The 144,179-nt window shown below is 41.5% G+C and overlaps 4 protein-coding genes across 14 annotated transcripts in view; 2 read left to right on the top strand and 2 right to left on the bottom strand.

Annotated features, from left to right (window-relative positions):
* Positions 1 to 7,374: 7,374 nt before the first annotated feature.
* Positions 7,375 to 24,797, top strand: cd99 (CD99 molecule). 2 transcript variants are annotated; one of them, XM_005463665.4, is made up of 13 exons: positions 7,381 to 7,727; positions 12,802 to 12,834; positions 12,913 to 12,972; positions 13,436 to 13,468; positions 13,685 to 13,732; positions 13,909 to 13,947; positions 14,372 to 14,425; positions 14,927 to 15,004; positions 18,967 to 18,987; positions 19,279 to 19,299; positions 21,723 to 21,833; positions 21,944 to 21,997; positions 23,062 to 24,797. In XM_005463665.4, exons 1-13 carry the CDS (start codon positions 7,667 to 7,669, stop codon positions 23,088 to 23,090), a joined length of 642 nt encoding a protein of 213 aa, XP_005463722.1. In that variant the 5' UTR covers positions 7,381 to 7,666; the 3' UTR covers positions 23,091 to 24,797. The 2 variants fall into 2 exon arrangements, with proteins under 2 accessions (XP_005463723.1, XP_005463722.1); XM_005463666.4 differs by lacking the exons at positions 21,723 to 21,833; positions 21,944 to 21,997; positions 23,062 to 24,797 and adding an exon at positions 19,904 to 20,740 and having other exon boundaries at positions 7,375 to 7,727.
* Positions 24,798 to 27,000: 2,203 nt separating this feature from the next.
* On the top strand, positions 27,001 to 54,873 carry gyg2 (glycogenin 2). 7 transcript variants are annotated; one of them, XM_025902694.1, is made up of 10 exons: positions 27,001 to 27,124; positions 27,207 to 27,391; positions 29,675 to 29,813; positions 33,561 to 33,735; positions 36,399 to 36,561; positions 39,997 to 40,123; positions 50,660 to 50,846; positions 51,624 to 51,746; positions 53,976 to 54,140; positions 54,732 to 54,873. In XM_025902694.1, the coding sequence occupies exons 2-10, from the start codon at positions 27,385 to 27,387 to the stop codon at positions 54,855 to 54,857; spliced, it is 1,212 nt and encodes a 403-aa protein (XP_025758479.1). In that variant the 5' UTR covers positions 27,001 to 27,124; positions 27,207 to 27,384; the 3' UTR covers positions 54,858 to 54,873. The 7 variants fall into 7 exon arrangements, 5 of the variants coding, with proteins under 5 accessions (XP_025758479.1, XP_003458619.1, XP_025758480.1 ...); XM_003458571.5 differs by having other exon boundaries at positions 27,017 to 27,124; positions 27,287 to 27,391; XR_003216219.1 differs by adding an exon at positions 53,847 to 53,901 and having other exon boundaries at positions 27,051 to 27,391; positions 54,732 to 54,861.
* Positions 54,874 to 64,744: 9,871 nt separating this feature from the next.
* Positions 64,745 to 84,205, bottom strand: mxra5a (matrix-remodelling associated 5a). Of its 3 annotated transcripts, XM_019352231.2 has the most exons (9): positions 83,992 to 84,205; positions 81,826 to 81,963; positions 77,117 to 77,346; positions 76,813 to 76,942; positions 75,733 to 76,123; positions 71,761 to 75,579; positions 70,156 to 71,071; positions 69,692 to 70,018; positions 64,745 to 67,569 (listed from the first exon to the last, which is right to left on the bottom strand). In XM_019352231.2, exons 3-9 carry the CDS (start codon positions 77,305 to 77,307, stop codon positions 65,979 to 65,981), a joined length of 7,365 nt encoding a protein of 2,454 aa, XP_019207776.1. In that variant the 5' UTR covers positions 77,308 to 77,346; positions 81,826 to 81,963; positions 83,992 to 84,205; the 3' UTR covers positions 64,745 to 65,978. The 3 variants fall into 3 exon arrangements, with proteins under 3 accessions (XP_019207776.1, XP_025758473.1, XP_005463718.1); XM_025902688.1 differs by lacking the exon at positions 83,992 to 84,205 and having other exon boundaries at positions 81,826 to 81,964; XM_005463661.4 differs by lacking the exons at positions 81,826 to 81,963; positions 83,992 to 84,205 and adding an exon at positions 77,583 to 78,114.
* Positions 84,206 to 112,713: 28,508 nt separating this feature from the next.
* The window catches only part of prkx (protein kinase X-linked), a 41,337-nt gene continuing 9,871 nt past the window's right edge, over positions 112,714 to 144,179 (bottom strand). For both annotated transcript variants that reach the window (XM_005463659.4, XM_005463658.3), the window contains 7 exons: positions 137,570 to 137,738; positions 136,312 to 136,575; positions 130,672 to 130,791; positions 126,578 to 126,673; positions 121,040 to 121,097; positions 117,618 to 117,695; positions 112,714 to 116,806 (listed from right to left, as the gene is read on the bottom strand). In XM_005463659.4, the coding sequence (XP_005463716.1) occupies positions 116,681 to 116,806; positions 117,618 to 117,695; positions 121,040 to 121,097; positions 126,578 to 126,673; positions 130,672 to 130,791; positions 136,312 to 136,575; positions 137,570 to 137,738 (911 nt within the window). In that variant the 3' untranslated portion in view covers positions 112,714 to 116,680. The remainder of the gene's footprint in view (positions 116,807 to 117,617; positions 117,696 to 121,039; positions 121,098 to 126,577; positions 126,674 to 130,671; positions 130,792 to 136,311; positions 136,576 to 137,569; positions 137,739 to 144,179) is intronic.

Genomic DNA, 144,179 nt, shown 5'->3' on the forward strand with positions numbered 1-144,179 from the left:
ATTTTGGATATGGCACAGTTTAGCCTGGGTGATTTTATAGCTAAGCCTGCATTAGATCAGCTCGATGCATGTAGGAAGGAGGATTTATGTGCTGTTGCTGCACATTATGAAATCCCTGTGGCTAAGTCCATGAAGAAGAGCGAGTTAAAGTCTCTTGTTGTCAGTGGGTTGGTTGGGAAGGGTGTGTTCCCTTCAGACGTGGACTCGGGGGATGCCGCGTCAGTCCTCGACACCGCTGATCAGCCCGAGGTTTGTGCTGAGGAGGGGGCGGGGACACCTACGGTGGTCAAACCAGGTGGGGGAAAGCCACCAGCCTCTCTTCCACGGTTTGAGCCCTTCTCTGTCGAATCCAGTAATTCCAGTGTTAGTGCACGCTTAAAGGTACGTTTGGCTCGTCTTGAACTTGAAGCCAAAGAAAGGGAACGTAAGGATGAGCTTGAGTTCAAGCTAAAGTGTCGGCAGCTAGAAGCTGAGACATCTATTAGGTTACGTCAGCTGGAGTTGCAAGCTAACAAATTGTCTCCTGAGCCTTCTGCTCCACCTTCAGTGAAGGATGAAGATAACCTTAGTACTCCTTCAGATAATTCTCCCCTTGCTCCTGCACCTCCGACATTTGATGTAGGCAAAAACATTGCCCTGGTTCCACCATTCAGGGAGACTGAGGTGGAGGCCTATTTTAATGCGTTTGAGCGCATTGCTGTGGCTTTACATTGGCCCAAGGAGGTTTGGTCCCTTTTGCTTCAGTGCAAATTAAGTGGTAAAGCACAGGAAGTATGCGCAGCTCTCACTATTGAGGACATTATTATTATTATTATTATTATTATTATTATTATTTAAACTATTATTATTATTATTATTATTATTATTATTTAAACTATTATTATTATTATTATTATTATTATTTAAATTATTATTATTATTATTTAAACTATTATTATTATTTAAACTATTATTATTATTATTATTATTATTATTATTTAAAATGTTCAATGTATCATTTTTGGCATGTCAAGTGTACAGCACTTTGTGTTCAGCTGGGGGCTGATCTGAAAGTGCTATATAAATAAATTGCTTGCTTGCTAAAATGGCAAGAAGAGACAGTGAAGAACACAGGACAAAGCTGAAAGAGGACTGCCTCCAGGGGCGATTTTAGCCCATTTTTGGGGGTGCTTCAGCACCCCCAAAATGAATCAAAGCACCCCCAAATATTTCTTACTGTTTTTTGACAATAATTGCTGTTTTTTTATACTAAACATATAAAAAGCATACAGTACTTGTTTGAGACGTAACATTTTAACAACAAAAGTATAGATAACCCCCCCCCCCCCAATGGTTTGTTCCAGCTCTCCGGCTCTCTAGTGCCGTTGCTGCCAGAGCGATGGTGGCTGAGACGCAGCGGAGCGGAGGTGGAGTGCCCGGCTTAAAACAGGACATATTAGCTGGATTTAACCTTCAGTTACTCTTTATATAGTTAGGTAGGAGTCAGACCATGTTTCTTTTTAGCTGAAAAACATTACACCAGGTAACCTGCTGTGTTGAAAACGTGTTTTCCGACGATGTTTGCTACCTTACAATCCGTCCTGCTCTGTAGTAAAATCAGCGACACTTGACCGTCCTGTTGCTCCCATTGAAATGTATACAGCCTATTTAAAATGTAAAACTTAAAATTGTCCGTAACCTACTGTTGTTGCCACTGTCCTGTTTGAAATTGATACTAACTAGCTAACTGACCGAATGCCCATTAACCTTATAACTCCCGGTGTGTGTGTGTGTGTGTGTGTGTGTGTGTGTGTGTACAGAGAGACAGCCAGGTTCATAATGGATATGAGGAAGTTATTTCCAAAACAAAAAAAGGAGCCACATTCAGGTAAAAGTGTAAAATCAAATGGTCCGTCTCTCAAGGATTATGTTGGATCAGTGTTTCAATATTTTATATCTTTTATTAGATGTTCATGTGGTTTGGTTATTTGCCTTTTGGTTGAAAGTACACTGAGAGAGGACTTTTTGTTAGTGATCTTAATAGTATTTTTTCATATTAATGTAATTTTTTTTATCTAATTGAATACAATCTATTTGTGTATGATTGTCAGTCCAAAGAGGGAGAGAGGAAAGAGGGGAACATGAGGAGAAAGTACAAGGTAAGGAAGAACCAGGTAAGAAAACAGACAGGGAACAGTGACAGGCACAACAGAAACTATTAACCTGATAAAGAGAAAAAACCTGATTTTACTCACACAATCTGGAAGTTGTGTCTCCCTATATTAAAGCTGCTATACAGAATCTGCAAAACAAACTGGGTTGAAACATTTTTGACCCTCTTTAACAACATTCCAACATAACATTATCATTGATTGGGGAGATTAAAATCAATGATATATTTTTATGTGGTTCAGCCACAACTCTACTAAAACCTCAGCCAGTAATAGGTAGGCCAACTTTTGGACCATCTAGTTGTCTGTGTGAATGCCGCAGTACATACATCACATTTGCGCACTATCAGAAAGTGCCAAACAGCCCTGGTGGAGTGAGGAGCTGTAAAGAGAAGCAGAGTGCTCTGTTTATATTCTAAAAATGTTTTAAGCCGGTTTCAAAGATTCTGTACAGCAGCTTTAAATGTTTTCCAAAAACACACATACACTTATCAGTGTTTCTCAAATTTTTTACAGTGTGTACCACCTGAGAAAAATGTCAAGCTCTCCCAAGTACCACTATGAAAGCATGAAACTCATAAATCTTACAACACAATATTAGTATTATTAAATTAGTTAAATTAGTATCTGCAGTAAAGATTTTTTCATACATTGTATACATTCTACCACAGGCAAAGTTGCCTCCATTTTTATAGTTTTTTATTAATATTTTGTAATAATTTATTCTGTTTTGGGAGTATTTTTTATGTATCTGTATTATACTGTTGAATTTTTACTCACTATTGGCGTCATTCATTCCCCCCCCCCTCAAGTGTTTTGGTTTTCTTTCACGAATGTGGGGATTCAATTGTGTTAAAATGTACAAAACAGTGATGTCATGTTTTGAGACGAGGACCCAGGCACAGAGAGACTTGATGAATTTAAGAATCTTATGATTTAGTAAAGAAATTTGCAGATTTGCACAGAGATGGTAAAATTATGATGACTGATAACGGAGACGAAGACAACAGACGATGAGGACAGGGAGGAACAGGGGTTTAAATGCACCAAGGAGACAGTCATAGAGAACTCGGGACAACTGGAGGCATTTAAGGATGCAGGGACTGAAAGAGACAGGGAAGAAGTCTCAGCGTGATGTGTAAAGTTTATCTTGCCTGGCTGGGCAGCTCTCTGGGTGCTCAGCACCCCCAAAGCTCTGATCCTAGAATCGCCCCTGACTGCCTCCTATTGGACTGTTGAAGTGGGAGAGGACAACAGAGTGAGTAGGTGAGAACACAGAGGAAAGCTGTTGGTTAATGTGGGAAATCAAAATTTGGGTTAGCAAACCTGGGAAAAAGAAAACTGACTGCTTAAGTGGGAAAACTGTGAAGGAATCTGAAACACTGCAAAGAGAAATATATACAAATTCACACACAGAAGCAGAACATGCATTAACCCTACTAACACAAACACAAGAGAGCCCATGAAGATTAGACAACATCTTAAGCATGTGAGTGTGTTTATCATCTTGTCCAAGTCACTTAGTGTGATGAGAAGTGATGCAAAGATCAGTGGACTCACAGCACATTAGTTAAAAAATGATCAAATAATAGCAGAGAAGTGTGTAGGAAAGGCAGCTTTAAGAACATGCCCTGCTGGAGATGCAGCTCCAGACACATTAATTAAACCTGCCTAATAACAAACACACATGCAATGAAGATCAGCTTGTTATCTCTCATCAGTGTTAAAATAGTGTCAATTTAACAGACACTTGTTATCAAATGCTGAATTTATCCGATGCTGACAATTAATTCAATTCAATTCAATTTTATTTATATAGCGCCAAATCACAACAAAAGTCGCCTCAAGGCGCTTTATATTGTACAATAGATCGCACAATAATAAATACAGAGAAAACCCCAACAATCATATCATTAACTCTCCAGGTTGCAGGACAACAGTTTAATTTTTGTGGGAAAAAAGATTCTGGTTTGGCCAACCAGTGATCAGACCAAGGGCGTCGATTTAGCATGGACGGAAGGGACATGTCCCCACCAATAATTTGATCTCTTCGAGTAAAGAAAAACAAACCCGATAGAAAGAAAAAAACCCGATCTGTCAGCGTCTCATTCACCCAGCGGTGCAGAAAGAGTTAAATTACGTTCTCTACTGGAGTCCTGCCTCATGTGACAAATATGGCCAATGTGATTGGCTGTGCCTTTCAGGGAGCTCTGTTTAGTTTTAGCAGCGGCAAGCCTGCAAGGAGGAGAGGAGGATGGCAGCACAAAGGAAGAACCTGGATATAAGAAAGTATTTTTCAAAGAAACCTGTAAGTCACTTAAAGTCAAGCTCACTCATAAAATGTGTCCGTCATAATAACGTTACAGGCTGTGCTAGGCTTTGGCCCACATCAGTCTAAAATTGTATGTAACCATGAATAACGTGTTTTGGAAACTAACTGCACAACAGGCAGCACTATTAGTTATCTCAGTCTCAGAGTAGCATTTCTAATTTTGATTGAAACTGTCAGAGGAAACTGCAGCCTCGAGCAAGCCAGGATATTAGTTTACAGAGGCTGTTAAAATTATATGTCTAACGTTAAAATGTTGGTGACACAATAATTTCATCCTAATGGTACTGACATATTCACAGGGTTCATTTTTGAGACAAAATATCATGAGGTAGTCATGATTTTGCAAATATTCCACCTTGTAGTGCAGTTTCACAAATTGTTTTAATTTCACCCTACAAACATTACTGATGAGTCAAGATCTGCACACATTGACAGAAACACTGAAGCAGCTCCCCATTTTATTCTTATTGTCATGTATGTCCTGTTTGTCAGGTGACAGAAGAACCAACACAAAGCTCAGAGAGCAATGGTGACACAAGGTCACAGGTGAAATTGGATGATGACTTGATGGTTCGTTACTGTATTTGAAGCACATGTGTGGCTGCATGTATTTTGTAATTTAACATCATATAATTCACATATAAAACTATGAATTGTAATTTTAAATGGTTTAAAAGCATGTAGAATAGCATATGTAGGCAAGTATATTTCTCCCTTTTTTATCAAGAAGCAAAGACAAAAAGGAAAAAACAGAAACAGGGCAGGGTCCGGTGGTTGAATCATCCGTCCCCACCAATGCCAAAACCTAATCTACGCGCTTGCGCTTCACTCATTTTCGACATGCTGCTGCTTCTATTGCAAAGTGCCAGGATTCCCCTTTTCTATGAACCAAAATGTTTCATAATTACTGAATACATGTTTTTGATACCATCTCTTCTATTTATTGCACCTGCATGTATAAAAGCCTCAGTACAACACAAATACAAAGTATTAAAGTGTGTACATTACTTTTTCCTTGTGTTATTTCTCATTGTGTTTTAATCACAATTGAAACACAATAATGTTAGGGTGTAAACCACCACATCCCAAGACCAAAAAGGAGGTGAGGCGGTTGTTGGGGCTGGCTGGAATAGTGTAGTGGGAACCCTAAGATCAGTAATGGAGGTGAAGCATGGAGAAAAGTGCCTGTTATCAGCCGACTTGTGCTGATACTCTTTCTGAATTTTGCCACACAGCATTCAACAATACATAAATGAGTCATCATGACTGATTCCTAACTCCTAGACATGTGGAATTCACTGAGTTAATCTAATCAACAAAACTTTAACTTGATGTCTGCTACTATTGATGTAACCCAACTTTGACCATGAACGTCATAATTGCTCTGTAGCAATTCAACTTCAAACTGCAAACTAACCAGTGGAGTCTGCACTAATCTGTTTAGGAAGTTCATGCAACCTTTGAATAAGACATCAATTTGTTTTGGAAGGATGTTTCACCACATGAAAAGAGAACTTCAGCAGCTACGTATAGATCCAATATCTGTTTAAAAACCTCTAAAATTAATGAGGACATTACGTGTGAGCTTTTGTTTTCAATTGGTACTGAAGGAAAAGCAGGGAGGTGCCTTAATTAGCAGTTTTGTGCAGATATATACATGCTGCTACATGTGTACAAATGTGTTTTGTGACCAAATGATGTAGATCTGTCTTTTATTGTTTCATGTGGATAAAAATCCACTAAACAAATAACTGTCTCTGATACATTAAGAAGTAAATGCAACAATGATGCAGTAGAATTTAGAGATTCACTCTAACATGTATCCTGTTAAATGAAAACCTCAATACTAGCTCAACGTTACCCATGAAAGGGTTAGCTTGGAGCTAGCAATGCACTGTGTTAATGACATGGCAATCCTTTCATTTTGTCAAATAGTAAACAGCATGCAGAGCACTTAAAAGATGTTAGTCCTCACACACTCACTTGGTTGAAGCAGTATTTTCCACTGTAAAAACACAGAGACTTTGGTAAACCAGTAATAACATGAATTCATTACATTTAAACTGTCACTAGTGACTGCCTATAGCCAGCTTCACTAGTGCTTGTTTAGCATGACTTGTCTTTCATACCTGGTTTGGTCCAGCCATGCTTTAGATGGGGTTTAAACAAGTGTTTAACTGACAATTTCTAGAAAAAATAATAAGAGAAATCTTTATAATTAACAATAGTTACATTATATGTAAACATTTGATGTTTAAATCCATAGGCACCTTTCTATGGTGCAAATGAAATGGCTTTGAGACTGACACATAACTTTAACAGGCTGATGGGGTATGTCGTGCTACCAGGCGGCCAGGCAAGGTTGAAATACAAGTTTGTGAATGTGATACGTGGAGAAAGCGGTGACATGGGAGTTTCAAATGTGTCTACTAAAAATCTTGACTGAGTTTGAATCTCAGTGACCTCAAGGTCAAGGTCAGAAGTTGAGTTTTCTGAAACTCTTGTGATAATTTACAGAGATCTGATAAGCAGAAGGCATCCCAGGTGTGTTTATGTTGCAAATCTAGATCAGCTCTTACTGTTTGTAGTTCTCTGTAATCGCACAGGCATGGTCATACACATGGATACCCCTGAACTGTTGCATGTCATAATAATCATAACCAAAAATCAGATTACTTGTAAAAGTTAAACTGGAACAAAAATGGATGAATGGGTGTAAAATGAAAGGGGCTGACATACACTAGGTGGCACACAAGTTTCAGAAACTGTTACTGGTTCTTGTTGGATAAGCTGGTTAGGAGCCTGAGCCCTTGGGCTACAACCAAGCCAGAAAATATGAGTCATCCCATGAAAGACCTCCCACCTGCCTTAAAAAGGCTCAGTCTTATATAGCTACAGGCGTAACTGAAGTACGTAATCAGCAGCAAACATAAGAACTGTAATATTTATATCGGTTGATATAAATTTTGGGGAAGGCACTGAAACTCCGTTTAGGCTCCGTTTGCTGTTTTTTTGTATCTTTCCCTGCGTCTCACGCAGAACGCCCTCTCAGAGGCTGCCACACCCAGTCTGTGCTTCACAGGCAAAGTTGACTCATGAAGTGTAAGAAGACACCAGCGGAGTGTTTCTGAGTCCACAAATACCTGCCGCCGACACGCGCGCACACGGCTAAAGAAGAGCCAACATGAAGCTTTGTTTGAGGATTGTGGTGCTGCTTTTCCTGGTTACTGGAACATTAACACAAGGTAAAAGCACTGCTGCTATTATTATTGTGTGTAACTGCCTTTTAAGGTCATGCGAGATGATTTTAGCGAATTAAAAAGTTATTTGGCCACTTGCCACAAACAAACAAACAAACAAAGAAGCGCTTCTTTGAAAAGCTGGGTATTGCTTCGTAGTAATAAAGTCTGCTCTTTTTTATGGATTGCACATGCGGACGATATAATCCACACGCGTAAAATAAGACAAAAGTTTTTTGTAATAACGTGTAACTTTTGAGGACTGTGGTTCAATGCACACAAAAACACGAAGCAACCTGAGCACACTGTTTTCCAAATGCCTCGATCCAAACCGGGATACTGATCATTTATTCACAATTTATTTAGTTCAGCTCACGAATCCGACCATTTTCTCTGTTAACCACCCTCCTGTGCGCACAAACGTCTGAAACTGCGCGTAACATCTCTCTCAAAACTTTCATTCGTGTGCACCTATCGCTGACACGCACAGATCACGTCATGCCCACGTGGGGTTTTGAAGCAAATTTAACGTTGCCAGCTTCGCACAGATCTACAAATATAGGCTGCGTTCAATTCCCAGTATAAAACTGGGAGATCTGGGCTTCCTGTCTGGGTTTTTGTGTGCTTACAAACTCATAACCCGTTTATTAGAAAACATAGATGTATCAGTTACAGACACTACACAGTAGCCTGCCGAAATGTTCGAGTTATTCGATCCCAGAGTGCAAGGCAATATGTCATTAAAGAATTTAGGCTTGAAGCTCATATCATACGCATTTGCAACCTATTCTGTACTCAAAACAAAATTGTTTGTTTATTTGGAATAATTACATTAACACTACATTTCATATAATGTTGAAAAATGTTTATTACATGTTTGTTACAGTGTCCTTAGTGTGGTCCTCTGGTCTTTTTGTTCTTTGGGTAGAACACATGATAGCTGGTTCATCTGAGGTTTCCAGGATTATTTCCTTTTTTGAAATGCACCAAATTCCAGAAGTGGAAGCAATTTGTCGACTGGTACGAGTTTAGAGGGAAAAGATGCTGCTCGTCAGGATCAGGCAAACAGTTTTATTTTCATTCATTTACAAATGAAGGTTGGGGTGCCTGTAGAAAAGATTGTGAGTGCGACGTTAATATGCAGTTCATGTTAACGTGTGAGTGGGCCTGACGTGGCTGGATATCTGTTTGGACTAATGTGAGAAGATCCAAATCAGCCAAGCTGATCTTCTCCTCACTTCAAACACTAGTGTCCAAGTCCCTGCACTTTACATTAGATTACATTACATTAGATTTATTTGACCTTTTGGAAATTCGGTTTGTCTTTTGGAGACTGTCTGACAAATAACCACAACGATAATTCAATTCAGTTTTATTTATACAGCACCAAATCACAACAACAATCACCTCAGGTGCTTTATATTGTAAGGTAGACCCTACAATAATACATACAGAGAAAAACCCAACCCAGTGGGAAGGAAAAACTCCCTTTTAACAGGAAGAAACCTCCGGCAGAACCAGGCTCAGGGAGGGGCGGGGCCATCTGCTGTGATTGGTTGGGGAGAGAGAAGGAAGACAGGATAAAGACATGCTGTGGAAGAGAGACAGAGATTAATAACAATATAGACATCACACTAAATTACAGACATTAAACACACTAACAACAAGAAAGTGCTCAGTAACAACTCTAAAAATCAAATACAAGTAACCCACATATCATATTATACATCACCAGGATTTGTTCAATATAGTTATACTCCAAGGTATAAACGTTTTCCATGGGAAAACGTCATGGGGACCAAAATCCATCCATTCATTTTCTGCCACTTATCTAGGTTTGGGTTGAGATGTCCTGCCTGCATCCTGTTTGGGGGCGTTACTAAGGTAGCTGACAGATATCAGTCCAGCCTTTGTGAGTGTCAGCTACATTTAAAGTGAGAAGTCCTTGCCATTTGCACGTCTTCCTCTGTCATACTTCCTGTATGAAACTCAAACAGAGCTGGTATGGCAAACCACAGGCATGCTTTCTAAAGTAGATGGCACGCACTAGTTTAGTAACTGAGGTTTTCCACTTCACCCACAGCTCGTCACGATGCTTTGCATAATTCTTAAATTATAACTGTAACCCAGGAAACATGCCAAAACACCCACATTGGCGTGCTCACTGTGGGGCCATACGTGCACGTTTGATGGGAAATTGATATTTGGAGAAAAGAATTGAAACACATTCCTGACTGCAGAACTCCCAGGATGAACCTTTGAGCCATCATCTTACATCACCTGTCACTGGTCATGTGACCATGACCAAAGGCAATAACATTGAATCAGAACCACAAAGAGCTGATAAATAATCTACATGTAATACATATTGTCCTGTCTGGGAATGTTGTATGTTCAATTTTATTGTATTTATACAGCACCAAATCACAACAACAGTTGCCTCAAGATGTTTTATATTGTAAAGTAGACCCTACAATAAAATGAATTTTGTTTCCCAAAATGAAACAAAATTAGAAAGCTTCTGTTGTCCATCACCTACTGCTATAGAATATGTGTCATGCTACACTCATCTGATCACAAACTACATTTAAAAAGTGCAAAGCAAATAAAAGGAATATATGCAAAAACTAGTACGACTCCATTAAAAGTCAGTACTGGCCAGAGAGCGAGCTGCCTTAGTGGAGGTTTGTGCTTCTGGATTCCCGTTTCTTGTTTTTCTGTTTATTGCTGCATTCATGTGGTTCAAAGTACGTCCTGGTTGATCTTTATAACCACAATTTAACCAAAAGGCACACGAGTCATCTAAGACTGTCTGCAGAGTGTGCTGCTCTGAGGCAAACCTGTGTGTGTCTGTGTGCGCGTACAGTACAAGATCAACGGGCCCATCGAGTGCTGTATGTCTGCACTGGTCCAGGCAAAGTGCGGTTCACACCTCATACTTTCAATTGTGACTCATGCTTTTTACAGCTTCTTGATGTGTCAGACAGCGCTGCCTTAGCAACCAGCAAATATGACTCTATCCAACACACAATGGGCACAGTGAACTGTGGGCCCCAGTACCAGCATTAAATGTAGGGCACATCTGGCATGTGATTAGTGTGAACAGTAGGGTCGTCACGATACTCAGTACTGCTTTCAATACCACAGGGAACATTTTGACTCCATTCTGCAAAATGAAAATTAATAGGTAAAAACATTCATTTCAGCCAGTTTTCCCAGTTCTAAGATTGACTTAGTTAAACTGGTATTTAAGATTAGTTTTACAAAGTACAGATCGTGAAGGTAATTATTTAAAATATGTTAATAAACAAAGGCTACAAATAAACAAAACAATACCAAACATCTAAATAATTCAGTGATGGTATCGTAGAAGAAGAACATCATAGAAATTTAAAAATATGGCGTTCAGCCGTGCATTTGGGTAATAAAAACAGAGCAGTCACTGTGAAACATGAACTCTGCCCTACAGCTGCCTACAGCTAAATCAGAGAAAGATTTGAATAGATTATTGTAGTTACATTTATTATCTTGCACACATCTACCTTCCACACTGTGCATGAAACCATCTAATGTGACGTCAGCATGCTGGACATGTTCGCTCTGCCGGTACTCTCAGTCTTCCATTCATGACCCAGGTCACTCACACCTTCCCACCATGGGCCTGTCACAATGTTTGAAACAGACTCACGCGCAGACCAAGAATCCTTGGCAAAAGAGAAAGTGCGTTTATTTACAGTGAGACACCAGGTGAGAATATATATACAGTGTGGCAGGGGAAAGGGTCCGGGGCTCCAGGGTCCAGGGGGAAACAGGGATTAATCCTGTACACGCTCTCCTCCTCAGTAGGTTCCAAACACACACACGCTCGCTCGGGTCCAGGGCAGATCTATACGCACACACAGAAAGAAGTCCAGGTTAAGCTGGGCAGACACTGTGCGATTTTTTCAGTCGCGTTATTCAGCTCCTGCTCAAACTGCACAATTGACTCGCGGGGGTTAGAAGTTCGTAGGTCACGATGCAGGTCTCACACTTTACGGCCCGATGCTCTGATGCGACCTGAGTGCTCACACTGTGCGTCCATAAAATGAAGGTTATAACGGAAATTCTGTTGATCGCTCTCTCTCTCTGTCTCTCACTCACACAGACTCACACCACCACCATCAACTTTGCTAAATTGCTAATGAAAAACATTGATCAGGCAGCTGTGATTGAGCAGCAGTGTAAATCCAACTATTTTCACGGTTGTTGTGGTCGTGATAATTTTGTGATGCCACATCGAAAAGGCTCGGATGAGCTTTCCAAAGTTCTACAAGTGCCTCCATCGCTTGTGTCCAGATCACACGCTGCACTGCTGTGCTACTCCGTCTCTTTCACCGACATTTATGTGTTTGCGCGTGCGCAGTGTGAGCGGCTGCGGTGACACCCTCACGATGGTCGGGAGGATTTCAAACAGGTTTGAAATCTTCCCGATGATCGGGAGCTGGTCGTGAGGTGTTAATCGCTTCTCATTACCCCATGTATACTACACGATGCACAATGAAGGCCACACTCGGGCCGATCAACAAAACGGTGTAAGCCCAGCATTAGGAATAATCTCAAACTCAGAGATTCAGATTCAGGCTGAATCGTTGATGGCTCAACGATCCAGCGAAGGATGACACAGGCAGGTCCGCCATCATAAATAGTGCTCCAATCAGCTGGGATCAGCTGCAGGTGTGACGGTGAGCACAGGTGCGTGGGCCAGGGGCAGAAGCCCATAATGAGCACCGCCCCGGCAGAGGAGAGAGAGAGCACAAAGGAAAACAAACAAAACATGTTGCCAAACACAGAGTCAGCCGGCGAGGCACGGGGACCATGACAGTGCCCACACGGGCATGTTTGTGTCTGCTAGTTAAAGACTCAGAGGTAATCAGACATGCTGACAAAGCTGGATAACAGTATTACAAACATATATAGATATAAATATAAAGGGCATTTATGTGAAGTGTGATGTAGTGTGGCAGTGTTACCCTCCTGTGGTTACAGTGAACAGTCTCCACTATTAAACTGTAATGCTCTTCCTCGTGTCTTCTTCATACAGATTTCAACCTGTTTGATGCGTTGGATGATAAAAGTGAGTGACCGTCACATCTGGCACTTTTCCTAGCATTGTTGTTTTTAAACAATTAACTCATTTCTTTCTGTTTCATAGCACCGACACCCCAAAAACCGAAAGAGAAGCCAAAGGCAACAGAGCAGCCCAAAAAGGATGGTTTGTAGTATTTCACGTGTTACGACAGAACTTTGAAGCACGCCATCAGTGCACGATGATGTATATTACACATAGGATTCCCTCTCTGTGTTAGTCCCGTTGTCTTGAACACAATATGTCAGTGCTCAGTAATGACATAAATGACAAATGTGTATATATATATATATATATATATATGTATATGACATTACAGGTGTATTCTTAGTAACATATCGTCTGTATAAATATGATCAAACTCGGATGTTTTTCATGCTCTTCTTTGTGGTTTTGGCAGTCATTTGTGCCATCTTTAAATTCCCCAGAAACTGCTTCATAATAAGAATGTAAGACTGTGAAAGCAAAAATAAAACTGTATGAATATAGATTTAAACTTATGTCCTAGTTGATATGCTGCACAGCTTCCTGTTTTAAAGCCACACACATGGACGAGTTAACAGACTAATTCCATGTGTTTCTCCTTCAGGTGAGCTGGACCTTTTGGATGCATTTGGACCAGGTAGATACGCTCAAGTCTTATTTTACTGATTTTCTTCTGCTGAGTGTCAGAATTTGTTCTGCGTAATATATTTGTCCTTTTTTAATCTCATGTCTGATTTTTACTTCTACAAATGCAAAACAGTTAAGAATAAATAATAAGATAGCTCATCATTAGCCATGCTTGGACTGTCCACCAAATGCACCGTTTATGTTTAAATAAATCATTTTTCCACAGACGAGCCACAGCCGGAAAAACCCAAGAAACCAAGTTCTGGAGACTCTGGTAAGTCGGAGTGCTGATAGCCTTCATACATTCTGTGCTTTTGTATCACTTGTGATGCAAGGACATTGATGCTAAGATGGATTTTACATCTTTGTTTTGTGTGTAAGTGTATTTGAAGGTAAATGAATAATCATCACTTAGACAGTGTTTGAAGTATTTTCTTTTTTATGTCACAGATTTAAATGGATTCAATCTGGGAGACGCTCTCAATCCAGGTAAAGTGCCGGACATGGATCATTCCCATCAGTCACTCCAGTTTTGTTAGTACTAGTAATGGTGAGTACTGGGAAACGTTTCCTTTACGCCTCAACAAGGGTGTGAGAGTGTGGAGTGAGTTCATCTGTGCTGGAGCTGACTGAACAGCAGAGCGACTCGACCCTCCCCCGACTGCTCCAAAGGACTGCTTTTAGCTTTCAGCTGTAGATTCCAAGGACTCAGTCATTAATGTTGAGTCTGTCTGATAGACTTCTGTGTGTCTGTGGCTCAATGCTAACATGGTGCTATATGCACAGAGCATGATAGACATATACCACTGCTACTGTGCTAACTGGTGGGCCTTTGCCCACATAGACTTTAATCCATCTGCTTTTTTTATTGTATATATTATTATTGGTTCTCATGATGCATTTGTATTTACAGGACCTACCACTAAACCTGACAAACCTGCTGTCAACCCACCAAAGGGTGGAGGAGGTAAGCCTCTGAACGTTTCATAAGCTGCTGTCAGTGGCAGGTTGTTGGTTCGACACTGATTTATGGGATTCCAGTTTAGCAGCTCTGACCTGAGGCTCTTTCTCTTTCTCTTTGCTTCCCTGTCAGTTCTTCAGTGCACATCATAAAGGCAAATAAACATAATTAAAAAAAAGAGGTTGGCATTTTGAGGTTTCTGTTTTTGGTCAAATATAATCATGTGACCTTACATATGCTTTTCCTGTCACAACCATGAATGGATATGAATGAACATTTACCTTGTTAAGATATGACAATGACTGAATTCATCAAGAAAACCAACATTTGTGTACATTAATCATCAAGTAGTGTATTTGTGGCAGATTTTCAGTCTCAGCAGATGTTGTTAAAAGTGTGGAAACAGCTGTGTGTACTGTAGCAGTACAGAAGTGAGCTGGCCTGTGAAAGTGTTGGTGTTCTGATGTGATGGCATAATTGGTTGTTTATGCCTCATCATTTTTTCAGGTGGTGGAAATTTTGATGATTCCGACTTGGATGATGTAAGCGGTGGAGACTACAAGCCTGATGGAGGCCGCTCAGGAGGTACGATAACACGGTTATTTTATGATGTTATTTCTATCATGATTGCACTTCTTATGTCTCTGTTTTGGCTCCAGTGTAACCCAAAATCACAGGTGTCCAACTCCAGGCCTCGAGGCCTGAAGTTGCAGGTTTGAGATGTGACCTTGATCCAACACAGCTGATTTAAATGGATAAATGACCTCCTCAACATGTCCTGAAGTTCTCCAGAGGCCTGGTAATGAACTGATCATGTGATTCAGATGTGTTGACCCAGGGTGGGATCTAAAACCTGCAGGATACCAGCCCTCGAGGCCTGGAGTTGGACACCCCTGGGATAAATGCATCAGGATGTGGTCATTGGCTGTGTCCTAATTCAGGGTCTGCACGCTTGAAGTATGCACACTACGCGTACTACGTACGGTGCGTACTACAAGTACGGGAAGTGCGGAAGTGAGAGGCTTGTGAAATGGGACGGTCTAGCCTTCGTCCCGCTGTTCAGGTTGCCTAGCAACCATGATACTAACCGCGAAATGTTTCATACAGCTTTGTGTGACAGAAATGAAGGAGAAAAATGTTTTGTTGGTCATTCATTTTTGTCATGACATCACTTTGATTAGTTGAGACCACAGGACTGTAAAACATGATAGTTGGGCTTCATTTCTGTACTGAACAGTCATTTCAAGATTAGTTAGTAAATAATAACCATCACATCCTCATTGAAAGGCTGAAAAAATGGGTTGGTGTATCTGGAACTGCATTAGAGTGGTTCTCCTCTTATCTCCATCACCGATCCTTTTCTGTGGCAGTCTCCGATTTTAGGTCATCCTCTACCTCCCTTACTTATGGTGTCCCTCAAGGGTCAGTTTTGGGGCCTTTATTGTTTTTAATTTATCTTCTTCCCCTCCAGCATATAATGGGCTCTTTTGAGGACATTTCTTATCATTGTTATGCTGATGATATTCAGTTGTACATTTCTTTTATGCCCGAGGATTTATCTAAGCTTCAGCGTCTGAATGATTGCTTAGATTTGATCAAACGTAGGACGGCTGCAAATTTCCTCCAGCTCAACGAGGGGAAAACCAAAGTCCTCGTATGCGCCCCTGATAGATTCCTATCGCAGATAGTGAAAGCCCTTGGTCCTCCCTCACTCTATGTTAAATCCTCTGTCAGGAATTTAGGTGTCACCTTTGACTCCAGTTTCACATTGGATGGGCATGTGAAATCTCTGGTTCGGTCTTGTTTTTATCATTCAAGAAATGTGGCTAGGCTAAGCCCGAATTTATCTCGATCTGAACTGGAGATTGCTATACATGCATTTATCTCGTCACGCTTGGATTATTGCAATTCGCTGTTTATGTGTCTTAGCAAAGGTTCTCTGGATCGTCTGCAGGTTGTGCAAAACGCTGCAGCTAGGCTTTTGACAAAATCCTCCAAGTACTCACATGTGACACCGTTGTTATCTCAGTTACACTGGCTTCCTGTTAAAGAGTCGATTTTAAGATCCTGGTCTTGACCTACAGAGCTGTGCATGGACTGGCACCTGCCTACATCTTTGATCTGCTACAGCCTTATGTCCCCAGCAGGTCTTTGAGGTCATCTGATCTGGGCTTACTTGCTATAAAAAAAATACTAAGAGGAGGACTAAGGGTGATAGAGCTTTTGCCACTGTGGCCCCTAGACTGTGGAACTCTCTCCCCCAAGCATTAAGAACTGTGGACTCAGTAGCTGTTTTTAAAACACAACTCAAAACTCACCTTTTTAAAACTGCTTTTGGTTAATTTTTTGCCTGTTTTATTTAGTCTTTTTAAATCTTTTTATGACTTGTAATTTTATGTGCAGCACTTTGTGATTCTGTCTTGAAAGGTGCTATATAAATAAAACTTTATTTATTATTATTTTATTTATTTAAATAAGTGACATCATATTCAGTACTTACTTTTGACAGTTCACTCTTCGGCCGCTCCCTTCTGCCGTATTTTGCGGCAAAATTATCCACACCCACCGCCGCGCTATGGATTGTGGGATATATGGGACCACGAAGCGTGCACCGGACCACGCTTGATATTTGGGGGAATCGACGGCGCATTTGAAGTACACTTTGAATTGGGACAGCCGTCGTCGCGTGGCGGTGACGTAATCGCACTTGAAATGCGTACTTCAAGCGTGCAGACCCTGAATTGGGACACAGCCTGCATAGTGATTCCAGCTGTATACTGCTGGTGTTTGCAGCTGTAGACCTTTGATTATATAAATGACAGACGGCACTGTAATACGGTCAGTGAGTGGATCTAAATCTGCACTGTAGCTGATAAGTATGGGTGTGTTTTTTTACTGCTGTTAATGCAGTTCATGTTCCCATTTGTTCTGAGTCAGATAGAAAATTCAGTGGTTCCAGTTTGTATTTAGGACACTAGGACATTTTGGAGTTTGTGCAGTACTTCCTTTCTATTGTTGTGTTTTGTTGCCCTTCACTACCGCTGACTCAGTCCAGCTGCCATAATGGTATCATGTGTCACTGGAAGACAACAACACATTGATATAATGTCCCAGTAATGTTGACGCCCTGTGACTCTTCTCCAACACTGTTTCATTATTTATCCTTGATGTTGCCTTGAGGGAACTAAAATTACTTAAAGACAAAAGCCACAATCTTCATATGCAAACATAAGCAACTATCTTTTTATTTTTAGTCTTTATTGCAGTAATAGATTTTTTTGGCTGTATTTATCATTGAGGTTAATGCATTTTGGCCCCTTATTTGTTATTTAATGAGTTTACTGCACATCTGTTTAACCCTTTCATGCATGAATTACGACAACCTCACTCTGGATTTTTTTCTTAAGTATTTTTATTCATCTTTAGGCATGAAAAAAGATTTTTGAACTTCATTTTTTTAAACATGTACTTTTCAAAGAGTTTTTTACATGTCCACTTAGGTAGACAACAGATGCTTTGACTTATGAATTTGGCACACGAATAAATAATATACACTGTGTAAAACTATAAAATAACTAAAATATTTATTAAAAAAAGATGTCAATATAACAACATATATATAAACTATAATAAATAGGGTATGGAGTGACACATCAGTGTCCAGTGTAGTGGTTTATGTACAAGTATACCATCAACACTGACACAAGTACAAGAAAACAGCCTTTGAATAGCTGACGACTGTCGTGACCACTGTGTGTGAAAGGTTAAAAAGGCTGGGATGGAGCCTTTGGAACTGTTTTCTCTTGATCACATTTGGAGGTTTGAGGAAAGCATTTTCACTTTGCTGTTTTTGTTTAGACTTGAAGTGGTCACCAGAACTAGAAAGGTGCTACATTAGGACCAGTCTGAGGTCGTCCTGTGTAGATCAATACTGAGCTGCTGATGCTGTTCTGCTGACCTTTAAATGATTAGAAGCTTATTTTTTTACCACCAGTTTACCAAAGGACAGATCGAAACATCTTATTGTCTATCAGAACTGCTGCAATGTTGTTTCTTCTTATCATTGAAAAAAAAGGAAAATACAGAAAAACAAGTGTAGATCTTTTTTTTTAATTCTAAAGTGTTATCTCCTAGATAATAGGACACTGGCCTCGAGGGCCGGTGTCCTGCAGGCTTTAGATATCACCTGAATCACATGATCAGTTCATTACCAGGCCTCTGGACACCTCCAAGACATGTTGAGGAGGTCATTCAGCCATTTAAATCAGCTGTGTTGGATCAAGGACACATCTAAAACCTGCAGGACAGCGGAGGCCTGGAGATGGACACCCCTGCTCTAGATAATAGAAAACACAGACATGATGGTACTGAGACAAAGAAGCAGTAGGGTCTTGGTTTAGTGACAGCATTAAAATAATTAGTTGTATTTTGACCAAAGACAGGAAAGAGAAGTCATGACTGAGGTATATGATGTCATGTTAATTTGCTGTGCTGAGAGTCTGAGGTCAGCTCTCTGACTGACGTCTAACCTTTTTCTTTTCTTTCAGGTCGTGCCATGGATCCTCAGGGTATGCATTATTTTTGTTCATCTCGTCTTGTTTTTATTCTACCTTAAAAATATTTTTACTACATGTTTTGTTTCATTTAACAAGAGTAGCAGGAGTACACTGCTGTCCTGAGTTATCATGCCACACAAAAAACTTATACTTTGCTCAAGATCAGCCAATGAGCACAATCGTCATCGTGTTAGCATTATCATGTAGGACATCACATCAGTGTCACAGTATAAAGCACATGATCACAGCAATGTCTGTCTGTAATAAACAGTGTTGATTAATGTGAATCCCGTGTTCTGACAGGTGGTGCTGAACAGCCTCAAGGTAAATCCCATGTTTAATCTTCAGTCCATGCTTCACTAGATCCTGTTTGAGACCTGCACAGTGTGTCCAACCAGTTTTTGTCCATTATGAGGACCATGCTCTGTCTCCAACACTAACAGTGTTCTTGTTTTTATGATCACGTGGAATTTGTATAAATGTGGCGATCATATAATCATGAGCTGTAATAATAACAATAGATCATTTGGCTGTGCAGTTGCTATAAAAAAGGTTTCAGCACATGAGACCAACATTTATCTATTCAGCCTTGAAGACATGCAGCCTTCTTCTGTGTTTGTCTTTAGAATCGAAGCTCTTGAGTTGTTGTTGGTCATTTCCTGTTTCCTGTCATGGAGGAAGCACCAAAAAATGCCTCTACTCTCCTACATTAGTTTTATCACGCTGCTTATCATTATGGACTTCCTGATGTACTAGTTGTTTTGAAAGCTCTACTAGCTCATTACCTTGGTGGGCAGGAGCTGGATTATGTGCTGGCTCTTTGATGGGTTGCATTTTGTTTAAGTTGCTAATGAGCCTGATTTTCTTCACACCGGCACCCCGGTCTGGTTTCTCTGGTTAAAACCCTGCTACGATTGTGTCGTTGCAGATCCAGACTTTCTGTGGGGCCACATCCTGAAGATGTTAAATGCTAACATACCTGAGGAATTCAATGTTTGGATGTCCAACTTAAAGCAAATCTTAACACCTCTGTTAGAGCGGGCCATGGATCTGTTACAAGCTGTGCAGTGAGCTGTTGGGTCATGCGGTGGTTTACAAAAGCTGTTTTCAATATCTGATGGACTCATAGTTGGATGGGAAATGAGCAGTTAGGCATGTTGTTTTGCTGGATGCTAAGATTGTGGTCATTGGGATACCTTTTTTTATGTTACTTGCATTTTCTTTCTGTAATTTGTTGCTGTGCAAACAAATGTGTGCTTTGTAGTACTTTGACAGTCAGAGAGTGGACCACATACCAGCAGCACTTCATACTGGGATAGTTTCTTAAAGAACGCCTGACTGTGAATGGAGCACTCCAATCTGCTCAGCTAAATATCACATGTTCATCCATGTGGGGATCATGACAACTGGTTTGCTTACTGGAAATCAGTTTTGTCAGGTTTTTTACTGCCATCACTTTGTGTCAGGACACGCCTGCTTATCTCTTCCACAGTCGGCATTCTTAGGATAGCACGCATTCAAAGCCTCAGCTGACACATCCAACATGTAGAGCTGCAGATTTCCCGGGATAGACTTTTCTGATGTGTGATCCGATGATGCTTCTTCTCTTTGGCACAGCTCAGCTTCTTAACTGCTCTTTGTACAACTGGGAGTTTTGGTTTTTCGTACCTTTGCCTCGAGTCTTTAAGGGATTTGGGTTTTTTTTGAAAACAGAAAAAGAAAAGTGTAACACATAATAATAAAATCATAAAAGCAGCATGAAATGGTCAGTGTATTTGAAATATGATTCCTAAATCCACAAGAGTTGTTGTTCTGTAGGATTTAGATTTTATAATGACCTCGACATATATGCCAGTATCATAATAACATAACAGAAACATCACGCTGAGCCCTCAGATGTCCTGTGTGAGACAGGAGAGCAGTGAGTGACATACTCAACATTTCCCAGCAGTAAGTCATGCACACAGCTGGCAGCCTGCCTTGTATTCTTGTTTTTTAATATCCAGGCAACTCCCTGTTTTAGTGATCGGCAGCATCATGAGACAAAGCTCAGTGACTCAGTGTGGCTTCAAAGAACAGCCAGCCTCATTATTCATGCTGCCACACCCTGCACTGGAGCTGCTGTATCTGCTTTTGATTTGCCTTCCCGCACACTTTTCCAGTGCAGCCAGTAACTGTGGCATTAAAAGTTATTAACGCCACAGTTACTGCCATCGTGTGGAGAACTGTGGTCATTACAGCTCATGGACTGGGTCTGGATCAAGCTTTTTGAATTGTTCTTAAAATCTGAAACTCTATTGATCATGTTTGTGAGCCAAACAAACACAGAGTACTTTTTAGATATCTCACTTGAGCAGGTATCAAGTTACAAGTATTTGCAAACATTTGCCACTCTTAAAGCAGAGGTGTCCAACTCCAGGCAGGTTTTAGATCTCACCCTGGGTCAACACACCTGATTCAGATGATTAGTTCATTACCAGGCCTCTGGAGAACTTCAAGACATGTTGTTGAGGTCATTTAGCCATTTGAATCAGCTGTGTTGGATCAAGGACACGTCTAAACCTGCAGGACCCCGGCCCTCGAGGCCTGGAGTTGGACACTCCTGCTTTAAAGTGATTTTACTCTGATCTTGATAAACAAAGTCATTTGACATACCTGATCAAAAAATAGAATTTGAATAAATACATTTAAAGGGGGTCCTTTCCAGTAATGTGTCTGTCCTTTTTCCTGTCCTGCTGCATTCGAAGGGAGTGGTCCGATTGCAGGAATCATCAGTGCCGTAGGCGTTGCCCTGGTGGGAGCAGCGTCCAGTTACTTTGCTTATCAGAAGAAGAAACTGTGCTTCAAGCTGCAGGGAGGTCAGTATCCCTCATTTCTGTAATAATGAATTCAGTATTACTGCTGATTACAGATAACAGGACTCTGACATCACGGTAGACTCATCCTGATAAGAGTGTTTCTGATCCAGGTGCAGATCCAGAGAGTGGTAAAGGACACCAAGGCACTCATTCCGAGCCTCAAGGTAAGTTCTTACGGTCCATGCACGGTGGCGTGACACGCCCCAAAGCTGCCCGCGCATGCGCTACTTTTGGTGTTGTTTCGGATGGCCTGCACATCTTGATTTTTGTAACCTGGCACGTTCGGTGCCGCCCATGTGGCTGGGTTGAAGACGTGAGTGTACAATCGTATTCTCTCCACCACCAGGGGCGAAGGGCTTCAACAGAATGAAAAACGTGAGGTTTTTGGAGAAACAAGCCCCCAAAACTGTTTTCTTTGTTTCCTGTCTTTACTTCTATACCAGTGATAATGCACAGTTTATTTCTGAGAAGGCTGCAGAGCGTCAGGGCTCTGTGACACGGCCATAAATCAGGCTTAAGCTGGCTGCTTACTACCAAGTTACAAAAGGTGTCTTAATATGGAGTGTTCACTGGACTGAGGACGACAGTATATGAGTCACCTCATCAAACCGTTCAGTGAACCTTCATGATGAGGAGACCACACCCATCACCTTTCATCAGAAGATGAAGGTGATCACTGAGAACTGCCTTGGGTCCTTGACTGTCACAGAGTAACAGTAAAAAGTATCATTCCTTCTCTGACTTCTCAGCTTCTCATACACAGAGTAGATTCTAGTTACTGTAGCTTTAGTGTTACTCGTTTTCTCAGCTGTGACAAGTGAGTGATGACTGGTCAGTCAACAGTTTTAAAACTGTTATGCTCTGAAATGTGTGATCTGAGCAATGAGTGAGTTTGTTTGCTGACAGATGTTCATTGATATGATAAAGTCATGTTAAGTGTGAACTAGAAGGAGAAAAAAATCAGAGTGCACAAAGTGAATATTTAAAATGTTTGAATGTAGATTAGGGTGCTGTTTGCAGCTCGAATACTAAAGAATGATTAGGGGGAAAATAATCAGTGATTCTATGTAAAAAGTCTTAAATGAAGGTCCGATGGAGCATGATATTGGCAACGTCCAGAACAGCACCAAAAAGACAATAACTCACAGTAACTAAACCCAGCCTGCCCCCTGGTGGTGACTGTGAACAGTCGGCACTGGCTTGATCACTGTGCTCTTTCTAACTTCAGTTCTCAGCACCCTGCTCCAGACAAACTAGATGCCGTCTTTCCTGCTGCCAGAGGACTTCATTCAACTTCCAGTCAGCCTTGTTGCTGGTGCTTCTGCAGCCTTAAACCAGAACGACAACTGTAGCCCAGCTTGAAGACTATCCATTTGCAAACATCTGAGTGTGTATCTTCTCTTTGTATCTTTAACAAAAATCAGAATATCCCAAAGGTGATTTGAAAGGAGCATTGTATTTGTGTTTGTTGGCTGTGTGTAACTACTGTAAAGATGAATACTCTGGCACTGTGGTAATACACACATTTATTTTAAAGTAGGTGCAAATATTCATGCAGGTGATATTTTTAACAGTAAGTCTGTAGGGTTCCCGTTTAAAACGCTCGTTACTACAAGTAAATACACACATATACTATTCAGCGTAGTGCACACCTCTGCAGCACACCTCTGCAGCACACCTCTGCAGCACACAGCAAATCTGCTGTGCAGTGCAAAATGAACACATCCAAACACACCAGTGACCCAGTTTGGAGCAGGGTGTGTTCAGGTCACATGCTAGTCAGCCTGGTCCCTGGAGGTGTTTCAAACTGAAGGAGAGCTTTCATTAGTTGAGCTGTTGTTTAGGCTCAGTGTATGACCAATGAAAATCAACTGGAAATGTGTATTTTAGAGTAAAAGAACCATGTGTGTGTGGCATGATGTAACTGTTTAGTGGCAGTGCACATTGTTCAGGAGGCCACGCACATTTCCAGTGATGGTAAACGACAGCATGAAGCACAGCTCGTACTGAGCGCATGGATATAAAGCCAGGAGATGTTTTGCAGTGCTGGTTGCAGTGTGAGCACATCTGTTCATGAAACACAAAAAAATGTACATTTATCGATGCACTCGTTATAGACAACTCTTAGGATCTTTGCTATTAATGTAACATGAGTTTCTTGCTATCGTGAGCTTGATTATAAAAATTCATTTTTCTCCGTCTGTCCAAAACCTTTTTATCGTCTCAACAGTCAGTCTGCTGCTTTGTAGAGAATCAGCAGCTCTTTATCAGGATATTATATGATTTAGGCCAAAAGATTAGAAGTAATTGTACACAGTGTCCGGATCATAAATACAATGTCACTAAAAGTTTGAACATTTAGCAGCTGAAATTCATGTGTTTGGTATATTTACATGGGATGTGTAGATGTGTCGGCACATGTTTAGCAAACAGAGGGTTTGTGTTATGATTTTCATGTTTAAAACAAACATATATGAAAAGAAATGATGTGAAAGGTTTAATGAATCAGTGCCTTAGAAGAGCAGCAACCACAGATCACTGACACTGGGCAGATGCATTTATGCTCATCAAGTGTTTGTTTTGGTGTGACACGTTGTGTGGTGTCCCCTAGACTCACACTGGGACATTAGTCATAAATGAACACATCACATTACAGTCTGAGGGTTCATCAGCAGACCCTCAGATTGTAATGTGATGTGCCCTCATGAACTCTTATGACGCTAAAATATTGAAATAGTTTGCATCCCTGTGAGATGTAGATAGTTGGGGAGATGGTGTGTACAGATGCTTTGAGCTTTTCTCAGTTTGAAATGTTAGTCTGTTACTAATTTGTCTGGGTTTACAAACCGAGATGTTATCCAGGTTATTTAGTTTTTTACATCTGACTTAGATTAGAGAAATGTTGCTTTTGTGAGTGGATTTAATGTATGCAAATGTTTCAAATAAAATGATCTATGGATTATTTGTATTTTGGAACCCTCATTGTCTTTAACCTGCACCAAGTACACACAAACATACCTGAGCAGCTGAAAGTCTGCTCCCATTTTTAAAGTTTCATTTTAAATCCTTTTGTTGGAGTGCAGAGGCAAAGCTATTGGACTTGTTTCATGTCTAAATGCTTCTCTAGTTTTTATGAGAATACACATATTCAGGTAAAGACCGTACAATAATACAGAGAAGATCCCCTTTGAACAAGCGCTTTGGTGACAGTGGGAAAGAAAACTCCCTTTCAACAGGAAGAAACCTCCAGCAGAACCAATAAAAATGAACGATTCAGTGCAGAGGTCTATCAACACATAGTGAGTGAAGAAGAAACACCCAGTGCATCATGGGAATCCCCGGCAGCCTACGTCTATTGCAGCATAACTAAGGGAGGATTCAGGGTCACCTGGTCCAGCCCTAACTATATGCTTTTGCAAAAAGGAAAGTTTGAAGCCTAATCTTGAAAGTAGAGATAGTGTCTGTCTCCTGAATCCAAACTGGAAGCTGGTTCCACAGAAGAGGGGCCTGAAAACTGAAGGCTCTGCCTCCCATTCTACTTTTAAATACTCTAGGAACAACAAGTAGGCCTGCAGTGCGAGAGCGAAGTGCTCTAATAGGGTGATATGGTACTACAAGGTCATTAAGATAAGATGGGGCCTGATTATTTAAGACCTTGTATGTGAGGAGCAGGATTTTGAATTCTGGATTCAGGGGCATAATTTCCAGGGGGGGTTATGACCTCCCCCAATAATCAGACCCAACCAATTTAACCCCCCCAATAAAATTATGAATTATCTTGCATGAATAGGCTGTTGATTTTCTTTACTCATTTCGGGTATTACCAGCAAAATAGTTGCATGTTTAATCACCCAGATTTATTTATTTATTTAGACAGAGATCTTGACCCCCCCAATGTTCAACACAAAGTTACGCCGATGTCTGGATTTAACAGGAAGCCAATGAAGGGAAGCCAAAACAGGAGAAATCTGCTCTCTCTTTCTAGTCCCTGTCAGGACTCTTGCTGCAGCATTTTGGATTAGCTGAAGGCTTTTCAGCGAGTTTTTAGGACATCCTGATAATAATGAATTACAGTAGTCCAGCCTGGAAGTAATAAATGCATGAACTAGTTTTTCAGCGTCACTCTGAGACAGGATATTTCTAACTTTAGAGATGTTGCACAAATGGAAGAAAGCAGTCTTACATATTTGTTTAATATGTGCATTGAAGGACATGTCCTGGTCAAAAATGACTCCAAGGTTCCTCACAGTGTTACTGGAGGCCAAGGTAATGCCATCCAGAGTAAGAATCTGCTTAGATACCATATTTCTAAGATTTTCAGGGCCGAGTACAATAACCTCAGTTTGATCTGAATTAAGAAGCAGAAAGTTAGAAATATACACATAAAAAAAACTGGACTTTCTTTATGTTTCATCTAGTTTATAATGAAATCTTATGTCATATTAAGCAAGACATGACTTAAAAAACATTTTTGATGGAAACCACTTATTTCCTTTTTAATTTTTAACCTCTAATATGGACTGGCTTTGTCGATCTTGTACCACCATAGAAGTATACACATACTGTTTCGACAAATGCGCTGTTATAACCAAAAGAAGAATGTAACGCTAGCACTCAGAGATGCCCTAAAGGCTTACTGAGCTCATAATAGGCAGCTAGTATCATTGGGTCAGGTGGGCATGGTTATCGCACTGGTCCTGGGGTTGGTTGTCACACCTGTGAGGTAGACATGTGAATGCTGCTGTCCTTTAAAATATACATTAATGCTATCAATGATACAAAAGTCCATAAGATAGATTAGATAAAACTTTATTAATCCCTCGGGTGGGTTCCTCCGGGAAATTCTGTAGTACGGTGTTGCAGAGCTGCTTGGAAAGGCTGCAGTCACTCCAGCGCCATCGTTGCCTATAGCAACATAAGTCATGAAATGCAGAATTTGTTCTCTTTGATAAAAGCTACATCATTAAAGCACTTTAATTTCACTCCTCATATGCACAATTATTACTCACACTAAGTAAACTTATATCTGAATAAATGACGAGTAACGTCGTTTTTACTGTGATGGCTAGCTTCCTTTTTGCTGCAGTTCATTACAAACGTGAATCCGCTTGGAGCGTGACAGCCCACCACAGAGTGGGGGGTGTCGAGCCAAAACACCGGCTGATTGGTAACCTGTCACGTATGTGAAGTGAAAGGAGGGCGGTCAACAAAGGGGCATTAGGGCAGAGTGTGTTGCACAACATTAGTCAAAGCTTCCTTTGTGCTGGTTGAATGACCAGTTGAGCAAACAGGTAACCAGCAGCACCAGCAGCAGCCCTGTCACACCGTCGGGAGGAACAACTGCATGAGCTGTGGTTTGGTGTCGTTTCTCAGGATTTAGGAACCCTTGCGCTAAACAGCCGCTGCTAACCCGTGTCTGTCCTCTGGGCCTTTGTGATTGGCTGTTCTCACAGGACTGCAGGGGGGACTTTCACACACGTGCGGCATATTCCCGATCTCCTCTGTGGATAAGTGCAGCTGTCAAGTGTGCACAAAGTTTCTGTCAACAGAAATGTCAGGTAGGTGACTTTTTTTTTAACACACATGATCTAGTCTTTATGAAATCACATTATGCTTTGTTTGTTCTGCGGAGGAATCAAATACGCGTCCGTGACCTTCTTTTCAATTCAATTCAGTTTTATTTATACAGCGCCAAATCACAGCAACAGTCGCCTCAAGGCGCTTTATATTGTAAGGTAGACCCTACAGTAATAACTCAGTTAACCTTTCCACTGGTTAACTTAATTTAGCGAATAAAACGCACCTTCCGAACTGAGTCGTAACTCTCTCAAGCTTCCAGTCGAGTAATTCAATGAAAAACGGTGCAGTGAGTAATTCTGACATGAAAATCATTGCTTGCTGTTCCCCGACACTCTTCCACACAGTGAGCCGCCTGAAATGTAACACTCATGCAGACAAAAGGTTAACTTGTGATCTGACTGCAGGCTCGGAATATTAACCTCTGCACACTTGGTGCTCTACGTGAGGCGTGATTTACAACCACAATAGGAGTATAACCATATATCCACTCATCAGAAGAACCAGCAGTGGGCTGTTATTTATTATTAAGAGTGTTACAAGCAGAGGCCAAGTCTAAAGGTTATTTTAAAACATACTTACATTCTGAACAGAACAAAACTTTAATCCTGTGTCCGTGTCATTGATATGGTGGAGATGCAGCCTACTCTGTAAAACTACTGACCACTGCAGAGTGACTGTGGCTTTTACTGACACACACAAACAACAACTACAAAAATACAAATCCCACCTAAAATATATCCCTTCTTAAATGTACAGCCACAGTCACCAATATTGGGACTTTGTGTAAATGTAAATCAAAACAGAATGCAAATATCTTTAACCCATATTTGATCCATAAGATAGATGATAAATAGATAGATAGATAGATAGATAATAGAGCCTCTCAGCTGTTTAAACTTAGAAATCTACCTTTTTTTTTTTCTTTCTTTTTTTAAACAAAGTAAGTTGAAAACTGAAACTGAAACCAGTTTGTTGTTGTTGTTTCGTGATGATTCAAATGTTTTTAGATGGTAGTTTTCAGGCTGGTCAGCTCACAACCCAGACAAAGGCTGTTGTAATAGCTGCACTGCTTAGTCTTCCGTTCCAACAACACAACACAAACAAAACACACGTCTGGACTCTATATGTCACTCTAAATCAGGGGTGTCAAACTTAAACGAGCTGTGGGCCACTGTAGTGTTCGAGTAGTACAAAAAACCCCAACAAACAAGAAAACAGCCACAAATATTTCCTAAAATGTTTTTTTTAAATGTCAAATATTGTATAACAAGACAGTTTCTTCCTCCGTCTTCACTAAATTAATCCTTTCATTGAACAACCAAATAAACACACTGGTCCTCTCTGTCTGTGCACACACCTGGCAGCACTTCTGCTACACACTAGTTTGTGAACTAACACAGCCAATCCCAATTGCCTTCATATTAAATCACTTATTTTAACAAAAAAGTCACTCCAAAGGCCAAACTGCATTATATTTCTGCACTTCAAAATTTGGTCTGCAAGTGGGGGTGACGTGGGCCGCAAGTGGCCCCTGGGCCTGCGCTAAAACCTGTATATACTTTCAGCCTTGATGGTACCTTTGCAGAGCTGACCACTCCGTAGGCATTGATGTATCAGTTGACCAAAGATCTTACAGTTACTTAAATTTATTTAGCATTTAGTGGTTTTAGTGAGCTTGAAAACAGGCACTTGTAAAACGTAGTGCAGTGTTCTGAATACGTTATGACTGGTTTAGTGAGATTTGGCTATTAAATTCTGTCAAATAACATTTTGAAAGGTAGAGTTTCAAACAGACTCTGAAACTCAACGTATTTTCCACTGAGAATGACCAAAATCAGCCTCAGTTGGTCTTACTAGAAGTGCATCTGCTTGATGTTAACCTATCATAGGCTCCTTAATGGGTCATTAAACAGTGTCTGGGGTGGAGTACATGGATTTGGACCAGGTCAGGCCTGGATCTGTTCATAGTGGCTTTCTGAATTGTATTCTTTATTTGAAATAGCTCCTTGTTCCACAAAGATCCTGAAATATTTGAAATACTACAAGTAGTCTTTTTTTTTTTTTCTAACATGCCTTTACTGATATCGCTTGTGAAATGGTCACTGTTACTTAACTCTCAGTATGAACAGGGTATCAGGACCTCATGTAAAAGTCAAACCATGCAGTGGTTACTTTTCCTGTTGCAACAAAAAAACACCAAATCCAAGAAAGATTAAATGACAAACACACGTCTGCCTGGTGTCCTTTTGTTCTTTCTCCAGCTGGTGAGGCTTTTGTGACCCTTGCCACCACAGACTCTTACTGCATGGGAGCCACTGTAGTGGCCAGAAGTCTGCGGCGGCATGGAACAACTCGCCACATAGTTGCCATGATCACACCAAATGTCTCTGAGCAGTCAAGGTGGGAGAATGATGAACCATGTGTCAAACGTTAAAATAATTTAATCTCACTCCCTCATGTGTGCTCGAAGTATGCTCAGTCATTGTTAAATGTGTTTTCCAAGGGTGTTTTCATCTATATGCAGTGGCTCCAGAAAGCATTCAATTGTTCCACATTTTGTCCTGTTACAGCCCTATTCCAAAATATATTAAGTCTAAAAATCTTTATATGTATATAAGTATTCACAGCCTATGTTTAATGCAGCTTTTGCAGCAATTACAGCCTCAGTTCGTTTTGTGTATGACTCTACAAGCTTGATGCATCTAATTTTGGGCAGATTCTCCCATTCTTCTTTGTAGAACTGTTCAAACTCCGTCAGGTGGGAGACGTTGGTGCACAGTCATTGTCTGAGTTCTACAGAAATGTACATTCAGGTCAGGACACGAGAGATAAAGGGAGCCATCAGGCTAGAGCTGGGCGATATAAGATTTTTTCATATCACGATATGTTTTTTCATTTCAGGCGATAACGATATATATCACGATATAAGCCAAATAACTATATTTGTAAGATTTAAATGTGCTGTTGCTCACAAGTAAAATGTGAAATAATCAGCAGCTTGTTTTGATTTAAATATTTATTTCCCATAATAAGTTCAACAGGGCAGATGTACTTAAGGAACATGAGACTTCAGTTTCAGATAAATAAAGGCAAATATTGCAAACTACACAAAAGGCAGCCACTAAAGCGTTTAAGTTTCAAAACAGAACAAACAAACAGACTAAATTGTCAATTCCACTTAGAAACAAAACATTAACTCTAAAAATAAATCTTAGTTTGTTTTACAGAAGAACAGACAAAATTGACTAACTTTTGTCAATATCAAATAAACTGAGAACTAAAAGGAAATTCTCAATCTCTCCTTGTTGTAAAGCTTAGCTTTTCAAACAGTTTTAAAAAATGTATATGTATATATATATATATATATATATATATATATATATATATATATTATATATATATATATATATATATATATGTGTGTGTGTATATATATATGTGTGTGTGTGTATGTATGTATGTATGTATATATATATATATAACTTTAGTCTGACAAAAGCCTACAGGTTGCGGGACAGGAAGACAAGTCTATCCATTGCTTCAGGCTTTAAATCGGCCCTGTGGCAACTCACAATATTACCCCCCTGTACTAAATACCCTCTCAGAGGGGCTGCTGGTTGTGGGGATGCACAGGTAGTGCTTTCCCAGGCAGCTAACTCTTGGGAAAAAAACGCGCTACTCTGTTTTTTGTCAGACTTCAAATAGCCGAAATACCTCCACACTACAGAACTTCTCTGCCCTTTGTTGGGAAATCAGTTTTACCCTGGTTCTTTTTTATTCCTCGGGCCTCCAGAGATGACACCAGACCCAGTAGTCATTTTTACAAAATCTCTATTCATCTTTATTCATCTTCATTTAAGCATGCACTTCTAGAAGGGAAGACGAGGCCGGTGTCCCTCTGCAACAATCTTCACCCCTTTGTTAGTTCCAGGCAGCTTTATAGAGGCGACCCCATCATAAATCCCCCACAGTGTGCTGCAAACTCTGTGTCTGTGTCTATGTACACGAGCACGTGAGTGCCTGTGTATGCACGTACCCATGTGTATGTGTGAGTGAGTGTGCATGTGGATGTGTGAGTGTAACAGTTAAAACACTGTGGGTATGTGTCTCTTCCTAGGGGCCATAAATACCATCTCCCTTCCAGACCACAGTTATCAAGTTACATGTTGAGACCCCCACACAGGTATCCTCTGGGGAATTTCCACTCAGCATTAACTCCTCTTTGTCTTACTTTCACAGTTCAACTGGGGGAGGGTCTCCTAAGATCTACTCCTAAGTTCATGACACAGTCAGGCCTTTATTTATATCCAGGGCAGTGTCAGTGTCTCATAATAATTCTACATTCTATCTTAACACATTTCTAAACTCTAAAACAAACTAAACATTTCTACATTTCTAAACTCTAAAATAAGCTAAACATTTCTACACCTTCCTTTCGACAAGCTCTCCGGCATTGGAACCATCATCTGTGTTGTCTTCGGTAACCTGATCACCCAAGCTCTTGGTTGATTTTTCTCTAGAGGCACACTCATTTCCTCCATTACCCGGGCGGCACGGCGGCTGGCTGCTTCCCAAACAAATACACATGTGCGGCTTGGCACTTGTGCTGTACGTAACAAGTCACATGATGTGACGCTGCGGCTGTGATTGGTTCGACTCTGCGCTACTTAATTTGGATTGGTTGTTCTTCTTTTTTTTTTTAAGAGGACAAGAGAGATGAGGCCTATCGCAATAGTTTAATTTTTCTATCGAGAAAAATTAATTTCGCAATACATATCGTTATCGTTCTATCGCCCAGCTCTACATCAGGCTGAAGAAGCAGTTCTATCAGGCTTGGTTAGCCTATGGGACTTTGGAGCCAAGACCTCCTTAAACCCACTGACACATCTTCTGTAGAGGACGCAGAGTCTGGGGACGGGTGAATGACTCCTCCATCACTGAGGGTGAGGTCACTGAGGCAGTTAAACAACTCCTTGGTTGCGGGGCCCCGGGGGTGGATGAGGTTCGCCCTGAGTTCTTGGAGGCTCTGGATGTTGTAGGGCTGTCTTGGTTGACACGCTTTGAAATGTTGCATGGTCAGGGGTGGTACCTCTGGACTGGCACACCTGGGTGGTGGTTCTCATTTTTAAGAAGGGGGACCGGAGGGTGTGTTCCAAATATAGGGGGATCACACTCCTCAGCCTCCCTGGAAAGGTCTATGCCAGGGTATTGGAAAGGAGAGTCCACCATCCATTAGTCCAGGGGTGGGCAACTCCAGGCCTCGAGAGCCGGTGTCCTGCAGGTTTTAGATATCACCCTGGGTCAACACACCTGAATCAAATGATTAGTTCATTCCCAGGCCTCTGGAGAACTTCATGACATGTTGGGGAGGTAATTTAGCCATTTAAATCAGCTGTGTTGGATCAAGGACACATCTAAAACCTGTAGGACTCTGGCCCTCGAGGCCTGGAGTTGGACACCCCTGCATTAGTCAAACCTCGGTTACAGAAGGATCGTCCCAGTTGCGGAAAACTGGACCAGCTCTTTACCCTCTCAAAGATATTCAAGGGTGCATGGGAGTTTACCCAACAAGTCCACATGTTTTGTGGGCTTGGAGAAGGCATTCAACCGTGTCCCTCAGTGTTCTGTGGAAGGTGTTTTGGGAGTATGGGTGTGTCTTACCCGTTTCTACGAGCCATTCGATCCTTATCCAACTGCTGTAAGAGGTTTTTTAAAAAAAAAAAAAAATTTGCAGTATTTCATCCAGACTTTGTCACTTTTTCATTATGGGCTATTGTGTGTGTAGAATTCGGAATTGGGACTGTAACATGAAAAAATGCAGAACAAGTGAAGTGCTGTAAATACTTTCCAGATCCACTGTAGATCGTTTACTCTGGTCTGAATCAGGTGATGAAACTTGTAGTTGTGGTTTGGTTTCTTCTCATATAGAAAAAATTCGAAGTGAAGTAAGTGACCCACATTTGTCACTACATGAAGTAATGTTAAGTTGGCATACTGGCCAGATGTGAATGGGATGGGAGCAACAAACATAAGGTGAAATGGGAGCTGTGTGTGAAAATGTTAGGTGTCCCATTACTCTTGAACAAACAGGCTCTGAAGGTGCATCTGCTAAAAATCATATACTGACATTTGTGAATCGCCCAACAGACTCCCCCTTAAAGATGTGTTTGATGAAGTGATTGTGGTGGATGTGATGGACAGTGAAGATTACCACCACTTGTCCTTGCTTGGACGTCCTGAGCTTGGTATCACTTTCACTAAGATCCACTGCTGGACTCTGACACAGTATAGCAAATGTGTCTTTCTGGATGCCGACACTCTGGTGAGTTCACTGACGCATGCCGATATGTGTAAAGCTGGTTGAGGGGAGAATCACAAACACTCGGCGTGGGAGGAGTGGGTAGCAGTTTCCCTTGTGTCCTTGTAGTGAAGGCACATTTGAACCAGTTGCCTTCTCAGCACAGAGGAAATGGTGTCTCACAAATTTAGAATATCTTCATTTAGCATAGAAAAACAGTTTGTTACAATAACAATAAAAACAAGAACAACCCTAGTTTTCTTTTCTGTGCTGTAGCCAGGTTAGAACAGTCAGCTCGTTTTTTATTAGAGTGGGATGTAATTGTAGAAAGTTTCTGTGATGACATATTACTCCAGGTGAACTGAGAGGGTCTGTGCTTCTGACCAGGAACAAACAAAAGCAGAAACACACAAATAAGATGCTCGCCTTCAAACTTCACAGCAGCTTTGTCTTCAGAGGAAGAACTAGAGCGCTACACTGAAACGGATCAATGGTAGGCTGGTTCACAGGTCACGCTGGAGTTCATTATCTATGATAAAGTCCACAGTGTGTGGAAGTCACTTTTAGTACCCATCAGTGTTGGGTAAGTTACTTTAAATTAGTAACTTAGTTACATTACTAGTTACTTCTCTAAAAAAGTAACTCAGTTACTTCAAGTTACTCGTTACTTTCAAAGTAACTAGTTACTAGGGAAAGTAACTTTGGTTTTACTCAGAATTCTCTTGTTAATGTGTTGCTTCCGTAACTGGATACCCAGCCAGATTGCCAGTCTTCTAGCTTGCTTACTTGCCACAAGTCCACTATGCCACCTACCAATAGAAAGGAAAAAATAATGTGCACATTTCCACGAGAGAAATCCCACGCCTGGACCGTCATTGACCGCCGCCATGATTCTAGCCTGCTTTTTACATCCAACACAAAAACTGCAGTCGTGTTGCTTTTGATTGTACTCAGAACTTGGAAATTCTGCCTTCTGAATAGGAAGATGTAGGTAACACCAGACTGCAGATGAGCTGCATACAGAGCTGGACTGGGACAAAACAATCGTCCCGGGCATTTTGACTAGAGACCGGCCCACCATTATAGGAAAAATCATAAAGCCTTTGAATGAAAATAAACACTGTTGTGACAGTGATGTACACTGTTCTGATGGTATATATGTATCAATCTATCAATTGTTTGTTGTAAGACTCAGATAATTATTTTTTTTAAAAGCGAGACATTTTAAATGAGAATAATAAAGAAAAGTATTTCCTTGTCCCCCCCCTTTCCCTGTTAATGCCCTACCTGGCCCCCTGGCAAAACTTTGCTAGACCCGCCCCTGCACAGTTACCAGCTGTCAGCTACGTAGAAAAGGATCCTGGTGTTATTTGTCTCTCAGAAACAGTTCATAACTTCCCTTCAACTCATTCATGTCACCTAAAAGGTAAACCTGTTTCTACATCACCTGTTCAGCTCTGATGATTCAGTAAGGACATCTCCTGGTTTCATCTGCATGTTTCCCTCTCACCACATATCCAAACCGATATCATGACCAGCAGCTTTACAGCTGTGGCTCCAGCAAACATCAGCTGATACTAGAAATTAATATTAAATAAATTCTAACAACAGCTGATCAAGCTTAAACGTGCTGCTGTTGTTTAACGCGACATCCGCTGGTTTCCTCTTTCTGGCGCAAAGTGGGCGATAAACAAACAAGAGAGAAAAGCCGATCAGCTGATCACTGATCAGTTTCGTGATTGAAGTAGAAACGGGAGAGAATGAGAGAAGAAGAGGCAGCTGTGCAGCTTCAGCTTTGTGTCTTTTTCATTGTAGCTGAAGTCCGGGACAAACTGTGTTCCTTTTCACCTCAGTACGAAACGCGTAATATTTTCTCTGAATACCAGACGATTCTGTTTTTATGGGACGGTTGGCAACTCTAATAATTAACCGTATGAACAAAATAAAGTTCAACATCAGTAACATAGCACCCACCCAGCTGTATAGAAACTCCGTCATGCTAGCTAGCACGCAGTACGAAAATGTCAGCATAACGAAAATAAACTCCACCTAAACTTGGTTTATATCTGACCCAGACAGACTGCAGCTCATCACTTCTTACCTGAAGTTCAGTTCGCCTGACACGCGGACCAGCGGCCGCTTCGGGTCTCTCCTCTTGCCTCCTTTTTCCTTCATCCACCTGCTGGCCTCCACCACTTGCTAATGTTATTGAATCTGTGGAAGCTCCACGATATCCACCACACGAAGTAACGAGTAACGAGCCTATCTAAATCCCAGTAACGAGTAACGCGTTCCTGGTTTTGGCATAATAACTAGTTACCGTGCTCGTTACCACAATAATAACGTAGTTACTGTAACGCGTTACTTAATAACGCGTTAGTCCCAACACTGGTACCCATGCAGCTCCGATGTGACCTGTTGGCCAACATCTTTAATGGCTCAGTGATGTCAAATATGTTCCTACTGAATGAAACTGATACCAGCACAGGTGTTTCACAGCAGGCTCTGTAATGAGTAATGTTCTCATGCTTTCTGTAAAAAAGCACGTTTGAAGACTAAAACTTATTTTTTATCCCTTATGACGCCTGTTTCTACACAAAGGTAACATGTATACCTCCAGATGTCAACTTAAGGTGGAGAAGTCCGTGTAGACGTATGTGAGTTTAGATGACCTCTGATCTCCTCAGGTGCTGTGTAACGTGGACGAGCTGTTTGACAGGGATGAGCTGTCAGCCGCTCCTGATCCCGGCTGGCCCGACTGTTTCAACTCAGGAGTGTTTGTCTTCAGACCGTCCCTTCACACTCACACCAGATTGCTGGATCACGCCAGTCGCCACGGCAGCTTTGATGGTAACACACGACTACATGGGCTCAGGCACAAGCAATGAGCTACAGTGCTTTGAATTCCAATGGCTCAAATAATTGGAGTCATGTGTTCATAGAAAGCAAGTCAATGATGTTTTATTCCCAACAAAAATATTCAGTCAGCTTTTGATTTTGTTCTGATCAGGGAGAGAGCGGTGAATAATTCAGAAATGCATTATATTATGTCAACCTGACCTCGCCAGGACTACCATACACACACACAGGCAGCCTCTGGTGGTTGTGGAAATAACTCTTTGCTTTCTGGGACCTAAATAAAATAGATCTTTTTTTTCGTTTAGGACTTTCTAATATGTAGAAACAGCAGATCTCACAGTTAACCCTTTAACAATGAACTCTTGGACAGCTTTGCATCAAACGTAATGCACTGACATAACATCATGTTTTTAATGTGCAGGATCCTTTAGCACCTGTACACCTACCAAACTTTAGGAAGAATAAAATGAAAGAATATTGAGATTTTGGCCTGTTTTCAGCTTTTTATATCAGGCCTTTGTTTCAAGGATTTAAAAAAAAAAAATCAAATTCTTTGAATTACTCGATGAATCGTTGCAGCCGTTGAGCTGATCTGAGGACAAATTCTTTGCTTTGATGCTTCGTTTAAACTGCAGCCTATGCAGCCCCCCCGCCAAACCCCACCTCCCACCCCATCGTAATGTCCTGTTTTCAGCAACATCAAAGCACAGGCCAAACTTCAGAATGCTGATAAGCTGGCTTTTCCTCATGTTAGCCACCACATACACACTTACAGACAGACTCTCTCATTTACCTGCACACTTAAACACACACACACACGTAGGCTGTGTCCTAATTCAGGGTCTGCACGCTTGAAGTACGCACACTACGCGCACTACGTACGGTGCGTACTACAAGTACGGGAAGTGCGGAAGTGAGAGGCTTGTGAAATGGGACGGTCTAGTCTTCGTCGCGCTGTTCAGGTTGCCTAGCAACCATGATACTAACCGTGTGAAACGTTTCATACAGCTTTGTGTGACAGAAATGAAGGAGAAAAAATGTTTTGTTGGTCATTCATTTTTGTCATGACATCACTTTGATTAGTTGAGACCACAGGACTGTAAAACATGATAGTCGGGCCTCATTTCTGTACTGAACAGTCATTTCAAGATTAGTTAATTGTTATTTACTAACTAATGTTGTTCATGAGACTAAAGTCATCTCACTTTGGTAATGTAAATATAATATGGACAATATTATATGCATTGTCAGATTATTATGGGGTGTGTGTGTGTGTGTGTATATATATATATATATATATATATATATATATATATATATATATATATATATATATATATACACACACACACACACACACACACACACACACACACACACACACACACACACACACACACACACATATATATATATATATATATATATATATATATATATATATATATATATATATATATATATATATATATATATATATATATATGTGTGTGTGTGTGTGTGTGCGTGCGCGCGCATATATATATATATATATATATATATATATGCGCGCGCACGCACACATACATACATACATACATATATGTATGTATGTATGTATGTATGTATGTATGTATGTATGTATGTATGTATGTATGTATGTATGTATGTATGTATGTATGTATGTATGTATGTATGTATGTATGTATGTATGTATGTGTGCGCGCATATATATATATATATATATATATATATATATATATATATGCGCGCGCACGCACACATACATACATACATACATACATACATACATACATACATACATACATACATATATATATATATATATATATATATATATATATATATATATATATATATATATATATATATATATAATATATATATATATATATATATATATATATATATATATATATATATATATATATATGTATGTGTGCGTGCGCGCGCATATATATATATATATATATATATATATATATATATATATATATATATATATATATATATATATATATATATATATATATATATATATATGTATATATATGTATATATATATATATATATGTGTGTGTGCGTGCGCGCGCACATATATATATATATATATATATATATGTGTGTGTGTGTGTGTGTGTGTGTGCGTGCGCGCGCACATATATATATATATATATATATATATATGTGTGTGTGCGTGCGCGCGCACTGGTTTCCATTTTAGAAATCACAATGAACATTCATTCTCAAACACCTGTTTTTCTCTTTTGGATATTTGTTATTGCTCATTAACCCTTTAAAGCCGGTTGGAGCGGGCACGCTCCGTTTTGCGTAACTATTTTTAAATCCCGGTAGCACTGCAACCACGTAAGCTAGCGCAATAATTTTTTTTGCATATGAAACCGGAGGAGTTGTACTTACATCTTATGCCATCAGCTTGTCCTAGGTCACAGTTTCCTTCCACATATAGCTTTACAAAAACTGCATAAAAAGCGCTTGCAGCAACAAAAACACAATATTCCAGAAACACGCTTTGCCGATCCGATCAGCTGTTCGTAACACTTCCTACTCCATCAGCGCGGACTATCGCATGTCCGCCGTGACCTGCCCGAAACCGGAAGTGACGTCATTTTGCGGAAATGTAGTTTTTTACACTCAGGGCCTTATGAGCCTATACTGGTGTTTTTAAAAGTTATGTTTGCCTTTATGACTTTCTGTGTTGTTTCTGGGATGCTTAGTACTCATATTGCACTGCTGGAAATAGTTTATTTTGATCCATATGCTGCTTTTTTCGCAAATTTGCATTATAATATTTATTTTCATTTTTCCTGCAGTATATAAAGATTGGTGTATTTCAATAATAAAACTATGAAGACACTTAAAATAAATTTCCTGTGGTTGGAAACTATTTTGTGCAACTTTTTTGTATTTACAGTTTTGAGGGATAAGCCTCTTAAATTTCTCTAACTAGAAATATATGTTAAACAAAAACGATTTCAATTTTTTTGTAGTTTATTGCACTTTTTTGCAATTTATGTAATTACTATGCACTTAATGCATACATATTATCAAAATTTGGGCTATAATGGTTGTATTGATGTATATCAACTTGAAATGCTCCCAAAAATGGCACTACAGCATGTAAAAATATAATATAAGCTCTGGCGGACTTGGTTCTATGGTAGGTCTTAAAGGGTTAATAAGACAAAAGTATTTCCTATCCAATCACTCAATTAATGCATGGAATAATCAATAGGATACTCGATTACTAAACTAATGGATAGCTGCAGTCCTTGTAAATTTTATGTTGCTTTATTTTTCAAACCTGGGTAATTGTTGCACATTCACACAAAAAAAGGGGAGCAAAAGATAAAAACCATACATTGAGTTTGTTTTATTGTGGACTTTGTTCTTGTGTCCTGACAGGAGGAGACCAAGGACTGTTGAACTCTTTCTTCAGTAGCTGGTCAGTGGAAGACATCAGTAAACACCTGCCGTTTGTTTACAACCTCAGTGCCAGCTCGGTCTACAGCTACCTTCCTGCTTTCCAACAGTGAGTGTGTCTGCGCTGCCTGTGGTTCTTTTCCACTTAAAACCCACAGTTAAATATCTCCATATGTAAAGGCTAGTTCTAGTTCTATAATTCATTATTTTGGGCATAAATCAAATAGTTTTGTATTTATTGTCACAGGAGCATCATCTGCTGTCAGTATCATTGAGGGTAAACATATATGCTAAATGTGCAGTCGGCACTGAAATGAAACTTGGATAACAGATCAGTCGCTGACATCACTCTGAGAAATCTCTTTAGTCTGGACTCCAAAATCTAATTTTCTTCAGAGGTAGACTTTCTATGCTCGTCTTGTTGCTTTAGCTGTCCTCTTCCATCTGTACAGGATGTGTTCGCACAATGCCGTCGAAGTAGAGCCGTTAAATTTGACTCCACACACCCTCACTGACCGTTCACCCTTGTGCTCGGTACAGAACTGCCAAGTTTCCAGACTCCTGAATGCTCCATGATACTGCAAAGATGCACTCTGATAGTTGGACACAAATGTCCAACTGTTGCTGTACATGATCAGTCTTAATGCTGCAGTTTTGAATGTGGCATGAAAAGCTCTGTATGAAAAATGTACTATGTCACAAAGCAAAAACTCATCTCAGCAGGTGTCTTGTGTATGACGATGAGTTAACTGTACTCTAATAGCCTCCAAAATCTCCAGATCTCTGCTGGAATGGGAGATTTGCACCATGCATGTATCGCAGACAAATCTGTAGCAATGGTGTGATGCCATCATGCCAATGAGAAATGTCTTTTTTTTTTTTTCTTTACTGCACAATGAGCTGAGAGGAAAGCCATTTCATTCTGCTGTACACTCCTTGTTGTATGGCCTGAATGGTAATAAAGTTTAGTTTGATGTTTGCCATCAGGACTTCAGACAGCAAAATTCATGTTTCCCAGTCTATAGATGGCTGTAGCTTTGAGGTCAGAGCAGGTCATCTGCTGTGCTCTGCATGTCAGATATCCTTGGGAACGATGCTAACTCCAGGTCTCCCTCTGATGCATCCATCTGTGTGAATGCTGGCTAGAAAGCACTTATACATAAAAACGTGCTGGTGTCAATGAGGCACTCGGGTAAAGTAGAAAAGTGCTATAGCAGAAGGCCACCAGTCCGTAATTATGTTGGTGTGAATGTGTCCCAGTGTTTTAGACAACGCTTTGCTTCTTTTTCATCTCTTTGTTAGTGTGACACTTTTCAGCTTGTCTATGAAGGCGATCGTTGATTGGATACTGCAGTTATCTGGCTTGAGTGTGTTTTTAGTATAGCATCTGTAGTAGGGCTGCCACGATTAGTCGACTAGTCACGATTACGTCGACTATCAAAATCGTCGACGACTAATTTAATAGTCGACACGTCGTTTGAAGCTTTGTAAGATCCCAAAAGACGCAGGAATAAGTAGTAGGATTTAAGAGTGTAATGACGGACTGAAACAGAAGATGGCAGCACTGCATGTACAAGGATGCCAGCTGCCGTTAAACCCCGAAGAAGAAGAAGCTGTGTCCCAGAATTAGTGATGGTAAATTTGATTCTTTTTACTGAATCGAGTTTTAATGAGTCACTCACCAAAGTGAATCGGGTTTTTTGAGTCATTTGCTTCACTGAGTCAGTTGACCAGAGAGCGCAAAAAATTTACATTTTCACTCAAACTTAATTTCTTTTCTCTTTTCATGTATATCCTACTGCTAAGATGAGTGATTCTAAAAGAAAACAACTATTTTATAGAGCAAAAAAGAGCAAAAAAATTTCTAAAGGGAACATTTAGTTTGTTTATTTTTATTTTATTAGTATTTTCCTTAAATCTGTCAAATATATATTTTCTCATCTAAATGTCCACTGAGCTGTGAGCCAGGGGGCGGTAATGCGCCTTAACATTGGTTGCCAACCAAGAAGAAGAAGAAGCTGTGAGCCAGGAGGGAGGGGGTTAGTGGTCGTGTCCAAATTCATGGGCTGCATCCTCCTGAGGACCCGGCCTTTGCGGTCTACGTGGGCCGGGTCCTCAGAAGGTCGGGTAGGCCAGAAGTAAACAGCCGTGGAATTGGACGGTCTAGCCTTCTGATTAGCGTCACCGCTGTCTCGGTGGAGTTTAATAAACTCAGCCGTCTGCTCCTTGCTATCTAAAATATAACAGGACACTGGCGTAAATTCTCGACCATCTCATGCTTCTGTTTAATCAGTTTTCTGTTTGACGTTTATTCAGCTGTGTGAAAACCACCCGGGGGATTAATAAAGTTTTATTTTATCTAATCTAATCTAATATCTTTAATCTCAGCCAAACCGATTTACTCACGAACAAATAAAACACTGAAAAAAGCCAAACAATATCATTTCTAGCTTGTCTAAGTGACTTATATATTACGTTTAACCTGAGTAGCGAAAGTCCGCGGTGATCTGAAAATGATGTGCCGGGAGTTGTGCCGTTCTCGGCGGCTTCAGTGACCCTCGAGCTCCCGGCTAGCTATCGAGCTGGTGGGTAACAGACATCTCCGAAAACGTCGAACCACTTTTGCAAATATGCGATACCTTGATAAACCGAGCAGATATTTGAAGTTTACACAGCTACATTCTCGCCTGAAAATATGTTAAAAGTTTATTTTGTGACCGAGAAAGATTAATAAAAGTAATTTTAAAACTTAGTAGCGGCCGCCATTGCCGGAAACTGGAGTTTGGCTGGGCCGCGCTATGAATTCTGGGATATGGTGGGCCACGAAGGACACACCCGACCCATCCTTCAAATTTGGGGAAAAGGAGGACGCATTTGTCGGCTGCATTTGGAGGAATCTACGAATTTGGACAGCCTTTGGCGCGTCGCTGTGACGTAATCGGTCTACAAATGCGTCCTCAGGAGGATGCAGCCCATGAATTTGGACACGACCAGTGAGTCCTGAGTGATTCGCTTGCTCTATGATTCAGCACAGGAGGGAGGGGGTGAGTAGCTCAAATGTGCTGTTAGCATGTTAGCAGAGCGATGCTACTGTGAACCGAGGAGCTATTGTCTTGATGTGAGCTTCTACTCAGGGTTTTTTCTTCCAGTTCAGAGCAGAAATGTTTTTGTTAAGAAACTGGATGTTGTTTTTTTCCCCACAATTTTAATTATAAGCTAGATATGTTGCTGCTAACAGCAACAGGGATGAGTCAGTGAGTCAGTTGGGCTTGTGAATCATGATTCATGAGTCAATAAAGTGATTCTTGAGTATTGAACGATTCGTTCATGATTCGTGCATCACTACCCAGAATTCATAGCGCTGCCCAGCTCCGTTTCCAACAATGGCGGCAGCTAGCTAGTTTTAATATTACTCTTATTATTCTTTCTGGGTCACAAAATAAACTGTAGGAGCCATATGAGTTGCTCTTTTTTTGACTAAGTGGGTTGGTTTAAATCAGTAGTTCACAAACTTTTTTTGCTAGGCCCCCTTTGTTTTACAAGAAAAATGTTGCCCCCCCCCCCGCGCACGCATGCACGCGCACAAACACATCCTTCAAGCACACACACATATATTTTTTTTTTTCAAACTCCATTGTCATTTATTTCACACCTCAAACATTTAGTAAACAATTAAGCAAATACAAGTAAACGGCAATAAATTACAGGTAGTAATAAAATATACTACTAACTCCTTTACGCTACGTCCACACCTTCACGGGTATTTTTGAAAACTCAGCTGTTTCTATGCGTTTGGGCTTTTCGTCAACACGTAAACGGCGTTGCGATTCACCGAAAACGGAGATTATTTAAAACTCCTTTTTTGCGTTTACATGTGGACGAGGATTACAGAGTTCGTCACGCAATGACAAAGGTATGTGCCTCTTTTCACGTCACGCTGTGCGCCACGTTATTGTTTACATGAGATGAATTGCAGAATGGCAGATAGACAAAATACTGTTAATCTGACTATCTGCAGGTTTTACACGCTTACATACACAGACGCAGTTACTGTCCCTGCATTTAGAAAGGCAGAGGCGTCACAGTGTGATTATTTTACGTGTAGTTGTTTTTTTTCCTGTGTAATAATATTCAGCATTGCTGTCAATACATTTCTCAAAAAATGTCTCTCTGTGCAAAATATGTTTAAAAACATAAACAGCTGTGGGATACTGTTTGTCCGTGATTTAAACCGGGGGAACAAATCATGGCAGGATCAGCCTGATATTATTTGTATCCCACTGTAACTTTACTGCATAAAGAGCTAACATGTCCAAAATGTCAGGAGTAGTTAGTTATTACAAGAAGTGTTTGTGAACTAAAAATGAAGAATGTAGGATCCTGTTTGTCCGTGATTTGGAGAGCCCAGCGCTGCTCCCGACGCAGGGAAAACCAATTCTGCAGGGGAGACCTACCTCGGCACTTGTTCAGGTGAAGCCAAAGGGAAGATATGCTTCACCATATTTTCCTGCCTTTGACTTAGAATGAAGTTGGTTTGAAAACATATTCAGCGATGCTTCATCTCCTGCTTTGCATTTGCGTGGGCGCCCCATCAAAAACCTGTCCATTATGCTTGCTGTGTCCAACCACCCCCCCCCCCTTTTCATCCCACGCCCCCCCTGCAATGGCTCTGCGCCCCCCCCCTAGGGGGCGGGCCCAACACTTTGGGAAGATCTGTTTAAATGGACTCACTGTATTGGTGCACGGGTGTGGGGCGTGTCTCATGGGTGTGTTAGATGATAAATGTGGTTGCACTCACCTGTTCACCGCACCTGATGTTGATGAGCAGAAAGGTAGGGTGAGCATGAGGCAAAACTTTCTGTTGACCGCAGCTTGAGCACAGCTTGAGCACAGCTTGAGCACAGCTTGAATGATTTTGATTAGTGATGGGCAGATGAAGCTTCATGAAGCACTGAAGCTTTTCATCCAATTGGTTCACCCCAGTGCAAAGCTTCTTGAAGCTTCATTTGCTCTAGTAGGACATCTACTGGACGTAAAAATATTAGTTGGCATGAATTTGAAGAGTGTGGCATTTTGCACACAGCCTGTAAATGTCAACAAATACAAAAGGACTGTGTAAAACATGTATATTGTAGTTACGGCAGTATACTGTGTATATTTATACTGGCAGTATGGAAAATGATTATTTGGAAATGCTAAAAATGGAAATGATCATTTACTGTGAGGTGAGGTGTGGTTGGGGTGTGGACAGTGGTTGTGCTTTTGTAACGTTGGGGTATGGACAGCTACACACTTTGAGCCTCAGTCCTGCCTGTTCACATTTTATTCTGTAAAAACTAAAGTTTCACTGCTTTTATGACCTTTTTAGTGGGGAGAACATAGCTAGGATTTAATGATTTAACAGATCTTTTAAATCCTTTGTCCTCCACAATGCTAAATGGCTGGGAGTCCTCAATCACCATGCTAACCAGGTCTTCATCTATTGGAGATTGTTCTCCTGAGGAAAGACAATAAAAACAAAGCACAAATATAAATATCACACACGTAATTTATTACAGTTGTATAATATTGTTATATCCTTTAGTAACATTACGGCATGCTATATTATCATGGCATTTGATGGCTCACCTGGTCTTGCTCCACAATCGGTGTTCGCCTTATTCTCATGCAAAGCTCTGTAGTGCCTGAGCATGGATGAGGTGTTGCTGTTATATCCCAGCTCCCTGGCACACAGCAAACACTTCACCTTGTACAAAGGTAAAGACAGCTTAACATAAATTGTAATGCACCATAAGTATTATGAAAATACATCTTCTGTAGAAATTTACATACCTTGTTGGGAGGAATAAGATCAAAATGTTCCCACACAGGGGAGGACATCCTCCTCTTAGCTGGCTCCATTCTCTCCTGACTTTCTCTCCTCACTCTCCTAAACCTCCAAACTGTCTCCAAACTCTCACTAACCGCAACTCTCCATCAAACACCCACATTATGAATGAAGTCTGAGGGGTTTATATCACTGTCATAGCTCGCGGCAAAGTTCGAACCACTTCCTGAACCAGTCACGTGGTACAGCCGGGCAGCGAGGCTTCGGACGTCATCATTTTCAGCTCCTCCCATAAATGAAGCAAGCCTCGATACGCGCATCACGGAAACGCCCCCTCCATTACTCGACACAAGCTTCGAAGCCTCGATACAGAACGTCACATCACTAATTTTGATGTATCAAGACTGTAACTTGATGGTTTTTGTATATTTATGCACTAATTGATGCCATAGGCCAAGTTGTAGTTTGGCATAGTAGTTAGTGCAGTTCTTGTGAGTTGCAGTTATTTGTTTGTGCAGTCTGTGTATTTGTTTAATTGTTAATCCCATGTGCTGATTTGTATATTGGACAGTTGCATGTGGAATAAAAGGAGCAAATGGTACAGAAGTGTATTTTATGCGTTTATTGTTGCGCGTCATCTGTGTCCTCATGTTTAGCCTGCCGCGGCCTTTGGTTGGAGGAGCGCAACAAATTGTCAACAGAAAGTGTTTGTAGATTTTATTGGATTATTTATATATAGATGAGTTTTATTGGTGAGAGTTTTGTAGTTTGCTGTTGCCTTTGTCAACGCAGCTTTTAGATGAAGCCTTTGGCTACACAAAACGGATTTCTTTCAGGAGTCTTACTCCCCTGATAGGTTTAAGCAGTACAGCTGCACTAGGCGTTGTACTGATTTGCTTTCTAGTTATTGTGCATCAGGCGGCTGAAGCCATTGGCTTGGGAGTACCGCCGCAGTTTGTGTTTAAGACAGTTTGTCTTCCTCACAGCTGACGGTATGGAGGTACATAAATACCCACCGCTAGTATGTACGGAAGACTAGGGTGAGTTAGTTAGGTTTAATAGGCAGATAGTGGGGGATATTGCTCCTGTTAATTGTGTGTTTCCAAGGTTTATTGAAGTGAATGTCATCAAGTTGATGTGTTGGAATGAAGCTGTGTGGCATAGGTGCAGTTCAGCGTTTGGATTTTGTAATGCTTTGAAGAAAAATGGAGACACACCAATTAATACAATGTGTTGATGAGGATGGAAAGAAAAGACAGCCGAAACCGACTGCTAAGGCTTTGGAGAGTCAGATTGAAAGGCTTCAAACAGAACATCACACTAAGATTAATAAAATTAAAAAGGTCATAAAGGTTATTAAAGAATTAAAGCAATCTGAGGATAATGTTTCCACTGTTCAGGCTCAATTAGAGAATTTGTCTGTGTTGCTTAATGAGGCAACTCATCTGCATGAAACCTTGCTTCCTTCGCTTCCTCAAGAAGAGCAAGAAAACCAGACTGCTTGGTTCAAAAGTGTGCGAGCACATAATACTGAGTTTATGGAAGAGATAAAGAAATGGCTTCATGATGCAAAGGGAAACCCTCAGAGTACAAATCAGGTGTCTGAGCTTGATTTGCCTCAGTTAAATCCAGCTGATGTTAAGTCTTCTGATGTATTACCTGCTGGAAATGGTTCTGGTGCTTCTAGGCATGCCGGGAATGTTGGTAAAGGTGCTGCGATAGATGATGTTAATCCAGGTGATAGCATCTCTAATGTTGGAAACAAAAGTAGTAGGAAAAGCAAATCATCACTCAGTGGCTCAATGGTTTCATCTGCCTTGTCAGCACGCATAATGGCAGAGGCTGACATGGCTGCCCTTCTTGTTCGACAGAGGTTGTTGAAAGAAAAGCATGCTTTGGAAGAACAAGAAATACAGCTTAAGAAAAGAAAGGAGCTGCTTGACTTAGAAACTGAAATAGCAGCCTCAGCAGCAAAGGTGAATGTTTTAAAAGCTTCTGAAATGTCCCGAGTCTCAAGTGCCATTAATGGTAAATCTGATGGAATGAATTCGTATTTAGAACGAGAGCAGGGGCGTTTAGGTGTTTTAAATTTTAATGCTCCGACGTTCAAACCTGTGTTACCAGAGCAACCATATCAGGGTGTTGATGCAAGTGATCATCAAGCGCATGTTTTGGATGTGAGGCCCAAGGTTAAAAATATTTCTCAGCCAAAGGTCGTTTCGTTAGAACAGTCAGAGACGAAGCCACAAGTATTTCCAGGTGCAGTTTCGACTACTCGGATGATGTCGCAGTCTTACGCACAATCAAAACATCTTACACATACAGTGCAAGGTAGTGAGGGTCATGATCATCTAGTCACCGTTTTGAAGAAACAAAATGAAATTACGACTTTATTGGCTGAGCAGCAGTCTGTTTTTGTTACCGAGGCGTGACATTCAGTTCTTTGATGGTGATCCTTTGCAATATCAAACATTTATGAGCGCTTTTGAGCACATGGTGGAGAGTCAAGCTCACAGTTGTTTATATTTTCTCGAGCAATACACTAGAGGCCATCCAAGAGAAATGGTCAGAAGCTGTCAATATATGCCTGTTGAGTATGGATATGCTAAAGCTAAATCTTTGCTCCAGGAGAACTTTGGCAATTCGCTGAGAATTGCTGCTGCCTACATTGAAAGGGTCAGTAAATGGCCTCCTATCAAATCTGATGATGTGAAGGCTTTGCAGGATTATGGGTTCTTATTAAGGCAATGTTGCAATGCAATGGGAGACGTTGAGTCCTTGCATGAGTTGGATGTCTCTGCTAATATGCAAGCAGTTATAAAAAAGTTGCCTTATACGCTCAGGGATAAATGGAGGAATGTTGTGTGCGATCTGCAGGAGAGGTTTCAACGTAAAGTGGTTTTTAGCGATGTTGTTGAGTTTGTTGAAAGGCAGTGAAGATCGCAAGTGACCCATTGTTTGGAGATATACAGGATCCTCCAACAGCCATCAGAAAAGAGGTGAGGAATGTTCAGTCTCAGTTTTACCCTAAGGCTAAGAGGAGTAGTTTCGCTACTACAGTGGCCAAGGTGGAAGGGAAGACTGAGCCGGTGTTGAGGCGAGAGAGTGGTTCAGTTGTGACCAAGGTTTGCTTGTTTTGTGGAGCAGGGCATATGTTGGATTTGTGTCCTTCATTTGAAAGAAAGTTGCACTGTGAAAGATTCTTTTTTGAAAGAGAATGGTGTGTGTTTTGGTTGTCTGCGCATTGGGCACAGAAGCAAGGACTGCAGGAAACGTCTGTAATCAGAAACACCCCACACTCTTACATATCCATTCCAAGCAGAGGGAAAGTGTTTCAGTGCAAACTATAGGAGGGGGAGAACCACCAGATGAAGGTCCTTCATGTGCTGTGCAAAGCAGTGGTGTTACTGGGGCCGATTTTGATGTATCAAGACTGTAACTTGATGGTTTTTGTATATTTATGCACTAATTGATGCCATAGGCCAAGTTGTAGTTTGGCATAGTAGTTAGTGCAGTTCTTGTGAGTTGCAGTTATTTGTTTGTGCAGTCTGTGTATTTGTTTAATTGTTAATCCCATGTGCTGATTTGTATATTGGACAGTTGCATGTGGAATAAAAGGAGCAAATGGTACAGAAGTGTATTTTATGCGTTTATTGTTGCGCGTCATCTGTGTCCTCATGTTTAGCCTGCCGCGGCCTTTGGTTGGAGGAGCCGCAACATAAACGTTTAATATATTTTCAGGCGAGAATGTAGCTGTGTAAACCTCAAATATCTGCTCAGTTTATCAAGACATCACATATTTTCAAAAGTGCTCCGACGTTTTCGGAGACGTCTGTTACCCACCAGCTCGATAGCGAGCCGGGGTTGACGGCTCACTAGAGCCGGTGAGAACACCGGACTCCTGGCAAATCATTTTCAAACCTACCGCCATCTTTCGCTACTCAGGTTAAACATGATATATAAGTCACTTGGATAACTTAAAAATGATATTGTTTGGCTTTTTTTTTAGTATTTTATTTGTTCCTGAGTAAATCGGTTTGGCTGAGATTAAAGTTATAGTTTTTACACAGCTGAATAAACGTCAAGCAGACAGCTGATTATCAGAAGTGTGAGATGCTCGAGAAAATACTCCAGTGTCCTGTTATATTTTAGATAGCAAGGAGCAGACGGCTGAGTTTATTAAACTCCACCAAAACACTCTGCAAATTTCATTAAAATTTAACAAACTATCATCTTGTCTTTATTTTTAGTTAGCGCATACATTAAACACTTAAAGCTGTAAGCTAATGATAGTTATATAAGAGCAGATGCTGCTGGTGCAATAAGCTGTACGTTTTACGTCCAACGGATGCATGATCTGATTAGTCGACTAATCACAAAAATAATCGGTGACTAGTCGACTATCAAAATAATCGTTTGTGGCAGCCCTAATCTGTAGTATTGTATCTTAATTTTAGGTACACAAAAATTGCAGAAGAAATCAGGAGGGTTTTTATTGTAAGCCCTACACGTTTTCTGTTGTTCGTTTTTAATTTGTGTGAATTGGCACAAGAGCTAACTGTGCATCTCTGCATTGACTGTGAATGTAATCTTCCAGTCTGAACACAACTGATAGAGTTCTTATGAAACTAGAATAAACTCATAGAAAACAAAACTGACAGCTGATGACGCTCCAATGAACCTTCTGGAACATAAATATAGGTGTGAGGAATTGATAAATTGGGAAATACTCTGAACCGTGTGGGTTTCAGTCTTCTCTGTGTTACTGGTTTTACAGCCACAGTTGGACATGTTGGAGTTACAGTTTTGTTCTTGCAGGTTTGGCCACAATGCAAAGATCATCCACTTTCTTGGGGCAGACAAACCCTGGAACTCGCAGGGAAACAGCAGCTACTCGCACAACATGGAGCAGTTTGTGTCTCTGTGGTGGAAGGAATACCTTATTCACACAGTGTCATCTGCTCCAGTTGTCCAGCCCAAGCAAGAGCAGAAGAAACTACAACAGGTAGGAACGTCCATGAGGGCGGGTAGGACATTAAAGGTTTAATCGGGGGGGAAACGGAACAGGTGTGGGACTCACTGGTGGGTGGAGGTCCAAAGTCACACACCAGGAGTCAAAGGAAGGGATCGGAGTGGGACAAAGACAAAAATGACATTGGCTTTAAACAGCAATAGACATTATCATCATGAGTTACAACTGAGCTATGTATACGGTCACATGGGATGAGCCATCAGTTTGTCAGTCTGATAGTAAAACCCCCGAGATGTGTCTGCTTTACCATCATGTGCCTGTGGAGTACAGCAGCTCACAGGTAGTGTCTTTGTTAGTAAACCCAGTATCACTGTCATGATGTTGTAGTGAAGGTACCAGACTGGCTTACTGACACAGAACAGATCTGTCTAGTTTAAATCCGATGCTTTGTTGCAAACTGTAGAACTACATGGTACTCATGTAAGGATACATTGTCACCAGTTACTTTGCTGGATTTTATTTCATTGTGAAGAGTGTTGCTTTGCAGGAAGTCGACCATTTGCCATGTTTGGCAGATGCTCTGCACGTTTTCTCTACAGCCGCTCCAGCATCAGTTTTCACTGCTGACTTCTCCCTCTGTAGCTGAAGATTTGTCAGTCTGTCACATAAGTTGCTGCAGAGTTTGGCTGCAACATGAACGTGCAGATTGGCAGCTAGACGTGTCAGATGGCTGTCCAGCGCTGGTCTTGGTTGTCAGCCCAACATTTATTATCCTTTTTTTTTTTTTTTTTTTTTTTTGTCTTTTTGCAGATCCAAGAAAGAGAAGCCAAGATGCTGTTTACAGAAAACTTGGACAGCTCGAATTCACTGCTTGCACATTTTTCTCCTCCTCCTCCTGCAGAGTACCTTTATTCACAGTCTGAACCAGCTGTGGTAAGCTGAGACTGACATGCTGATCTGTATGTTAAGCTCTTGGACAGTTTCTGTGTTTTGTTGAAGCATAATTTTTTGCTTTTGTTTGTTTATTACTAAATATAATTGTCATAGTTGTGCATCCCATGAGTCAGAGTAGGGGGATTAACTACTTTAAACACAAGTCAGACTTTTCCTGTAAGTACTCATTCGATATGATCTCTTATCAGTACATTAATTAGCTTAATGACTAGCCTTATTAGCTAGTTGTTTTTCATATATCATAGTAATGATTGTAGTAGTTGTGAGTATTTCAGCCTAACTTCATTTGACTCCAGGGGCCTGTTCTTCGTACCTCGCTAAGTAAGTTAGCCGGATTTGAATGTTGACGATTTCGCGTGATCTTGGATCGTTCGGTTCTCCGAAGCTCATCTGGGACTTGCTGTCATAGCAACAGATCCGTAAGAGTAAACCTGCTCGGGAGCAGGTTTACTTTATGTAAACAGGATTAGATCGCGGCCTCTCAGGTATGTCCGCTGCAGTTATATGAAAGCAAGAGCGATATTTCGCCACTGTTTTACCATAAATAAATATTATCAATGTAACTAAAGATAATGCAGCATTCGATTCTTTTATTGATTTCATACAGATACATACAGGTCATTTCCGAAGAAAAGGGAAATGTACTATTAATCATTCTATTACATGTAGTAGATCATGTCAGATGTAATTCATATTTTAGAGTAGTAATAGTAAATTACTACGTGCAATCAAGATGAGAGACCACGGCTATAAAAGCGAAGGTGGATTTGGGAAGTCTGTCGCAGCCATGTCCTGTCCGTTTGTACGCGAGCAAGGAAGGTGCAAGATTGATAAGGAGAGTTTACAGAATTTAGCGTATATTGCGGGATAGACGGGATCCTTTAGCTCAGCGCGACGGTGTGCTCATAGAGAGATATCGATTCTCCCGTCAGGGTATTATTTACTTTCTTCCTCTCTCTCTCTCTCTCTCTCTCTCTCTCTCTCTCTCTCTCTCTCTCTCTCTCTCTCTCTCTCTCATTCATATATATATATATATATATATATATACACACACACACACACACACACACACACACACACACACACACACACACTTACTGTACTGTATATACTTACTCCCGACTTACTGTGCATGCTTCAGTCACCCCTTGCATGGGAACAGGTAAAAGTGATGGAGTGTTATTCAAACTACACACAAAAAAACCCACAATGTCAATAAATGTCACAGTACAAAAAGGGGTGTGACGAGGGGGTGCAGGACCACCACCTGTCTTTATTTGCTCTGCCCTTTTCTTGGTTGCTGTTATAAACAAACAAACAGATTATTCCAGGGTCTCTTGTCATAGACTAAAAGCAATATAAGTGATAAATATTACCATTCTGTAGAATATTCTTATATTTCACTTTTACTTGTTCCCATGTTCTAGTGGGTCCTGTTGTGGCTCTAATGTGAAAGAGGATATGATGTAATATAATATAATGTGGTATAATATAATATCACATGATATAATGTAATATCATGGATCACTTACGAGTTTAATTTGTCAGCAACTTTCTGCCAGCCCTCTCTCCTTGCTTTTGCAGCCTTTGCAGTGTTCCCCTGCGTTTTAATTAAACTCTGAAACTCCTGATATCCCTCAATCAAGAGTTCTTGGTCTGCTGCCGTGAAATACTGAGCGCGCTCCTTCGACATCTTCGCCGACCAATCACAGGGTTGCCGATCAGTATTTCTACTATCGATGCGTAGCCCCTTTTAAGCCACCCAGTGATCTCAGATTACTTCATCCAGCTATACTAATCGTCAACAACAGGTGTGTTCGGAGAACCGGATTAGCGAGCTCAAAGTTAGCGCGATGATTTGATCTTGGATGTGTCATTTGATCTTGGATGTAGTAAGCGAGGTACGAAGAACGGGCCCCAGGAAGAAAAAATACAACAAGACAGGGACACAGCCTGCTGTCTGCCACAGGCCTCCGAGCTTCTCGTTGTCTTTCGGTCATTTGTTTAATTCATTACAACTTGATGCACTGTGTTTATACAAGCTTGTACGATTAGTTTGAACAACCACATTCCCTCCAGTATGATCACAGCTATGAACATGCATCAGCAGAGTTATCACGATCCCCACGATCAGGTGATGTAGAAGCAACAGCGTACAGCACATACAATCATGTTTGCTGTTTAGTAAAATGATTCCTGCGTCTGCAGTGTTCCCACACAGATGGCACACAGTTGGAGGAGGAGTCGAGATCATCTGAGGAGTCAGAAGCTGAGGATCCACCTTTGGGGGCAGAATGCTCTGAAAGCAGTGACGTTCCTGCAGACACGGCTGCTGATCCCGTGTGTAATCCTTGGGCTTTAAACCACATACAAGTATGAATTTACAGCTGCAGAATTTATGTTCTGTAAAACAACTTGTGTTGTAAATACTCTACAGAGTTTGCTTATGTAATTCCTTAGACTAGTTCTGACGGCCCCCTCAGACATAGTGTGGAAATATTAGCACGTTCTCCATGCTCAGAGCAAGTCTTGAGTAACAAACAGACTAAAAGTTTCAGTGAGGAGGTGTGTCTGAGCCAGCTGTATGCAGGGCACATTCTTTCAGAAGGGAACACTGGTTGCTCAAAAACCCACAGAGCACATGCTGGTGGCAGTTATCATTTTGATTTTGTTTACTTATAATATTTCAGTTCAATGTTTATTGTAACAGTTAAATCTGTTCAGAATGAAGTAGAGCTACTACACTGGTTGAAACGTCCTTTGACTGTCAGTGTTCACTTAAATGTGTGGCACAGAGTAGCAGACAGCTTGTGAAACCTTCAGTTGTGTTGCCAGATCATGATTCATGGAGCGGTGGTTTTGTTCTTTTTAGCTACTGTGATATTCCTCCTCCTCTTCCACAGATGATTCACACTGACTCTTTAATTAATTATGTGATGTTCATTTCCCACTTTGTCGTGGCAGACACCTGCAGACACCGAGACTGAGCCGCTGGATCACCGCAGGCTGTGGGAGATGGGACAGATGGACTACCTCGGCAGAGATGCCTTTCAAAACATCCAAAGGATGCTGGACCGCTTTTTGGATTAAAAAATGTCAAACTTCATCAGCCTTAGTGTTTCCATGTTCTGTAGTGTGGTTATTAAAAAATGCTGGGGTTTGACAGTTTGGATGCCTTAAACCATAATAACATGGGGATACACAGAGGGGGGGGGCATAGAAGGGCACACGAGTATTTATAAAAACTGAAGTTACACACAGTAACACACTTTTTACCTGTTTACATACTTACTGATTTATTTATTTGAGCAGTCTGATAGACATCTACATCGTTCATAGATTGTGTTGTTTGTATCTCCCCTGTGCTGCTTATTACTAGACGGCCCAGTCAGGACAGAAGAGAGCTAGTAACTGTTTTACTTTCTGTAGTTTTCCTTTCTTTTTGTTTTATTAACCTGTGCTTTCTTGGTATTTTGCTGGACTAGTCTTCATCATTCTCTGACAATGACCACAGACCAAAACCCGTTGGTCAAGGATCAAAGCTGTTCTTTATACTCCAAGTGTTCTTTGGACCCTTGTTTTTCTCCATGCACCTTGGAAGTAGGTGACGCTGTGGCAGGAACAGCCTTTGTGCTGGAAGTGGCAAATGCAAAATTAATATTGCATGTGAGAATCATTAACATATGATATAGATAGTTTAATTGGAAACTTTAAATTGCCCATAGGTGTGAATGTGGAAGTGAATGTGAGTACGAATGGTTGTCTCCTGTCTATAGGTTGGCCCTGCGACAGACTGTCGACCTGTCCAGGGTGTACCCTGCCTCACGCTCTAAGACAGCTGGGATAGGCTCCAGCGCCCCCCGCAATCCTGACAAGGATAAGCGGAAGCAAATGGATGGATGGATAGTTTGAATCTGACTTTAAGTGTGCACTTGGCTTTCAAACTTGGATCATTTGAACACCAAAATGCAAGATGTCATGCTACTCATATCCCACCGAGTCATGCAAACTTTGATCCATTCTTTTAAGATGGTCCTTATAAATACATAAAGATTTATGACTATCCCTATAAATAATGAAAATCCATAGAATTTACAGAAATTCTGAACAAGAGTGACTCCAAGATAAATAGGTTGTAAAAACTTAAAGGAAAAGGCCAAAAGGCAGATGCTTGAGCCCCTGGAGTCTGTCTATACACATTCTTGTTTAAATATTTAAATATTTAACACTGGCACTTGTCCGGTGATACCACTAACACTCACTGATGGCTAATAGATGTTTTCCCATTAAAAATGGTTACAGTCCTTGAGTTGGTTTTAAATGACTTTTGATATGAATGATTAAATAATGATCAAATTCTACATACCTCAGCACTGATACGATCTGACCAGTACACACACAGTGAAAAGGCCTAATGTCTCAGAATAGTGGATGAGAGGAACTGCAGCTCAGCCATTAAGGCCTCGTTCACTCAGTGTTGACTGGAGTGGGCTCCAACCCTAACCCTGTCTCCCAATGTCTCCTCCACACTCATGAGACTGCTGGTAGATGGAACAAGACCTGTGAGCGCACACATGGATGTCTTTTCCTTGAGGAGCTCAGCTGCCTGTGCAACTTGAAAGGGCTGCAGGCACTGCCTCATGCCAGCAGCAGTGATATGGACACAGCAAAGACAGACCTGTGGCCATACCTGCAGAACCATTCTTTTTATGGAGGTTGTCTTCTTGTTGCCAGTGTACTATGGCTTTATTTTTGTGCCTCTATTCTGAGCACATGTAAAAAAAAAAATTTGCAAGTACAAATGTTGCCTTTTGAGGAGAAAATGATTTTGAGCAAAGAAAAGTTTAATTTGAGCAAACAAAATTAATTGCTGTATGCAAGAAATGTATTTCAGTGTTTGCTATTATCCATATACACACACAATAACAGCCCATCTTGCTCAGTTGTTGGCATTTGCTCTTGCTCAGATCTCTGCTTTGTGCGCTCACAGACACCTGCTCTCAGTGTGTCGTCCTCGCTCACATCTCTGCTCTGTGCATGCTCAACTCTTTCTGTACACTGTTATAAATGTGCCACAAAACCAACCAATCACAGACTTGGATGCAAAAATTATGATTGGCTGTTTTGGTCTCCAATCAGCTCGCTAGCTACTGCATTCCGGAAACATGGTCTTGAATGTAGCTAAATCCATTTTCAGTTAGTATTGTAGCGTCCCTCCGACAGAAGACAGAGACTATCGTTATTCCAGTTAACTGGTGTTATATTAAGAACAGTAACACAGGCTACTGTGGGCCGTAGCTAACGCCAAAACAACAGGGAAAAACGCACTCTCCTGAATCAAAACAAACCCCCAACTTGTGCTCATTTTCCCCCGCAAAGGCACACAACAACATTCTCTAACACCCGCCCCCCAAAAACTCTCAGCCAACCACACACATGCTCTCATCCAGACTCTCTGTCATTGGTAGCTGATCTGATTGACAGGCCAAACGGCCTCTAGACTACTACACATTCAAGGATACTCAAGGATAGTCCCTCGCCCACAAGGGCGGATAAAGTCTCTCAGGTGGCCTGTTGGTCTATGGTGCCTCCTTGGGCGAAGGCGCCGCATCTAAAGTGGCCACAGGCCCAAGGCTCACGGGGCTCACAGTAGGGGGAGTCACAATGGTGATGGAAGAGTCTGTAGGGGTGGAGTCCAGGTCTGTCCGTGGCCCACCCTGTTGTCCCAGTAAAGTGGCCGTGCCCCGATAGGGGGCCAGTCTGTCCCGGTGCAGGGCGACCCTCCTTCCCCTTGGGGGGTAGTTGTACCCTGTACACCACTTCCCCCAGGTGTTCCAGAACCTTACAGGGCCCAACCGGGTCACTGTCCAGCTTGGGGCATCTGCAATTTTTCCTCTGGGGGTTGTACACCCAGACCAGTTCCCCAATGTCAAAATGTCAGCCTCTGGAATGGATGTCGTAGTTCCTTTTCTGCCACACCCCCACACTTATTAGTTTCCTCCAAGCAAAGTCATGAGCAGACTCCATGCGCTCCTGGAGCTTCCTCGCATAGTCAGGACCTGGTTGATCCTCATCAGCATCAGGGGATGGGCCAACATCAAGAGGGCAGGGGAGCACGAAGTGGAGCCTTGGACCGCCAAACAATATGCCATGAGGACCAGGGGAACATGAGTGTCCCAGTCACGTTGATGTTTAGTCATCACTAGCGGCAGTTGCTCTGCCGAGTCCCTCACTCTGTGGGTTGTTGGGGTGTTGTATGGCTCTTATGGGAGCCTAGTTTCTCGCACATGGCCGCAAGCACACGGGACTCAAAGTTCCTGCCCTGCTCCATGTGGATTACTTCAGACACCCCAAATCTGCTGAACATGCCCTCCACCAGAGCATCCACAATCATCTCTGCCTCTTGGTTAGGCAATCTGTATGCCTCTGGCCACTTTGTGAAATAGTCCATAGCTGTGAGGATATAGCGGTTTCCCCTTTTTGTGCAGGCAAAAGGACCCAGGATGTCCATCCCCACCCTCTCCATAGAGTACCCTGCTGGAAACTGTTGGAGTTGGGCATGGGATTTGGCTGTGGGCCCCTTCCGTGCTGTACAGCTCAAGTCCTCTACATCCCACCTATGTTGGGCCCAATAGAATCCCCGCTCGAGGCGGCGGAGTTTTTTAGTGACACCAAAGTGGCCAGACCCTGGGGCTCCATGCACTGCGCGAAGCACCATCTCTTGCAGGGCCCACTGGACCACCAACTGCCACCTCATCTTGCCTGTAAATGGTTCCTTCCAGCCCCTTTGCAGCACTCCATCGTACTGCCGCAAGGCATTAAACATGGATTAAACATTAAACATTAAGATGAAAGCTCCCTGGCAGCCTGCTGTCCACTGGAAGGTAGCACCCTTTTGCAGCAGATGGAACAGTGGCGCAGCTATGCAGGAGAAACCTCTTACAAACCATCTGTAGTAGGATGCCAAGCCCAGGAAACTCTTGCACAGATTTTGGGGTGGGCCAGTCCTTCACAGCTTGGATCTTATTGTCCGTGGTGCCGACTCCCCTGGCCCAGTCGGTGGCCTAGGAACGTGACCTGACATCGCATGAAGCAGCATTTCTGTGGGTGGAGTTTTAGCGCTGCTGCCAATACCCTCTCCAGGACCCGTCTGAGGGCCCCAAGGGCAACGTGGAAAGAAGCACCATGGACCAAAATGTCATCCAGGTACACCACACATTCTCCGCGGGGAATTCCAGTGAGCACCTTATCCATGAGTCTCTCAAATGTGGCAAGGGCATTGCAGAGGCCCAAAGGAAGAACTTTAAATTGCCATAAGCCTCCACTGGTGTTGAATGCGGTCTTTGGTCTGGCCTCTGGTGCGAGGGGTACCTGCCAGTACCCTCTGGGTAGGTCTAGGGAGGAGAACCATGAGGATCCTGCCACAGTGTCAAGGGTCTCATCTAGAGAGAGGTAGAGGATGTGGGTCCTTCTTTGTCACCTTATTCAAAGGCCGGAAATCTACGCAGAACCGCCAGTCATCCTTCACTTTCTTTGGAGCCATAACAACCGGGGAGGCCCAGGGGCTGTTGGATGATTCAGTGAGCCCAGCACATTGCATCTCCTGCAGAGCCCTGTCCACTGCAGCCCGTCTGGCCAAGGGGAGGTGTCTAGGCCTCATCCAAATGGGCTGTGCATCTCCAGTATTGATGTCATGTTGAATGAGGTCAGTCCAGGCCCATATTATCCTCTGAAAAGGAGACACAGCCCTTGAACTTCAGCAGCAGCTGCCAGAGCAAACCCTGCCCGCTAGCAGTCAGTCCTTCACAGGTCCCCTCCCACAGCCCCCTCACAGCTTAAACTCTCCCGTCCTTGTCTGGCGGTTCCTTGGGGGGAAGGGGAGGACTGCCAGCTCAGAAATGGCGTGGGCTATAGGCTGATCAGGTTGGGGTGGCTGCCTCAACATCTGAACAACACACCTGTCAAGGAACAAGAGTGTCCCCCCTGCTTGTGTCAACAACGCAGTCCAGTGCCGCGAATACATCCAGCCCCAGTATACTGTCATCCAGGTTTTCAACCCATACCGAGCAGCGGACTGACTTCCTCCCCACACTGAGGGTGAGCAGTGCTTCCCCTTGCATGGGGGCCTGCGCTTCCGTGGCAGTTTGCAGCTTCACCATGGTAGGGAGGATCCTATCGCCCCTTCCCACTACATCGGGTCTTAAAACTGTCGCCGAAGACCCGGTATCCACCGGGGCTGAGCAGCATAGTCCATTCACGACTAATGGGGCATAAGTGAGTGGCAATTCTGAACACAAAACACTGATAACACAACAGTCAACTAAGACCACCGTTGGTTTTAATCTAGTTTAAACCAATCCACTCCACTGGATTTAGCTACATTTTGGACAGTGTTTCTGGAATGCAGTAGCTAACGAGCTGATTGGAGAAAGAGTTGAGCGCATGGGGAGCAGAGATGTTGTGAGCGCGAACGACACACTGAGAGCAGGTCTGCAGATGTCTCACAGCACAGAGCAGAGATCTGAGCCAGAGCAAATGCCACCAGCTGAGCTAGAGGGGCTGTTATTGTGTATGTATATGGATAATAGCAAACACTTAAATACATTTCTTGCACGCAGCAAAGAATTTTGTTCGCTCAATTTAAACTTTTCTTTAAAAATTATTTTCTCCTCAAAATGCAACATTTGCACTTGCAAATTTTTTTTTTAATGCGCACTCAGAATAGAGGCACAAAAATAACGCCATAGTGTAGCTGGTGTCTCTTTAATGTGCACCAAAGCAGGTGAAATGATTGATGATGGCTTCTGCTTCTTAACTCGACTTTAACGTGTAATAAGAACTGCTTTCTGTTTAAGCTGGTTTAGAGAAACCAGTAGCACCAGTTTAATTTGTGATTTCTGAGCTGGTATTGAATCAACTTGCAACAAAATTGCTTGTTTTGTGGAACTGTTACTTTTGATCATGTAGTCAGATTTATAAAAATTTCCTAGGCCACCCACATGTGTGGATCTGCACAAACACACACTCACTACCTTATTTCTTAAGGATGTACTTTAATGTTTCCAGTAGGGGGCACTGTGGTCCTTTAAGGTGGCCATCTTCTCAGCTCACCACAGAAGCAAAAGCAGAGATTAATAGCTGTCTGCAGTTGACAGGATGCTGTGTGATCCTTATCCAATGGGCACACAGTGCATGTAATTTTCATAAGCATTTCTCCTATAATGTTGTCACCACAACACAATGCAGTGTGGTGAATGTAAAGCAAGAGTAAAGATATGAGCTTGGGCCGCTGGTGAAAAGGCCTCGGCTAAGAGCAGTGATGTGCTGGGCTTTGTAAGCAATTCCTCCTTCAGTCTAATTCATTCAAGATTAGTGTGTGAGTGCAGAGTTGGGATAAGTTAACCCTTTCACACATAGTAGTCACGACAGTGGACAGCTATGCCAAGGGTGTTGCCTTGTATTTGTGTCAGTGTTGATGGTATACTTGCACATAAACCACTACATTGGACACTGATGTGTCACTCCATACCCTGCCACCCACTGGTCCTTTAATGTTAGTCTAGATGTATGATGTGTTTCTTTGTAATTATTGTTATTTAACCATTTCATGCATGAATTATGATAACCTCAATCAGGATTTTTATTCATCTTTTCATGCCTAAAGATGAATAAAAATCCTGATTGAGGTTGGCATAATTCATGCATGACAGGGTTAATAACTTCACATGACCACCTCATTCATTAAGTGCTGAAAACTAAAAGGAATCAAGAGATCAGTCCACGAAGGCGATACAATTCTTGAAATGATTCGAGTAACTGCAGCTAACCTAGGACGACTAACATAAACCTGGGTTAGATTTTTTCAGCCTTTGTTGTGTGACAGTCACCTGCACTACGTTGGCAGCAGCTTAACTGATCACTGAGCACGCCTCTCATGTCCAGAAATCTGTGAAATCATATACAAGAATGTAGCTCATATGATTTCTATGACCTGTCCACTGAAAGAAGCCATTCATGTCAGGTTTCAACAAGTCGACAGAAAATGCATTCAGCAGGCTCATCTATCTATTAATGTATCGATCGATTGATTGAAGCTTCGCTTTGGACAGCTCTTCTAAAAAAAAAAAAACATGTTTCAGTCTGCAATCTTTTGAAAGTTTTGAACTAAAGGTTATTGAAGAATACCAGCACAACAAGCAACAGTAAGAAAAAAAAGAAGAAATTCAGTATTTTATTCATATCCAGTAATTCTGGAAAATACCAATATGCATTTGGGGAATCTTGAACATAAACTACTGACAGAGAATAGAGAGAGCGTATTTCTCCCATGCTGGCTTCTCTTCACAGAGTGAAGGTCAATTCTATTTACAGTATGTAGCACCAAATCACAATGTAAACCACCTGGAGTTGATTGTTTTTGAAGGTAAAGGCTCTACAATAATACAGAGAGCCCCCCATCGATCAGACGACCCCTTTTGAGCAAACATCGTGAGAAGGGTGGATTCTGGGTCACCTGGTCCAGCTTGGTTAAAATGTTTTTCGAAATTCTTAAGCCTAATCTTAAAAGTACAGAGTGTCTGTCTCCCAAATTGAAGCTGGAAGATGTTCACACTTTTCCTTGATTGATGACATCATCATTGAGGTCAAGGAAAAGAGATCAAGAATAGAAGATGGGAGGTTGTTTGGAGCATGAAAGGAAACTCACCTAATTAAACAAGAAACTCAGAACTATAGATGCTTTTAAAACATGTATGCTTCTGTTTTTTTCCTTACCTCATTTCAACAGAACTCTTTGAATGTATGCAAGTCAACTAGAAGCTTTTTCACATTGTATGATATATGTTTGTGAAACTAGTCCCTCTTCTTCTACTACTTTTGTTGTTTCTGACCCTGGTGGGCTGTCACAGGGACTGTGTCAGATGAGGCAGTTGGTCCTGCAGGTGGAGTGTGGTATGTGTGGATCAGATTTATTTCATCCCATGCTTGGATTGGGATCTGGGGAGGCTGTTTGTGATCACTTTGGATGGTGTAATGGGTCGTGGTGTACTGCTGGGGTAGCCCCCTGTTGTGTGGGATTTCAAGTGGGACGTGTTTATTCTTTAACACTTTGTACATGTCAGAATAACATCTATGTAAACAACAAGGCCAGAGCAGGACACTGTACTACAAAGTGATAACCAATGCCTCACTGCCAGTGGATTTAGATGTTACAGATAAAATGATCACAATAGTTTTTATAACTGACTGAAGTTTGGATGCCAAACCAAGCTAATTTATATTTAAAAATCTGATTATAGAAAACAGAAGAACTCATTTTGGTTGCACAGTATTGAACACTGGAAAACATTAAATGGAAATGGTGAAGCGAACATATTAGCACAGAATCTCATTGGATTGGCTGAGAACCAGGCGGCTTGTCTTAGTCTCCCAGTAAATAAACTCGTCCCTTTTTCAGTCTATGAGCTCATTTACTGAAACTGACGGTGATATGATTTATGATGAGCACGAGCATTCACAAAGACAGCTCAGTGTCTTTAAGTGTCACAAATGAGCAACCTGCCACATTAACACTCACAGTTAGCTCAAAGCTCCAAATCTGATATTAACATTACAATGAATTAGTGCTGCTTTCATTATAGAGGCATCTGCACATCCTTACTATGTTCTCATGGTCCAAAGAAAGAAACCATTTTTTCTGATGAAGCGCCGCTTTAACCATTACGTTTATCTTCTCTGTTACGCAGTCATGAAGTGCCTCTCACCCAGCTTATGGTTCATCATTCAGCTGTGGCATCATGTGAAAATCTCTAGTCATTCATAGATCACAGCAGATTCTCCATATGTTTCTGAGCAGGAGGGCACATGCTTTGATTACCACTAACCCTGAAGTAGGGATCCTTTTCCATTTCCTGTGATTTGACTTTCCTTAGTAAATCATCTGAAGTCAGAGCAGATAAGCACAACAAAGTAACAGTACATATGAACAGCATAAACATCCAGAAGAGAGGCATTACATAATTCTGATCAGTGAGAAAACCACAGTTACAGCAGGAGGAAACCATCCGTGGTGGCATCTCCAAACTGTAGTCTAGTACCTTCTGGGTCACAGACCAAGACTCCAAGGTTATTCAGTTCTGCATTTAAATCTTTGTAGCCACATTATTAAAAACATGCATCATTGCATTCTAGTCATTTTACCGGTGAAAAAGCTGCACATCATTTGAGAAGTTGGGTGGTGTACCACAGTAGAAAGCACTTTATAAAATCTGTCCGTTTACTGATTAACCCTGACAATTCTGATACCAGCTGTCACAAAAAGAGTAGCTGATACTAAAATTATCATAGTGGATTGTTTTAGGATATATATGCTAATCTAATTGGTGATTTCCTCATAGCTCTACAGACTGTGGCTGTATTCCCAGAGACGATTGCAACTTTCTCGTTTTCAGCGTAACTGTGACCAACTTTCCTCATCCTAATTGCAAAGTTCTGATCTATAAGGCCAGCTAAAAAAAAAACTGCATCGAACTTTTGAATTATTTATTTAAAGTTAGAAAGTTATATTTCCAAGAAAATACTAAATACATTTTTCTCAGTTATGGTGTCATTTTTAGCAGAGTGGCAAACATTCTCGAGTCATCACTTTTTCAATTTGTTCCCTTTCCTACCTCAGCAGAAATAAAGGTTTTATTTTTGAGTCTGAGCTTAGTGGAAACGTGGAGGAATTTTATATTCAAATAAGGAAAACTGCTATGCATCACAGTCTGACAGACACAAATTATTTACAAATAAGAACGTAGTACAGTGTCAGCACTTTGCAGAAGCAGATTCAAAGATGCTCCACGTTGCTGTGAGTTATTGAAAAATCTGAACCAAGGTATAAAAACATGGAAATATTCAGGTTGGGCCATTATTATGAAAAGCACAGGATACCAGCAGTTTCAGCTTCTTTAAATGAAAATACAACAACAACAAAATTACATATATTCTCAGTCAATTTTATTAAGTTCAAAAGTATTTCATAATTAAATGAGCTGTTTAGCAGTTCTTTACAGGCTGACATCATCTGTCCTTGTCAGAAATAACTGCACTGTTCCACTGAAGAAAAGGTACACATACAGCTGAGAATATATGCTCACTGATCAACAGAAGATCAGCCAAAGGATAAAATGTTTTGGCGTGATTAACTTTGAGTGGAGCTGATAGAGCCAAAGCCGGATAGTTTGAAGGCTGGGTCTGGAGAGTAACTCTCTGCATACTCCACAGAGACTGTGCAGTTTCTGTAGAGTATGCATTACAGAGACTGCACAGCTTTGTCCCGCCAGGTTACATTTTAACATGCTGAACAGTTTGGCGGTCATTAGCATAAATGCTAATTCATCCAATGTTGTTCATTTAGCACCAGTCTTATGTAGATGATTGTTAAATGGCTGGTTAGGCGTAATCCATTTGTCATAACCTGCACATCGTACCCCGGCAGCATCACTAAACAGCTAAGGTAATCACAAGCCAGCAAAACAAAATCGCTGTCCACATATTTAGTTTGACCGATGAATACAAATGTAGATTTCCAATTAACAATTATATTACAAAAGTTTAGAAAAATAAATTAAAGCATTGCACATCCTTGATAAGATAAGCATCTTATACTAAAATGAATCAACATCATCTTCATCTTCTTTACTGAATAAAAAAGTCATTTTGTGTTTTGCATGCTGGCATGCATGCTCCACTTCCCTGAGTCACTTGAAACAACGATGTTTTATATTATTTAAGTCTATCTTTATTACAGTATTTGTCTTGCACATAGCAGGTGAACACAACTATTCTGCTTCATAGTATGAAGTGCCAGCACAAGACAATTACTTCCTTTGCTAACTTTCTCTTTTCAGTTGTGTAGGCTAATTACCTCACAATGTAAAGTGGCCTGAGGAAATTGTTGTTGTGAATTGGTCCTCTATATAAAAAAAAAAAACTGAATACATTTTCTAAATGCTTGAAATGGGTGGTATGCAAAACGGTGAAAATTGTAAACTGGCACACGGCATCTTCAACTAATGGCCTCTAATAAGCAAACACTCAAAGCATCACTGCAGGTTTTGATCAACTCATCATTATAACTGAAGTTATTACTACATATGGTGATTAAACCCTTCCTTTTAAATAGGCAGTTGTTTGGGTAGCAACAGACGAAGAGGAACAGTGACATTTTTAGAACACGTTGAGAACTGTAGCTTTAGAGTCAAAGCCAATGGCGTTTCTGGCTGTGCATCGGTAGATGCCAGCATCTCTTTGTGTTGGATTCTGGATGATGAGGGAACCTTGCGGAAGGAGGTACTTGTTTTCAAAGAGCTTTGGCTTTGCATTGGCAGCCAAACGAATTTTGTCCGGTGTTTCCCATGCTACCTCAACTTTAGGGATGCCAGTTGCTACACAGTTTAACTGAACAGCAACTCCACGTTTAGCATAAGTCACAGAGGGAGGGCCATTAGTAATTTTAGGTGGGTATGCTATTACATTTACCAAAATGGAGAGCAAGGAGCTGCCATATTCATTACTAGCTCGGCAAACGTAGGGACCCTGATCATAGACCGACACTTGTTGAATGGCAAGTGTTCCATTGGGCTGTATGGTGTATCGCCCAGCTCTCTGTGGTCTGCTGAGGATGACTCCACTAGGTAGAGTCCATGCCAGTCTGAGTGCTTCACCAGTGGTTTGACAGTGAAGCCAAAGGTTTTCCCCATTCATGACACTGATAGGGGAATTATATCTGCTGTTGATCTCTGTTTTTTTTCCTGGGGACAGTGTAACAGTATGCTCCACAAGCCCCCCTGAATTATGTATCAGACAACGATACATACCAGCCTCAGCCATAGAGGGGTTGCTGATGATCAGCAAGCCATCAGGCTGGTGGAAAAACTTGGAGAACCGAGCACCACTACGCAAAGGTGTACCACTGGGCAAGATCCAAGTGACAGGCAGTAATATTGAGCCCTCAAAGGAGCAATTCAAAGCCACAGCATTCCCTACACTCAGTGACTGAACATTTGCTTTGGGAGCTCTAATTTGTGGCTTCTCAACAACTGTCTTCACATCCAAGTTGACCACCAACCTGACCTCTCCTCCTTCATTACGAGCAATACAAACCAGTTGCCCCGAGTCTGTCTCCTTGGGTGAATGGATTTCCAAGGTACCATTCTGGTGAACTACCATTCTATTGCTGTAATATGGTGCAGGAAGGGTCAAATTTCCTGGCAGAAGCCAAGTAATTCGAGGGGTGGGGTTTCCATGTACATTGCAGTCCAGCAGCTTTTGCTGATTCTGAACTGTGGTTACTTTGATGGCATTCAAAGTTCCTCTTAACCCACTGATCACTGGAGGTGTTACCAAGACTTCGAGTCTGGTAACTTTACGGTCCTGTCCTGCATTGTTTCTAGCTATGCATGTGTAGTTACCTTTATCAAAACCTTGGATCTTTTGAACTACCAATGTCCCATCATCCAGAACCTGGTATTTTTCTAATGCAGGGGAAATCACTTTGTTTAAAGGGGATAGCCATGTGATGACTGGCGCTGGTTCACCTTTGGCATTACATCTCAGTGTAGCTTCCTTGCCATAGAAAACGCTGACAGTCTGTGGATCTTTATTTTGAATTTTCGGTGGGGAAGGTGCAGCTTTGATCTTGACTCTGACCTTCATCTCATCTTTGCTATGTTGGTTTTCCGCGTAACATGTGTAGTCACCTTCTTCTGGCATGCGAACATTGTTGAAGTAAAGTGTCCCATTGTCAAACACCACATACCTACACGTTGTTCCAGAAGAGAAGGACAAGAAATGGTTACTCACTGTTACACTTTGATGACTGGATTCTTTGGTTGATAATGAAGAGAATGTATTAAATTAATACAACATATATAATTATATTATTTAAATTTAAACTTCACATATTATCACTTTTGTCACATGAAGTTCTTTTCTTACCAAAGGAAAAATAACTGGTGATTACACCTGATGTTTCAGTCTAACTGAAATCTGTTAATTTAATTAAATTTCAGTTCAATTCTATTTATACAGCACCAAATCACATCAACAGTCACCTCAAGGTGCTTTATATTGTAAGGTCGACCCTAAAATAATACATACAGAGAAAACCACAATCATATGACCCCCTATGAGCAAGCACTTTGGCGACAGTGGGAAGGAAAAACTCCCTTTTAACAGGAAGAAACCTCCAGCAGAACCAGGCTCAGGGAGGGGCGGGGCCATCTGCTGTGATTGGTTGGGGAGAGAGAAGGAAGACAGGATAAAGACATGCTGTGGAAGAGAGACAGAGATTAATAACAGGTATGATTCGATGCAGAGAGGTCTATTAACACATAGTGAGTGAAGTAGAAACACCCAGTGCATCATGGGAATCCCCCAGCAGCCTACACCTATTGCAGCATAACTAAGGGAGGATTCAGGGTCACCTGGTCCAGCCCTAACTATATGCTTTAGCAAAAAGGAAAGTTTGAAGCCTAATCTTGAAAGTAGAGATAGTGTCTGTCTCCTGAATCCAAACTGGAAGCTGGTTCCACAGAAGAGGGGCCTGAAAACTGAAGGCTCTGCCTCCCATTCTACTATTAAATACTCTAGGATTTCTCTAGGATGGTAAACTGTTCTTGAAGTACACTGAGAGAGAAAGAGGTGTGCAGGAAGTGTGATTATATTGTGGTGGAAGCAAAACAGTCAAAGTCAGAGGGAATTAATGACGATGTTTATCAAACGTGAAGATTCGTTTGGATCTTCTTTTGCTGCTGGTTCAGTGAATTTTGGATGGAGAGGGACAAAACCTGCAGCATCAGAATCTGTGAGATGTCGGCTTTAGCACCGACGGGCAGCATGCCTGTGTACGTGCCATCGGGTGAACGATCCACGCTCTGTGTTTATATCTTTGTGTGGAATCCGTTTACCTGCTCTCATTTGCTGTTTTAGCTTTTTGGCAGTTGTTGAAATAGTTTTGTGAGCTTTGAGCAGAGATTCTGGCATTTCTGGCAAAATACATTTATATTTAAAAATGGATTCAGGGTAATGAATCGATTTATCGCACTATTCAAATTAAAATCGGTTTGAATTGGGAAATCGATTTTTTAAAGCCACTTCTAGTTTGGATGCTTTGTGAATCTTTTTATGTTTTGTTTAAGCCAAAACATGTCAAAAAGAAATACATATTTTACCAATGCTTAATAGATGTTTTATAGCAATTTTTGTGTCTTAGTGGGACATGTCAAAATTATTTCTTGAAGTAATTTTATGTGGAAATGAAGAGTCATTAAACTTAAGGTGGTATGATGCACTAGAGACTCGACTAATCGTTTTCAAGGGAGTCTAGTTTTAATGAAAGGAGACCAATGACATAAGGTCATTTGTAAGACACCTTTCAACATATTTATGGGGTAGTTGCAGACTTTTCACAAGGCAAACTAGCAAAGCTATGTTTTTAGTCATTTTTGTTTAAATGGATACAATTTATTGGAGCAATATTGTACTTTTAAATAATTCATTTACATGCTCTGTAGCTGCTCTTGACCACATGGTGGCAGAATTGTTTAAGCTACAGTTAAGTTGAGCTCTTGCAGCAAAAGGGAAAAAGTGCAGAGACAGAAGGAAGGTTAGCTCAGTTTTCTGTAATAATGCCCATAAGTTCATGAAACAGTTAAAGGAAGATGGCTGTTCAGTCATTTCTCTAGTGACTAGGTTCCCACACTTACAGTTCCTTCGGATAAACAAAGCATCACCATAAAATAGAACCTTATTAAAAATGGTTACATTTTCATCTACACAGAAGAACTTGGATCAGACAGCACAAATACTGGCAGCTGAAGGTGTTTTCCCCCTGTGTTACACAAATGGTAGCACTTTGTAGAAGTTAAAACAGCTCGTACCTGCGACTGCGCCCCTCAAAGACACCATCTCTCTGTTTGACTGGGTTAACCATCGTACCATCCGGCAGAACCCAGCTGATCTCAGGGTTGGGGAGGCCAGAAGCCACACAGTCCACCGTCAGGTCCCCACCGTACAAAACCTCCTGACTGGATCTTTGCTGCTTCTGTTCAATCTTGGCTGGTCTGCTCAGCACATGTACCCGCAGCAGAACATGGTCGTCGCCCATCTTGTTACGAGCCACACATAAGTAATCACCACTGTCCTTGTCAGTCACTGAACGAAGGCTAATGCTGCCATTGGGAAACACTTTGATTCTCCTGTCAAAACTGCAATAAACAAACACCCAAAGTTGATGCATGTGAATATATAATTAAGATTGCTGTGAATGATTAAGGCTTTTTAAGATTTCTAATAATAACACTTAGTTTGAGCATTTTGTTTCATTACAAGATTTACGTTTCACCTGTACTGAGCATCTACTAGCTTCTTAGAAGGTGTCCTCCAGATGATTCGGGGCTCTGGCTGTCCTGTTGCCACACAGTTAAGTAACAAACTACTCCCATAGATGACATCTGTTCTTTGGGGTGATGATAAGGTGATACTGGCCTTGGCAGAGGACAGATTCTTCCTTATGTTCAGGATCACAGTTCTCCTGCTGGATGTCACTGTGTTACTGGCTGAGCACTCGTATCTCCCAGTATCTCTTTTGCCCACACTCTGTATGTAGAGAGTCCCATTGGGGAAAACAATTAGGTTCTGTCCAGTGTCTAGGGATGCAGTGAGCTGTGCACCATCAGGTGTAAACCAGCGAATAACAGATGGAGGGGAACCTGTAGCAGTGCAGTGGATGTAGGCAGGGCTGCCTTCTGAAAGGGTGGCGGTCTCATGATGTGACTGCTGAATCACAGGTGGCAATGCTCGGACATGAAGACGTACTGAAACAGAGTCAGTTCCAGCTGCACTGCTGCCAATGCACTTATAAATCCCTCTGTCCGTATAACGGGCCTGGCTAATCTGGAGGATCCCATTATTTCCAACAACTACGTGCTGCTGAGATGGAACAGAAACGGAACCAGCAGCTACATGGACGTAGTTAGGGAGTACCCATGTGACCCGGGGCACAGGATGCCCTTCCACTTTGCATTCCAAATTGACTTTGTCACCTAGATACACACTCATTTCTCTGTGCTGAGGATGCAGGACCCGCGGAGGCTGAGACAAGACCACAAGGTTGACCAGCATCATGTCCGTGCCGTACTGGTTCTGCACTGTGCACAGGTATTGGCCTCCGTCTGTGAGCTGTGTGTTCCTGATGATTAACGTACCATTTTGGTGGACCTCATACCTCTGGACCCTGGTGTTCTGAGGAATATTCGCCCCTGCAAAAGTGGACAGACACAAAATGCACAGTCTTTTCTCAAACACAGAATAAAATTTAAGATGAAAATGATTGAGAGTATAAAATATTTAGCACAAGAGAAATTGATGTCACATTTACATAGTGTACAAAAATAAAATAAATGAGAGGACTGAAAAATGCAAATACTTTAGTGTGATTGCCAACCGTGGAAAAAAACCCCCCTGTACCATATAAGAGCAGAATAGTTACTTTTAATTATGAGCAGGCTAAAGGCTCTTTTTAAAACTCATGTCATAATAAAGTAAGTAAGTAACATAGATTATAAAAATACATGTTACAAAATTCAAGACTATAACCATAATCTTACAAGTGCATCATCTACATCATAGCATCATCAATCATGGAGGTTATATTGAAACACATCTACAGTAATGAGGAATATCTGAACATACTGATATGCTTGCAAATTTTGCAGATAATCTGCTATTTGATATACTATGTGCCATTATTTCCAATAAAACATCTTTGCAAGCTGTATTTATATAAGCCTACAGTTATCTTTCACAACATCAAAATATTTCTGGATTTTTCCATTTGAATAAATACATGATATGTTTTCTATTTTCATAGCCATGTTTCAGCAGACAGAAGTATGATGGCTTTGAGAATGTATGGAAAAAAGAATTAATGAGGTTGAGTCATACATACCACTAAGAGCTTTGGTCCATGACAGGAATGGCTTTGGGTCACCTTCAGTCTCACAGGGAAGTTGAGCATCTGTTTCAGCTTTAACAGTGAAAGTCTGGAAATGACTCTTAGTTATCCTTGGCTTTCCTCTTGGAATAGATCCTTGTCTAGTTACCTGGTGCTTCCTGGACACATTGTGAGTACTTGTTAACAGTGTCCCTCTATGTGGATTAGTTTGGACTGTAGCAGTTGTTGGAGCAGGGGTGACCGACTGTAAGACAATCTGTCTGCTAGTCAGACGTGTGCTAGTTGGTTTGTGGTCTGCCGACTGGGTTGTGGGCTGGAAGTTTAATTCTTTCCGTGGCTCTGATATGTTAATGATGGGTTTTATTTGTTGGTCTTCACTATGGCTGACTCTGATCCAGGGAGTCTCCTGCATGCTGGTCCTCAGTGAAGAGTCCATCTTGGCTTCTGTGAAAGATATTTTGGGTAGTGTGGTATCCACTGTCACTTTGATATGCATTATAGGATCAAGCCTTGGAGTGGAAGGAGAGGTAGGTTTTGCTTTAAAGGTACTAGTAGTAGAAGGAAAAACATTTTCATTTAGAGCTTCTTTAAGATTCTGAGCTACCTTTGAGGATTTATTTTGACTAGAAGTATAATATGAATTTTCAGGTACTGTAGAAGTCTGTGTAACATCCAGATCTGTCTCCAAATAATCCTTGGAAAGTATGCTTGGTGTCACAGTCAAGTCACTGGGAGTGTACCCAGAGGTTGTCTTGGTTACTTGGTCGATCAAAGACGTGTCTGTGGACGATGGGGACAGCGGTGCCAAAACCCCCTCCCCACTCTCATTCAACAGCATCCCTTCATTAGTTGTGTACTGCTGGCCCAGTTGGCTCTCCTCCCCATCGGTTTGCAGTTGTATAGTGTTGGTGGCGTAAAAACCCACCAACAAACTGTCAGAACTTGGCAGAGGTCCAAGGTCACCCATAACACTTGACCTTTGTGTCTCCTCAGGAAGCCTGATAGATGGAGCAGGCGTGTATATAAGCCTCTGCAAAGTGGTTGGTGTTGGTACACTGAAGTGCTCTAGTGGAGATGGACATTCTGAAATTCCAAAGGCTGTTTGAGAGGTTGTCTTTGTATCACCCACTTCTGGAAAGGTCGCTGGTGCTGCCAATGTGCTTTTTAATAATGGCAGATGGCTGTCCTTTGTTTCGAGGAGAGAAGCTGGTAGGGAGGAGGGTTTAGTGGCTGCCTCATGGTCGTGCCTGGAGACGGTGCTTTCTTTATGACTCAGTTTTCCTGATGACGCTTCTTGGCTGCCAGTGAATGGAACAGTGGTACTGGGATTGGTTGCTGTAACTTCTGAGGAAACTATTTTTAGCAGTGTGGAGGGAGTGGTCTTGACAGTTGCTGGGATAGCTTTGGCAGGTGTGATGGCTATAGACTGGATAGATTTCACAAGCTTTTGTTTCCTTCTGTTTGGCCTCCTCCTCTGACTCCCATTCCTTCGCCTGGAATTATGTTGTTGGAGGCGTGGAGGGGATTGTCCTTCAGAGCCTTGTACAGTTGTTGGAGATGCCATTGCTACAGACTGCAAATCATCAGATTTTATGACAGGCTCAGTAGGATATTTTTCTTCTTTGCTTTTCGTTGATTTGTTTGGATTTACTGAAAGGATCCTTTTCAAAAAGTGTTCGTTATCATTACTCGAACTGGCAATAACCTTTAATCTATCTGTATTGACATGTCTCTGTGATTCCTTGGACCAATCAGCTGTTTTATCCTCATTAACATCTGTGTTTGTGAGCGACTGCCAGAATGTGACAGCATACAGTGGAACAGATGTGGTCTGTGGGGAAAACAAACTGTTTGAACTTGTGTGTAGGTCTAAGACCATATCGTGTGTTATGGATGTATGTGCTGTTGTAGCTTGTATGCTGTGTGCGTTGTCTATAATGTTGCTGTTAGATGTCACATGTTGTGTGGCCTGGTCTTGTACATTTTGTTTATCAGTTTTTAACAGTGCATTGTGTACAGGAGTGTGCAGTGTCCTGAAAAAATCCTGCCCTTCTTTTTTCCACTCAGTCACATTATCTGATGATCCTTTAGTAGCTTCTTTTGACTGCGTTGTCCACTCTGCAGCTTTCCTCTCTGTTGTGTGCTGAGTTGGGATTGGTGTCACGGTATTTTGAGCCTTTCTATCTCTAATCTTGGCCAAAATATGAGCCCATTTCTGTGGATCTATTTTACCTTTTGATATATGAATCCTCCTCGTGTTCTCAGTAGGATTCTTCCTGTCTACAACACGCGATCCTCTCGGTTTCTGAAGCACTGGGGGCTTCCGCCAGAAGTACCTGGATGGGTGAATGCCCCTCCTGCTCGGGACCACACCTCCTGGAATTCTCCTTCTCAAAGGCTCCAGGTGGCTCACTGGAGCCCCACCCTGAGTGCCTTCAGTGTCCCCTGATGCTTCTTCTGTGTCTTCTGTGGGGATTTTAATTTGAGTGTTGACTCCTGAAGCTGACTGAGGTGTTGCTGGAAACTTCTTGAAGTTGTGCCTGATAACAATGAGTTTTGTGGCCAGTGTATCCACACCATGTTGATTCATGGCAATGCATTTATAATACCCACTGTCTAATAACTTAGACTGTGGAATATGTAGAGTGCCATTGGAATAGACTAAAGCTCTGGATGAGTTGGCTTGGAAACTCACGATGTTGCTGTTTGGCAGAATCCAGTTAATTTCAGCATCGGGGGAGGCAGATGCAGTGCAATGCAGCGTAATAGGTTTGCCTACAAATACCTCACTAGGTTTGATTGATGTTTCACCCCTTGGGGGAGGGCTGGAGGATTCCTGCACTGTCAGATAGAACGGCAAGACAGCAAAGTCTTCGTGAGCGCTGGCGATACAGTAGTAAATTCCTGCGTCTGTGTGGCGGACAGCTTTAATAATCAAAGTTCCACCATAGGACACAGACAGTCTGTTGCCTGGACTTGAGTATGGTGCCTCCACTTTGGAGCCATCTGGCAGCATCCAGCGAATAACTGGTTGACCTGAACTGTGCACGTTGCAGTACATCTGAGTTTGCTTTCCTAGGATAGCACTGAACACTTTATGAGTGCTGTTTGTTGACTCAATCATGACCCATGATCTCTTCTGTCTTTGCACCTCCTCCGTCTCCACCATCTCTGAGAGATCTGTGCTCATAATCAATTTTGCCATCCTGGCTGATGACTGAAGCCGGTTCAGCTGAAGGTTCACAGATGTTTGCAGCAGCCATGGTGGTTGAGCTGTTATATTAACTTTGAGACCTGTGTAGTACAGGGCATCTTTCTCAGAGTCCTGTCTGTACATATAGGTTCGATGAAGGTCTTTGCTTACAATAACTTCCCTTTGTAAATGTGCTGGCACATTGCTGTAGTATGCTATAAGCCTCCACAGTTTTTCATATTTTTCTCTATTAACTGGACAATCCAGATCCACCACCACTGTGATGTTGGTCAGCTGAGGCTGACTGGTCTGCTGCCAGCTGATCTTGGTAAGCTCATTTGACTTGCTAATATTACACATCAGATCCAGCTCATTCCCATGTTCATCAGATAGGCCAAAAGAGAGATTTCCAAATGGTTCTATAAAATCCTCTGTGGTCAAAACCTCACTCTCAACATCCTTAGGTGTGGACACCCTGTGAGGAAAGGTGATGACGGGGCTGCTGCAGACCAGGTTCTCCACATCAAATAGGTCCTTTCTCTGGAGGTGCCTGGGAGAAGAGCACATGGGACACAGCTGGCCACTAGGAAGGGTCCTATCCGTTTTACATTTTAAAACTCCTGGGCAAAAGAACAGAGCATGAGTGTTATAAAATCAGATCATCAAGTCTATTTGACTTTGAATATTTTATGCATTTTGAGTCTTAGTTTATTTTAACCATCACAAAAAGAAAGCTCTAAACATAATTGCAGCGTACATATTAAAAATACCACCTGGAAACTTTTTATTCCAGTCATGGAGCCATCTCATGCTGCAGTCACAGATCCAAGGGTTCCTATGAAGGTACAGGCTCTCCAACTGGGGCATGGTCACTACCAGCCTGGAAGGAAGTGTCACCAGATCATTGTCTGACAGGTAGAGGTGCCTCAGAGTTGAGACATGAAAATGGCTTTTCACAGTGAAGGTGGTGAAAGTGTCTGGGTGCAGCTGCTGAAGCTGGTTGCCCTCCAGCTGCAGCAGCCAGAGAGAAGTGAGGCCCTGGAAGGCGTCTGGATGGATGTACTCCAGCTGGTTGTGATCCAGGTGTAACCTGGCCACAGACCACAGACCGTGAAGAGCGTGCCTGCTGATCTCCTTCAGTTTGTTGTAGCTCATCTTCAGCATCTACATCAGTGAGCAGGAAGAACAGAGAAAGTCTCTATTGCTCATCATATTAAAGTACTTCTAGTTTCTAATGTATTGAGACATACATTAACCAGGCACCATTAAGGTTCAGCATCAAGGCACATGTACATCATACAGTTTGTATGTCATTGCTTTGTTTAATGAACATTCCAGGGAGAAATTTGGGATTTAAAATTACACAATTTTTACTTCATAAAAGTAAAAATTGTGTAATTTTTACCTGATTTATCTGCTGGACAAATCCCTGATTTGTCCAGCAGATAAAATGATTATTAAAGTTGGATGTCTTTTGTAAATTTCGATTCACAGTTTGGCCCAGGCTCAGATATGTTTTGCTTTTTTATTTCTCCCCAGAATGAAAACTAGACTGTGTGGATAAATCTAAGATATTTACACAATCTCATTTAAGTGCTCATGTTGAATTAATCAATAATATGTGCTGACTCTTTTGCACATTAGTAAAAATCGTGATTATTGTACTAAAATTGAGCATTTTAGGAGATATAGGCTTTATGTATACACTCATAATCATATGTGTATGTGATATACCATATGGGAGTTTATGAAAGGCTCAGACTAATATGGATTCATCATTAAAATTCACTGTTTGCTCAAAGACACTGAACAACAATCCCCCTGCCACCATTTATTGATTTGGGTCATTGCACCTGAAGTGAACTGAGCTCCGTGAACGCTCCATCAGGTAGCTGGTGAAAGTCATTCCCATGAAGCATGAGCATCTCCAGCTTCCTCAGGCCCATCAGTGATTTGTCAGTGATGTTATTAATTCTGTTGAACCTTAAATAACAAAACCAGAGTGGAGAGGATAACAAACATGAAACCAATTCATGCAGAACACTTGCTAAGCCTACGTGTTTACATAAAGCATTACACTGCATTAAGTGTTTAATCCAGTCACTGACAGTTTAATAACCATGCTGAATCAATGCTACGGATGCCAGAGGGACTGACCCCAGGTTCATGTGTTTCACGTGTTTGGGTATAGCTGCTGGGATGGTGAGAAGGGAGCGGAAGGTGCAGTGGAGCTCAGTGGGCTGAGGGCAGGAGCAAAGTCGGGGGCAGAAGCCACAAGTGGCAAGAGGAACAATAATCAGCGCCAGCAGAGTGTTTAGGACGAACTGAGAGGGAAGATCCATCTTCATCCGCGGGATTATCAGTCACAGCAGCTGCCTGTAAAGTCACTATAATGACAGAACAATGAAAAGAGTACAGAGTACAGAAAAACCCAGCTTCTCACTTTCTGGTGAAAAGGCTCGCCTGAGATGTCAGTCATAATCTGTCAAAGGTAAACTTTACTTTGAGCACTTTCATCCCCCATGCATGGCTTTGAGGCTCTGCTGAATGATGCACATAGCGCTGAAGCAAGGTTTCATAAACGTCTGCTTGAAGCACTGCAGTCAAATGCAGATAGCCTTACCTCCTCTCCTACAGGGGGGCTCCTGTATCCCATTTTAACGACACTGTTAAAACCGAAACGTTAAGATGACGTGCTGCAGAGTTTGAAAACGAACCCCAAAAGCAAAAACGATTTCAAAGTACAGTCCTCCTGTTCACTGACTGCTTTAAGCAGTGGCCCTGGTTGTGAACCTCCGTCAGGGAACGAGCGGTGAGTCTCCTCCGCTCGCTCGGCGGAGACCCGACAGGAGGAGGGGCCAGCGAAGTCCGTGGAGGAGAGCGAAGACGCTGAAGAACGGAGTAACGATGTGACACCGCTCTCTAACAACTGCTGAGTGTTTAGATATACTTCGTGAGTCATATTGAAGCTATTGGAAAGTATATCAACGCTGGAAGCTGAAAGAAGGAGGAGGGAAAACTGTTAAACTACACAAACTGAACAAACTTTGATATTTAGGCTGCTGCTCGGGACTGCAGTGTTCTGGACCCTGTTAGCCACTGTTCTTCACATTACTGCGGGGATGTTTTATGTGCCGAGTATCAGTGGAAAGCATTTATATCTGAGCAACACAAACATGTGACCTCAGATTAAACCCTGTGGCCTAAAAATGCCATTGAATTGAGCGCCATTATAATAGTGAATGCATAATCAGTACATATGGTGCTGCCTTGGCAAGTAAGATGTCTTAATTCTTTGATTATTTTCATAGTGACACCATTAGCGTATCATGGTTTAAAAGATGGTAAAAGCTATTTCCCCCTTTTTGTTACTCTCCCACATGCTGCTTGGACATTTTACAACTTTCATTTCTCCTTTAATCCATGAGAATCCAAACTGATAATATTTAAAGGATAACTGAGAGGAGTGAGGCTCAAAATGTGCGACTGGACCAGGTAATATGGAGTTACTACAGTTTATTATTGTAGCGTCTTACATAAAAGCTGGTTAAGCCATAGCTGCAGTTGCAAATTAGTGAAACTTAGTAGGATTTCTTCATTATTAACACATCAAATTTGGACTGATTCAACCAATAATGAACAAGTCTTTGTGTCCTTCTAGAACACACAGGCGCAAAAAACTAAGTGAAGCTCTGAGGTAAAGATTTCTCAAAAGGGAGTTGATCCACTTAATGATTGGGTGTGGAGGCTTTTAGAGGTTCTCCTTCTTATAAAAGTAGACCAAGGGTGTCAAACGTAGGCCCGAGGGCCACATCTGGCCACCGAGATAATTTCATATGTCAATTAGGAATGACTCCTTGGTATGTGGGAGCCCTGCTGAGAGCCCTGCAGGCAGGGGCAGACTTTATTATGATCGGCAAACCATGCGGCCAATCACATGCAAAGACAGACTGGGATCATACCATTATGTGAAAGAAGGAAGGGGGGCAGACGTTCTGAGGACCGATAGTGTAGTGGTACAGGCCAGGTCCACAGAGAGACGGGGAGTCGGATTTAAAAGCATCGCGTTGGGAAACAGTGAAGAAATGAGTGAAAACATGAAATGATGTTGGTGAGTGCAGGACTGATTTTCAGTCACAGGTCTTAAACCTCATGTGTGTTCTCCGCTGTAGTAGTGAATCCATAAAAATAAGGCCTTTATGAAAACACTGAATAAAACTTGCTTCATTGAAAAAGCCTAAATTTTCAGTTGAGTGTTGAATATTCCCTAGTATACAGCATATACAAAGTGTGTTTGAATGGCAGAGATGCAGAAAGCACAGAGCCATGGCTCAGTGTGTAAATGAGTCTCACAGGTCTGAATGTGCCTGAAGCCGTTTACAGTTCTTGTTTGATCTGCTGCTCACTAGTTTTTATACATTTTTTTATACTTTTCCTCCCTTATGGCCGTTCATACTACACAAAGTCATTAAGCAGTTAACAATTCAATGACAGAAAAATGTCTATTTTTCACTTTCTACTATAGAAATTTCAGGTTTTTAAAAACTACAGTTATTAAAAACAAAAAAACAAAAACTGGACAGTCGTCTGAGCAATGAGCTCACAGAACTTTTTCTGTAATTTTGCACATTTATTTCTTACATTTTAAGTCCAAAGAGTCATGCTGACAGATTTCTTTCTGTCTCACAGCAGCTTTTTCTTTATCATGTAGAAAAACAGTTAAATATGAACTGACAAAAAGAGGAGTTTCACTGGTCCGGCCTACGTGGGGTCAAACTGACCCGTAGAACTAGTGCTGCCAGCATGCTTTCTAATCCAATTGTTTTGATTAGAAGTCGAGTAAGATGACAGAAATTTTGATACAGTACTGAGCGTCTGGATTTAGCTGATATTTGCGTGCAGAGACACGAAAGGTGCTATTACTGCTCGGTTTTCCCTAAATTCAAGCTGAATATAAAGAAAGGGTGTCTTATGTAAACTAGTCATTCACACTGACTCATAGATATATGGCACAAAAACCCCAGCAAACAGACAGACACGCATACAAGGCATACTAAGAATGGGCCATGCATTAAACAAAAACACTTGGAGTACACGCTGCAGCTCAGGCTTTGTAACGGTGATGGAGAACAGAGGAGGTCAGAGGTGATGGAGCTCCTTCTGTTCCTGTTGCTTTTCTAACACAGTTGAGCTTGTAGTTGATTCTTAACGCCAGTGACGTTTTACTTTAAGGTGTGTTTCAAGTTTTCTTACAATCATTTGTTAAAAACCAACTTAAGAGAGAGAGGAATCAGAGATTAAAACAGAAGACCTTTTACTGCATTAGAATAAATAATCTGACCCTGTAAGTTCTTCTAAAAGAAAAGAAGAATTATTACTATGTCACCCTTGCAGAGATGTTTATGCTGTACGTTATTTCTTTTTATTTTATGGCCCAGTGTTTTCCGGTTTGATTCAGTCCTCTCATCATTCATTAGTAAAATTCAGACTAACTACACCGAGTTAGCTCATGGACACTGTGAATAGAGTAGTGCTGTATTTGCCCCTGTCACATTTATTAGTATTTTTGCATATTTGTTACACTTACATTTTTCAGATTATCAAACTAATTTTGATGATAGATAAAGATTACAGGAGTAAATAAAATGCAATTTTAAAATCCTGGTTTCAGTTATTATTAAAGAAAAAACAAAGCCATATGTATCCAGCCCTGTGTGAAAAAGTAATTGCCTCTTAAATCCACATATAAGGTCTTTAATAATCAGGCAGCATCTTATGTGCTCCTGTTATTGTAGAAAGTTTTTGCCCATTTCTTGACTCGAGCTGGTCCCTGCTTGTTTTTGAGATTATGCTTGGCCCTGCTCTTCTTCACAATTACAGAGCAATCTCCAAATCATTGCTACGTTTATTGCTAAGATTTTAGAAAAGGTTGTTGCTAAGCAGCTTACAGATGTCTTCCTGGACAGGGTACCTGACAAACTGTCATTGTTTTGTAGCACTCTTTGTACTGAAGCTGGTCTTCGTAGAGTGTCCAGTGACATTTTAATGCAAAGCGATGCAGGCGAGTGTTCGGCTCTGCTGATGTTGGACCTGACATCTGCTTTTGATACCATTGACCACCAAACTTTGCTTGATAGGCTGAAATACTGGGTGGGTGCATCTGCATCTGCTTTGGAGTGGTTCACATGTTATCTGTGTGAATGATGCTTTTCTGTGGTACAGGTCCTCGCTCTCTTCTCTTAGCTATAGTGTGCCACAACGTTCTCTTTTAAGCCCCAAGATGTTTCTAAGTTGGAGATCCTGAATAACTTGATATATTCTTCTATAAGTTCTATATTCCGTTTTGTGCAATATACTGGGATATTTAATTTCCTCTGGGATGAATAAAGTGTTCTGACTCTGATTCCAACCACTGATGGTGAAAAGAGAGCTGAGTGTAAAAGCAAGGCACATGATTTGCTGGTCATGTTCCTAGCCTCACCTATGGTCACATGACTAAAAGAATGCGGTCACAGATACAAACAGTGGAAATGAGGTTCAGATCAATTCAATTCACGGATGGCTTCAAAGACACTGTTTCCTTTGAAAGGTGGCTGGGCTCTCCCTGAGAAATGGGTGAGGATCTTGGTTTTTTGAGAGTAGTTGATTCCTTTCGATGTGAGCCCCGGTTTTAAAGACGTGCCCCAACAAAATTATGGAACATTTCTACCACTCAGTTATTGTAAGTACAGCGGATTTTTTTGTGGTCTGCTAGCGCGGCAGCATTGGCCCTGGTGACAGCAAAAGGCTGCCTCTGTGAGGTAGACCGGAAGATTGGTGGGTTGACTCTTGGCTGTTCCAGTCTATATGACGAGCAGGATACTAACCTGCCCATGCATCCATTGCAATATGAAAGTGCAGGGATATTTAATGCAGACAAAAGGACTCAGCATGACCCAGATACTTGTGCAGTGGATCTCTGCGATCCCCACTGTCAGCTCCTCCAACTCCAGCAGCTCCGATCACTGAAATAAGGGAAGGTGTGATTAGATGATGCTCACTGGCTGCAAAGACCAGCCTAACCTGACACCACACTCCTCCACTGCAGCTGAGCCACCAACCACAACCTGTCACAATTAGATAGAAAGCATTTAGAAAGAGCATAGAAAAAAAGTGTTGCTATGATCGGGCGAATGAGGTGAGTTGTGTAAAGTGTTCAGGTAGAGTATAAAGATGCTATATGAGAACAAGTCCCATGATGAAATGAGCATTTCTCTCCCAGGTCTATATTACTGCCCCTGATGCCTTTACATGTCACTGCTGCATGTAATCACCTTTGCTCAACTCTATCCTTTTTCTTCTCCTCACCATAAACCGGCTGCTGCCCACCCTGGAGCCTGGTTCTGATTAAGGTTTTTTCCTGTTTAAAGACTTTTTCTTTCCTGCCACCAACAAGTGGTCGCTCATATAGGAGATCGGCTGATTGCTATTTTCATTCTAATATCATAAGGTCTGCCTAACGGTGCGATCACACCAAACGGGATAGATGCGACCAGAGCTTCAGGTTTACATGTAAAGTCAATGGAGGAGCGCGATGAAGCGCGACTGGGGGTCGCACGAATCTTCAGAAGCAGATTTGCGTCGCGAAAACACTTTTCTGCCTGATTCGCGCAACCAAGTAGCGTGACTGATGTGTTTGAAGTGCGAAGTAAAATACGCGCTGCAGTTTGTGTGGTGCATTTTGTGCATTCGCGCGTCTACCGCTCAAGTTGGAAAAATCTGAACTCCAGCGTCAAGTTGAGCCACGACAACCAATCAGGAGCCTGGTGACGTGATGCTCTGACCTAGTTCAAAGGGGCAGGTCCAGCCAAAGCCATTCATTCTAGCAATCAGTAGTTTTCTGATGAGGCAGCAGCTCTCCAGGGCAGAGACAATGTTCTTATTTTTCTCCTCCTTCTCCCCTGAGGCTCTTCCACTCTAAGCTGGGTCCTTTTTATTCCTGTCTCTCTGTAAATAGTTATATTTTATATATTTATGTTTAATGTTTTTCTGTTTGAGCATCTTAATATTATTTCAAATCAATTTTTGTAATGACTAATGTGTAAAGCGTCCTTTACGCCGCTGCTCTGCTCTCCACAGTGCATAGAGAAGGGAGACTCTCTCTTCAAACGCTAGATCGACAGCTGCCGTCTTGCAAACATACCCTCTGGCACTACTTCCTCCCACATTTCCGCTTCACGCGTGTGAAAATGCATATTTTAGAGCGCGGCCAGTTCGCTTTGGACGCGCTTCGAGGTGCGAATGCGCACGCGACCAGCTAGGAGCGTGTGGTGCTTTTTGGTTGCGTCTACCGTAACAGTAATAACACAATGAAGAATCTGTTGCTGTGAATTGTTGGTATATCAGTACAAATAAACTAAACTGATCATACAGGCTCACAATGATCACTGTTCAGATGTTCAATATCTTGATTAAAGACAGTGCAGCATGCAAACTGAATATTTTAATCAAATGGAAAACCAGACAGGCGGTCTTGGAAGGTAAAGCTGGTTTTATGGTCGACGTGGTGCACTCCCTGTCATCTCCAATTCAGGGACTGCCAAGCTGCCTGCAGCGAGCTGGACGAAGGCAGTGTACAAAGTATGTAGTACAATGTGTCTGTGAGCCACTCTTGCTCCTGTTGCTGTTGGTCTGTCAGCCAACCACAGAACAGTTCCAACATATAAAGAACTGAAGTGACATTTAGTGGTATAAAACAATGCACTACCTCTGTATATTACACGGATTAAATTAGATTTTATTTCCTTCAGTTAGTTGGATAATACAAATTTTCCATTGAAACTTACAAAAAAAAATTACAATATGTACCAAGGTGAGCTGTGCGGCAGGCAGGGGTAGGACCCAAATGCAGGACTCTGAGAACAAGAATTAACTTACAGTGGCAGCTTTGTTGACTGGGAACTTAAACTCAAAAACAAAGTAGACAAAGTAGTAGGACTCTGGGGACTACAAGCTCATCACTATACATAAACCAGAGCCCATGAAACACTCACCAAACACAGCTAACGTGCCAAATGTGACAACAAACAGGTGAAGACTGAAGACTTAAATACACCTACAGGAAAACAGGGGGATGGGAAACACAGCTGGGGCTAATCAGATAGGACGAGACAGAGAGGAAGCAAAACTGGATACACTGACACAGGACAGCAGACTACCAAAATAAAACAGGAAACACTAAGACAGAAGATAAACAGAGCTAATACACTCAACAAGCCTGAAACAATAATACAAATGCTACTATTATTCTTGCATAAGTTTGTTAAACAAGCCAGCTGTTTGTTCAAAGCAGGAATACTGTTTAAGTCTCTCCTAAATACCAAATTACCCGTCATAACAAACATACATATAAAAAAGAAATCTAAGATACTTTGACTCGAGTAAATTTCGATATTTTTAAAGCTTTAGTTAATGTCAAAGATGAACCATTTTGGCATGTAAACTATATTTCCTAGTTAATCTCTGTGACTGCATGCAGTGTACTAGTTTGCCATTTTTCCCTAAAAACATCTGTCATGACTACAATTTTACTTTGAAAGTAGCGAGTCAGAATAAAACTCCAGATTGTGGACTGAAAAGCTATAAACTTAAAATGAAAGGAAACTTAAGTAAAAAAGAAAATTACTCCAAAAGTTAATAAAAAGGAATGATCATGAAAAGACCAGTAGTCATCCTAGAGAGTTGTGAAGTAAACTGCTATAAATGTCACAGCTTGAGTCGCCTCCTCCACCCATCTCATTTTAACTGTTATAGATCAGGATCTTACACGAGGTTATAACCATTCTACTGAAAAAGACAAGGGGGAGAGAGAGAATCAGACAAGGTCATGCTGTACAAGAAGATATATGTTAACATTTGAAAATATGTGTGAGGGTTACGAGGTCATAGAGAATTTTCCATCCAGCAGTGAGTCACTTTTTCCTCCCCTCTCCTTCCTGCAAAGCTTTTTTCTGCAATGACTTAAAGTTCAACCAGTCTTATCTATTTCTCTACATTTTTTCTAATATCTGGCTTGGTTGTTGGAGGACAAAATGTAGTGGGTGTGTGAAGAAATCTTCAGGGATCCTGTTTCACATTATGCTGCTTTTCCTGCAGAAAGAATGATGAAGAACTTATCTCTTTACCTTCTGTTGGCTAGTCATATTTGAACACAGGAGGATGGGATGCCGTTGCAAATATTAAGGATTTCATCTTCTAAATTTCCAGCCATTAGGTTTCCCTTGGCGTTTGCGTAATGGCAAAGTGTCCAAATACTCTTTAGCACATGCTCTGGGACTGTTTTCTGAGGTGAATCGTCATCAAAAAGTCACCCTGAGCATAGGGTTAGCCAAACGTCTGAGAGACATTTAGAGTGACTGTAAATGCAGGAATCCTCCTGATGCTCTTCAACTCTATCATTTTACTATTGCGTCTCTCTCTCTCTCTTATACAAGTGCATATTCAGTCAAACGGTTTTCTTCATTTAAAGTTCCTAAATCAAGAAAACCAGGTAAATAATTCAAAGGGTTACAATAAGTTCCAACTAAGCACAAAGAATGCAGATACCTTAAGTAGGTATCTGTAAAGTAAATTGTACTTAAGTACAGTAAAAAAATTATTCCTACTTGTTACTGTTCTGCTACCTAGCAAAGTAAACTGCAAAAGACCCAAAAGATAACTGATCTCATGGCCACTCGGGCAGGTTGAACTCAAACATTGGAGTCTAACATAAAGTCTGACAAGCTTAGTAGTTCATACAAAAGGAATCGCTGGTTCAGCCAAAGATTTCGATAGATAAATCTAGAGTTCAAACAGGTATTTTCCACAGAAGCTCCTCTTCATCTCTTGGGTTTAATGGCAGTTGGCAAACCAGCTTAAAGGTGTATTACTGCCACCCACTAGATCAGGAATTCGACAGAAAAATAGACACGCTTATTACAAACTTGTCGCAAATTCCATCAGTTGGCCATAGATTTCACATTATATTTATTGTAAAGTTTTATGAAGACCTATGTGTCCTATCCTGAGACGGGTGACTGTTATTTCTTCTTTTCAGTTCCTGCTCACTTCCCACGACCATCATGTTTTTGAATTTTGTAGGAGTGCCTTCCTGTATCGACGTCCCAGTACTTCTGCCATATTCGCTGGATTTGACTATTTATAACTTTTAACATGACCTTTGCTCAGTGGTATCTGTAAATCTAGTGATTGTAGTTTCGATGACTGTTTTGTCAGTATATCCACATCCTTGTTTCCTTCCACACATACATGTGTGGGAATCCAAAGAAACTCAGTATTTACACATCTATGGTGCAATCATTGCAAACTATAATATTTTTCATGTTAACATTTTACTTGCATGTTTTCCCAGACCCAATAGTCATTAGGGCTGATAAATTGTTGGATGCAATAACTTTAATAATTTTATAACTTTAACTAATAATTTTTTGGATTGTTTGTTTATGCCCACTGCAAACCTAGCATTATGACCACCAGCTCTACTGTTTACACTGATAAATTATCTGCTAGTCTCTTCTTAATAGTCGAGGGATGAATACTGCAGGACCAGTGCACCCAGACCTTGGATCTTGTGACCTATTTGTAAATAGGTAAATGTATCACTTTATCTGTATATTGCTTCTTCATAAAACTCTGTGCTATATACTGAACAAGTGTATAACTGGACTTTCCTTTTATTGCCTTTTGACCAAGGATGGCATTACAAACACATAAGGATAAATAGATGAGTAAGTGACTGTTTGTCAATAGAAAATTGTACTTAGTAGTCAGTATAATCTTTTAATGATATAAGTTTGCTTATGGTAGAATAGTGCATGTTGACCTTTTGATGACTTAGGCTGTTGGATGGTGATGATGGGTTTAGATTTTATTATTGTCATTTGTATTAAGAAATATTTAACCATATATGCTTAGAGGTGTATAATCGATTGTGTAGTGATAGGATGTGTGATCCTTAATAGTCTGCAAAGACTTTGTGTGCATTCCAGAGTGTTCTGGCTTTCACACCCACATCCTGGGAGCATGGGAGAGGTCGTACCTTGTCTTATTGTTTTGTGATAGGATAAACGTATGTATGTCTGTTTTAGGCTAAGTGCCTTTTGTTTAGATGAACTGTTGGACTTCCAGATCAGCAGGTTTAGGGAAGTCATTATGGGGTCACACTCTGACCCCCCCCCCCACACACACACACACACATATACACATCCACATTCCAATGTAATGAACAAACGCACCCACTGATGTATAAATAAAGACCAGGGCAGTGGCAGGGCGCGAGTCTCGGAGCCCTCACTTCCGTGCGAGTGCTCTGTGGCTGCCCTTGCTGCAAGTAAAACTGTGTGTTTCTCCTCTCTGATTCTCACCTGAAGAAATGTCTTCGAATACATTTCTTGACACTGTTGAACAATACATACTTTACAAAATATAAAGTAAACATAAGCTTAAAATAAGCATTAGCTTAAATGAAATTTGAAGTGGTGAAAGAAACAATTTTACATGCCTATGAACTTGTACCTGAGGCCTACAGGCAGAAATTTAGAAATCACAAGAAGTCCAGCAGTCAAACATATGCTGAGTTTGCACATGAAAACGGGGCTCTTTTTGATAAATGGTGTCCTACTAATAGAGTTAGTGATGATTATGAGTCCCTTTGTAAGTTAATGCTATTGGAGGACTTTAAGAATTCTTTACCTGATGGAGTAATAATGTTCTCAAATAAACAGAAGGTGACACCAATGTCAAAAGCAGCTGTGGTAGCCGATGAGTTTCTGTTAACAGATAAAAATGTGTTTATCCCTATTTCTCGTCCAGGCAAACCTGCAGCGTTGCGTCTTGCACAGCTTGAGTCTAGTTGCCCCTCTTCTAGGCCAGTGAGACTATCTTCACCTCCACATGGTTAGTGTTAATGCTTCTACTGCCATAAAAAGGATCATCTCATTGCAGAGTGTCTGGCATTAAAGCATAATCAGCAACGCTCCTCACAACCAACAGGGGTGGGACTGATTAAAGCCACAGAGCATGGGAGGAAGTTCCAGTCCAACTATCACCACCCTGATCGCTGTTTTAAACCCTTCATCCTAAAAGGGAGTAATTTCACTGACTTGGAATCCAAAAGATCAGCAACTTGTGAAAATACTGAGAGACACGGGGCCTCTCAGTCAATCATTAGAGAAGTGATCTTACCATTTTCTGAGGAGTCATTCTGTCAATCAAGTGTCATTGTCCAGGGAGTAGAACTAGGATCTCCACGTTTTGCATTGACTATCAAAGGTATTGACTTCATCCTAGGTAATGACTGTACTGGAGGTAAAGTCATGACCGTTCCTGAAGTATTAGACAGACCCAACCCGAGTCTGGAGTCTACCTCGGCTCAAGACCAGCCTCTGTAGTTACAAGGGCCCAGTTGTTACGGCCCTGGGCCTTGGAGGGGAGTGAGACTGCCTGTTTGTGTTCATGCAAATCCAAGTGTGCCATGACTTGTGGGTGATTGGCTGCTGGGAGTCCTGTGCCAGCCTTCTTTTATGCAGATCAGTGTGCCAGACCTCGCGGACGATTGGCTGCCTGGAGATCCCATGACCACTCCAAGACCAATTGACTGGCTGATTGTCTGCACCTGGGAGGATAAAAGGCTGATGAGCCTTCACACTATGGGGAACTGCTGCTCTGAAGTGAACATGCAGTGTCCTCCTTGTCTGCGTTGCATGTGAATGTTGTTTGTTAAACCTGTTTGCTGTGTTACACCTGATATACAGCTGACCCTAGTTTTACTAGAGTCTTGTTTGGTTTGAACAGTGTTTGTAACCTCTGATATTCAGCCGACCTTAGTTTTATAAGAGTCTTGTGTTTGCTGGCTCACCTTAGTTAACCCTTAGCTTTTATTTTGTGTGCCGCCAGCTTACCTTAGTTAATCCTTAGTTTTATTCTTGCCTTTTCTTTTCATTGTGTATTAATTGTTTCCCCGGTGGTCTGTTGAACAGCCCCGTCGGTTTTTGGTTTAATGTTTGTAATAAAACCCTTTATTAACTCAGATTTTGTGAGAGGGCTTGTGTATGTTTCTCCCCTCCTGTCGCCTAGCAGAGGGGGTCGTAACATAAGTGGGTGCTCGTCCGGGATTTGAACCCGGGACCTCTCGCACCCCAAGCAAGAATCATACGCCTAGACAAAAAAGTATGGTCCTGACTTGGCTGATTCCTTTATGAGGTCAGATCCCCTTGGCGATGTCGTTACACTTAAGTCTGGATCCAAAGGTCAAGCCAAAGTTCCACCTGCTGACAAATTACAACCAGTCCTGCCTTTGTCATTCTCCTGAGAGGAATTCATTACAGCAAAGAAAAATGATGTAACACTGTCAACATGCCACTCTTCCATCCTTAGTCAGCAGGAGACGAAAGAAAAGCTGGCTTACTTTTCAGATGAAGCTCTACTGATGTGCAGATGGACGGGTGAGGTCTCGGAAGATGCAGAGTTGTCTGCCGTATATCAGGCGGTGGTGCCTACTGCCTATCGTACCCAGGTACTGTGCACATGACCACCCATGGTCGGGATAATTGGGGATTAACAAAACATACAGCAGAATTCTAAAACATTTCTTCTGGCCAGGACTAAAATCAGATGTCATTTGTTACTGCCATATGTGACAAAACCAACTGACAAACCAAATCAAAGAATCCTTCTGGCTCCCCTCTGTCCTGTCCCAGTAGTAGAGAAGCCATTTCATAGAGTGATTGTTGACTGTGTGGGACCTTTACCTAAATCTAAAACTGGATTTCAGTTTCTGTTGACAGTTATGTGTGCTTCCACTAAGTTTCCTGAGGCAATCCCACTATAGAGGATTACGGCTGATATTGTTGTCAAAGCTCTGGTGAGATTCTTTTCAACCTTTGGTTTGCCTAAAGCTGTGCAAACTGACAAGGCACCAACTTTAAGTTGAGAGTGTTCGACCAGGCCCTTAAAACATTAGGCATTGAGCACATAACCTCTAGTTCTTACCATCCTGAGAGTCAGGGGGCGCTAGAAAGGTTTGATCAGACTTGATCAGTCCATGTTGTGGAAACACTGTTACAGTTCTCAATGGGACTGGGACGAAAGTGTTCCCCTTGTGTTATTTGACTGTCATGAAGCTAAGTTCTTAAAGATAGGCTGGCTACTCCAGTTAACAACACCAAAATCCTCCCAGAGTCTGTCAAAATGCTAAATGACAGGTTAAAGAGAGCTTATTCCCTAACAAGGAATGCACTAGCAACTTCACAAGCAAAGATGAAGAGACATTTTGACCAGAGGGCTGTTGACCATTCATTCCAGCCTGGTGACAAAGTGGTCCTTCTCCTTCCCGTGTCTGGCTCAGCTCTTTCTGTTAAATCCTCTGGTCCTTAAGTTGTAGACAAAAAGCACAGCAAGACCAACTACATAATTTGGACCCCAGATTGTAGACGCCTTGTCATGTCAACATGATGAAGTTGTATGGCCCAAGAACAGGTGGCTACATCACCGATAGCTTCTGTTTCCAAGGTGAAATTTTCCCTGATGAAGATGGGTTGGTGTTACAGGGTGCTGAGCCTCAAAGTGCTGGACTAGGTAATTCAATAATACAGTGGTCCCTCGTTTATCGCGGGAATTACCTTCCAAAAATAACCCACGATAGGTGAAATCCGTGAAGTAGCCAACTTTATTTTTTAAAATTATTATAGATGTTTTAAGGCTGTAAAACGCCTCACTATACACACTTTATACACTTTTCTCAGACAGACATGGACATTTTTACACTTTTCTCTCTCGATTAAAACACTCTCAAAGTTCAAACCTTCATAGAAAAATAAGTCCAGTATTATAGAATGAAACCAAAGGCACGACGCTGCAAACTGTTTCGTCAACATTGTTGTGCTTGTTGGGGAGAAAACTTACAAACATACATCTCCAAAGGTTGAATCTGTTCATCTGGACGTAGCGTTTTGTGGGAGAAACGTTTCGTCACTCATCCAAGTGACTTCTTCAGTCTCAGCTGACTGCAGGTTTCCCCAAACCTTATAAACAGGACATTTGCATAATGACTGAAACCAGCCCACAGAAGGAACAATGGGCTGGGAGGTCAGTTCCTTAATCATAATTATGCAAATTCCCATGACCATTGATCAACAATCACTGACCAAAACCCACTGATCAAAGAACAATGATCAATGGCCATGAGTACCATTCACAGAGAGTGAATGGTATGGAATGGACACCGGGTCTCTGTGGCTTTTAAACCCCAAAACACGCTGCGCCAAAAACTGGTCCACCCCAAGGATCGGGTCCCCCGACACAAACAGAGTAACATAGTGTACGCTGTTAAGTGCAAGGAGGATTGCCAGGATTTATACATCGGGGAAACCAAACAACCTCTGGCAAAGCGGATGGCACAACACAGAAGAGCTACCTCGTCAGGCCAGGACTCTGCAGTTTATTTACACCTACAGGCCAGTGGACACTCTTTCAATGATGAGGATGTACACATCCTGGACAGGGAGGAACGCTGGTTTGAGCGCGGAGTCAAGGAGGCCATTTACGTGAAAAGGGAAAGACCATCTCTGAATCGAGGAGGGGGCCTAAGGGTACATCTTTCGCCATCTTACAATGCTGTGATTGCAGTCATTCCCCAACTCTCTGTGAATGGGACTCATGGCCATTGATCAGTGTTCTTTGATCAGTGGGTTTTGGTCAGTGATTGTTGATCAATGGTCATGGGAATTTGCATAATTATGATTAAGGAACTGACCTCACAGCCCATTGTTCCTTCAGTGGGCTGGTTTCAGTCATTATGCAAATGTACTGTTTATAAGGTTTGGGGAAACCTGCAGTCAGCTGAGACTGAAGAAGTCACTTGGATGAGTGACAAAACGTTTCTCCCACAAAACGCTACGTCCAGATGAACAGATTCAACCTTTGGAGATTTACTTTCCTGGATGATTGAGAATGCATCAAGACGTTACAAACATACAGTGCAACACTTCAGAGTCACACTGCTCGCGATCGCAGATTTATTTGACAAGCTGAACGCATTCTGTACTGTACAGGAGACACGGCAGGAGATTGATTGACAATGGTCTACAGCCAATCAGGATGCAGAACACAATGTGCTGTACGAAAAAAAAGCATGCAAAATTGCACAAAAAACTCTGTGAAACAGCGAGGCCGCGAAAGGTGAACTGCGATATAGCGAGGGAACACTGTATTGTCAACACTACCACAATACCTGTCTCACCTTCCTGATGATCAGAGCAATGATATGATAACACTCATATTGGGATTCCCATCTCTGTTCAGTGAAGTCCCTTCTCAAACCACTGTTATAAAACATGATGTTGTACTGACTTACTCAATTAAACAGCACACCTATTGGGTTAGCCCAACTAAGAGGGAAATCATGAAGTTGACTATTTTGTTCAAAATGGATTTGTGGTGCCAAGCTCCAGCTCTTGGAGTTCACCATGTCTCCTAGACACAAAGTCAGATGGAAGGTTGCCCACTGAGTTTTGAAAGGTAAACTCTGTTACTGTGCCAGATGCACATCCCTTACCTCATATTGATGGCTGCATTGATGACAAAACTTGACATGTCGAAGGGGTATTGGCAGGTGCCTTTAGCACTAGGAGCATCTGAAATTTCAGTTTTTGTAACTCCTGACCACTTCCTCCAGTACAAAGTTATGACATGTGTAATGCTCCTGCTACCTTTCAAAGACTGGTCAATAAGATGTTGGGAAACATCCTTAACTGTAGAGCTTATTTAAATGACATAGTTGTGTGTAGTAGCAACTGGTTAACCCACATGGCTACTTTAAGAGAAGTCTTCACTAACCTAGAAAATCCATCCCGTTCTCTACCTTGGCCAACAGGTTGGTCTTGGAAAAGTGCGCCCTGCAGATGCCAAAATCTCTGTGATTAATAAATTCCCCCTACCAACCACCAGGAGGGAACGGCGCCATTTCCTTGGGATTACTGGGTTGTTACTAAGGATTTTGTAAGAATTTCTCCTCTCTTGCTCTTCCTCTACCTGACTTAACCAGTCCCTCAAAGCCTTTTGTTTGGTCTGATGGGTGGCAGCGAGCTTTTGAAAGCCTTAAGAGCATACTTTGCTGCACCCCCGTCTTGTCTGCTTCTAACTTCTCTTTACCATTCAAACTGGAAATAGATGCCAGGACAGTTGGGGCAGGAGCAGTGCTTCTCCAGGAGGATAATCAGGGCATTGACCATCCTGTGAGTTACTTCGCTTGCAAGTTTGATAAACATCAGCTCAAGTATTCTACTATTAAAAAGGACACACTTGCTTTGTTGTGGGCCTTGCAGCATTTTGAAGTTTATATAGGGTCAAGTCTTCACAGATCACAACCCTTTGGTGTTCCTCTCTAGGATGTATAATCATAAACAGCGACTTATGCATTGGTCACTGATTATTCAGAACTATGTTCTCGACATCCATCACAAAAAGAGATCAGAGAACATTGTTGCAGACGCAGTCTCCCGTGCTACTTAGACATGTTACCAAATCCTGAGCTTGGTTCCTAATGGGTGGGGGTGTTACATGCCACAATAAGTGGCTGCTCTTGTCTTTCAGGTGTCAAGCCTCAACCTATATACCACTTCAGAGTTAATTGGCACGTGTCTGTTGGCTGATCTGGGCACAGTAGACCAATTGCTCGCCAGGGATCATTATAAAAGGACACCTCCATGGCCAGCTGGGCTGCTTCTGACTCTCTCTGAACTTTTGTTTGTAGGTTTCTGTGTGTGTGAACAGAGTGTTGTGGTGGCAGGCTGGACAGGTGCAACAGAGTTACAGTTGTTAAAAAATCTAGATTATGTAGTTGATGCCATTTTTGTATGTTTATGACTGAGCTTTTTTGTTGAGCAGCTCAGCAGTCCTTTTGTGTATTGGTTTAGACTTTAAGGAAGCTGTCAGTCTCTTCATGCTGTATTAAGCTCGAGCCCCTAGTCCTCCTCCCCCACCTTTTTCTTTTGCTAGGTTCATTATTGTCAAGGCATGGTAAATGATAAATAAACACTGCCTGACTATTCATCTTTCTGTTGTCTCTCTCTTTCATTAATTTTGGTTGTCTTGTGTTGCTGTCTCCCCCTTGCCTCAGCCCCCACCATGGTGGGGGGTGACGTAACAGCCATCGAGTGAGACAAGGCCAACTATGAAAGAATACTATGAACTGCTCCAAAAACATCTTTAGGCTCACTTGAAATTTGCTGCTGCCCACACAGACAAGCCAAATGCTTCCTGTCAGACAAGACAACAATTGTTGGTCTGTTGGATTTTCATGTTGTACAGTTTCATGTTGTCTTTGTGACCCCGATACATTAGTCATGTATAACCAGATCACAGTGATAAACCAGGCTATATAATTACACCAGGATCAGGGAGTATAGTTTCAAGGCACGTCTGCTCATTTGGCGAATATCCTATGTCTGAAGAGTCTCCCTCTCTGCAGCATCTACTCCCTTGGGCAAAAGCCAGCCTCTCTGTTTCCTCAGCTGGGGATGTGGAATTCAGCCAGACCCATTTGTTTCTAATCGCAGAGGGCTGTATCTCCAGAGAATAAGGTTCAGCGATTAGAACAGCTCATAATTTTCAAAATGACATTTTTGAGAGCTGCTTCATGTTTTAAAGCTGTCGAAAAGCTTCCCAAAGGTTAGTTTAGTTCTAGCTGAAGTGAAGGACTGAGGATTTTCTCTTTGTCTTCTTATTTCTTTTAGAAAACTGAGGGTTTCTAAAAAGGCAACAATTGCTATGGACAAGAAGTGGTGTTGTTACAGCTATCTGTTACAGCTATTGACCAATTAATAAAAACTGGTTAGTGAGGTTATTGGCCAGTACAACATCATAATAGACGTGATGATGGATTCCAAAGTTACTGTGATCTGGCATTAAGATAGCAATTGAGATCAGTTCCTGTTCTTTAGTCAAGTGGCCGAGTGGATGGAAAAGTGATTTTAAACAAATTGAATGAGAGAGTTCTTCCACTCAAGGAAGGACATAGGGGAGTTTCTGAATTTCCCTCAAGACATAGCTCACTCACCTGCAATTCCATTAGTCAAAAATGAACATTCATATACTCAGGCAGGAAACAAAAATCTAGAAGGTGCCCGCAATGTAGTCACTAAGATGCAGCTGACAAAACTATCAAGAATAAAAGGCACTGCTGAAAATCCACGAATATCTGTGAATATCGTGTAAATGTGTTTTACATCTTGGCCACTGAGAAGTCTGAATTTGGATTATCTGAAAGATGTGGAATTACATTTAATGACGATACTGTTTTAACAAGAAACTCATTACAAAAGCGTTTGTTTTTGCAGCTTTACATGAACGTGAATAAACAAAACAGCTGAACATCAGCTAAAACCAAAAAAGCTTTTATATCCTTGCACTGTTGTCAAGGTGAATCTTATCAGTGAATCCTTGGTCAGTTTATAACAGTTCTAATGTTCAAAAGGACCTACAGTCAAACCCACAATATCTTTATTATCCTACGTGTAACAAATATGCTTATTAACAGTCATATTTGTCAGAATGGATAGGTCAGTTGTAAGTAGCACATTTTCACAGATGTTCGTTCTGGACCCAAGAATTTTAAAGTCCCTCCAGTATGTGATGGGGATTACTTTTTAGCAACCACTCAAAAAGGAACTAAACGAGTCTTGGTTGAAAAGTGTCAATACAACTTGGACCCAAATGCGAGACACAATACAAAGGCAAGAATAGCTTTTCTCTACTTTACTGTGTATATACACAATTTACAGTGACATGGTGTGACTCTAGGAGCCCTGGTTCGACCATGAGAGTGACAGCAAGTCTCTGGGGTGATGGACACTGAAACAGAGGAGAGATCGGTTACTGATCTGAGTGAGAGAGGAACCAGAAGCAGAGTAACACTGGCAGGGTCAGTGGCTTACTTGAGTATGCGAGAAGCCTAAAGAGGAGGGTTTCTGAGTGAATGTCCAGATGCAAACAAATTCCAACCTGTTTTCCAGGTGCAACCAGAGCCAGGGGGCAGGAGGACAGGCAGGTAAAGACGGCATGAATCCAGAGAAGCGTGAGTAACCTTAGGCTGAGCTCAGCACCTAACGAAAGAGAAGAGTAGTTCAGTGTGGCATGGACTCGTGGTGTGGCTGCTTGGAGGGAGAAGAGAACAAGGTCAGTACAAAGAACAAAGAATTATTTTGTGGTCTAGTTACAACCTTAAGGTAACTGACAGGCTGGTGGAGACAAACTAGTGGTGATGCTGACCTTAAAATACAGCTCCCACTGACTGCTGGCATTGATGAACAGGTGAACGCCGCAGGACCAGGCTGGAGTGGAAAAACACTGAAGACTTACTGAGATCGTGACAAAAAGAACTTAAAGGATATAATGTGAACATCTTTTTTTCAGATACCACACAAGACCTTGAAATGCTTGTTGAGACCAAGTAGTGGTGATGCTAAAACTGGTTTAGTGACATGAAGAGGGGCAACAACATAGTAGAAGTTAGTTTTTAGTTTGACTCCATAAGACAATGTGTGGGCAGGGGGCCTGTGTATAAGGAGAATTCAAATCTCAACGTTAGAGTGTCCCAGCTCTAGATATGATTGAATACTGAGTACTGCCCAACATTGCATTGGTCTTTTTTGTGCCCCCTGGCCTGGTGGGTGTCAGGGAGGAGTGTGATCCTAAATCCTGGCTATGCGCCACCTAGTGGTCTCTATAGGTAATGCCATGAGATAGAACATTTGTAGTGTGCAGTGAGATAACTACTAAATCAGTAAATAAATACATAATAAACACAAAAAAAATATAACTGACGTGTCAATTTTTTAAACTTGTTTAAAAAAAATGGACTGAACTGTAATCCCCATAAACAATGAATAAGTTAACTATATGTCAAGTTAACTATAGCTATTATTTTAAACACAAATTTAACTGTTCATATTTTCAGTCAAATTACTTTTAATTTTTTCAAATATGTATGCAAAAGCAAATAGAAATGCATACTTTCAGTTTTATGCCACAGCTAGTCACCCAAAATTCCTTTTCAATAACACCCCAAGGATGGTGTACTGTACTGAGATATGGTAACTGTGGAGTGATGCACCCAGGTGAAGGAGAGAGGGCGCAGCAAGTCCGCAGCTCCGGTAAGCGGCAAATTCCGGGCGAGAGGCGCTGTAAAGCTTGCGGCTCCCCTTTGCCACAGACCCTTCCTGGCTGAAGCGGAGCCAGCTACGACGCACCACCGCAGAGGAAATGTGCCCAGCAGGGAGGCCAGCATTTGAGTGTTTTTTCAGTCGTCTATTGTCCAAATTTTTTGAGTCTGTGCAAACTGTAGCATCAGTTTCTTGTTCTTAGCAGACAGCAGTGGCCCCAGTGTGCTCTTCTGCTGCTAAACAACACGTGTCGTGTAAAGCAGAGAGTACCGGAAGAATGCTAATTGGTCTGTAGTTACTGACAACCATGTTATCGCCTGATTTAAAAACAGTTGTAATCACTGCAGTTTTCTTTCCAAGCACTTGGAAACACTCTATTATTAATGGGACAATTAATGTTTTTTTTAGAATAGGAGGAAATAATGCCTCCTGCTGAGTTTTGATAAATACTGTATCCATTCCATATTCATCCGTTTCCCTTGAATACTTGACAAAACAAACTATTCTATGAACTTCTCAATTAGTCGTTTCTCTGAATGGGAGCATTAGTATAGAGGTGTCATTATAAAGCTGCACATGTGCAGCGTTGGGGGTTCTTAGTAACAGAAAGTAATGTGTTACACCAGGGGTGGGCAATCTCAGTCCACGAGGGCCGGTGTCCTGCAGGTTTTAGATCTCACCTTGGGTCAACACACCTGAATCACATGATGGCTGTGTCCCAATTCAGGGTCTGCACGCTTGAAGTACGCACACTACGCGTACTACGTACGGTGCGTACTACAAGTACGGGAAGTGCGGAAGTGAGAGGCTTGTGAAATGGGACGGTCTAGTCTTCGTCGTGCTGTTCAGGTTGCCTAGCAACCATGATACTAACCGCGAGAAATGTTTCATACAGCTTTGTGTGACAGAAATGAAGGAGAAAAAAGGTTTTGTTGGTCATTCATTTTTGTCATGACATCACTTTGATTAGTTGAGATCACAGGACTGTAAAACATGATAGTCGGGCTTCATTTCTGTACTGAACAGTCATTTAAGATTAGTTAGTAAATGATAATTAGCTAATGTTATTCATGAGACTAAAGTCATCTCACTGTGGTAATGTTAATATAATATGGACAATATTATATGTATTGTCAGATATATATATACATAAATATATATATACATAAATATATGTATGTATATATTTATGTATGTATATATATATATATATATATATAAAAACACCCAGCACGCCCCTGCGGGCGGTTTATGCTTCAAGCTCGGGTCCTCTACCAGAGGCCTGGGAGCTTGAGGGTCCTGCGCAGTATCTTAGCTGTTCCCAGGACTGCGCTCTTCTGGACAGAGATCTCCGATGTTGTTCCCGGGATCTGCTGGAGCCACTCGCCTAGCTTGGGAGTCACCGCACCTAGTGCTCCGATTACCACGGGGACCACCGTTACCTTCACCCTCCACATCCTCTCGAGCTCTTCTCTGAGCCCTTGGTATTTCTCCAGCTTCTCGTGTTCCTTCTTCCTGATATTGCTGTCATTCGGAACCGCTACGTCGATCACTACAGCCGTCTTCTTCTGTTTGTCTACCACCACTATGTCCGGTTGGTTAGCCACCACCATTTTGTCCGTCTGCATCTGGAAGTCCCACAGGATCTTAGCTCGGTCATTCTCCATCACCCTTGGGGGCATCTCCCATTTTGACCTCGGGACTTCCAGGTTATACTCGGCACAGATGTTCCTGTACACTATGCCGGCCACTTGGTTATGGCGTTCCATGTATGCCTTGCCTGCTAGCATCTTGCACCCTGCTGTTATGTGCTGGATTGTCTCTGGGGCATCTTTATACAGCCTGCACCTGGGGTCTTGCCTGGTGTGATAAACCCCAGCCTCTATGGATCTTGTGCTCAGAGCTTGTTCTTGTGCTGCCATGATTAGTGCCTCTGTGCTGTCTTTCAGTCCAGCTTTGTCCAGCCACTGGTAGGATTTCTGGATATCAGCCACCTCCTCTATCTGCTGGTGGTACATACCGTGCAGGGGCCTGTCCTTCCATGATGGTTCCTCGCCTTCCTCCTCTTTCTTGGGTTTCTGCTGCCTGAGGTATTGACTGAGCACGCTGTCAGTTGGGGCCATCTTCGTGATGTATTCGTGGATGTTTCTTGTCTCATCCTGGACTGTGGTGCTGACACTCACCAGTCCCCGACCCCCTTCCTTCCGCTTAGCGTACAGCCTCAGGGTGCTGGACTTGGGGTGAAACCCTCCATGCATGGTAAGGAGCTTTCTTGTCTTTATGTCAGTGGCTTCTATCTCCTCCTTTGGCCAGCCTATTACCCCAGCAGGGTACCTGATCACGGGCAGGGCGTAGGTGTTGATGGCCCGGATCTTGTTCTTACCGTTCAGCTGACTCCTCAGGACTTGCCTGACCCTCTGCAGGTACTTGGTGGTTGCAGCTTTCCTAGCGGTCTCTTCATGGTTCCCATTCGCTTGCGGGATCCCCAGGTACTTGTAACTGTCCTCTATGTCTGCAATGTTGCCTTCTGGTAGTTCAATCCCCTCAGTTCTGACTACCTTCCCTCTCTTTGTTACCATCCGACTACACTTCTCCAGTCCGAATGACATTCCAATGTCATTGCTGTATAGCCTGGTAGTGTGTATCAGTGAATCGATGTCTCGTTCACTCTTGGCATACAGCTTGATGTCATCCATGTACAGGAGGTGGCTGACAACCGCTCCGTTCCGTAGTCGGTATCCGTAGCCAGTCTTGTTAATGATCTCACTGAGGGGGTTCAGGCCTATGCAGAACAGAGCATCTCCTTGGTAGATCCCGCACTTGATGGTGACTTGTGCTATGGGCTTGGAGTTGGCCTCTAGTGTTGTACGCCACATCCCCATTGAGTTCCTGATGAAGGCTCTTAGGGTCCTGTTGATCTTGTACAATTCTAGGCATTCCAGGATCCAGCTGTGGGGCCTTGAGTCATAGGCCTTCTTGTAATCAATCCAGGCTGTGCACAGGTTGGTCAGTCTGGTCTTGCAGTCTCGGCTGACTGTTCTGTCTACCAGTAGCTGGTGTTTTGCGCCTCTGGTATTCTTGCCAATCCCTTTCTGTGCCCCGCTCATGTATTGACCCATGTGCCTGTTCATCTTAGCCGATATGATGCCTGACAGGAGCTTCCATGTAGTACTGAGGCAGGTTATTGGTCGGTAGTTGGATGGGACCGGTCCCTTCTTGGGGTCCTTGGGGATCAGGACCGTCCGACCTTCGGTTAGCCATTCCGGGTGTCTCTCGTTAACTAGCAGCTGGTTCATTTGTGCTGCCAGATGCTCGTGGAGTGCAGTCAGCTTCTTCAGCCAGTAGGCGTGAACCATGTCGGGGCCTGGTGCTGTCCAATTCTTCATACTGGAGACCCTTTCTTGGATGTCTGCCACTGTGATGGTTACTGGACCCTGTTCAGGGAGGTCGCTATGATCTGCCCTCAGATCCACTAGCCACTGAGCATTGCCGTTATGGGTTGTGTCTTTCTCCCATATGCTCTTCCAGTATTGCTCCGTCTCCAGCCTTGGTGGTGCTGTTCTCTTATTGTTCCCTTGCCACTGAGAGTACACCTTTGCTGGTTCTGTGGAGAACAGCTGGTTTATTCTCCTGCCTTCTATCTCTCTGGTGTACCTCCTCAAGCGGCTGGCCAAGGCTGTGAGTCTTTGCTTGGCAGTTTCCAAGGCCTCAGGTATGGACAGCTTGTTGTATTTCTTATGCACCTTCTTTGTTGCGCCTTTCTGCAACTCCGTTAGTTGGCTAACCTCCCTTCGTGCTACTTTGATCTTGCCCTCTAGCCTCCTTCTCCATGGAGGCTAGAGGGCAACTTGGCTGTTCAACTTGTAGCCAAGCATCTCACTGATCACTGCTGCCGTAGAGTAGATCAGCTTGTTAGTGTCGGTAATCGTGGTTGTAGGTATCGTCCGTAGTGCTGCATACATATATTTTCACTCTCACATACATACATTTTCATTTATGCATTCCTACATTTTGCTCTCATTTACATGCATTCAATATGCATTTAATCTCACAAATAATATATGTATGTAAGCAGAGAATGCATACATGTCAGAAGAAAATATATGTATGTGAATGAAAGAGTATAGTGGAAACGGAAGGAGTTTAATGGAAACGGAAGGCTGGGTGTCTGTACCGCTGTGATTGGCTGAGAAGCACGCGCGGGTCACTTTCAAGTGTCTGACAGCATGGAGGGGGGAGAAGAAACTCCAGTTCTTCAGCAAGCTATCGGGGTGTTAAGAAATATTTTATCATCTCCTGAAACGGTCACATCGTTGTCCTCGTCACTTGATCGAGATGGGACAGGCTCAACTTTTTTTTTTTACGTGCGCTTTATGTGAGAGTGAAAATATATATGTATGTGAAAGAAGAATGTATGTGTGTGAGAGTGAAAATATATATGTGTGTGTGAAAGAAGAATGTATGTGTGTGAGAGTGAAAGAATGAATTTTGGCTTGTACGGCCCCTCATACTATCCAGCTGCTATATATATATACATATTTATGTATGTATATATATATATATATATATATATATATATATATATATATATATATATATATATATATATATATATATACATATATATATATATACATATATATATATATATATATATATATATATATATATATATATATATGTATGTATGTATTGGTCAAAGATGCAAGTAGCAGTTATTTATATTTCCTATCACCTTAAATCTTCACTCAAAGACAAGTATCTCTGACAGTGTATATACAGATGTATTATATATAAGAGACAAATATTGTTCTTTTAATATGTTGGCATTACTAAATTTGGCTCAATGCTTACATATATGTGTAAAAAGGAAAACGTACGAGCTGTGATAACTGTTTCTGATAGAATGAAGATCAGACTGATATATGAAATATTCCTTTATTGGGTGAGAAAATCAGACCATGTCATAACTGCTTTAAGTCATACAGAATAGATATCAGAGCCTTAAACAGGCTGACTTCTGCTAAATGGGTCAAACTGGGCAGAAAGTCTACAAACACATAACATCCTTATAGAATATGATGTAACACTATAGATCAACTTACCTCAGAATATATAAAGCATATAAACAATTACAGCAATATGATGCAACAAACACAGCAGTGCTACTAATCCAAAATACTCAAAGCTTCATAGAACTGAAACAAACATTTATTGTTAGCTCCATTCTGCTGCTGATACATACTTTAGGTTTCTGAATATTAAACTTGTTGCTGCCTTTCATAGTGTGTAACTTGAAGGCCCTGCGTACTTTCTCCCACACTGAAAACACTGGGATGATAACATTATTTGAACATTACCTAATAAGACTGATTCAGGACAGACATTAGTTATGTTAAACTTTCCTAGCAGTCCTTCACAAACAGGGAACAGTCTGTCTATTCTCTCCATCTGTCAGCTGCTGCTGGCTCTTCCTCCTCCTCTTCCTCACACACTGCTGAGTTTGTCCATGGTGGATCATCAGGGGTGCAAAGCCTCACAGATGATGTGCAGCAGTGGCTCCCTCAGTCTGTCCTCACTCTGGACACTTGCAGTTGTCACACATGGAAATCAAATGTGTGATAAGCTGCAGGATTCAAACACAAGTGTAACTTATAAATACATGTTCATACTTTTATTCCACAATCAGAGAGAAAGAAACAGAGAGAGAGTGCAGGACAGACAGACAGGTGACAGTCTCAGGTGTACACACTGCTACAAAACAGCACAAGAGGATTTAGTGTTTGTGTTATTACGAGTGCTAAACAAGAAGAGTTCCCAGATGGTCCAGTGGACACATGTGTGACTCCTGTGATTAAAGCATCTTTCTTTCAGCTTAATGAGTGAACCGTCAGCTCGTTCAAACACACGTTAAAGTCCGTTTGGCTCGACACCACCGAACAGAGGCAGCAATATAACATAGCTAACATTAACAGTGCAGTGAATCCTGCTTGTGCCGTCATATTCAGGACTGCAAACCGAGCAGCATCACTGACTTTCAGCTTGTTGTGTTTGTGGATATATGACTGACTTTAATTATGCATAAAATCATCACATTCTCTGTAAGATTAAGGTCGACTATATATATATTTTAAAGTAAAGGCTTTAAAACTAAGTTATCGCTGAAAGTACAAACATCACTAATGTCACATAACTTTGCCGACATGTGGCCAACAGTCATGTTTTAATGTTCTTAAACATTCGCACATAAATAAGTGACATCATATTCAGTACTTACTTTTGACAGTTCACTCTTCGGCCGCTCCCTTCTGCCGTATTTTGCGGCAAAATTATCCACACCCACCGCCGCGCTATGGATTGTGGGATATATGGGGCCACGAAGCGTGCACCGGACCACGCTTGATATTTGGGGAAATCGACGGCGCATTTGGAGTATGCATTTGAAGTACACTTTGAATTGGGACAGCCGTCGTCGCGTGGCGGTGACATAATCGCACTTGAAATGCGTACTTCAGCGTGCAGACCCTGAATTGGGACACAGCCGATGAGTTTGTTACCAGGCCTCTGGAGAACTTCAGGACATGTTGAGGAGCTAATTTAGCCATTTAAATCAGCTGTGTTGGTTCGAGGACACATCTAAAACCTGCAGGGACACCGGCCCTCGTGGACTGAGATTGCACACCCCTGTGTTACACACTACTTGCTACTTTTCTTAAAAGTAATGCAATATGTCACCAAATGACTTGCTGAAGACAGTAATATGTGATGCTACCTGTTAGCATGCTGTCTGTGCAGATGTGCACATAATGCAGTTTTTCTGTCCTGAATGCAGTTTGCATGTTACCAGTGCGCTCTCCACCTTTTCAAAAAACAGTTCATCAGATAACTGATGAACCTTTGTAACCCAAGTAATCACATAATTGTAACTGTAATGAGATTACTAAATTTAGTACAGTAATGCGTTATATTACTGTGATACTGAAAAATGTAATGTGATGATAGGATGTTGTAATATTCTCTGTAATTGTGAATATGTTTGGTCAAGATTCAAACAATTTAATCATTTCCAGCCAAGACCTGAAAACATGAGCAACAAAATGATGTTAGCTTGTCTATACCCTGTTGCTTCTCTGTTGGATAGAAATGCAGAAGCACACACAGAAGTAATGAGTAGGTGATGATGGACTGGGCATTCCAGCAGCAGACTGTGAATGTGATATTACCAAATTTCCATGATAACACATAAGTGATTAATCTGGACATGTTGAATGACCTATTCATGATTTCATAAAAGCACAGACCGGGGCATGAATTTAATTCCTTAAAGATGAAAATCAAAACACTGTCCCTGGTGTGTGGAAACTCTTTTGTGCCAAGTGATAGAGTGCACACAGTCAAACATAACTTTGAATATGCTGGTTTATAAAGAAGACATATTAATCATCAGGAACTAGGACGATTCATTGACTTGCCGTTGCTAAGTGAGCTAGGCGGTGGTGTCTGGATGTGTTCCTGGCCAGCAGGGTGATGAATCTCTGAATCCCTCTCCCAATCTCTTGTGTCACAGCCATCAGCCTGTGTTTAATGTTTCCTTTTGCTGATGCCAAGAATCTGTCTCCCATGGTGTTGATTCCCACATCATGCTTAACAGCAAAGCGCTCACCAAGAGGCCGGGCAATGGCTAAACATTTATTCTGTGTCAGGAAGTGAGGAAGTTAAGTGTGGTTAATGTGCAAACAAGCATGGCAGAACAGCTTAGTAGCATCTGGGAAAAGAAGGTGAAAGCTAATATGAAAATACATCAATAAAAGTAGGTGCTTTAAGGGATACGAGGGAATGAAAGGTCAGGCATGAAGCAGAAGGGAGATATTTGAGGCAAGCTTGGATGATTGTGCTCCTACTAGTGCCTGAAAATGCTCTTTCTTTAGAAGTTTCCTTAAATATGGGAGAAAAAACTTCATGTTCACATCAACAGATGACTTTGGGATGGAGTGGAGACACTCAATTGCATCCAGCTGTTGTGCTGACGGATGGGAAGCAACCATTTACGGAAGAAGTGGTTGTGGTGTGATGTGCACACACAATCATGTGCAGCATAGAAATGGTAGGTGGCTTGAAGCCTGTTATATTAGCAATAGTGAGTGCGAATGGAAAACTACAAACTGCACGTCTCTGAAGAAGTCTTTGCTCACGCAGACCAAGAAAGTGTTTTTGTGCATTCACATGTAATGCCAGAAGTATAATCTATTTTGCTTAGAGAGAGCTATGCACAATGAATAGGTGAGGTTGGCAGCTCAATTTCCACCTCAGTCAGGAGGTGGCCTTAATAAAAATAACTCACTGCTGTCTTTGTGTGTGTTAAACACACATTTAATGTGCAGTTTCATTCAAGTGCAGAATCCAACACTATTCATTATACCCTCAGGATTTCAGTTTTCCACATGCAATAAAAACAGGAAAAGTCCTTATGAATGCGTGTCAAATCAACAACAGATAGTAACCGTTACTCGTGCTGTTTCAGAAATCCACAGAGAGAAATGAAAATTCAGCCCACTCTCCTGAAATAGTCACATATCTACAGTTACATATAATAAATAAAGGGAGAAATATAGTTCAAAGTGTAGATGTATGCATATTTTATTTTCATAATTTCTAAACAACTGGTACTGCTCATTTGAAAACTCAACTACCATCAGTAAAGGTATCAGTAGACAAACAGAATTTTATAATATACTTTAGTCTGCACAAATTTACATTGTTTGCATATGAAAAGTGACAACGCATTATTTAGCTTCAGGTGAAATGTTATAAAACCATGTGTGCAGACATTTATTAATTAAAATTGAACCCTAAAAGCTTGTAATTCTATAAGGGTTCAGATTTGGTGGAAATCTCTTTTCTGTGTGAGCCACACACACAGGCGTGGCTGGTTTGTCTATAATGAACTAAATAAAATAAATAAGACTTACAGCACAGCTTCAGATCCAGGTGAGAGCAAAGCAAAAGGAAGTCTGTGTCCAGTACCAGCTGTATTCAGTCTGAATATTGTTATGAATACAGATCAGTTTAAGCCTTTTATTGGTCTGTAAATTCTGTTTCATAGATTCATAGATTGTGCTGTCACCCAAAAGTTCAACGTGAGAGAGGAGGACAGAGAGGGAGAGAGCAGGATGAGGACAGCAAAGAGAGAGAGACAATTAAACATGCTGGAGCGGACATGTAGTCAAGGTGAACAACAATGGTAAATGCTTCTGTTTTGCCCATATTCTTTGATGATGATTGTTTTCTCCCAGTGTCTAGCTCACAGCCGACTCACTAGCTCTTCACCTGTCCCTCCTGCACTTTCCTGGCTCAGTGTGTTAGGTGTTAGGTACTCCTTGGGCTCCTTTAGCAGTAATGATACTTGTAATAAATGTAGCCTATTTGCAGCTCTGGAGGCCAGGATCATTGAATTTGAGACTCGGCTTTGCACCCTTAAAGAACCTGTAGCTATCCAGGCCCCTGTACCTGGTGCAGCCGGGGGAAGCGTAATGGGTGGTTCTGTTCTGAGACATGTGAAGCCAGAGACACCAGCAACCATAGTCAGTTGTTTTCCAAGGGCCAGAGCAGGCGACATTGAGGGAAATTTATTTTTTATAGCAGCAATTTTTCACACCAGCCTATTAATCAACCAAAGACCAAGACAGACTTTTAATTCATTTGAAAGCCTGATGCTTAGCCTCGTCCACCCCAGCTGTAAAACTCAGAAACCAGTCTTACTTGTTATCATCTATCGTCCACCTGGGCCTTACACAGAGTTTCTCTCTGATTTCTCAGACTTTTTATCTGATTTAGTGCTCAGCTCAGATAAAATAATTATTGTGGGTGATTTTAACATCCATGTAGATGCTAAAAATGACAGCCTCAACATGGCATTTAATCTGTTATTAGACTCAATTGGCTTCTCTCAAACTGTAAAGAACCCACCCACCACTTTAATCACACTCTAGATCTTGTTTTAACATATGGCATAGAAACTGAACATTTAACAGTGTTTCCTGAAAACCCTCTGCTGTCTGATCATTTCCTGATAACATTTACATTTACAATAATTGATTACACAGCAGTGGAGAGTAGACTTTATCACAGTAGATGTCTTTCTGAAAGTGCTGTAACTAAGTTTAAGAATATAATCCACCCACTGTTATCATCTTCAATGCCCTGTACCAACATAGAGCAGAGCAGCTATCTGAACGCTACTCCAACAGAGGTCGATCATCTTGTTAATAATTTTACCTCCTCACTACGTACGACTCTGGATACTGTAGCTCCTGTGAAAACTAAGGCCTCAAATCAGAAGTACCTGACTCCGTGGTATAATTCTCAAACACGTAGCCTAAAGCAGATAACTCGTAAGCTGGAGAGGAAATGGCGTGTCACAAATTTAGAGGATCATCATTTAGCCTGGAGAAATAGTTTGCTGCTTTATAAGAAAGCCCTCCGCAAAGCCAGAACATCTTACTATTCATCACTGATTGAAGAAAATAAGAACAACCCCAGGTTTCTCTTCAGCACTGTAGCCAGGCTGACAAACAGTCAGAGCTCTACTGAGCCAACCATCCCTTTAACGTTAACTAGTAATGACTTCATGAACTTCTTCACAAATAAAATTCTTATCATTAGAGAAAAAATTACCAATAATCATCCCACAGATGTAATATTATCTACAGCTACTTTTAGTACCATTGATGTTAAGTTAGACTCTTTTTCTCCAATTGATCTTTCTGAGTTAACTTCAATAATTAATTCCTCCAAACCATCAACGTGTCTTTTAGACCCCATTCCTACAAAACTGCTCAAAGAAGTCCTGCCATTAATTAATGCTTCAATCTTAAATATGATCAACCTATCTCTAATAATCAGCTATGTACCACAGGCCTTCAAGGTGGCTGTAGTTAAACCTTTACTCAAAAAGCATCTCTAGACCCAGCTGTCTTAGCTAATTATAGGCCAATCTCCAACCTTCCTTTCATATCAAAAATCCTTGAAAGAGTAGTTGTCAAACAGCTAACAGATCATCTGCAGAGGAATGGCTTATTTGAAGAGTTTCAGTCAGGTTTCAGAGCTCATCACAGCACAGAAACAGCTTTAGTGAAGGTTACAAATGATCTTCTTATGGCCTCTGACAGTGGACTCATCTCTGTGCTTGTCCTGCTAGACCTCAGTGCAGCGTTCGATACTGTTGACCATAATATCCTATTAGAGCGATTAGAACATGCTGTAGGTATTACAGGTACTGCACTGCAGTGGTTTGTATCATATCTATCTAATAGACTCCAATTTGTACATGTAAATGGAGAGTCCTCTTCACACACTAAGGTCAATTATGGAGTTCCACAGGGTTCAGTGCTAGGACCAATTCTGTTTACATTATACATGCTTCCCTAAGGCAGCATCATTAGAAGACAGCATAAATTTTCACTGCTATGCAGATGACACGCAGCTCTATCTATCCATGAAGCCAGGTAACACACACCAATTAGTTAAACTGCAGGAATGTCATAAAGACATAAAGACCTGGATGGCCGCTAACTTTCTGCTTCTTAATTCAGATCAAACTGAGGTTATTGTACTCGGCCCTGAAAATCTTAGAAATATGGTATCTAAGCAGATTCTTACTCTGGATGGCATTACCTTGGCCTCCAGTAATGCTGTGAGGAACCTTGGAGTCATTTTTGACCAGGACATGTCCTTCAACGCACATATTAAACAAATATGTAAGACTGCTTTCTTCCATTTGTGCAACATCTCTAAAGTTAGAAATATCCTGTCTCAGAGTGACGCTGAAAAACTAGTTCATGCATTCATTACTTCCAGGCTGGACTACTGTAATTCATTATTATCAGGATGTCCTAAAAACTCCCTGAAAAGCCTTCAGTTAATCCAAAATGCTGCAGCAAGAGTCCTGCAGTCCATCTTATCTTAATGACCTTGTAGTACCATATCACCCTATTAGAGCACTTCGCTCTCGCACTGCAGGCTTACTTGTTGTTCCTAGAGTATTTAAAAGTAGAATGGGAGGCAGAGCCTTCAGTTTTCAGGCCCCTCTTCTGTGGAACCAGCTTCCAGTTTGGATTCGGGAGACAGACACTATCTCTACTTTCAAGATTAGGCTTCAAACTTTCCTTTTTGCTAAAGCATATAGTTAGGGCTGGACCAGGTGACCCTGCAATAGACGTAGGCTGCTGGGGGACTGCATTAATGCACTGGGTGTCACTATGTGTTCATAGAGCTCTCTGCACTGAATAACACTTGTTATTAATCTCTGCCTCTCTTTTTGTTAAGAAATAATACTTTTTCCTCTGTGCTTGGACTCAGTTTCTCTTTTTGGTAAAATAACTTTTCTAACTTTGGATAAAACCTTTTCATATGGTAATTAGGATGTAGGAGTATCCCACAGTTTAATAACAGGCCAATTATTAAACCCCTTTCTGAACCAGTGAGGCTTCAGATGTCATCAGTGATGTCACTTACCCTTAAAGAAGCATGCCTTGATACAGGCTTCATAAAAGACCTCCTGAATTTCTCAATACATGCTGCAAAGCCTTGGGACAGTTCATCCCATCACTTACTAGCAGTGTGACTGCAAGACTCAAACTTTTTTGTAAATAGCATTTAAATAATAAGAGTGAATATTTAGACACAGGAGCAAGAAGCCTTTAGCTGGAACCCTTTTTCCTCTCGTTTAGCTAGAGGCTTTTGTTTGTCCTTTATTTTCCGTTTAGGAAAAATAGGAAATGTTAGAGACTTTAGTTTGTTTTAGTATTTCTCACAACTCAAGCCAATAACTTGCAGCTTAGCATGTTCAGTTTTTTTGCCGTTGGCTTCCTTCGGTGTGGTTGGAGTGTCATCACTTAAGAGCCAAGCAAACTGGAATTCCAGACAAAACATGACTCACTTTTCTATTGGAAACATAACAGTTCATGAAACACTGCGTTCAGCACATTAAGTCCACTCCTACATTTGGATCTAAGAGATCGAATGAGGAAATTAAGACTAAAGTAACTAAAGTAGGATTAGGCTTAAAGAGTTATAGAACAACATAGTCACACCTTTGCTGAAAAACATTTGGACTGATTGTCAGATTGGCTAATGGCTTCATGAGGAAACAAAGTACCACCACCAACTCTTTTTGTCACAAAGTTTAATTCTCAATGGACACACTCAGGATCAACCACCTGCATCAGTCCTACAGCAGCAGTAGGAGGGTAGCAGCACACGCTGGCAGCTGAAATGACACTGAGAGCTGCTCCAGTCAGCAGCACACATATTCAGTCTCTAAGGAATAAGTAGCAATACGACTCAGCGTTTACTCATGACTTTCCGTCTCTGCCACAAGCAGACTAAATCTGCGGTCAGAACCATTCCTATGGTACTTATTCAGTAATAAAGTCATTCCTCAGTTATGCACGAGAAGAAAAACACTTACCTCTTCAAGCTGGAGTTGTTGAGAAACTCTCTTAACAAGTTGTGGGAAATTCACTGCAACAGTCATCATCATTGATTTACTTGCTGCTCCAATCTTTAGAGACTTCATTTAAAATTTTAATGAATAAAACAGAACAAAAAAACTATGAACTGTAAGTTATTTGATTAAAGGCAAATGTTAAAAAACTGGAATTTTGGACTACTGCGCTCCCCAGTCTAAGTACTAAAAGAAGAAACGATGTACTGAAGTATCACATACATCCATGCACTCTGAAAATTTTGAAATACAGTATGCTGTATAATGCAGTGCAAAGGCTTTCCATTATACTGTACTAACACCTATATTAGCAAAGGAAGTCAATCAGTATTCACTGTGGGCAACATTTTCTGGTCTGTCCAGCCATTTACGTGAAAAGGGAAAGACCATGAATCGAGGAGGGGGCCTAAGGGTACATCTGTCACCATCTTACAATGCTGTGATTGCAGCCACTCCCCAACTCTGTGAGCGGTACTCATGGCCATTGATCAGCGAGCTTTGATCAGTGGTTGTTCATCAATGATCACGACAATTTGCATATTAATAATCAAGAAACTGACCTCACAGCGTGTTTGTCAGATGTGTTAGTTTCAGTCATTAAGCAAATGTCCTGTTTATAAGATTGGAAACCTGCAGTCAGCTGAGACTGAAGAAGATGCTTGGATGAAGGACGAAACGTCCCCTAATGTCAACTCAGGAAGTTACCGTCATGGCTATGATTCAATAAAAAACAACAAACAGGTAGTAGTGCAGGAGACAGCCAAAATGCTTATAACATATAGGGAACGCTGATTCCTTTGTTGTGTAGGCTTCACAGTTTATATCAGAACACAAACTAATGTACTACAAATGAGCTCGACTGGATTTCTATTAAGACTGGAGCTTTTCTTCCTTTACACTATGACAGTGTTCATGCTATGACAAATATGCCCCACAACATGTGTGCATACATCACACATACCAGCCGTAGTACCATAATGTCTCCAGTTGAGATTCTGTAAGAATGTGATAACAATAAATTGCAGTACCTTGCTTCCTTTATTTTGTCTTGAATCACCGAAATGTGAACAACCTGAAGAAAGGATGAGGGGACTATAGCGTTCGACTCTTCTCAGCACCAAAAGAAATGGCAGTTTTGTCAACATTTCTGTTGTCATCAGTCTATATTTCCAAGGACTTACTTAGAAAGAACTCTTCCAAGTAATAAGTTGTAACAGAAAATTCACACATTTAACAATCCTGCATCCTTAAAGTTCACGCACACTATAACCAGACATAATGTTTTATAAGATAATTGCTTTTTTCAACTACTAAGAAAAAACAAATGTTATGATGCTCAGTTAAACTTTTCCATCTCACTACAAAGCTTGGCTAGCATGGCAGTAGCATCCCGTCTGTAGAAGTAACCCCTCCATTTCTCTTCTGTGGCTCTAACACAATCCTCCTGGTTTGTCCATGTTTACTTTCATGTACGGACATGTTTCAATGACCAATTTCTATGCATATGGACACCTATTAATATTACTGCAGGAATGGTTAGGACCAAGGAAAAATATGACAAGAAAACACTTATTAAACAATTTAATATTTTCAATCAAACTGGAGTATGTGTGGAGGTGGTTTAGAAACGGAAACACTGACTCTATGTTGTCTGCTTTGTTCTAAATGGATGCTGGTATCTCCTGAGTGGGCTGACGGTATATTTTCATGAAAGCCTGGACCCGAGAAACTTCAAACATCAATGAAGGCTTCACTTCCCAAATGTCAGATTTACATTTTGTGAATGCAAAAGGTTTGCTTGACTACACAGGCAGGCGACTGACCTTCAGAGCCTGCTGGGTGACTGAAGCACACAGCACAGGTGAGTGTAAAATAAACCAAGCAGGACATAACATGCTTCTTTATCACCTCCACTTGTTTCGACAGTTTAAAACTTCACTCAGGCTTCAGAGTTAAAGGTATAACTAGAATTCAAGGAAATGAAAAGGCATTGCTACGTACTGGGTAGAAAATAATGCATATTTGCTCCAGAAAACATATTTCCAAGACAAAGGTTGACATTTTAAACAATATATTGCTGTGTAAGACACAATGTCCCTGGACTGGACAGAACAACATGTACACTCCTCGGGTAAGAAAACAAAGCTTGAAATGCAGCAGGAGTACAGCAAAGCAAAAAACATGTGAATACAGATTAGTGTGACACTTCAGGCATTTTAAAGCATGCGGACATTTCCATTTAGAAAACCTACTTAACAGGACACACACAGCTCTCTGTAAAATGATGCCCATAAACAGCATAATTCAAATCGTACACTCTGATAAGCATCAAGACAATAACATAGAAATGTCAACAACACATTTAAGCTCAGGTGATTACAGCACAGGCTTCAACATGCAGCCAAAACAGCTTCAATGCTCCTTGTCGCCGATTCTTGAATTTTCTGGCATTGTCCTCGAGGGTGGACACTACTTTTAGTGTTGTCTAACAAGTGGACGTGTTAAGATCTGCTGACTAGGAAAGTCAAAGAATATGATCCTTATCATTTTAATCCCAATCAAACCATTCACTGAATGGGAGCTCTGAGTTAATTTGCAGTGGTCCTTCGCTTTAATGGCCTAACAGAGCTGCTGGGTTTCAGGAGTTTGGGTTTTCATTCATCCATAGTTAACAGACTGCATAAATAAAGTCTGTCACTGAATCACTAAGAGTCTCCTTTAAAAGGTCTACCTCAGAATTCATCCATGTGTGATAATGTTCTGGAAAACCTTCAGTAGACTTATGTGGAGTCTTACAGATGGCCTCATGTAGTGACCTGACTGAGTCTGAAGGATCTAAAGTTAGATTTCAGTTTACTGAAGTTAAATCTCTGATGTATCCACTTATCTTGAGGACTCATTCACAGGAAGTAGAATATTTTATTTACTTTAAATAAAAAAAATGTAAGCAAACATGCCATTTTATAACTGCAGTGAACAGGTGATGCAGGGGACAGGTGCTCTCTGCCTGACAGCAGGTCTCAGGTACTCCAGACACTTGGATCCAATCATTTTCTTATCAGCTTATCTAATTTAGAGTTGCAATGTCTGGAGTCCACTGCAACTGACATTGGACTGATAAACAATGAATAAGTCATCTGCAATCTTGAACTCAGAACAGCGGACTTTCGTCTACTTCTGTAAGGTACTGAACCACATAACGTCGCTGTTACGACAACAGAGAAGCAGCTTTGTTTGTCTGTGTAACACAGAAGTGCAACAAGAAAAGCTTACCATCATGAGATATATGGCTGGCCAACAGCTCCACTATTCTGGTATCCTTCTAGCTGTTTGGACTTTTACAGACCTACGTGGACATGAGATGGTATCTTGGCCTTATCTTACAAATGACTCTTGCTAACTCATTTCAACAGGAGCTACTTTTCACCTTTAAAATGTGTTTTTAAAATGTCTTCAGGGTGTGCCACAAGCTCTGGAACAATTTAAGTTGTAAAAACAAAAACAGTAATCTGAAAAAATAAGAAAAAACTTTAGAAAACTTTAATTTATAGAGAGAGTGTGGCTGCAGCTAGATACAAATAAATGGATGAGGAAAACCTGTGTAATAAGGACATTGGGTGATTGTTTCTGCAGTGAGACAGTTCACCCAGAGAGAATTGATGCTGGAGCCATCAGTTCATCTAAACAAATTCCAGTCAAAGCCATTGATAGGCTAGGATGTTTCAAAGGTCCAGTAAGGTTGTGTTCAGACCAACATTTGCACTGTGAATTAGGAAAGATAATTCCATAATGTTTACAAAACAGGATACAGATACAAGGGACGAATGAAAGAATGAAAAAAGGAAAATACTCTTATGTCATCCACCAAGGCAGTCCAACGGACGGTTGCTAATAAAATACAACCCCTCTGTCGTGTAATCCATCTGAACAAACATCATGGCTTCCATCAAAGTGTTTAGAAATTTTTCACAACAGCCTATAAGGTCAACATTCAAAGTGGAGTCAGCCAGTGATGTTTGACAAGAGTTCAACATCCCTTCTAGTTCATCCTAGAGGTGTTCAGTAGGATTCAGGTTCTCCAACCATCCTTTTATGGAGCCTGCCATGTGCATTGGAGGCATGGAAGAACACTGTGCCCATTTTAGTTATAATGAGATGGATCCAACTTATAATGAAGTACGAGGCACAAAACCCATGATAAACAAGGTTTATTTTGGAAGGTTGATATTGTTGTGATATTCAGCAAGCGAAAGTTCACAGAAATGCTAATGAATACTGACTGTACTGAATGCTAAGAATGGGAACTGATAAGAATTTAGCATTATCAATATCACTTATTGATTTTCACTGGCTCCGCTTTTAGAGTCATCACCTTCACTAAGCAGCACATCAAAGACATTATATTCGTTCAGAGTAATTGCATGCTGTGCGATCAGTGCTGGGGTCATTACTCAAAAATACATTAGTCAGAACACTGTTCTTAAAAGCAATGAAGTACTTTAGTTTATTGTTCCCAGGAGAAAGTCCTTTGTGACCTGAAAAGTATCATCTTATAAGCATTTAATAACATAAACCTGAGGCTACAGTCCCAGCACACACCAACACAAATCCCTGTCCTAAGGAGGACACAAATGTGATCCTTGTCTTAGTATTTAGGTATGAACATGAAGCAAAGATGAAAACCAGCACAGAGACTTTAACGCGATCGCCACGGTGCCTCTACTTTAGAACCATGAACAGGTAGAGATGAAGGCTTCATCGCTGGCTTCGATACCGGTTAATGTTCAGGGTCTGACTGCTGGGCTGGCGTCAGGATTCACTATGCTTTAATTTAACTCTGGGTTCTTGGCTAGCTTAGCGTTAGCATGCTGTGCTGTCTGTGTAAGTGCCTCCAAAGAGCTGATATTGTGTTAGCGACATCATCAACAGCTGTTTCTGTCCTGGACACACTTTCCTTTGTACCATTGCACTCTCATGGTTTTGTGCAATAAAAATAGCTGTGCCACCTCATCGGCACATGAACTGAAATCCGCTGACTGTAGTGCAAGTGCAAGGGGATAAGCAGGGTTGATAGGCAGGCAGACTAACTATATCTGGGAACTGGTTCTTATCGAGAATTTAGATTCCTATCCCTACCAACTGCACATTCACTCTGTACTGTGATGCACTAAATGAGGCTCTTACATAATATCCTTGGCTTTAAGTAAAATATGACAACAAGAATGAAAGTGAGTGAGGTGAATGGGCACAAGGTGCAGCAGAGCACCTGCAGAGCAGCTGTGGCTCTACAGTAATGGCAAAAACCTTGGGCTGTGAAGAGACCTAACGCAGAGATGTTAGACAGCTTTACATTATTAGATGTGACAACAGTTCAGTGGTATGTTGCCTCCAACAGCACCTCACATGTTCCAAGTCCACTGTACTTTGAATTCCATTGACACAGCACAGATTTCAAATGTGTAGCTGCGAGACATCAAACAGTGATGTAAGGCACTTTCTTTACAAGTGCTACTGGTCACGCTTTTTCTATCCAAGTGTCTGACTACATATAGAATAAGTCATGTCATTAATGACTACTGATCAGAAGACTGTTACAGTATCAGTCTGAAGTCACATTAAACATGACTACATGAACATTTTAAAAAGAGAGAAACTATAAAACACGACTATATAAAAAGACCTGATTTTTTTTCTGTTTTATACCCAGAAAGTAACAGTCTTTTGGTTTCAAATGAACCAGATATTTTTGCATATGAATGGGCTCAGAGAATAAAAACAAAAAATAAAATAAACTCAAAGTAGCAGATAAATAAAAGTATAAAAAGCTAACCATTTCTTTAGTTTCATACATACACGTCACAGCATCTGTCCTTTGGAAGTTCATTATTACAGATAAGATGCAAATCCCCCAATTTGATAAATAAGTGTTTTCTCCAACAGAGTACCTGTAATAGTAGTTTTACAATGTGTGTTGTTAGTTATCCACATAAATCAATCAATTAATAAATAACAGCTGAGGGATCAGAAGTTTTTGAAGACCTCCAAGTCTTTCTGGGCCACAGGAGGGTCTTTCTTCCAGTCATCCTCTGGGTAAACATCAAAGTTGGAGGTGTCGCCCTCATGGGAAACTTTAGGAACTATAGGAGGCTGGAAAAAAGAAGGAGGAACGTGTTAAATGGAGGTGTGAAACTGCAGGGCAACGCTAGTGAGTATTCACAAACAGGCAGTGTTCTCAATTCATTCAAAGTCTGATCCATAAACATCCGGACAGGGACACAGGCTAAATAGTAATGGAGGAATTTCATTTCATTTCGACGTGTCGTCCCTTGAAGCCACACAGAGGGTGTAGAGCTAGATTGTTTCCTAGTGTTTCCTCTTGACTGCATCCTGAAATCCTCTGTAGTTACATTCCTGAAGCCACTTCTCGATTGTATATTTCCACATTCATCTCCACTCAGCTAACTGTCTGAAAGATTTTTCTCTTTGCGTGGTTTTCCCTGAATTCTGTAGTTACTGAGCTCACCACAGCATTTCGTCTGTAAAGAGCGAACCCGACAGACAATCGAGCAGTTTTCACCATGTGTCCTGTAGCTTTGGTTTTTCCATTGACATCTCTTTGGATTGCAAATAGTTTGCAAATGCAAAGATATCATTCTGCTGAATTTGCCATTAAATAATTAAGAAATAGAGCAAAAAAGTCCAATTACTCTATGAACCTGTAGAAACTGAAGAAAACAGGAATGTCTGCAATTCCTGAAGTTGTAAACGTTTTGTGAAAGTCCTTGAATGAAAGCTCAAAGTCTGCAATTCATTATTGCATCATTTGAAACCATTGGTGTAGCAGCGTACAGACGCAAAATTGTGAAAATGATTCTAATGTCCAAAATGTAACCAGATTTTTTACCATCCTGATATGAATGTAGGTGAACAGGTGAAAAATACACCGAATCAAACCCACCTTTAGTTTCCTCAGAGGAACGGCCTCCCAGTCAATAGTTTTAAACCATCGGTGCTTTTTCACGTCGTCTGCTCCATTCTGAAACAGACAGCACGTACACATACATAGAGTGCTGGGAATATGTATTTGCCCCCTTTCCTCATTTCTCAGTTTTTTGCATATTTGTCACACTTTATTTTCAGTCGCCTGAAATATTGTTCAACGAAAACCAGAGTAAATGCAAAATGCAATGTTTAAATAATGATGACAGAAAAATGCGAAACAAACCTCGCCCCCGATACAGTAACTGTAACATTTTGTTACACCCAGGAAATTCCAGCAGTTGTAACAAAGTAAAATGTTACAGTTACATCTCATATTCATCGCTTCTGATTTTTTAATCTTTATAGAATTTTGAAGTGTACTAAAATCACAAAATGATGACATTATTATTAATCCACACATTCAATAGTCAAATAAAATTAAAGTGAGGCATTATTAAAGTTTTGAAATGAAAAAATAGGACTACACATTGTCAAAAGGAAATGGTAAATTAGTGGCACTTTTCTACTGTGAGCAGTCAAAGCGCTTTATACAACTCGCCTTATTCATCCATTCGCACATGCTCCTTCTATCCAACAGTCACACTCCAATGGAGGCATCAGAGCAACTCAGGGTTATGATCTTGCCCCAAGATAATATTCGGCCCGTAGACTGGAACAAACAGGGGTCAGGTGACAGGCTCTACCTGAGCTACAGCCAAGTCTACACCAAGGTCATGATTTACAGAAACAAACCACCAGCAGAACCTAATTTATTTCTCTTTTTTTCAGAAAAGCACAGCATCACCCATATTTTTTTGGCGGGGGATCAGAAAATTGAAATAAGAATTAAACTCCAAAAGTGCACCAGCAGGAACTCTGATAGGCCAGGAACAATACGCATCTCCCACTAATATGCCACATTTGACCAATCAGAGCTCCTGCTGCTGCTCTGTGCAGACTGCACTCAACTGAAATTTGACCTACTTGACTTTCTCAGTGCATGTGTCTGCGTGAGTGAGGCGAAGCCGTGCGAGTGCACTGACCCAGATGAGGCTACAGCTGGCCCGCAGTGTGCAGCTGTAGGCTGATGTCTCGACTCAACAAACAGCAGGAGCAGATAAATCAGCATTTGTTTTGTCCCTGAGCTTAAGACTGGTTTTTTCATATCACCCAGCTGAATTTGTCAACTTAAGATGGAGGTAAAAAACACATTTTGAGGCTTTTAATTTGAAAACATTGTTCAAGAACAAAATTGTCAAATCAGTAGCAAAAATATAAGAAAAAAGTTTATCCATCATCGACCAAGATTATTGGGGACTTGAATGTTTATTTGACAAACATAATTTTTTGGGCAAAAGTAGTTCATCAGTTTCTTTAAAACAAACAAACTCTCAGTGTGTCATTATTCTAGTGCACTGTTCAACCTCCCACCATCAATATCTGTGTTGTGTTAATGAGCAGTGAGGCTGAGGAATACTGGCAGCCACAAATCAATATCATCATGTTTGGAATTGTGGCCTTAATCACTGGGCTCAGAGAGCCATCTGATTTATTGAGAGCAGCTCACAGTGTCACACTGACTTCACTCATGTTCACTCAAACACTTCAGTTTGAATGGAGATCTGCACAGCTCCCATCCATGAGTGATGGAGCACTCATTGCTGCTCCTACTAAACTTTGACACTATACAACCTGTAATTCTATCAAGGAGTCATTAGAAAAGAGGAGAAACATATTCTTCTGTTGTGTTTATGTTCTTCATTGTGACTGGCTGCTGGGAAGCCTTAATTGGTTGTGGTCAGGTTATTAAAAACTATTTTGTTATGGACATATGAATGCCTCAACACCTCGACTTGAACTTATGAGTTCCTAAGCTTTTAAAAGTTAATGAGAAACCGAAAGGTCACTAATTTACAGGTTAACAGGTTAGGAGCACAGTAGACGACCAGGTTTGAGGAACTCGAGCTAGTATCCAAGCTTTTACATCGTCCTTACAACTGGCACGCTGTTGATCATGAGGGTTTACATCTCTTGCACGCAACGTCCAAGAATAAAACCAACTAAATAAAGTCAGAGAAGGAAAATCCACTTATTTGAACAACTAGATGCAGCTTGAAAGCAGCACCAACCACTTTTCTGGGTGTAAGCCCAGAGAATGTTGTTTCTGAAATACTTGGAGCGAGCAGCCCATCTGACTCTGACAACCCTGCCACATACAAAGTCACTAAAATCACTTCCCTTCTTAAATGTTTCTTTCAACTTCAGTAGGTCATCTAAACAACCCCTACATGGGCTGCAGCCAGCTGATTGACTGATTAGACATGTGTTAACAAGCAGTTGAACAGGTCTAATGAATCAGTCACTGAGCGACCGTCACATGACCTCCTCTTGTCATAAGACACAGATACATTTCTGCCACATAGTGATATTTATTACAACATGCCATTCTCAGAATGAGATCCACCACAGCCATCGATAATGAAAGTAAACAGGTGTGAGGAACGGGAGGGACATCAAATCAGAAAGAAGATCAACTAAACGAACACACTGCTAAAACTGAAGTAGACTGCAATTACTCCAGAACTTCCTGGATGTTGTTTGTTTGGGAAAAATCCCAAACAAACAAACAAAAAACATCCAAGAGAGAGAGGGAAGTCTGGTCAACCAATGGACAGTGACCAATTTCAAATAAGTCATCAATGAAGCAGTTCAAATGACCACAGTAATACAATTCTGGGTAACTGACTGTAACAAACTGAACATTTCTCTGAAACGGGCTGGCGCTCATTAAACAAAATGGCTTATAAAAGCATAACTGTAAATTGTATCCATCTGTTTTAAAATCTGTGAGCATAAAAAAGAGCTTCCTTCTATTAACACTCGTGTATTATAAGAAAAAAAAGAATCTGACTGATTTTCTCCAGAACTGTATCAAATGATTATTGGTCTATGGATCGTTTAGATGGCACTCACTCAAACCCTACATATCAAACCCTACATATCAAACCCTACATATCAAACCCTACATATCAAACCCTACATATCAAACCCTACATATCAAACCCTACATATCAAACCTTACATATCAAACCTATGTATCTTTGTCCTCAAAACTCTGTTCTTCATACTTCTGTCTGAAATAAATGTCTCCAACTTTATGTTCTTCAGAAGAGTGAAGCTGCTGCTCTCACTGGAGAATATTTACATTATAATTCAGACATATTACAAATGTACTGAAAAACCACAATAACTCCAAAAACCCTTCAGCATAAGTCTATTTATTCAGGATTATGATGCTCCAGCTGGACCACAGGCTTGTGCTAGTCATCAAACTACCTACTCAGAGTAAGGCATATGGTGCCACGTGGTTACAGGAGGCAGGAAATCAGACTAACTCACCTTCATGTTGCCTAGCCGTCTGGCTCGGTCAATCACAAGAAACTTCTTTATGAGGTCTCTGAGGAGACAAAGGAAAAGTCGGTGAATCCACAGCTTCACAATATAGTTCGACAGTGCTGTGTCTGGGACACAACCACTCCTGTCTTTCCAGCACTGTCAAAATGACAAATATCTCCTCATTAAAAGGTAACTGACGGCCTGTTAGAGGTGACAAAGTGAAAGCAACTGAGAACATTTTTCAGCAAGACCTTCATCAGACTGTAAATCAGAACATGTGATATAAACATCCACAGGTTTTCTCATAAAGCGCGATACCTGCTGATGAAAAGAAAGCTAACATATCTCAGATCCAACCATCTGCTAGCAGGCTGATAACTACGACGGCTGGATGCTGACAAGTCGACTATTTCTCATTTTTGTCTGAATCACACTGTGTCTGAACTGTGGGAATGACACTTAATAAAGAAATATTTTAATGTAATGGGAATACTTACGGCATTTCATGGATTTCCAAAAGGAAAAAAATTAAAGAAACTTTAGACAGACTGAAGTTTCTGCATTCACACAGACAATGACTGTTCAAAGTCACTCTAAGAGGACGTTTTATATGGGCAGAAATCTGTGCCATCAGAAACTGAATTTGAATAAGTTAAATTTGAATTTGAATTACTCGGATTGAATCTGAATTGTAACTTGAATGAAAGCTTTTGAAAACTGAATTTGAATTAGTCTAATTTGAAATTGAATTTATGGTTTGAAAATGAATTGATTTGCTTTGAAAATGCATTTTATCCTTTAAAAATTCAGCTCTCGAATAATTTCAGATTCACTTCTCACCATTCAGTTTCAGTTCTACAATTCAATTTCAGTTCCAAAATTCAGTTTTTTGGGACTTACATCCGGTTCCGGTTCAAGCGCAGATTAATAGAACTACAGACTGATAGCGTTACTGACGGAATCTACAGCGTCTTGAGCTGAATTAAGACTTCAGAAGTCATTCGTCATGTCGAATGACCAGCGGATAAACTCTCAGGTTGGTAATAAATGTATTACATGTATAAGAACAAGTGTCATGTTAACAATTGATAGCCGTACAGTAACCTTTATGCTTATTGTAGCTGCTAGCTAAAAACGCTAATTTAGCGTAGTTTGCCCTGGATTCAGCTTTGACAAACAAATATGATCGACTGTTTCTAGTAGAATTCCAAAGTTGTCATCTTGTACCCTGTCAGAGCCCTGTATGCTTGCAGAGACCCCTACAGTAAGGAAACATGCAAAACGCTGTCCAAACCTTTGTATTTGAGCTTTATTTATGTCTTACACAGCATCCCAACTCTTTAGCGAACTTAATAACTTTAGCTAAAGTGAATAGTTAGTCTAATTCATTAGTGCAGCATTACTGGATCACCTCTGTTTGAAGTAATATAATATGATATACAACTATCACTGTGTTTAACTACCATGATAATTCTTAGGGTACTGAGTGCATGCTTAATTAGATTTTTTTTTTTTTTTTTAAACATACTGCTCCATTGCTATGTTTGACAGGCTGAAGTTGTCGGGTCACCTCCTAAATCGACCATCTTTTACAGGTGTTTTGTGCCAGAAATGGAGTGTCCACTGAAGACTGAAGATACTGAATCTCTACGCCGTGCCATTGATCCCTCCTGTGCCTTCATCTAGACAAGAGACATTAACTTAACCACTCTCACATGCTCTGTACCTACATCACCTTCCCTGACAGTCGTAGCTTGGCTCATCTGAGGGTGAAATTATAAGAATGTGTTATTTTGCAAAGTGCTCTCTTGGGTTCCTAAATAAAATATGGCATTGAGGTCATTTCTTTTGAATTAATCCCTTCTTCTGAAATATAAGAACTGGTTTAAATGGCACTTTCTGTTCCTTACTTCCTGTTCCACTCCCAACCCCAAATAGATGCTGACAAGCTGACACAGTAATATGGAAGAGGGAGAGAAGCTGGAAAGGACTACTACAAATAAACCCAATGCCTAACAATGAAAAATGTAAAATAAGAACAATAATAATAATAAAGATAAAAGATGAAGTAACAAGTTTTTTGTTTTTTTGTTTATTCCAAATGATCATCCAGATGTCTGTGACATGTGATGACAAACACCATAATGGAAGGCCTTAGTCATCACATGCTTAAACTCATCATATATTTTTGCATATGCTGAACAGGCAGTCAGACATGCTGTAACTGGGGTAGAAAACTGCATGAACACCATACGGCAGGGGTCTCAAACTCCAGTCCTCGAGGGCATGGAAAAGTTGCATGACACCGGCCCTCGAGGACTGGAATTTGAGACCCCTGTCATATTCCATATGACAGGTGTGGTTGAACTTCATGGAGACTCTGAAGTTTCTCTTCTCTTCTGGCAGGACAGGAATGTAGCCTTGTCCTGTGAGCCACCGTAAGGATGTACTTAGAGTAGAACTGGACTGTCACCGGCCTCAGGCTCTTCACCTTTTCAAAGACAAAGCAGTCATTTAGATAAAATATTAGATATTGTTTACCTGTAAATGCACAAAGAGAATTTAGAAATGTAATTATTGTCAAGAGTGAACAAGCACTGATAGTGTAATTTACAGCTGTGGCCAAACATTTAGAGAATGAGAAGTGTTGTTTGTTTATTTACAAAGTTTGCTGTTTCAGTGATAGTTGTATATCATATTATATCACTTCAAACAGAGGTGATCCAGTAATGCTGCACTAATGAATTAGACTAACTATTCACTTTAGCTAAAGTTATTAAGTTAGCTAAAGAGTTGGGATGCTGTGTAAGACATAAATAAAGCTCAAATACAAAGGTTTGGACAGCGTTTTGCATGTTTCCTTACTGTAGGGGTCTCTGCAATCATACAGGGCTCTGACAGGGTACAAGATGACAACTTTGGAATTCTACTAGAAACAGACGATCATATTTGTTTGTCAAAGCTGAATCCAGGGCAAACTACGCTAAATTAGCGTTTTTAGCTAGCAGCTACAATAAGCATAAAGGTACGGCTATCATTTGTTAACATGACGCTTGTTCTTATACATGTAATACATTTATTACCAACCTGAGAGTTTATCCGCTGGTCATTCGACATGACGAATGACTTCTGAAGTCTTAATTCAGCTCAAGACGCTGTAGATTCCGTCAGTAACGCTATCAGTCTGTAGTTCTATTAATCTGCGCTTGAACCGGAACCGGATGTAAGTCCCAAAAAACTGAATTTTGGAACTGAAATTGAATTGTAGAACTGAAACTGAATGGTGAGAAGTGAATCTGAAATTATTCGAGAGCTGAATTTTTAAAGGATAAAATGCAGTTTCAAAGCAAATCAATTCATTTTCAAACCATAAATTCAATTTCAAATTAGACTAATTCAAATTCAGTTTTCAAAAGCTTTCATTCAAGTTACAATTCAGATTCAATCCGAGTAATTCAAATTCAAATTTAACTTATTCAAATTCAGTTTCTGATGGCACAGATTTCTGCCCATAGTTTTACAGGAAAACTTCAATATATCCAATAATAAAAAGACATTTGATATCACAATCTGTCAAATTCACTGCATGCCTGCAGTTAATCCTTTTGTATTTATGTACAGTTGGGTGACTGTTTACACAGCTCCACGACTACTTGATTCTCAGAGTCTTCTCCATATTGATGTTCAGCTGGATTGAGATGGTGACTTAACGTTAGAATATATGATTCACATCATTTTCATCATAACTGAACCATTCAGTGAACCCGTGCGCTCTTTGGACAGAGCCTTTATCATTTCCTTGACAGTCAAAACCAATTTAATAATCTGAAATCCGCCTTTACCCAACAACATATCTGCTACACCACGAGGTGTCAGTCACGGTCTTTATACTGCACCTGTTCCGTGAAAAATAAAACCCATTCACAGCATTATTCATCTTTATGTAGTTGGAACGAGTCAAACTTTAATAGGAAGTGTGAGCGAAGACACTGAGGTAGAGAAGAATCCTTCAGGTCCGATCAATGAGTTCCTAACAAGTCCTAAGGTAGCAGCTCATTTTAATACTCCTTTTCTTCCTTGCACTAGGACAGAATCTCTGCTTGTCTACATTCAATAGCAGCAGCTGCTGGAGAGACGGCAGGTGTCCTGCAGGCCCTCTGTGGCCCCACACTGTGGTGTGGAACTGTGGAAGAAAGATATTAATACTCGTGGGAATAATAAAAATCCCTTCCTCTGTTGGCTGCTAGATAGATGGCTGAAGAGTGGGAAGTTGTGACTTTGCTGAATTATCAGTGGAAGCTGTGTGTGGCTGACCTTAGTGACACACACACTCCCACCCAGAGTGCCTGTAATCATTCCTGCTCCCTCAGGCTGTTGTAATGGGTGTTGTGAGTGGGTGGGAACCAGTCTAAAAAAGCCAGGTGTGTCATTAGTGACTGCAGATCCACCCAAAGTGCCTCTTTAACTACAGGGACCCTGCAGATCCCCTCAGGAAACGGCCCCAACAGCCGTTTGACATTTTACACTGAGAAGTCATTTGAATGACTGTCGTGATGGCAGTGCGTCAGTCACACTCAGGTGAGATACGAGGATTTTCTGACTGGCAACATCCTGCGAACAGGTCCACCTGCAGGCCTTTTTTGAGCAGCTATACCACCATCATGCATATATCTGCATGCATATCCAATAAGTACTGAAGTACATATTGGGGTGGTTGTGGGTCAGGAGGTAGAGGAGGTCGCCTTCTAATCAGAGGGGGTGTGAGTTGACCTCTGGCAGCTCCAGTCTGCATGCCAAAGTATCCTTGGGAAAGACGCTAACCCTGGGTTGCTCCTGATGTGTTCACTGGAGCACGGCTGTGTATGAATGTTACACAGAAAGCACTTAGATATAGGAAAAAAAAGTGCTTCCACGAATGTGTGTGAATGGGTGAATGAGGCTCGTGGGAAAGCACAAAGAACCAGGCAATAACAACATCCAGTCAACAGAGGAACACAACAATAAGCACAATTCCATTTTAAGGTAAACACAATGAGTCAACAACATGTTTCTATGTTACAATAAAGTTTAAATCAAATGAGCAATCCTGAGCGATGGCCTTGTGATAAACACTTCCACCCTGACAGGAACGGTCTCCTCCAGGATTACACAGTCACAGCGTATGATTTACTGTCAGGAATCACAACCTACTCGAGTTTCTAGTGTTTCAGATTGTTTTTCATAAATTACAATTGTTTCCACGATGTCTGTGTTCTTAGCAATTTCTTGCTGTACAGATGCTTTCTACTGTAAACACATTCATACAGTGTTTCTTTCTGCTTTCACTCTGATAGCATCACAGGCAATTGGGCTTTCAGGCCCAAGGACACCTCAGCATACTGACAAGTATGAATGAAACAGCCAACCTTCCAACTACATGGCCTGTTCTACCTGGATAAGTAACATTCACTACCACTCCTGTGGTTAACGATAAAAACAAGCCATTGGCAGACAGATTCCTGGGTTATGTGTCTGATCCCCTGCATGATGCCCACATCTTACTTGACATAGAAATCCAGATGACGTGGGAATTCCAGTTTTGCAGCCAGAATCTTCTGATAGATTCCAAATGGATTGTCATCAAAGAAAGGTGGATACCTGTGGAGAGGAATAAATGTCATCCCCAGCCTGCTCATCTGAACTTACAGACACACAATCACAAACCCAATTCAGGATCATGATGCAAGGAACAGGTAACAGAGGCAAGAGCTAAAAGGCTCACGCTCACCTGAATCACTTAAAAAACTATGAATGAACATATGAGGGGTCACCATTTTGGAGAGAAGGGTCTATAAAAACTTTCTGGTGCAGACAGTGCAGTCTTTGTTCACAGCTGATGAGTTTGTGTGTCTGTGTGCGTTCGCGCCCTCTACCACCCATCCACTGAATGCTTTCCCAGCTCTCAATTCTTCTTTTGGCCTGGACAAGTCATTACCCACAAATTACATAATGGCAGCTGCCTCTAAAGACATTACACATGGAGCAGAAAGGCACATAATAACACCAGTTTGTCACACCCTGCTTGTGTTCCCAGTGAAAAGTTCCAGCCATAAAACTGGTGGATGTGGGGCCTGTGGGAGCTGCACTGCAGACTCCACTTCAGTTTTTTTTTTTCTCTGAAACTGATGCTGTCACAGCTGAGGAATTTGGGTCAGAGTGAGAATGCAAGTCATCTATCCCAAAACAGCAAAGTCCTGACTGCAGTGTGTCCAATATCCATTTGGGTTTAGTCACCCTGTGTGAAAATAAAGCTTCACACACGACTATGCAAGACCGCGTTGGGTTTTGATTATCGATTAAAATCGATTCTGGCTTGGATAACGTGATATTGATTCATTAAAATCCTGAATCGATTTTTAAATATAGATTTATTTTGCTCAAAAGCCAGAATCTCAGGTTAAACCTCCCAAAATTTCAACAACCACCAAACAGCTAAGACAGTAAATGAGAGCAGGTACACGGGTTCTGCACAAGGACGTAAACACAGAGCGCGGACCCGCTGCCGCATCAGAATCAGTCAGATGTCGCCTTTCTCACCCGAAGGCACGTACACGGACACGCCGTCGGGGCTGAAAGCCGACAGCTTGCTGATTCTGATGCGTCGGGTCCGCGCTCTGTGTTTACGTCGGTTTTTGTGCTAGATTCTGAAGCTGCAGGTTTTATCTCTCTCCAAACAATCCTGACCTAACCAGCAGCCAAAGACGATCCAAACTACGCTTCACATAAACATCATATTTAGTAATATGATAATAGATATAAAAATATGGATATGTATTGACAAGTGATCAGAAGTACAATATTTCTGCTGCCTGAGGTATTCACTGAGCATGCAGTCATGTTTGGCCATCTTCCTGATGTACTCGCAGATGTTCGTTGTCTCATCCTGGACTGTGGTGCTGACACTCTCCAGTCCCCGGCATCCTTCCTTCCACTTGAGAACATTGCTAAAGTTGACAGGATTCATTTTTTGAGGTCCAAACGGTCCATACATGTGGACAGGGTGCTGGACGTGGGGTGAAAGCTTTCCTAGCAGCCTCTTCATGGTTAAGGTATACATTACTTTAAATTTGAATATTAGCGCTGACTTCTAGGGCTAGTGAAGGGTTAAAAGAAAATGCAAAATGGAGTCTCTGCTGATTGCAAGGGAACGTTACAATGAAGAGAAGTCTCCAGAAACCAGTTGCATCAACAAAGCTAACCAACGTGGGGAAATCATGGGCTTTCTAAAATAATCTGAGACCCTGTCCTTGTAAAGTGCCCTCAGATGAGATTTTATTTCAGCTTCATGAAACAGCCTCAGGGGAAACTCTGAAGTGTTCATTCAATTACTAGAAAGCCTGAAGAGTTCAATTTATTTCAATTCAATTCAATTTTATGTATATAGCGCCAAATCACAACAAAGTCACTAAATGATCATGCATTGTAAGTTTGTTTCAACATTTTCAAATCAGATTGTACTGACAACTGTAGGAACTGCTTATAGGTTTCTTGTCGTTTCTCTTCATTAACTTATGTCCTGCAGTTGGAGTCCAGTCCAATTTAACTGAAAGACACAGTCAGTGACAAGCTGCTGCAATAGGACAGCAAGTTTCACCTCCAGCAACTCCATGTAACCACCAGGCTGATGCTCTGCTGAGCTGAGATGGATGAGAACTCACGGAGCCGAGGTGAAAAATCAGGAAACAGGCCAATTACATTTTTATACAGGTGCTGCAGTAAAGTAAGTTCTAGAAGTAATAAGGTTTCATATACACGGCCACATGTACTGCAACTGCAAATACAAAAAGGGCACTGGTTTCCATTAAGGACAGACATATGGGCCCAGAAGGAAAATTATGAAGGAGACTTTTCCCCCCTAATCTTCCTTGGGGGCCCCTAATCCTTGACTTGATGTTTGTTCTACACATGCTTTGCCCCAAAGGAGGATGATCTACTAATACTGAGTTTTCAAAAACAGCTGCTACATTCTTTGGTCAAGACGTGTGACAAACAGCTTCACAGTGATGCTGAATGAAGAGAGCTCTTTGTCCGACAGTGGAAGTGTCCCTCTGCTGGGAGCAGCACAGCCTGCAGGTTTTCCCACATACACTTCAAAGCCTGCTCACATTAATACTTGGAAAAAGGTCACATTCCTTCCACAAATTCAAAGCCATGTACCTTCTCCCAGCAAAACAGACAGAACCTAGATGGAAGAGGAGGATAGGCCAGGCTGACATAAAGGTGAGATTTCAGTGCAACTGGAGGAGTGCGCTCCATATTTATGTGTTAACGTCTTAGGGTTAAGCATGATTTATCTAAGGACATTATATACAGGCTGACAGGTGTCAGTGGCACATCAATGGTCAATATGAAACTCTGTAAAAGCTTTTTTTCTTTTAAAATTGGAATGTGTCCGGGTCATGAGTCACTGCTTTGTGTTTCTTTCCAGACAGATGGTCTGAAGCTTTTGCACTGAGAGATAGTACACAGAGAGTCCACAGTTTATATCCCATGCCAAACTTTTATTCCACCCTCAGGCAATTTTTACACATTTGTGTTAAGCCCCCCCCCCTCTTTTTCACTGAGGGAAATTTCAGTTAGGATCCTCTTTTCTCCATTTTTCTTAGTTGCAGAATAGAAAATGATCCAGTGTGGGATGATGTGAACAAACAGAAGACACTGACAAAGCCTATATCCACAGAAAAACTGTGCAAAGTTCTCACCAATGCTAAACAACCTACTTGCCAATTGGCTTGAAAACCTGTTTTTCTGTCTTTACTCATTTTATGGTAACTACAAAGTACTCCTGGCATTATTTTCAAAGGGTCTTTGGCATGTTGTTCGTGCTTCAAACCTTTGCACTGTGCTGTACATAATACAACATGCACTGGTGCAATGAATTAATTGCTGGATTAATGAATGTCTCTGAAACAAGTCAATCACAGCTTCAGCACTGCTTGCTCAGAATGCCACCGAGGAATGGATATCCTTATTGTTGGTGAGGACATTAGAATAAACAGAGGTGCTTTCTATAAGGATCGGTGCTATTGTTCTTCATCTGCTACAATGAGGCCCATTCACAGATTAATTTGTCACAGCTCTACAGCATCTAATAATGACAAGATTTCCCAGAATAAGACAATAACAGCAGTAATGCCAGGTCTCTCTTGGAAATGAGATTTTTACCTGAATAAATAAAGGACCAATAAATAAAAGTAAGATTAACTAAATAATTCTTCTGACCACTGCAGTGGTCTGCTCTCTCACTTACCTTTTCTTGCAGGGCTACAGTTACAAATGGCAACATTACTGTGCAGAGGTTCATACTGCTTCTGTGTCTACCCAAAAGTTTATTTCAGGGATGTGAGGGAGACCTCGGTGGTTGTCAGTGTGTACCTGCCTTATTGTGTGTGTGTCTGCAGAGATTTCTCTGACCTGTCAGACTCCACATAACTGCCATGGCCTTGGGCCTTACTTTAAAGGTCAAATAGGTTCAACTCTGACTGCCTTTTACAAAATGAACGAGTGCAGATTACCCCAGTCTGTCTAATGGAGGAGAGTGCCCTCTAGTGTTTAAAGCAGGTATAGAGATGTTTACCATAGACTGCACCACTTACCCAGCCAGCATTTCAAAGATGAGGATGCCCAGAGCCCACCAGTCCACTGCCCGGCCGTGACCTTTGCTTTGGATGACTTCAGGAGCCAGATACTCAGGAGTCCCACACAGAGTCCACGTCCTGATTGCCAGAGAGGACATCAAATATTTATTCCATCATTCCATCACCTGCTTCCTCAATCCAAACCTACTTGTGTGACAGCTGTGTTATTATGAATAACAAGTTTCATTTTAATTTTCTTTCTGTCAAAGTTACTGATTCTTTCCATGATTCTTTCTTTCCAGAGTAAGAACACCTTTGGTGTGAAATGGCTTCATATTTATATCATAAATGAATGGAATTCATTCATTCAATGGCTAAACTGGCCACAGAAGACCAATGTAAGCCTTTTTACTTTTAAATGATTTCAAGTGATTCTAACATCCTTCTCATTTGTATTTGTATTACCATGCTGCTCCTGCAGTTTGTCCAAAGACAAGATGAGTTACAAACACAAAAACACAGTTCTATAATTCCCGTTATTTCTTTTTTTCATCTTTACATTCCACACAGTGATCTGCACTTGCATTCTGGCCCAGCTGTGTCATCTTCAGTATTACCATGAGGATATGGGGCCTCGGTGTGGACGCGGTAAGAGTAATGGATCGATGTCTGCCTGAGTGTAATGTGGGCGGGCAGTGAAATCAAATACTGAACAACAAATGAAGGAGGCGTGAACAATAATGGGAAGCAGGAGCAGCGTTTTAGAGGTGCTCAGCTCCCAGTCATGATGTCATGTCTACACTGCCTTACACTTAATGGAATATACTGCTTTTAGTCAACTCTATTCACATTTGTAAACTCATTTCAGTTGGGTACACACTATGTTACCTTCAGAACAACTTAAATATTTGGATGACCTCTTGCAGTGCCTATAATGAATAATCACAGATTTTAATATAATACACCCGTTTTAGGGTGGACACAATCTGAGACAAAGGCTCAATCATGTTGACCAGAACTTTTCAAAATAAGTTAAATGACAATTTGTGAGGAGAAAGAATAAACATGCACAACATTGTTTCAGTCTCAACCACATAGAAGAAGTCCACCAAATTGACTTAGAGTAGCCTTTTTCAATGAAGACGGTGGAAGATCATCCTGGCACTCCACACAGCTAGACAACAAGCACACTGGTGAGAGAGCTGCTTTTGGTTTTTGATTCATACAAACTCCCCTTTTATTGTGCAGACTCAGCACACAGCATAGTCACATGTTCCAAATCCAAGAGTGGAGAACAGATTTATAGTCTGTCACATAATATAGTGGCAGCCATGTTTAAAGAGACAGCAATCCTGTCAAATGCTACTATTCACATCAATAAATGTGTTCTTCAGAACGTCCACTGAGCCTTTAAGTGTGCGAATGGAAAACACACAAAGCTTCCATTAAATGCATGTACCGACCGACCGACCGTGAGAGGTGGGACACACCTTGGACAACCATTCACACTCACACCGATACGCAGTTTAGAATCACCAATTAACTTAACCCCTCCAACTGCATGTGTTTAGACTGTGGGAGGAAGTCGGAGTAACCCGGAGAGAACCCACCTAGACACTGGGAGAAAATCATCAAAGAATATGGGCAAAACAGAGGCATTTATAACTGCTGTTGTTGACCCTGACTACATGTCCACTCTAGCATGTTTAATTGTCTCTCCCTCTCTGCCCTCCTCTTTCACTTTGTGCTGTCACCCAAAAGTTCAATAAAAGAAAAACCAGAATTTACAGACCAATAAAAGGCATAAACTGATCTGTATTTATAACAATATTCAGACTGAATACAGCTGGTACTGGACACAGACTTCTTTTGCTTTACTCTCACCTGGATCTGAAGCTGTGCTGTAAACAATGAAGCGCAGAACAGGAATAGAAATCTTTAACTAAAATAATAAAGTACATCAGCTCTTTTGCTGGCAACTAGTGACATACCAGCAGACTAATGGAACAAAGAAAAATAACCTGACACTATTAGTCCCAACATCGCATTAAATGTGCATCACTGATTTGTGTCATGAAATCACCTCTGCATCATCTTTCTGCCACAGCAACCAGAGTCTTATTTAGTCTATTACTGACAAAGCAGCCACGCCTGTGTGTGAGCGCACTGCAACATCACCACATCAACAACACTGGGCAGTTTTCATCCTCCAAAATAGAACATTAGAGGACAATATCAGAAGATAATACTGAAATACATCATCATTATTACCATCACTACAGTTGTTTTTAGAGGTGCTGTGATGAAATTTAGAGGCGCTTGAGCACTCGCCTAAACTCGCCTATGATGGAAGTCTACAGCAGATTACTTGCTTGTGGCTGTGCATGCTCCTGTCTAGCTGATTGACACTCTCTGCATGTGTAACACACACACACACACACACACACACACACACCTCTGTGAAAGCCACTTGTCCTTTGTTGAAGAGCACTTGGTCCAGTGCCAGCCTTTCATCATTTGTCACCAATATCACCTAGGTAATGACCTCTTTCAACCAGTTACCATGACAACAGTAATTTGTATGGAAATCACGTCGGCCCGGCGGAGGATGAGGAGGCTGCTGCTGTCGGTAGAATCATACGTGGGGTGCAGGATGGACATAAGTGTGGCCACGATGATATCGAGAGATGTGTTCTTGCTCTTCACAGTTTTGTGTCATGACGTTTGAATGTGCTGAAGAGTGTATCTGCCAGCAGGGGGCACTGTGGAGACACGGGCAGGTCTGTGATGGTGCTTTATCACAACCTGAACATGGAAAGCACAACAAAGCTCGTGGCGATCAGGCAGTTGTCTTCCTATTCCAGGCAATTCTGCTGCCCTCCATTTATATAAGTGGGTCACTTGCACATCAGAAAGGTATCTGCTCTCCATCTGTTCTGCCCTCGCAACCTGGGGGAAAACGTAATCTTACACCATTATGTTTACATGTCAGCGGGGGCCAGTACAGCTCTGGGCGAAATGCAGAGAGAAACGGAGACTGCAGTGCAGATATAAAGCCATCTCTTCTTTCACTCTGCATCTTTTAAATTCTGCTGAGGTGACTGGGAGATCTGGACCACTGTATATCTAATTCAGAATAAAGGACACCAGTTTCTCCTCCAGTGAAACAGTTATAGGTCTGGGAACATTCCCTCCATCTCACAGGAACATAAAGCTCTCTATGAGCTAATTGGCCAAGCAAACTCAAAACAATTCAACCATCCAGTGAGCAGCACGAGTCTGAGAGTCCAAGCCAAAGTGCTTTTACCTGTTGTGAACCTCCTCAGTCAGTGAGTGAAAAGCCATCAAGCTGCCTCTCTGAACTCTCCCCTGTGAACGCTTTTGTGCGTCTTTTAAATTTCACCTAAAGTCGTGACAGTGGAAGTGTACCGTCTGCACAATCCAGCAGAAACTCACAGTTAAAACAGTCCTAAATAAAAACACAAAAGGAAGCTGCTTTTTCCTCCGGTGGTCTTTGTAATCTTGCTTCTGACGCACACGAGTGCAGTGGCTGTTTGTGTCCAGGGCTCCTGACCGATGGGTGTTTGTGCTCTGTCTCAGGCAAATAGCTACAGAAAAACAGAATTTATTCAGCAAAAATACAAAATGACCAAAATGCCAAATTTATCCAATCACATTCACACGCTTCAATCAACATCCAACATGTTCTATTTTATTTGATCATTTAAAAACTAATGTCACCAAATGACAGCAGATGCTGTCCGAGGTCATTTACTCTTACTATGCACAGATCCCATCAATGGATCCCACAGTAGTTACATAAACAAGCACATGGCAACAGTATGGAGGAAAGCCTAAACATTTAGATGTCTTTCCACAACATATTCTGTTATGAGGAGAACAAACTTCACTACTCTAAACTCAATGAAGTGTAACCTGAATGCTCACAAACCAGGACATAACCGGGTATAGATGCAGCTCAGTGGGAACTCTGAGTCATGTAGGCAGAGCACTGATATCATTTGCAATCAAGAGGACATTTGTTCCTCACATCATTATCTTGTATGAATTAGAGAGGCATCTCTTTATAAAGAAGTGGTTAAAGTTTCTATTTTATGTACAGAAGGAAGGAGCTGAGACAGAGAGGCAGACAGATATAGAGGTTCCATTAAATGCTTGTAAAATTATAATATATGGTTTATTCTCACAAACTGAACCTGATACATGCAGGTTCAAACCAAAGGTTAGCTCAGGTCTGACCTCTAAGTTTAGCAGCTAAACTGAGGTGTAGCCTGTGAAGCACAGTGAGAAGAAGGGAATGGACAGTCATCCATGTGCTTCTGTCTGTGGTGGATCACATAATGCTAATCTGGGCTTTTTTCTTTTTGTAACATATCTTTTAATCAGATTCAGTAAAATTTACTTAGAGTAGCCCAACCACTGTACAGCAAATAAAGTCTGTACAGTAAAACTTGAACACATTAATGTGAAACCGAAAGTTCCTTCTTTCATAGTTTATTAAAAGTACTGTCAGCCAGTCCTCTCATGGATCCCCTCAGCCTGCTAGCACACACCTCTATGGGTTCAAAAATCCCATGTCGCCTTGTTTTCAAGTTATTGCGTTTGTAAGATTTTCAGAAAACTTGACCTCCAGTTTTGAGGTCATAGATCTCGTCAGAGAGTTTTAATACATACACCTGTGGTGTTGTTCTCCAGTTGGTGGATTCACACCACCTGACAATACGTCATGAGCCTTGGACGGCTGAGGGGTGACATGAAAACATGCTTCTGATGTGAAAGAAATATGATTGCATTAGAAAAAGCAACAAGCCCAAGCTTATTAGATAATAACGTATTATTAGTATTATTAACGTAAACAGATGAACATAATGTTCAATACAATAAATTGACACCCATCTTGCAGCTATATGTACTAAATGTTTTACTATAAACGGGCAAATGTGTTCCAAGGACACGTCTGCCATGGATGAGACGATGCCTTTAACTCAAACAGTTTATGAGCACCTCTGGTTAGAATCAGCTGCTTTGTCAAACCTAAATCCTATTGGATGTTGCTCCTGGCTTTATTTATATAAATACACAATATCATTTGTTATCTGTCATCTGGCTTTACAGATCATTTCAGAGACTATTCCAAATTCCTTTCAGCTCTGACAAGCAATCATCTATTTTCTCCACTAATCACAGAGGCTAATTTTCTGCAGTAGGACACCAAAGGCTTCAAGAGCAATAGGAAGATGGAGTCATAGAGGTGTGCTACACAGAGTTATACACTAAATCATTGCTACCATTTCTGCCCTTTCAAGTTAAACCTCAGTTACTCATCTCCAACATCCACGATCAGCTTTCATTACTTGATGACCAACAGAGGCATCATGACTGAGGCTAGGAGTTCATGATGGACTCGTGCAACTGAAAGCTATAAAAGGCTTGTTCAACGAAATCCACAAAAAAGCTATTTTATTGCAAAACACATCTTTATTCCAGTGACAGCTCTGTATCGTCCCCAGCATCAACTAGTGTCTTATGGGTATTACTTGTTTCAACAATACGTATTCTTTACCTTAAATCTTTCTTCTGCATTTAGTTCTTACCTCAAAACAAATATCCAGTGAGCACACAAACACTAGTTTTTACCTGTCTGTGAGCTTCTTAGCGAAGCCAAAGTCCGTCAGACGGATGTGTCCTTCGCTGTCCAGCAAGATGTTCTCAGGCTTCAGGTCTCGATACACAATTTCTTTGGAGTGGAGGTACTCAATGGCACAAACGATCTCAGAGGTATAAAAAAGGCCCGTGGCGTTGCTGAAGCGCCCACGGCTCCGTAAGTAGCTGAAGAGCTCGCCGCCTGGCACGTAGTCCATGAGCATATAGAGAAAACGTTCATCGTGGTGAGTCCAGAACCTGCCACATAACAGACAACAAGGTCAAACGTGCTGTTAGCTCAGGCTTACATTTAGGTTTTATAATCACTGAACCCTGAATGTCTTGTTCAGTCCTACACGTTCACTGGAGGGTAAAACTGTTAACGTGCTGTCTAAATAAGTGGAGAGAATCACATCAGATGAGAAGCTGCATCATTCTCCGGCTCTTTTATCTCCCACTGGTGTTTGGACAGGCGTGCAGGAACCGTTTCAGCTGGAGGGGCACTTCAGATGAATAAGGACAAAGAAGCACCGTCACTGATGAAGATGGAGGAGGCTCCAGAGTGTACCATAAGTGCTGGCTGCTGGCCTTACTGACCCTCCCATACGTTTCAGCTCTAGTCTTGCTTTTACAGTAACCCCAATTTGTCACTTCTATCCTTTATGTAACAGAGAAAGCACAACACTCCCATGTTACGTACTAAAGAATAAATGTGTTTTCTTATGATGCTTTGGATGATTATTCACACCAAAACACATCCAAAATGAGAAATATTCAAGTCAATTTAATTTTATTTATATAGGTTGAAATCACAACAACAATCACCTCAAAGCGAACTATAACCCTGTTTGTGAAGGAATTTAAATTAAATTCTGGATTTAACAGGAAGCCAACAACAAGAATATGACAGAAATATTGCCTCTCTTTCTAGTCCCTCATCATCTACACTGCCTAAGGGAAGCATGTAAATGTAAACCGAACTGGGCCTAGCACTGAACCCTGTGGAACTCCATAATTAACCTTACTGTGAGAACTACTCTTTCAAGGATGTTTGATATGAAAGGAAGGTTGGAGATTGGCCTATAATTAGCTAAGACAGCTGGGTCTAGAGATGCTTTTTAAGTAACGGTTTAACTACAGCCAGCTTAAAAGTCTGTGGTACATAGCTTATTAACAGAGATAGACTGATCACATTTACAACTGGACTATGAGCCCCCATGTGTTTGCAGATGAGACTGCGAAGAGCACTCACAGTCTGATGAGAAAGGAGTGGTTGACCTCGCTCAGCACCTCCTTCTCATTATGGACGTGCTGCTCCTGCTTCAGTCGGATCACGTCAGGGATCTTCATCTGCTTCAGGGCAAAGAAGGCCCTGCTCTTTTTGTCCTTGACCAGGAAGACTCGTCCAAAAGTCCCTGTGCCTAAAGTGGGAGAAACGGGGAGAAGAAGGGGGTCGTACCTTAACAAGATTTTCAAGCACACAGGAACTTGACCATGACAAAGGATTGTTTATCAAGCAGGATTAATCATCTGAGTCCTATTGTGTCACGCTCTGAACTGAAAATGATCATGCATGCATTTATTTCATCTCGTTTGGACTATTGTAATTCTTTGTTCACCTGTATATATAATACTCCTTGGAAAGTCTGCAGGGTGCTCAGAATGCTGCTGCAAGGCTTTTGACCAAGTCTTCCAAGTACTCCCATGCCACACCCCTGCTGATCCAGCTGCACTGGCTCCCCATAAAATTCAGAGTCCACTTTAAGATTATGACTCTGACATTCAGGGCTCTGCATGGACAAGCAGCTACATACATCAGTGATCTTTTACATCCTTACATCCCCAGTAGGTCCCTGAGGTCATGTGATCAGGGCTTGCTGGTTGTCCAGCACACGAGGTTGAAAACAAAAGGAGACAGAGCTTTTGTAACTGTGGCCCCCAGACTGTGGAACTCCCACCTTCCATTGAGCTTGAGATCTGTGGACTCAGTCATCTCTTTTAAGAAACAGCTAAAAACTCAGCTTTTTAAACTTGCTTTTGGTTGATTTTTGTTTTATGTTTTAGCTTCTGTGAAGCACTTTGTGATTTTATCTTGAAAGGTGCTATATAAATAAAGTTTTACTTACTTTACTTTACTTACAAACCTTGCTAGAGACAATCACATTTATAGATAAGTTTTCATCCATTTCAGACACTCCATCAACAAGAGTAAATCAGCAGCGCTGCCTCTGAACTGTAAAACACCACCACCACTCCAATATATTCAGGTAACATTAGATATCCAGGTATACATTTTTCAGCCAAGCTCTTAGACCTGATCTGGTTGAATCATATTCCCTTATTAAAAAGCTAGAGGGTGAACTCACACACTGAAGAACTTTACCTATATCACTCATGGGAAGAGTTTCCATTAAAACCATGAGGTTGCTGAAAATAAACTACTCATTTTCACTGATCCCTAATAAACCCTCTCTTACTTGGTTTAGATCACTAGACCCCAACATTTCAAAATGTTCATCACAGAAAAGTCTAAACTCTACAAAAACCAAAACATGAGGGTGATCTAGAACTGACAAATCTTTCCCACTATTTCTTATCCAATAGATTGCTATCTGTTTTAAAATGGATTAAACCACACTTCTTAGACAGCCCTAGGCTGGACCTAGAACAAGCATTCTGTAGAAAAGTGAAGATCTCCAGTCTGCCACCATCAGCTCTAGCATCATAAGTGCTTTAAAAGCCTCAACATAAACACTTCTCTGACAGTCTGGTGGGAAGTCTTCACTTAGCCCATGAAACTAACACCGATTTGGAACAATCCCGATATTTATCAGAAAAAGACAATGCTTTGAAGTTTTTCATTGTGGCACGAGAAGGGGAAAAAAAATCCAGAACATGTTCTACAAGATGGAAAGTTTATTTCATTTGAAGAACCTGTATCAGCCTGAATCAGCAAATGTACATTTCTTGAATATGAGCAACTAAAAATCATCATACAGGAAAGATTCAATCCCAGTGAACTGAATCTAGAAATACCTACTTGGGTATCAAACGTTTTAAATACGTGTACCTCAAAAAGTTTGTACATTTTTGATAATCAATTGTTTAAAATTGACAAATCAATTTCCCTCCCAACCATAAACTGGGAGCAAAACTTCTGGACACAAGTACGCTTAAACACCTTCAAAATGACTAAAAGCCCCAACATACAACTTATACAACGATCTCTACAGAACACACTACAGAGGGCAAAGTTTGCTCCAAATGAACCTTACTCAGTCGAACACATGCACTTATTGTAAAAACAACTCTGCTGAGAATTATATGCATGCTATATGGTCCTGAGGACATGTGGACAAGACCTACGACCACATGGTTTAATTACAGTATACCAACCTCACCCAAACTGTGCAACTTAAGTGACATAAGTGAACTAGATATGGAAGCAAAAACATCATTTATACTCCTTCCTTCCTTATGAATCCCAAAGAAAACTATCCTCATGAACTGGAAACCAAAAAACACCTTACATACCAATCAAAATAGAAATGGGTGGAATGTCTGCCTCTTCACCAAACCACGGATGGATGAATTTGTCTCCCTCCGGTCCCCACTGATCAATTCCATTACTTAATGGGGGTGGTTGGGTGTAGTCTCATTTCCCTGTTTGACTTGCAGGTGGATGATTATGGTCTCTGGGACTACGGGTGTCTGGTGGCCTCCTGGGGGCTGGAGAGCTGCAGTTGCTGTTTTGGAGTGTAGGTGCATCTGCTTCGGTTGGTGACCATTGAGAAGTGGGGTGGGTGCTGCCTAACGGTCTTGGGATGTGGGCTCTGTGGTGCTTGTGGTGGTGGGCACTTGCCCCCAGCTGGGTAGCTGGCCTCATCTGGGCAGGGGCGAGTGTTGTGCCTGGGATCCCAGCGCCCGGGGTCGCCTGATCTCTGACTGGGTCCCTCCTTCTGTGGGGGCGGTCTGCACCTCCCTGGCCAACTCGCCATGTAGTTTGGGTCGAGCCACATTAGAATGTCCACTCTGCGCCTCCGGGCCTCGTGGGTGCTGTTAGGCCAATTGGGTGGGTTGGGGCATCCAGGTGAGAGAACAACCATTGTTGGGTGCAGCTCGTTTCAGACCCAGACCAGTTTGTCTCTTCCCTTTAGTGTGTGTGTGTCTGTTGTAACTGATTGGTATTGTGACACAGTGTGCAGATGAGCCCCAATCTACTCTGTGTGGTGGGGGTAGTGGGTGCCCCAGACTCGGTGGTGTCCCGGGGAATTTTCAGGTGCCCTGGGAACCTGTACCAAGTTGGTACCAAGGCGGCTGGTCTCTAGTGACTGGCCGTTGCCTCTGGTCCTCTGGAACTCTCACCCCTTGGCTGTGGACACCCCATCTGGGGCCTCCGTCCTTCTCCTGCTAGGATGGGGCTGCGGATGTCGCAGAGATCTGCTGCCTCAGGTCTTCTGTACTCCTGGGGCTACGAATGGCACGGTTGTCCTGGTTCCATATTTGCCTCTGGCTCCTGGGGGACATTACTGGGGCTTCCCATCTTCATTATGAAGTACATTTGTGACAGACACAGTTATTATAACACTCTCTCACTTACTCCCACTACAAGTAAACTGTTATGATATGATATGATATGATATGATATACTATACCTTTATTAGTCCCAGAAGGGGAAATTTCATAAGGCTGCCGACCTATTGCACGCAATGGCGGCGCCATCTTACCCTCCGACCATACATACATTACACAAAAACATCACATGGGGAAGACAGGTCAGAGGGGTATAACATGGAAAATGCACCACATGAGGAAAGATAAGGAGAAAAAAAAATAACTCCCCCCAGACTGAGCTCCAACAGGGAGATCAGTTTGAGAACAGAAAAAAAAAACCACCTCTGCACATAGCACATGAAAAAAACCTCTTAATACACCAAAGAAACACATGACAAGCAACAGGGGTGGGTAAAGGGTGAGAGACAGCCGATGTAGACAGTACATCCGGGCCTGCAGCCTATGCGCTGGTCTCCATGATCCACCGTCAGCATCGGAAGGGAATAAGCGTCGAAGGCGTTTGGAGGGAGGATGAGTGTATGTCTGCATGTGTATATATATGTCTGTGTGCGTGTGTGTGTATGTGTCCAGAGTTCAGCTGAGACAGTGTCCTTCGCCCTGCCAGGCTAAGTAAACAGTCGTCCAGCCAACCCAGGTGGCCTTGCATAGAAAGGGAAGAACAGTCTCAACACAGTCGTTATCAGGGTGTTTTGTTCAGCTCCAGCCTTGAGACCGCAGCTGGCGCCGAAGGGGTCTCTGCATGAGTGATGGTGCTTTTTACTTTAGTGCGAACAGCTCATATGAATTTCCAAGCAGTTCTACAGTCCAGCACTGGTCTCTCAATCTCCCGTTGGAGAGCCGCGAGCTTCTCCATGATGTTATCCAAACTTACGCTCCGTGGTGTTGTCATTTCTTGTGGTCAAAGAGCAGATTCTGAGAACTCACGACAGTGTGCCTCCCCGAGATGTCATCCAATTTACGCTCAGAGATGTTATGCCAAGCGAGCCCTTCCGAGATGTAATCCAGTTTGCACTCAGAGATCTTATTCTGAGTATTCACGGCAGCCGTAAGCCTTTCTAAGATCTTATCAGTGCTGCACTCAATGAGCCCATTTTGAGAAACTTACGCCTCGTCCCATCGTTCCAATCCCAGCGGGCAGCCTTGTGGGGGTTTGAACAGCCAGTTCTGCTTCCTTAATTCTTCGATAAGTCAGGGCCAAGCCAGCTCCGATCAGCAAGAACCCTGTTATCATGGTTCCGAATAGGTAGATATCTTCAGCACTCAGGCTCACCCGAGCCCAGACTTCTCGTTGAGAAAGGGTGTCAATAGCAATCAGGGACCAGTTGATCAAATCCATAATTCTCTTTTAGGTTTTAGAGAACAGACTGTGAGAGAGTGTTCCAGGGAAAAGTAATACAAAAAACACCAGACTAGACAAGGACACAAGAGGCTAAGCAGGGAAGCTAAGGGAGAGTTGGGAGTTGTATGTTTGTTTTTTCTTACAGGAGCAGCTGTTGGCGATACAGTGTGCATTTCTATTTGTACTGTATCCTTTTATTATACCCCCCCCCTTTTTTTCCCCTGCCTTTCCTGCCTTAGACGTCTTCATATGACACCACATTTAATGTAATAACTGAAATAACACAAATAGAAGTGAATAAATGAAAAGATAAAAGATACAAGAGGAGCATGCAGAGATTCAAAATGTGCTTCACATCACAGTGCATTTAGATCACAATTCTGATTACAAAAGCTGCCAGACAGGACAGGATTTTAAAAAATAAAATTAATTTCCCTCTGAAATAGAGCTGGGCGATAAAACGATAACGATATGTATTGCGAAATAACTTTTTCTCGATAGAAAAATTAAACTATTGCGATAGGCCTCATCTCTCTTGTCCTCTTAAAAAAAAAAAAAAAAAGAACAGCCAATCCAAATTAAGTAGCGCAGAGCCGAACCAATCACAGCCGCAGCGTCACGTCACGTGACTTGTTACGTACAGCACAAGCGCCAAGGCGCACATGTGTATTTGTATTTGCAGCCGTGCAGCCCGGGTAATGGAGGAATGAGTTTGCCGACTAGAGAAAAATCAACCGAGAGCGTGAGCGAAGGTTACCGAAGAAAAAACCGATGATGGTTCCAATGCCGGAGAGACTGTCGAACGGAAGGGCCACAGAAGTTCCGTAGTGTGAAGGTATTTCGGCTATTTCAAGTCTGACAAAAACAGAGTAGCCCGCACTGTAAATTGTGCCGAAAGCAAGTCTGGAAATACAATAAAGCGGTGCATGCTCAATCTCTGACTGAAAGCGCTGATTCGTCATTCGGCTTTTGTCAGACTAAAGTAACTGTTAAAACTGTTTGAAAAGCTAAGCTATACAACAAGGAGAGATTGATGCTACGTCCACATGTACCCGGGTATTTTTGAAAACGCAGATTTTTCTATGCGTTTGCACCTTTCGTCCACACGTAAACGGCGTTTTCAGTCACTGAAAACGGAGATTTCTAAAAACGCCTGCCAGGGTGGATATTTTCAAAAACTCCGTTTTTGCATTTACGTGTGGACAAGAAAAACGGAGAAAACGCAGCGTCAAAGGTGTGCACCTTTTTTGACGTCACACTGTGCGCCACGTTATTGTTTCGGTGAAATGAATTTCTACAATACTGTTACCGTTAATTGTACTCTCTGCAGTGTTTAAATGCTTACATATACACACACAGTTACTGTCCCTCCACACATACGACTCGGTTCTGTTTCTATGCCCCATCTTTGTTTACTTTTTCCTACCGAGGCTTCTAGACTTCTGATTGGCCAACATTTCTACACGGTTAGGAATATATCGCCACCTGTTGCTTTGGCATGTTCCTAGCAGCGTTTTCCTTCATTTCTGCGTTTACGTGTGGACGGGATTATTTTTTAAAACGAAAACGGAAAATCTCCGTTTTCAAAAATACCCGTGTACGTGTGGACGTAGCCTTAGAATTTCCTTTTAGTTCTCAGTTTATTTGATATTGACAAAAGTTAGTCAATTTTGTCTGTTCTTCTGTAAAACAAAGTAAGATTTATTTTTAGAATTAATATTTTGTTTCTAAGTGGAATTGACAATTTAGTCTGTTTTGTTTGTTCTATTTTGAAACTTAAACGCTTTAGCGGCTGCCTTTTGTGTAGTTTGCAATATTTGCCTTTATTTATCTGAAACTGAAGTCTCATGTTCCTTAAGTACATCTGCCCTGTTGAACTTATTATGGGAAATAAATATTTTAATTAAAACAAGCTGCTAATTATTTCACATTTTACTTGTGAGCAACG

Source organism: Oreochromis niloticus, linkage group LG23, assembly GCF_001858045.2.
Source record: "Oreochromis niloticus isolate F11D_XX linkage group LG23, O_niloticus_UMD_NMBU, whole genome shotgun sequence".
NCBI lineage: Eukaryota > Metazoa > Chordata > Actinopteri > Cichliformes > Cichlidae > Oreochromis > Oreochromis niloticus.

What these genes read in the sequence shown, in the direction of transcription:
- gyg2 (XM_025902694.1), top strand. An exon ending in TTCTGGATGCCGACACTCTG is followed by an intron (nt 33,736 to 36,398) that starts GTGAGTTCACTG and finishes TGATCTCCTCAG; the next exon opens with GTGCTGTGTAACGTGGACGA. An exon ending in TACCTTCCTGCTTTCCAACA is followed by an intron (nt 40,124 to 50,659) that starts GTGAGTGTGTCT and finishes TTGTTCTTGCAG; the next exon opens with GTTTGGCCACAATGCAAAGA.
- mxra5a (XM_019352231.2), bottom strand. Translation starts at nt 77,307, where the DNA reads ATGAAGATGGATCTTCCCTCTCAGTTCGTCCTAAACACTCTGCTGGCG. An exon ending in CTGGAATAAAAAGTTTCCAG is followed by an intron (nt 75,580 to 75,732) that starts GTGGTATTTTTA and finishes TCTTTTGCCCAG; the next exon opens with GAGTTTTAAAATGTAAAACG. An exon ending in TTTGAGGGGCGCAGTCGCAG is followed by an intron (nt 67,570 to 69,691) that starts GTACGAGCTGTT and finishes AACAACGTGTAG; the next exon opens with GTATGTGGTGTTTGACAATG.
- cd99 (XM_005463665.4), top strand. Translation starts at nt 7,667, where the DNA reads ATGAAGCTTTGTTTGAGGATTGTGGTGCTGCTTTTCCTGGTTACTGGA. An exon ending in GGGAGACGCTCTCAATCCAG is followed by an intron (nt 13,948 to 14,371) that starts GTAAAGTGCCGG and finishes TTGTATTTACAG; the next exon opens with GACCTACCACTAAACCTGAC. An exon ending in GTGCTTCAAGCTGCAGGGAG is followed by an intron (nt 21,834 to 21,943) that starts GTCAGTATCCCT and finishes TTTCTGATCCAG; the next exon opens with GTGCAGATCCAGAGAGTGGT.